The 143,475-nt window shown below is 37.6% G+C and overlaps 8 protein-coding genes across 10 annotated transcripts in view; 6 read left to right on the top strand and 2 right to left on the bottom strand.

The window, feature by feature from the left end:
- LOC145781108 (transgelin-2-like) overlaps positions 1-1,864 on the top strand; it is a 5,455-nt gene extending 3,591 nt beyond the window's left edge. Inside the window, exons 4-5 of the mRNA XM_082592864.1 lie at positions 421-603; positions 1,277-1,864. Of these exons, the coding sequence (XP_082448990.1) occupies positions 421-603; positions 1,277-1,363 (270 nt within the window). The 3' untranslated portion in view covers positions 1,364-1,864. The remainder of the gene's footprint in view (positions 1-420; positions 604-1,276) is intronic.
- A 4,131-nt stretch (positions 1,865-5,995) lies between these two features.
- LOC145780975 (transgelin-2-like) lies at positions 5,996-11,297 on the top strand. Its single transcript, XM_082592664.1, has 5 exons — positions 5,996-6,203; positions 6,992-7,096; positions 7,612-7,701; positions 8,408-8,590; positions 8,906-11,297. Exons 1-5 carry the CDS (start codon positions 6,057-6,059, stop codon positions 8,984-8,986), a joined length of 606 nt encoding a protein of 201 aa, XP_082448790.1. The 5' UTR covers positions 5,996-6,056; the 3' UTR covers positions 8,987-11,297.
- A 6,587-nt stretch (positions 11,298-17,884) lies between these two features.
- LOC145781040 (transgelin-2-like) lies at positions 17,885-22,158 on the top strand. Its single transcript, XM_082592749.1, has 5 exons — positions 17,885-18,163; positions 18,879-19,080; positions 20,778-20,882; positions 21,198-21,287; positions 21,914-22,158. The coding sequence occupies exons 2-5, from the start codon at positions 18,925-18,927 to the stop codon at positions 22,010-22,012; spliced, it is 450 nt and encodes a 149-aa protein (XP_082448875.1). The 5' UTR covers positions 17,885-18,163; positions 18,879-18,924; the 3' UTR covers positions 22,013-22,158.
- An 18,355-nt stretch (positions 22,159-40,513) lies between these two features.
- On the top strand, positions 40,514-52,049 carry LOC145780586 (protein DOP1A-like). Its single transcript, XM_082592211.1, has 15 exons — positions 40,514-40,654; positions 41,077-41,252; positions 41,484-41,623; positions 42,319-42,539; positions 43,094-43,292; positions 43,633-43,793; positions 44,263-44,369; positions 44,789-44,839; positions 45,841-46,008; positions 48,094-48,187; positions 48,847-49,032; positions 49,771-49,907; positions 50,551-50,675; positions 50,967-51,115; positions 51,978-52,049. Exons 1-15 carry the CDS (start codon positions 40,514-40,516, stop codon positions 52,047-52,049), a joined length of 2,127 nt encoding a protein of 708 aa, XP_082448337.1.
- LOC145780585 (protein DOP1A-like) lies at positions 52,029-55,991 on the top strand. The gene is made up of 6 exons (XM_082592210.1): positions 52,029-52,120; positions 52,591-52,724; positions 53,845-53,973; positions 54,860-54,972; positions 55,201-55,427; positions 55,876-55,991. The coding sequence occupies exons 1-6, from the start codon at positions 52,075-52,077 to the stop codon at positions 55,989-55,991; spliced, it is 765 nt and encodes a 254-aa protein (XP_082448336.1). The 5' UTR covers positions 52,029-52,074.
- A 6,830-nt stretch (positions 55,992-62,821) lies between these two features.
- LOC145781006 (protein DOP1A-like) lies at positions 62,822-132,736 on the top strand. 2 transcript variants are annotated; one of them, XM_082592708.1, is made up of 23 exons: positions 62,822-62,986; positions 63,337-63,392; positions 65,056-65,216; positions 100,023-100,138; positions 104,306-104,479; positions 104,831-104,945; positions 113,366-113,499; positions 113,730-113,882; positions 114,659-114,757; positions 116,805-117,050; positions 123,013-123,300; positions 124,173-124,350; positions 124,546-124,718; positions 124,954-125,063; positions 125,385-125,596; positions 125,845-125,912; positions 126,377-126,526; positions 128,180-128,263; positions 129,749-129,930; positions 130,290-130,371; positions 130,456-130,665; positions 130,942-131,119; positions 131,458-132,736. In XM_082592708.1, the coding sequence occupies exons 1-23, from the start codon at positions 62,864-62,866 to the stop codon at positions 131,526-131,528; spliced, it is 3,363 nt and encodes a 1,120-aa protein (XP_082448834.1). In that variant the 5' UTR covers positions 62,822-62,863; the 3' UTR covers positions 131,529-132,736. The 2 variants fall into 2 exon arrangements, with proteins under 2 accessions (XP_082448834.1, XP_082448833.1); XM_082592707.1 differs by having other exon boundaries at positions 124,543-124,718.
- LOC145781008 (uncharacterized) lies at positions 80,942-89,023 on the bottom strand. Of its 2 annotated transcripts, none has more exons than XM_082592713.1 (4): positions 88,885-89,023; positions 82,309-82,574; positions 81,690-81,936; positions 80,942-81,517 (listed from the first exon to the last, which is right to left on the bottom strand). In XM_082592713.1, the coding sequence occupies exons 1-4, from the start codon at positions 88,946-88,948 to the stop codon at positions 81,408-81,410; spliced, it is 687 nt and encodes a 228-aa protein (XP_082448839.1). In that variant the 5' UTR covers positions 88,949-89,023; the 3' UTR covers positions 80,942-81,407. The 2 variants fall into 2 exon arrangements, with proteins under 2 accessions (XP_082448839.1, XP_082448837.1); XM_082592711.1 differs by lacking the exon at positions 88,885-89,023 and adding an exon at positions 84,117-84,288.
- Positions 132,673-142,286, bottom strand: LOC145781009 (calsequestrin-2-like). The gene is made up of 10 exons (XM_082592714.1): positions 142,193-142,286; positions 141,545-141,650; positions 141,001-141,085; positions 140,227-140,327; positions 139,787-139,895; positions 136,818-136,891; positions 136,257-136,439; positions 134,994-135,149; positions 134,302-134,376; positions 132,673-133,294 (listed from the first exon to the last, which is right to left on the bottom strand). The coding sequence occupies exons 2-10, from the start codon at positions 141,551-141,553 to the stop codon at positions 133,025-133,027; spliced, it is 1,062 nt and encodes a 353-aa protein (XP_082448840.1). The 5' UTR covers positions 141,554-141,650; positions 142,193-142,286; the 3' UTR covers positions 132,673-133,024.
- Between the last annotated feature and the right edge of the window lie 1,189 nt (positions 142,287-143,475).

Genomic DNA, 143,475 nt, shown 5'->3' with positions numbered 1-143,475 from the left:
GGGCAGCGAACACGAAAATTGTTGTCCACCATACCACTGTTTCCCAATCGCAGCGTTGTTAAATTTTTACCTCAGTTTCCTTTTTTTGTAGTATCCAGTTTTATGCCTAATGGTTGAAGATTTAGATTAAGTGAGCAGGAAAGCAAGGAAGCCAACCTCACTAAAGCATTGTCAAGTAGAGGTTTCGAATGTTCTGAATCGTTTAGCTATAAATCGAATCCGATTTGATCGAATTTTAAAAAATAAAATTTTCAAATCCAGCAGGATATGATTTCAAGAATTCGTATCTTGAACAACTGCTCGATGTAAACTTTTACTTGTGCTGTAAATTTGTTATATCAGCTGTGGAAGGTGTATTCTGGGTTGATTGTTATGAATAGTCAGTTTTGTTCCAATATAAACAGCAGATGTTTTTTACAGACTGTTGATTTGTACGAGGCCACAAACCTGAGCCAGGTCCAAGTCGCACTGTACAAACTCAGTTCAGTGGCTATGAAAAAAGGTTTTGATGGACCCCAAATAGGAGTGAAGATTGCTGATAAAAATGTCAGAGATCATGATGAAGTGACGTTAAGAGAAGGAAGAAACGTAATTGGGTTACAGGTTAGTTGCTGACAAATTGTTGATACATTGGTTACATATGTTTCACAACTCACAATTCAAACTCTTTTTCCTTTCGTAAAACTTCGATAAGTAGGAAAACTTTTGAAGATTTGTCATGTTTTGATTTCTTTTTGGTTATGGTATTGGCTCAAACAAGAATGTTTTTTTAAAACTCGCACTACTGTACATCTGACCAATATTATGAAATGAAGACAAGGTTTCCGTAGCATTCGTGTTCAAACGTTTTGATTTACAGTGTAATCGAAGTTTTTACTCATGGAGCTAGAATGTGTTAATTTTCTACTAGGTCAAGTTATAGTGTGTCAAACACTTTAATCTTTAAAAGAGTAGGTTATGGATTGTGTTATTTATAACATGTTCACTGTTTAGCCTTTTAAATGCTAAAATATATTTTTTGCCAGTTGCAATGCTTGAAGCATAGTTAACATTGTTGTGATGTCACCAAAGTAAATTTTTCAGAAAGGTTTCTTGAAAGATAAGTGTCGTTTTCACCCTCTTTTCATTTATTTATTTTTTAATGGCGCGTGACCGTGACCATTGACCAAGTGCCTCTTCTATTCATTAAAAAATTGTTCATTAAAACTGAAATTTATTTGAAATTAAATATTTAACCATGAACAACGATTTTTTGATCTTTGTTCTATTTTTCCAGATGGGAACCAATCAAGTTGCCTCTCAAGGAGGAATGACGCCATACGGTTTAGGAAGACAACTTACTCCTCAGCAACAATCTAAATAAATTACGAGTTTTGCATCTGAGGGATCTAAATTTTCTGCACATTAAACTATCGGTTTATTTTTGTGACATGTCACACATTTTTAGAGGCTATTTTTTCTTTGGATTTCGTACAAACTTCTCGGCATTCCTTGAGTAGGCTATAGTTTTTATTTTTTTTGGAGAAATTCAATTATTTCTACATTATATTTTGATAAATGTATTGACATACAAACTGTTTATAATGGAATAAGCCTACATCAACTTCACAATATGAGGTTTCACTTTTGGCATTTTTTTCTGTTGGTAATTTCTAAAATTTAAAATTTTTGCTAAATGAAATATTTTAACTAAGATAGCATAATTTCCAAATTACAAACTGTCTTGTTCGCTTATATAAGCTTATATTATAAGCTAGCCACAGTGAAAAGTGGATTTTTGTTACCGTGTGTTAGCATTATACAGCAAAAGCATCTGTTTGCCATATCTGGTAACTCGTACTGTAATTAAAAGACATTGTTTATATTTTTTGCGTGAAGTTAGGAACAGTTAAGCTTCCCAACAGGTGTTGTGGCATCGTGGAAAACGTGTTTCTGCATTTGCTGTTGCATCCTATATACAGAATATGTCCGCTCCGATGGTAAAGCGCTTCACTTTATGAGCAAGGAAACTTAAGATTAAGTGGCGCTGGTTCTACTCTCGGGGTGTGCGCTTGAGCGACGCATTTTAAGAACTGCTCTCCATTCAGTGGCATCTAGTGGATGGAATAATTCACAGGCAACAACACTTCAATAAGCGGAAAATTCACTTTCAATCTCGGTAACAGGGCCTGCGTTTGTGGTTCAAAGCCTATACAAGTATGCGAAACTGCCAGGATTAAGCTCTCGAAGCTTTCGTCACCGAGGATAAAATAAGAATAGCTACAATATTTTTGTGGTTGTAACAATGTTTTTTAATGATCTTAAATTTACAAACCCAAACAACTGAAATACTCTCTTCTTGGGGATATAAAGATTCTAGAAAGCTTCTGTTACAACCCCCCCTTTGGCACGCGTGTGACGTCAGGATATTGAGAATGATGCTTTCAGTCTAATAAAAAATTGCCTAGTTTTAAACAAAATTGCATTAAAAGAGCGAGTTTTGCCAATATCAAACATCTCAGCCAAGAATTAGCAACAAGAAAACACAGAGACTAAGCTTTATTTCCAAAAAATGCGGAAGAAAACATGATCTTATCCTTTTGCTATGCTACCAGACAGCACCATTTTACAGGAATATTCGTACCCACATTTTTATTGAAAATGCTCTCAGAATGCACCAAATTCAAAGTAATTTTTCAGAAGACCCCCCGCCGCTGGGTGGTCAAAACCTCCCCCCTTTTAAAATTCCTGGCTACGCTACTGACTGAGTGCAAGAAGGATCTTAATGACTGTAATCAATTGAGTTTATAAGGAAAATAGTCCTACCTTTCTTAACCAATGCGGCGCAATGGTGGTTGCTGGTTCGCACGGAAAACTGTCCTATGTGCTATGTTAAAGTGCCAACCGTATATTTGAGCATGATTATCAAACCAGGCGCAGAGTTGCGTACAGATTGAATTCAAAACATTTTGTTTAATAGCCTACGCCTCACCGAAAGACTTTTTCTGACGACAAAAATATCTTAATGGTTTCTATTTTGTCTAAACGTAATTAATTGGTTGGTTGATTGTCAGTTCATGTAGCCTAACTTAGCTAAGATAGAAAACCACATCCTCTTGTATAAATTAAAGATCTACAATGATAATAAAATTAGCTCTAGCCTTAAAAAATGTATAAAAAAACGTAACAACACAATCACAAAGATTTAATGTATGCCTTAAGTTTGTGTGGAAAGGAAGAGATATTAACACGAAGACCACGCATCAGAGTTCAAGTGTACGGACGAATTATGGGATGAATCAGTCACCTCCACATCCCCAAAACAAAAGAAAGTGTGCCAGGCATGATAACTGTCTGTCATAGGACTGTAACTTTGTCAGTTGGGGCCCGGTGCAAACATCCAATATGGTCCCTCATTATTCTGTTGTCTACACTTTTCCAGTAAAGATTCGTGTAGCGTTTGTTCTGTTGTTTTATTGTTTCTTTGTTGCTCCTATTGGAAACAAAACTCCGCATGATAAGCGGAGCTTTCGCAACCTCGAATTTGCTGCTATAAATGTATCCAGTCCTACTGTTGTACCTCATGGGTTTTGAAGTGTGTTAAAAGTCCTTGAAGAGGTATTTTCATGATAAAATAAGCAACAGAGTTGGCAGTACACACGGTCCATGCTATATGAATAACATAACTAATATCTTCGTAGTTTTCCAACTTACAATTTATTGAAAACTAAGGATTTTAAATCATGGGGATGGAAAACTACAACCACTTCTGGGCTTATCCACAATACTAGAATGGTTATGCTTTTTTTCTGATTTACAAAATAATGTACTTTTTATGGAATGCATGTTAGGAGTGAAGTTAGGTTTAAACTAATTGAAGGTTTTTTGTTGAAAGCAAGCTAGCAGCGAGGCGTAAAAAATTGTCAAATTGACGATTGACCCTTCTAATGGTGCCGGAAAATGTTTGTTTGGTTTATCTTTATCCTGCATTGCGGGAAAGCGGACTTGAGCGCTATGCATCGGTGTACGCCTTCCGACGTACACCTGACCCACGCTGCAGCCGACGGCAATGTATGTTTCCGGTTGTCTACTCTACTTATGACTTAAATTTGGTACTACCCATTACTCGAAATCGATCACTGGGTAGAGGCAATTATCGTAAAGTTTCTTGCCCAGAGAAACAACAGCAAGTGTGGGTGGCTGGAGTCGAACATGCAGGCTTTCGACTGCGAGCCCAACGCGCTAACCAAGAAGCTGTACGTCCGTAATGTAATGACCATGGGCTGTATCCAAGGGGAGGTGATCACCCCACACTCATTGGAGTGGTTAGAATGACTACGACGAGTTGAAAGTTGTTGTTGAAATGACTATGACGAGTTTAGCCCACTGTCCAAAAATCACCATCCCAAATTCCAAAAGTGGATAAAGCCCCTGGTAATGACTTCAGTTGAAAACGAACGACCGTTATGGAGATTTTTAATAAATAGTCCTTTTGATTGTTTTGGACCTGCTGCAATATTGACTTCTTGATCTTTGAGTTTTGCGATAATGACTATAAGTTCATCATTTTTGCTTGCATCTCATCTACCATTTGTATTAATATCGTAATTTTCTTCAGTGGTATTATTGTTGAAACTGTTAACCAGGGTTAACGTTAACAAGTAGGGAAAGTACATTCCCTCTCTAATACTGATGTCTTGCTCCGCTCTGCTCTCTCTTGCTCCTTGCTCATGTCGTGCTCCTCTTCATTATCATGTCCCACTAAAACTTCACGGGCAATATTGCAACTTTCTTGAAAAAAAATATCGAAATAATTTCTGTCTTGTAATCGAGTGTTTCGTGGTTTAATTGTTCACCAAAATTACTTGCTCAGCTGTTATTAAACCAGAAGCGGTTCCAGGGGAAGAGGCGATCGCCCTCCTCCCCTCGAAAACCAGAAAAGTAACTATATTCACGGTGTGTCATGTTTGATTCGGCATCAACATATAAGTTCTATAACACCAAAATAAGCCAAGCCATACACCGACGTGGCTAGTCTGGAGGGCTATGAAAGCTACAGCTACGACACAAACCTCAAGTAATAAACGAAAATCCTGGTCGAAAAATATTATAATAACAACACCATTACCGTACTTTAGTTTTTAACTTAAACATTTTATAATAACATGTAGCAATGCGGGTGCACGGTGGTGGGCGAGTTACCGCCCTGGACTCTGTCAAGTCATTTTTTCCACGGAAAAAAACTACCGATACACAATATTCAAGGCTCTCTGACATTCCACTTAGCAATGTAACATACGATTCGAACATGAAGTTTGAGGAAAAGAGAATGTAAAAAAAGTGGTCCGCATGTTGTGATAAACCATGACAAATGTAACTAGTCGACCACTTGTTATCAAATATTTTAAAACCATGTAATAAGAGATAATCCTTTCAGAATGTTTAGCAGGATCTCATGTTTTAAAAAGCCCCGAAGCCTTTCGAAGGTGAATTTATTTGTCTAAATGTAGCAAAATTTCATTGAAATTTTTGTTGAAATAACGCCCAATCATCCAAATCTCTCCTGATCTTTCCATTGTAGTAGCCTGTTCAGCACCATATAAGGTTATTAGCGGTTCATTTCAGTTACCATCAGGAAAGAAGGCATGTGTACCCTGGAGCAAGGCTGAAGGCATTTGATTGAACTATTAAACCTGCAGATTTTAAGACAAAGTTGCTACAATCGAAAAGGAAAACTTGATAGCGTTTATGCACATGTATCATGTTGTACAATTGCAACATAGAGCTCTTTCAGTTTCAGCCTTATTTGTTTTTTCGAGCTTGAACTCAAAAGTGGTTTTCTCAAGGACATAAATTAAATATTGCTATAAAAATATAGGAACAAAAATTTAAATGTTTTGCTTATTAGTCTCGGCTGTCTTAAAGCCAAATTATAAAATGGCCTAGGTTTTATAAACAACAATTAGGAAGTTTAAATTTGCTAATTTTCACAATGATCCTGGCTTTTAGTGATTGTCGAGTTTGAATATATTCCTTTTTGTAATTTAAATTGTCAAAACGATCAAGTAGTTTCAAAAATGGCCAACAGACCGCAAGGATATGGCTACTCCAAAGAGTGCTCTAACAAAATTAGTGCCAAGTATTCAGAGATTGATGAAATGGAGGTTGTGGCTTGGATCAATAGTATTTTGAAAGACGAGCAGCCAGAATCTGTTGGAAAACAAGTAACGTATAACTTACAGTAACGAGTCTAAATAATAAAATCCAAGAACAAAGCTTGTGTTTGACTTAGAATCATTTGTCTTCAATATTATTAGTAACAAGGTGTACGTGTAAATGTAATTAAAATTCAAACACAAAATAGACTTCTCTTACGCACTTACACGTATGTAAACTACTTTATCTTCACGTTAAAGTTCTTGTCAGAAAATACTTTAGCCTATAGGTTATATCATGAACTCTAAAATATTTTAGGTCATTAAAATTCTATTCTGTGGTCGAAATTTACGGTGTATTTGCAAGGTCGCATCAATGTGGACCTGCACATCAGTATATTTTTGTTGAAATCACTCCTCCTCCTCAGGCTACTTGCTGAACCCACCCCTGTTAGCAATTGCATTGATTAATGAAAAGATTTACGTATTTGGTCGACTCTTGATAGAGCGACAGCTTCTATGAAGCTAGTTGCAGTTGAACCGCCGTAAATTGACCAAAATCTATCTCCGAAAACTACTTTTCAAAAAATAAAATCGCTATTAGATTGTTTTGCTTTGATATATTTTGCACATTTTGAGGAGACTGTGCTTGGCAAGTCGTGGATGTAATTACATTACATTTAGAGTTACATTGAATTCATCAATGTAATTAATTTCTTTATTGTATTTCTCGGCAGTCGAGTGTAGTGAGAATTGACAGCGATAGACACGTGTTTCGCCCTTGAGGTTGGGCTCATCAGTATTCCACCACTAATTCATGCCACATAGTTCTCAACCGCTGATTGTCTTTATTGTAGGCATTCCATGCTTGGTTGAAGAGTGGGCACGTGCTGTGTGACTTGATGAATAGTTTACAACCAGGAAGCTGCAAACCAAACCCACACAATCCAGATGCTATTCCGGTGAGTTTGGACAAGGATAGCGTAATCATTTGTTAGAAAGCGTGTCATTGTCATTAAATTGTTCTTTGTTCTTAATAGCATATATTTAATGCATTACTGGTTGAAAAACAGTTTTCTTTGTTTTTCTTTATCTACTGGCGCAGTGGTCCAGCCGTTAGAGAGTTGGCCACTGCATAAGAAAACTTGGGTTTAAAACCACGTCAAGTCAACAGTGAAAGAGCTGAAAATTTGATATGTTCGGCTATCTGAAGCAGATTGTCCTTCGAAAGGCATATCCTGCGTTTAAAGCACTTCAATTCCGACCCTTACACCAAACCAGGCGTGGGAACAACTATTTCTGTGTGGCATGTGAATAAAGTTTTAAAGTATTGATTCGATTGCAATAGTAGGCGTGGTTGTGTATTGGCGTTGCGTGGAAGAAAATTGATGCTGAAAAATTAGCAACTTCCACAGAGTTGCCCGAAGACGATTACCTGGTTCGATAAAATAAATGTTTTTATTCTGTACGTTCTAAGGCTATGAAAAAGAATCAAGAAATGGAAAATATTGGAATGTTTTTGACAGCCGCTGAAAATTACGGAGTGGCCAAGATAGATCAATTTCAGGTGAGCAAAATGCAAGTGATTTTATTTATCTATGCAATTGCAAACAATATTTACCACTTTAGAAATACTTTGAACGACAAAAGTTAGCATAAAACAGCATCGTCTCCGTTCTTCATTTTTGGTTTATTTCACCTAAGTTTCTTGTGGTGGGCTAATCTACAGGCAGCTAAAATTGTCAAATTCGACGTGAAAAACTGAAATCTGGTTTTTAAATTGTGTGTTGTTTTATTTGATTTTTTCTACCTCTCTTAAGCTACGTTTTGTTTCTTCCTACATTTTCCCCTTGCAAAAGAGTTGGTTTTCTCTTTGAAGGGTGACCATGCGACCATGATGCAAATTTTCAGCTTGCTATCTTATTTCAGCTTTGACATGTTGTCACATTCTAGTTTTGTTACTTCTACTACATATCTGTGATTATGTGTTGGCAGCTTATATTGTTTTTGCTTTCATGGTCAGATATAAAAACTAAGTAAATTGAACAGCCACGTTTATGAAGCAGGCTACATTATGGCTTTTTTCCGAGTGGCAAGCAGTGACGTAAGAAATATTGATTCACGAAAACAACATTTAAAACATGTTAAAAAGTTATTTGCGTAAATAAGAAAATTTATCACTGCTAACAATAAATTAATCTCACTTGAATAAAATCAAGTGAAATGAACAAAAAATTCTAGACCTTTCTGCTACGTTTATTGCTTTGTTTCAGACTGTGGACTTGTACGATGCAACAAACTTAGCACAGGTACAAGTGACGTTATATAAGCTTAGTGCAGCCGCCATGAAGAATGGATTCGACGGTCCTCAGATTGGGGTGAAGATTGCCGACAAGAACGTCCGACACCATGACGATGTGAAAGTTAGAGAAGGAAGAAATGTAATAGGACTTCAGGTAAAATCAAATACAGATGACTTTTTATATATTTATATCTTTTCTATGAATTCTATGACATCTTTCCTCAAGAAAATCATCATCATTAGGCTCCTTCCTCTCGTCGAGGACTGAAAGCAATGAAATGCCATTTTTTTTGTCTTGAGATGTTATAGCCTAATTGCAGTTTTGTAGTCAAATCCTGTCCAGTCATTAATGTGATTAGTCCAAATTCTTGGTGGTCTGCCCCAATAAGACATTAAAGGGCATTATATGATATCTGAATTTTAAACAGCATTTTATTGTTTACTTATTCATAAATTTATGTTATCACAGATGGGCACAAATCAAGTAGCTTCACAAGGAGGAATGACACCATATGGACTTGGGAGGCAATTAACTACGCAGACCAAGTAAACAACCTTACGTCCACTGTACCAGCGACACTTGATACGAAATGTAGACAAAATGCGTTTTAAAAGATCCCAACCGGCAAATCAGTCCCTTTTTACGTTGGTTTCACGTCTACAAACGTACAGTAGAATCAATGTAAAAAATAACATAGGCTGACTGGAGGGTATTAGAAGTATGGCGCATGACCTGATCACATTCACAGTCGTATGAGTAAATTGTCGTGAAACTTTCTTGTAGCCTATTTGTTGTTTGTTCTTTTGATCTTGCACGATTACAATGCCTGTGCCTTTGGTGCTTCCATTACTTTCATGATTCTGGCTAAAAAGTGTGCAGAAACTTTCCAGAAGCAATTCCATATGATTTGCACGAAGGATGATCATTTTGTTTCTGTGTGGAAAGACGATTATATTTGTTGTTCAGCAATAACAAGCCGGCGGAGTTGGATTTTTCATTGCAGCTTGCAATGTGTTTATTAAATCAAGCTCATCTAGAGAGCTTAATTGTTGTTGTTTTGAATATCGTTTTGCCCGTTTATCGTTTTGTAATTTTTCCTCTTTTAAATCGATGGTCTACGTGGTAGATCTGCAGCAATGCTTTTTGCTATAAAGAATTTAAAAAATGTAAAACTTTCTCTAAGTCTAAACAAACTGCGATTTATTTCGTACTAGCCTATACATGGAAAACGTTTGTGGTTAATTTGGTCTTACTTTTAAACAAAACATGAAATGTTCGTCTTTGCATTTAAATTGAATTTCTTGACCAACACTTTGAAGAAATCACACAATTGTGTTGCTGGAGGGCATTGTCAAGTTTATCAGAGAAATTCAATTAGCAGTAAGAGCTTTTCAATGATGCTGAAAGAACGAGACCATGTTTTTCAATTCGGTAAGCCTCTTAGATTAACTAAAGACTCAACCGAGGAAAGATAATTTTTTTATTTATTCATGAGCCGCCAGTTTTGCACAAACATTTCGGAAAATCAAGACTTTCTCTTTATTATTATAAACTGAAGCGTTTTTTTCTTATTGATATGCAAGTTGAAAATTTGCAGAAGGATGCACTGTTTTAATGTGGTATCGTATCAACTCATAAATGCAACAGTATTTGGAAATTTAAACCATTGAAAGCAAGAAGGCCACAACCTGAAAAAGACACAGGTTTACCAGATATACTATATGTTAACACCAGGGTTGCCAGACTGAAATTTGTAAAAAAAGGCCAAACTCACCAAGAAAAAAGGCCAACTTGAGGCCAAATAGGTAGAAAAAAGGCCAAACATAAGCCAAACTTTAACAAGATAAAATAAGCATTGTAATCACGGTTGCCAGACTATGAAAAGGTCTTAATGCAAAATAATACAAAAAAAGGCCAAAACAAGGAAAATATTAGATAAAAAAGGCCAAATGAATACGCTATTTACCTGTTTATATTAAAAATAATGAAATATACATAATTACATATATTTAACAAATTTACTTATATTTTATTGGGTTATTGAAAAATTTCTTCTAAATAGTTGGTTTATTCATTTTCTGATGAAATATACAAATTCTCATTGTTGCAGGCCCGTAGCCAGCCGGGGGCCTCGACCCCCCTGAAAAATATTTTGCCCCCCCCCCCCTGGCAAAATCCTAACGTTCTCGAGCAACAGCTACGATTATAATGATTTTGCCCATCTTTCCCGTTTTTTTCTTTTTTTGGCACCCCTAAAAAAAGTTGGCTACCCTTGCTGTGCGGTCTGGCTACGGCCCTGCACTGTTGTGCAATTCAATCATATTTGGGGTGCACTTGAAGTCTTTGCAACACATTTTGTAGTCCAACAAGTGAGAACGAATTCTTCCAACTTCCAATCGTTGAATTTGTGTTCTGTTTCTAGGCTTTGTTTTTACAGCAGTAACGAGTGAAAATATTACCATGATAATGATACTTCACCACATCACCAATGTGATCAATTGAGCGAATAGATGCATGGCACGCTATGGTTAAACTTAGATCAATTTCTGCTATTTTTTCTGAATCAGTGACTTCATGGACAAATTTAGTGAGAGAACTTTAAGAGGAGTTTGGTATTTTATTTAGGTGTTTCTTGGTTTTTTGATCTGTAGAAAGGTTACTTAGCTTTGGCAATATATTCACCTTGCACATTACACAGTACTCGGCTGGCAAGCCGGCGGTTGTGTTAGACTACCGATCGATTGAAACGTGAACACGTTACGTTTCTGTATAGGCTAGGCTACCACATTTTGAGCGTTGACATTATAATTCCAAAATAATATCTATAATATTCATATTTATCGATATTTTATGACTTGTACCGAATTTTAATAAATTGCAGCAAAAATAATTCTGAAAGTAGCCCAAAAGGTAGCAAGTATAAAAGAATTGTAGCGGATGAGTTTTAATCCGCTACAATGGTGACATCTGGCACCACTGGCTGCCTTAGCGGGTGGAAAAACCTAGAACATCACACAACTAAGGCGAAAGAGAAAATTGAATTAAGTCTTGTCTTTGTCATGAGTTACCAAGGGGGGTAGGGGGGACTTATATACCAGTCCCAGGTATAAAAGTCCCCCCCCTGGTAACTCATGACAAAGACAGGACTCAATGGACTTGGCTCTTTCGCCTTAGTTGTGTGATGTTCTAGGCGTTACCTTAGCGGGTGAGTGCAGTCTGACTCGGCGCCGGCGTCACATTATGACTATAAAACAAGCATAGAACATGTATTAAAACAATGGTGAATCCATGGTTTCATCTGGTAAGGTTACGATATATGAGAAATATTGATTATTATGCATTTTGAAGAGTAAATTTAAAAAAAGGCCAAATCTAGAAAAAGGCCAAACGTATAATTTCTAAGGCCAACAGACTTTAAAAAAGGCCAATCTGGCCACCCTGGTTAACACAAAGCCACAAAAACATCTAATCTAAGAGAACTATAGGCTACTGTATGTGAGTCAAGTGCTTGATGTAACATTTATTGAATTTTTAATTTTTCTTCCGGTTGTAATTTGTACATGTTAAGTGGCCTAAACTATCATTTTTTCTTGACCAGGCTAGCCCCTGATTAGTGCAAGATAAATTTAAATTTATTACTTTGTAAATTTTTTGCAAATATTGGCTAGATTTGACAAAAAAACCTTTCGTTTGGCCTACTTGTGAGCTTCATCCAGGAGCGTAGTCAGGGAGAAGGGGGGCAATTGCCCCTCCCAAAATAATTCAAATAAATATTTCTCCTTCTGTTACAGTTACAGCATCCTTTGACAGAGCTTTACTATTAATTTAGGCAGAAAGTAGATATGTGCATTTTTGTACTTAAGCAAGCTGTGTCTTAGGGGGAAGGTCGGGGCCTATGAGCATATTGGGTCCTATGATCCACCCCTCTATTTTTTTAAATAAAAAGTTTTGCCACTCCGTTTCAGCCGAGATCTTTTCTTCATGCTTGAATGCATTTCCCACAATTGCCAGGACAATCTCCTGTGAGAATTCGAAGCGAAAGGAGGGTTTCTTTATTTTTATGTTGAAAAAGTAAATTTTGAGGGGTTCGGAAATTTTACTATAACTTCCTAGTTTTTGAACAGATATTCAAATGGTTTAATTTGGTGACAAGTAGTGTCCTTTTTAAAGGAATAATGAAAGAAGTGCAGTATTGAAGTTAATAGTTTAGCGTCAATACATGTGAATTTGTCAATATGGAGAGTCGGCACCTATGAGCCACCTTGTGTGCTGATCCTATGAGGCCGGCTCATAGGATCCTACTTGGTTGAAATTCAGATCACAATTAGTTTATTGTTAGAAAGTTGTTTATTTATTTTTTATGTTTAAGCTAGTTAAGATTATAGTAAATTGTTTATGTGTACTTTTCAATTTTTGTTTAACAGTTTAAGATACAAATGTAGGCTATATCTGTACATAAGCGATTTCAAAAATTAGTTCACAAAACTGACCATAATGCCTCGAACAACTGCTAAAAAAACTCATCGTGGTAAATCGCTGTTCCAGTTTCCTCTGTAGCCATAGTTCTTCCTCCACCCATCACTACTGGGTCAACAAAAAGAGTGAAGGGAATTAGAAAAATTTTGATTGACTTTTCTGCTTTTGATCTTGTGTGAATAGCCTGTTAGTAGCCTATAGGCTATTCGATGGATCGATTTTGTAAGCTTGTGATCATAAAAATGATGGCACGGTTGTGGCATGCTTAATTTGTTTCATACTTTCTAGCCTTCTAGGCCTATATAAATCTGTCACTTATAAAAAAAATGTAGGCCTAATGTGATTATTAGAAATTACTATCTTTTTATTTAAAAATTATGGAAATCTTCCAGTTTCATGATCACTTAAGCCTCTATATTCAACTTATCACGTCCCATTATCTTGCAAATGTGTTGTTGTGTATTCATGTAAATGTATTCATCGATGTATTCATGTAAATACGTTTATTCTTTTGATTGTACTGGTGGCTCATAGGACCCCACGCGTTGGATCCTATGAGCCACTTCAACAAATTTACATTTTTTGCTCCACATTAAAAATCTGACAAGATACGAATTTCCTCTTTGGTGATTCAACAGGTTATATCACAAGTTATGCTAACATGAAATATGAGGTGAAAATATTCAGAAATAAAAGAGTTATGGGACTAAATCAAAAAGGGGGATCATAGGCCCCGACCTTCCCTACTACAGAAAACGTGGAAGTCCTGTTTTTTCTGTATTCTTAGATTCTTCGAAAGCATTTGATAGGGTAAACCACAACCTCCTATTCAAGAAACTAATTCAACGAGGAGTGCCAATGTGCTTTGTTCGTCTAGTAGTTTATTGGTATACCCATCAGCGGATGTACATACGCTGGGGTTGTCATTACTCACAGTCTTTTTCTGTCAGCAATGGTGTCAAACAGGGTGGTATTCTCAGTCCTTACTTATTTGCCGTGTATATGGATGATCTATCGACTGTGTTAAGCAAAACCAAGGCAGGCTGTTACATAGGTAATACACTTGTTTATCATCTCATGTTTGCTGATGATATTTGTTGTATTTCTCCAAGTGTTCATGGTCTGCAGAGTATCTTGAATGTGTGTGAAGATTATGCGCTTTCTAACGATGTCATTTTTAACTGCAAAAAGTCATTTGCTATGTACTTCCAAACAAAACACTTAGAGTTAAATATGAATCCAATTGTACGGCTCAATGGAAGTGAGATCAAATTCGTAGACAGTGTCAAATATTTGGGTGTTTTTCTTGACACGGCAATGTGTGACGACAAGGATATAAATCGACAAGTGCGATCAATCTACTGTTCTGCCAACAAATTAAAATCCAAATTTTACAAGTGCTCCAGTGATATTAAAAATGTTCTATTCCGTTCTTATTGTACTCCAATGTATGCATGTCATCTGTGGGAAAATTATCATCAACGTGACATTAATCGTCTGCGTGTTGCCTTCAATAATGCGTTTAGAATTATACATAATTTGCCTAAACACTATAGCGTACGTGAACATCAAGTCTTGTGTAACATCATAACATTTGATGCATTACTTCGTAAATATGTTTTTTCTTTTGTTGGAAGATGCGAAGTATCGTCTAACTCTATTGTTGCCTCCCTGATGAGGTCTGATTGCCATCGTATATCAAATTACCGTCTTCATTATAATAATTCTATGTATGCTATTAACTAGTTTTGATGGCTGCCATGTCATCTGATTGTTTTTATCGTTCTCAATACTTTCAGTTCTTCTAACTTGTAACGCTACCGTACCATTGTCTGTAAACTTGTAACAGTAGATAGCCTATTTATTGAGATTTTGTGCATTTGCAGTTTGTGTATTATTTTGTTGTTTTGTTTTGGATATGGACAGCTTTGTCTGAGGCAAATAAATTATTATATTATTACTATTAATTTAGGCAGAAAGTAGGCTACTCTCAAAATGTGCAATTTTACAATATTTTTTCAAAATTTTCTGAAAGGCCCTCCATACCTCCCTCTGGGTGCTTCGCTTTTGCCGACTCGTTGCCGGACTCACTGACATGAAGGGCTGTTGGAAGGACATTTTGGGCCCAGTGCCAATGAAATCTTGTGTTGCCAGACGCTTTGTGAATTTCCAGCACTAGTGCCAAAATCTAGTCTGTTATTTAAATGGTAGCAATGGCACAAAAGTGACTCAAAATCACACAAAAATGAAAACTAGATTTATTAAGTATCACTCCAATAAACTTACACTAGCGATTTTTGCTACTAACAGATCGGCCTTCAATCAAATTTTAAGCTGCACATCGTCACGGCCTGTGTATAAAAGTTGCCACGCTCCACACAAAGTGAAAATTACATGACTTTTATCTTATAATAAAAAAGAATTAAGTCATGTAATTTTCACTTCGAGTGGAACTACGTGTAGCCTTCTTGAGAGATCACCAATATTTTTTAATTCACCGTGTTGGTTCCCTTAAATATTTTTATTTAGTGTCTGAGTTTTTCGTCATAATTGTTGCTATGGTATCGGTGCATGGTACAAAAAAACTGCACATCAAGAAAACTTTTTAATAGGTCAGAAGATCAGAAGATTAAAAAAGAGAAAAGTTAACATTCTTAAGACAAGACGCATAGTACTTCTATACCGTACCTATAGTATAGAATGTATGCCATTGCGATCTATATGCAATTACACAGGCCTTGACAACGTGCGAACTGGAGGTCTAACTGAAGGCTAGTATAATTTCGATTTTAAACTCTAAACTAAATTTATGGTACTTTACATCCCTTTGAAATGATAGTTTTAAGAATCCTAATTGTCAAAGTATGACCATTAAATCTCAAATCACTGCAAAACTCTTAATTTTAAATTAAAAAGTTGAAAAAGTGACAAATCTTTCCCTGTTACGGTACCTGCTGTGTTGCCAGACGCTTTTTGAATTTCCAATACAAGTGCCAAAATCTATAGTCCATTATTTGTATGGCACGGTAACAAAAGTAACTTAAAATACACACAGACTATATTATATACTAACTAATACTCAATGTATCAACTTATAATAGCGAATTTGGCTACTAACAGATCGGCCTTCAATCAAATTGGAGACCACAAGCGTAGGCCTTTTCTAGTGTCACCCACCAATAAAAAAATATCCAAAGATAAAAGCGAGCTTCAGCACCTTCAAATACCGTAGTCATCAAAGCGACGACTTTGGTCATCTGTCCAAGACGGCGGAGAACACGAAAGGCCTTCTTAGATGATTCCAAGAGCAAATTTCGTAGCCTACTACTACAGATTGTTCTTTGAATTTTGATTTTTTTTTAAATTTGATTTTGATTATTTTCTTCAATTAAGAACCAGTTTCGCACTGGTAGCGTTAATTCAAACTTTTTAACTTTAAGTTTCGAAAGTTTATATTATCTACATTTTTTATTGGTCAGCAGGGGGCCACACGTTTAGAATGTTACTGTAAGGGGGTCCCAAAATATGAATGGTTGAGAATGACTAGGTTCAGGGGCGCCGGAAGCGGGGGGGGGGGGGAGCAGGGGGGGCGGATGCCCCCCTGCCCTCAGTTTTTCTGCAGATGAAGGGGCAGGGGGGGCAATGGTGCCCTTTCAAAGTCATGTAAGCTACTGCACATTTTGCATTATAACAATTTCTGCTATTCGCTTTTAGCCTAATTATAATCTTTCATTTTTGCTTCAAAATAATATTTACGGCACAAAATTTTGCAACACAGTAGGCTACAGGCCTTAAAACTCGTTTTTTTCCGGCAGCCATCGTGGCCTACCGGGTGCTCCTTCTCGGCAGCCAAATCTGCGTGCTTGGAGACCAAAATACAAAAAAAAATAACGATAGCACAAGTAAATAGAATTAAACTTGCAACAGTGCTAAAATGACCACTTAGCGTTGTTGAAGTCTGGGCCTGGGCCGGGCGACGTCCTACAATAGAATCGTTGCACCACGCAATAGATTGTAATCCAGTACTGCGGGACTATCTAACGACACTCGCACGAGTGTCTCCAATGTGGCTGATTTTAAAGTTCGCCACTCCCCTAGAATTCTTTTTAGCAACGAAAAACAACTTTCGACATGTGTTGACGATGACGGCAAGGTAATAAAATAAGTATTTCAATGATGTGAAGGACATTACTAAAAGAAGCATAATTTTTGCATAATATGATCCAAAAATGTTTTCCCCTCGGATGTCAACTAACCTAGTTCTCCTTTTTAACAACGCTTTAATGTCCGACAACATCGAATCGACATAAAAACGACAATATTGCCAGCCGATGTAAATTAGCACTTTGGATTAAGACTTTGTTAAAATAAACGTCAGGAATTACAAACAAGACTTATAGCTGGTGATCGCAGATGGATATATTCCATCAATATTCCCGCGCAATGCAACAGTGGCGATTATGACGCGCTGACCTAATTTTGCGTCACTCTTTGATACTACATATTTTCCACAGTTAATCCACGATCATTCTATTGCGAAATTAAATAATTGGCTAGAAGAGACCGGCGGCCAAACTTGGCCGATTGAGGAGGTAGCACCGGCGGTCATTCAAGCACTACTTAGCGGCCATGGCTGCATGCTGCTTTAAGGCTTGACAGTAGGTTACATCATGATAACATAGCATAATGCCCTTCTTTGTATACCGGACACAAGTAGGCTATCATTACTCAATACATAGTGAGCTAATAGATTAGCATTATCGCTATGTCTTATCTTAAAACTTGAAAAAAAATTGGCCTTTTAGTAAACAAAAGTGCCCTTTTTTCGTAATCTTGCCCCCCCAGTCAAAAATCGTTCCGGCGCCCCTGACTAGGTTAATCTGTAGGTTATTTCTTGCAGTCCGCAAGTTTGCGCTAAAAGCTACTGTGGTCCTTATTGCTCAGAAACGCTGCTTGTAGGCTATTAGCTGATTTTGGATTAAACTTGTGTAGCCTATTTCATTTGTAGAAAATGTTAGGTTAGGACATATGTAGGGTAATTGCGCCTGTTTAAGTTCAATTTTGTTCATTTTAACTTACGACTATCTTAAGTTTAACCTTTTACGTGAAAAACGGAAGTTATCAAACTACATGTCTCTGTCTCATCTGGGGACAACTCGTTTAATTTTCACTACCACTGCAAAGCATAGAAGCATCATCACATTTGGACTGATGTCAATTTGGTGCAACTGCAATCGAACTTCTCGACAGGTAAACTTGTAAAACAGTTTTTCAAAGTTGCCTACAGCATATATTGTCAATATCAAAGTCCGACAAAGGTATTTCGCTTCACGCTTTCTACGTCATCATTGTACAAAAGCGATCACACAAAAAGGAAAATATTTATGCTACTTTTTACTTTGTCAAAAAAGTCAATGATATGCCTAATTGCCTACCATGGCCCCGAATTTATCTCGAAATATTCTGTTTTTGTACGAAAAAGAGCATGCTTCTGATTACGAGGCTAAGCATAGACGTGTTTGAGACTAGGCTCCATTTTTCTTGTTACCGGTAGGCTATATACTTATTAAGTTTTAAAAACTTAGTTCTTACTAATATATCTTTTTTATTGCGTTTTAACTGTGTGGTTTTGTTTATTGACTTATTAACATTATTGTATATTGCGGCTCTCGGGTAAATTTACAATGTTTATTTGGACCCCAGAGCAATTTGAGTTTGAGACCCTTGATACTCTTTGATGGAAAAATATCCCGGCAACAACACTTTAACAATCGAAAAACTTCACTGCCAATCTCGGTAACCGGCCCTGCGTCAAAAGCCCCCACAAGTATACAAAACTACCAGGAATAACCAATCAAAAGCTTTGTCAGTTCGCAGATAAAGATTCAAACCAACCAACCAAAAACAATTAGCCTAAGGATTTGTAAGAAAAATATAGCGAAAGCAATTAAAACTACTTTTGCAGGTTTTCCCAAAGCAGAATTTGAGTTTGCTCCAATCTGAATAAAAATATGACAACGCTAGCGAAGGAAACCGAGCTCTCTGAACCCCCAGAGAAAGAAGACAGATTCGAACCTAATTTAAAATACTCAGAAAGAGACGAAAAGCTTCTCGTGGACTGGATCAGCCGTATAGTAGGAACAAAACCTCTGGAAACTGGACCAAAGGTAATGATTTCAAAACTTTTACAGAAGTAGCCTACGATAGGCTGTGCCATACGATAACTTACTTAAAAGCCGCTTGTTACAGCAAACTTCAAACTATATCACAGTCGGTTGCATAGACGAGTTGTGAGAAACTCGGTTTGGCAGTCGAAAGGGCATCGGTTCGACACCGTTCGCGGGCATGCGGCTGTATCTTTGGCAATACATTTAAAGGCAGGCATGCCTAAAGGTGGACACCAAGATTGACTTCCTTTCCTTCCCGCGAACTTAATCTGAATCTTCAATCATCGGGCCTGTGTATGCCTAGATGACAATAACGTCATTTTCTACTCTGCATACTATTGCTATGCATTCATGCAGATTAACGTTCAGCTCAAGGAAAATGAAAAATCTTGTTTCTGTTTTCAAAAAAAAAAACTTAAATTGCTGTATCTTGGCTAAGCATGATGTTAAAGTGACGCAAAAAGTGCTTCTTGGTCATCAGAGATGACCGGAAAACGAGGAAATTGTGATCAAATAAGTTATGAATCAGTTTTTCAACATTTTCCTCTTGTTTGAAGCGAATCGAATGCCGTCGTCATGTGAGCCTCTGGGGCCGAAGGCCTATCCTTTTATCACTCCAAATTCACGATGTTCCCTGACTACTCTGGGAAGGCTACTAGAAAGCAGCCATCAGTCTTTGGTTTTATCATCCAAGACGCGTATAGACCTTCCAAATCATTAGGTTGCTTGAAGATAGTACACTATAGGTACAGTCATTGTTGATGTGGTCTGCGGTCTGTTCCTTGGAATCACATTCACAGGAAGAGGAAGAGGCCACTCCCCATAATTGCAAGGTTGAGTGGAAAAGCACGACGCCCATACAAAGACGGTTGAGGCGCACCCATGCCTGTTTTTGTAGTATCAGGCTGATGGGACGTGTGTCGGCGTAGGAGATGAACGAATGGAGTCTGGTGGTACTTGACTTCCATTCAGAATTCCATCTATGGTCGGCCCGAATAGCCGCAGAGATGTCTTGTACATCAGCTTCGTTGATCAGAGGTTGAGCGGCTAGCACGAATGGGTGTTTTGATTTCAGTCGACGGGGTGCTCATTTGGGGGAGCAGAGATCTTGTAGCGGAGAAGATGGTTAGATTCCAATTTCCGTTGGCCGAGAGACAGTGGCTTCTTCGCGACGAAGACTTCAGCAGGTTGGATGCTGGCGAGAATGGGGAGATTGTCCATTGTCCAATGGTGTGGGACGCAGGCATCCGTTCACTGTGTGCAGGGTCGATGTTGTGGCAGTGAACACTGCGGCACCAAACAGGTGCACAATATTTTGCTGAAGAGTAGACAAAGGCTAAGACTACTATACGCAAAGTGTTACCCTTCGCCCCCAGCTGGAGCCTGCCAGGCGCTTGAGTGGCGCAGCGCGGGATGTCAGCTTCTTGCGCAGTGACACCAAATGGTGGCGGTATGTGAGCGATCTGTCTACTGTCACCCCAAGATAACTTGGTTTGGGGTAGAAAGACAGAGGTTTTCCTTTATTCTGGACATGTAGACATTACATTTTATTTTATTCTGACGAGACAATCTTCAGGATTGTAACAGCAACTGGTCTTTATCCTTTTTAACAACAATGATTTTACGAGAAAAACGTTAAAAGCTGTTGATGGAACCTTATCAGTGCAGTTATCTTACATAATGTTTCATCACTGCAGGGATTCTGCGAATGGCTGAAAGATGGACAAGTGTTGTATCAGCTCATGAATCATGTCAATCCAGGCGCGTACACACCAAACTCACCTAGTAAAAGCAGACTAGCGGTGAGATTTGAGGAAGTTATTGCTGTCTGCAAGGCTTACTGTTTCAAGTTTCACTTCACCAAGTCAAGCTGCTTGAGAACCATTGTCTAAGTTGTAGATTTAGATTGCTCATTAAGTATTGTGAATTCTGATGAATGTTTTCGATATTTTTTTGCATAATTATATCATCTCGTACAGTGATGAAGATCCTTGCTCTGGTGATGAATAACATAAGATTAGGAAGCTATCACAAAATATGAATAATTTTTCTGTACGTTAGGCGTTGAAATGCCGTTTAGCCTCATACTAAAATAATTTTTATTGTTTTCCCGTCAGGCTAAGCGAGCGATGTTGGAGCGCGAAAATGTCAATTGTTTTATCAATGCGGTCGGATGTTATGGTGTTCCTTCTAAGGACTTGTTTCAAGTAAGAAAATTATGTTTTTATTTATCCTTTAAAACGTTATGATCTTCAGTTGCCTTGAAATGTTGAAAATTTGGCATTCAGATCACGCTGAGATAAGACAGAGATTTTTCTCATCTATAAATAATGTTATAGGCTAATTTTATTTATTGTCGCTCTAAACCCGCTAAGAGTTTTTAGCGACTGGATTCATTTTTAATTTTTGTGTCATATTTAGGATGTCATCACATTGGTTGGATGGTTTTGAATCTTTATCCTCGGACTGACACATACTTTGATAGTTTTTTCCTTGCAGTTTCGCATACTTGGAGTGGTTTTTAATGCAGGGCCGGTTACCGAGATTGGCAGAGTGAAGTTTCAATTGTTGTTGAAGTGTTCTCTTTTGAGAATTATGCCGTCCACTAGCTGTCGCTGAATGGAGATCAGCTCTGAAATGCGTTGCTCAACCGCACACCCCGAGAGCTGAACCAGCACCGCCTAATCTTGAAATATCTTTGATCAACTTAGCCTATTGATTTACTCATTTTGCATCGATCCGATGATAGCCTTTTTTTCTTGGAATGGGCCTACTTTTTAGTCGCCACCTTGACAAGCGATCAGGGTATTGATTTAACATTATCATTTTTTAGATATCTTACCTGTACGATCAAGAAAATTTGTACCAAGTTCAGCTGACTTTGCTACTTTTCAAAAAGCTTCATGAAAAACGGAAAGCTGCGTCATGTTGATCAGCATCGTTTGTAGTTGAGACTCCAGTTGAAAGATATGCACAGAGCAGAGAAAGAACATCAAGAAACCATATGTGTTACTGCAGACTTTGCCTGCAGCCATCGCATTTTGTTTTGGTTTTGAAAATTACAAGCAAGCTAACGTATCTTCGCTGCCTGCGTGGGAGGCTATAGCCTACTACTTCACCATTTGCCAGCTATAGGGGCACAGAATATCACCAATGACACTGTAGCTTACGTCGGCCTTAAGCGAAGATAGTGTTACGGTATGAACAGGGCCGGATTTAGACCATGAGAGGCCCTAGCCTATTCCATTTGTGAGGCCCCTCCCTATTTTTGAGCTCAGAAATTCTCTTTAAACAACATCACATGTCATTGCTTAATGTTAAAAATATGAATGCATTAAACTCTTCGTTCTTTTCATTTTCCACATTCATGTGTGCAAATTTTTAATTAAAAGAATATAAACTTAGTTAAGGCAGTTTTGCTTTTAATTTTAATTTCTCTGATCAAACAACCGTTACAATAATTGTAAAGTTTATTTACGAGCAGTGGCGTAGCCAGAAATTTTGGAAGGGGGGGTTTTTGACGGCGTATTTGCCTAAAATGACACCCAGCAGCGGGGTTCTGAGGGGCCTAACCCAGAAAATTTTGAAAAATTACTTTGAATTTGGTGCATTCTGAGAGCATTTTCAACAAAAATGTGGGTATGAACATTCCTGTAAAATGGTACCGTCCGGTGGCATAGCAAAAGGATAAGATAACGTTTTCTTCGGCATTTTTCGGAAATAAAGCTAAGTCTCTATGTTTTCTTGTTGCTAATTCCTGGCTGAGATATTTGAATGTTTGGTATTGGCAAAACTCGCTCTTTTAATGCAGTTTCGTTTAAAATTAGGCAAACTTTGTTTCAGAGACATACATAGACTGAAAGCATCATTCTCAATATCGTGACGTCACACGCGTGCCAAAGAGGGGGGGGGGGGTTAAAACCCCAACCCCCCCCCCCCTGGCTACGCCACTGTTTACGAGGACATAAGAAAGAATTACAGCCATCAAATAGAGTAGCCTAAGACTAGGCTACCAATTTTTTTTTCTAGCTTTCGTCAAAGCAAAATTATGCAACTTGAAACATTGTCGATCTCAGCTTATTTTTGATGCTTTTGAGCCTTGAGAAAGATCTCTCTCCTGAGCAGTTATAGTGACCATTAAGCTTAGAAACAGTCTTAATATTGCTTCTACATATTGAAAGGCAGTGTTAATTTTTTTCCTTACACATAGAAGTTCATCAGTAGCCTAAGTTTCGGGACTCGGGTCAACATCTTCCGGATACGCTTCCTTTAAAAGTTTTAAACCTACAATAGTTGGTTGTCCATTTTCAGTTTTAGCTAAAACTCTGGTGGGCTAAGGTTGTCACTATCATGCAGAGCATTGCACGCTTGAGGCAAAGCTCCCTATTCTTCTTGCAAATCATCTAAATCTTCTTCGTTAACAACAGAAGGAAAGTTGATGCTGCCAGTCTCAAAATTTAAAAAAAACACTAGATTCTCCAAGAAAACCACTAGATTATTTCATACTGTTTTTTGCAGAGAAGACTGCGGCACTTTAACATAGAAGCTTCTAGCAGAAAGCGCGCAATAATTGCCTTTATTATGATGCAAACGAGTAACGACGTAATAATGACTGTTTGCAACTTGTGTATAGAATTTTCTACTCTGAAAAGCTTGATATATAGGTACTTTAGGTAGGGTTTAAACTTGTCAAGTTTTTAAAAGAATTACAAACTTTGAAATCGAATTTCGAGGCCCCTGGACGTTGAGGCCCTAGGTTTCAGCCTGCTTAGCCTATTGGTAAATCCGGCCCTGGGTATGAAGAAGCAGGCCACACATTCCCGCAAAAATGCCACGTCTTTGGCTACATCAGTGGTTCTCAACGGGGGCGGTACCGCCCCCCAGGGGGGCGTTTTGATTTTGCAGGGGGGCGGTATGATTACCTCGGCTTAAGGGGGGCGTTTTGATTATTAAGGTGAATTCTGGTTTAAACCATCTACCGCCCAGCGTAACGATTTCGTCAAAGAGCTCGTGTCTTCGTGGTAGCATTCCCTACCTCATACCTGGTGGAAAAGGGATCCAGCTATGTTGTTCTGCTACATAGCCTACCAAACAGCGAAACCCACTTGACATATTCAAAAGAGGTGATCTTCGAATGTTTCTCACTGGCTTTACACCGGATGTGAAGAAACTGGCACTTTCTCACCAAGCCCAAGGTTCACATTGACTACTTGTAGGCCTACACTGTTATCATGCTCGCAAACATATATTTGCTTTTCATCAAATATGGTTACTAGTCTCTAAAACCCTTACAGCCTGTTTCACCCTAAAAGGGGGATCATCAATCATTTGAATAAGGACCTTCTGATGATCTCCCTTTTAGGGTAAAACAGGCTGTAAGGGTTTTAGAGACTTGTAGGCTAACTCGACTAGGTTTGATGTAATTCACTCTGCTTGGCGTTTGCTTGACATTGAGCACTTTTTGTAGTAAATAGTATTTTTTTCGCTTTCGTAATTAATCGTTTTTGTTGGGGGGCGGTAAAATTTTTCCAGTTCATGAAGGGGGCGTTGGGCCAAAAAAGGTTGAGAAACACTGGGCTACATCGAAGCCGGATCCTGCAAGTAGCTTTAGGGGGCAATTTCTATAAAACACAATGATGTGTCTGCGTTTTGCCGTTTCCACCCTTTTCTAGGCCTCTGCCATGTTTGGCATATATTCTAGTTCGTTGTGATGGTCAAAAATAAAAACAAATTGAATGTGTAGCCTAACCTAGGTTTACACTAATCAGACTTTGCAAATACACCGTAAATATAGCCTATTTACTTTTCTATGTTTTATGAAGGGCGATCGTCCCTACCCCTTGATGAGCCACTGGGATACATAGGCCCAACACTCGATGTCGTCAATTAAAAAACAATAGGTTACGAGGCCGATTGAAACAAAAAAATTGAAAAAGCAGTTGAATTGCTGTAGGTCTATTCTATTGACATGTGCAGAACTCTTCAGAAATAAGCTACCTGAAGCTCGTAACTCTAACAAGAAAATAGCAAGCAATTGACATGGCTTGTGTCTGCCGCGTTTTGTCGATGCATGCCTCTTCAGTCCCTGTGTGTTCAACCGAGTTGGCATGATCATGAGCAGAGCCGTATGTGGCCTAAATCAGTTTTATATAAAATATTATGTGCAGCGTGATGACATCTTGTGGATATAAAACAAACTCAATCAAAGTTTAAAGTTGCCAGATATAAAAGTTTGAAGACTTTAAAAAATATTTTTTTTTTTGTAGTTTTCAGAAAGGTTTAGCGTAGAAAAAGTTAATTGATTGTGGAAATCTTTATAATCGAACTGAGGAAACTTCTTTTTGAGGTTATAGCTTAATCATTGCTTGTAGATGCTTTGAATAACTGACCCAGGCCCAATCACAAAAATTAACAGAGTGAAGTTTCCTTTTGTTGTCTGTGAATTATTCCAATTGCCAGGCCCAGCCCAGGTATCGCTTAATTAAAAGCAGTCTTGGAAATACGTTGCTCAAGCTCACACCACGAAAGTCGAACGAGCGTCGCTTAATTTTAGTGTTTTTTCAAACTTAAAGTCAGACGCTAAACCAACTCAACTATCGGGCAAACTGTGAAGTTCTTCTTCTTCTTCTTTCGTTTGAGACTAGATGAAATCAAATTTCAGGGCAGGTGGTGGAGAGCCAGGTGAGTGTAGCTTCGTCCAGCGTTGCTATACCATGCGTTCCATTTGCTGCCTTGTAGATGGGGCATTCGAGAACGACATGGTCAGCAGTTTGTTCCTCCGCGCCGCATTCGCAGGCCGATGAGGGAGCCAGACCCCACTTGTGCATGTTGGAATGGAAGCGACCGACTCCGGTTCGGATTTTGTTGAGCTTGACCCAAGTCGGCCGAGGCAGGTCCAAACCAAGGGGGCGCGCCATCGGGTGGGGTATAAAACCATGTAGTTTGGTGTCGGTGGCGCACCACGCTGCATTCCAAGTGTCTTCTATAAAGTGTGCTGCGCTGATGGCATGATCGCTGAATGGATGTAGTAATTCAACAGCAGCTGGCACAAAGGGGTGTCTTGACTTTAGTTGCCGGGAAGATTCCTGAGGTGGGATGTTGAGTTTTTGCATGAAGCAAGTGGTTAGGATCCCCCGCCCGGCGAGCCAGGTGTATGATGGCTCCCTTTTTGAAGGGAGCCATTTTACACCCTTTTAGAACTCCCTTGGCTCCCTTTTAGAACGACTGAATCATTTTCTGATTCAGTCGTTCTAGCAAGCGGACGTATTTTTTTTTCTCTGATCAAGCGACCGCATGGTTTGCTAGCTTCTCTAACAGCACGACAGGGAAAACAATTAGAAAGCCACAAGCATTGTGCCATGTCGCAAAAAAGCAGGAAATCTAGCACAGAGCAAGGCTCATTTGAAAGTATTGTTAAAATGCTGGAGAATTTTGAGAACAAGTTCACCAAAAAACTTGAAGAAATCGAAAGTAGACTTTCGGAGCAGGTTAGGATTCAAATGGAGTCTATAGAGAAACTGAACAGAACTACTACTGCCCTAGAAGTTAGAATTTCCTGCCAAGATTCACAAATTAAAGCGTTAGAAAACTCAAATCAAGCTCTAGAACTCGAACTCAATCAATTTAAAGAAAAAAGTCGAAAAGAAACTTTAGCTAAGGAGCATTACGAAAAACGGCTGAACATCTTAATCCACGGAATCGAAGGAGATAAAGACGAAAAGAAACACCAAACAACAGAAATCGTCAAACAACTTTTAGAAAACACCCTTGATTGTAATAATGTTGAACTGCTGGACTGCCACAGGCTGGGCTCTAAACAAACTTCAAGTAAGTCTAACCAACGACCAATCATATTCAAAATTTCTAGTGTGTTGGTAAAAGATAAAATCTTTAAGTCACTAAAAGTTCTCAAGAGTTATAATCAACGACAGAACTGTAAAATATTCTTCACTGACCATCTTCCGAAACAAATATACTTAAAAAAAAAGAAATTGCTCCCACGATTAAAGGAAGCTAAAGAAAATAATGAAAGCTTCAAGTGGGTTACCTCGCCCGGTGATATAAATCTTTATATTAACGGTAAGCTTGTGGATGTTTAGTGTACCTAAGATTTGTGTTTAGTGTATAAGATATGCAACATTCACTCAATTGCATCCCATAGCAAAATCAGTTTGTGAAACTAAGCAAGTGTGTTTCGCCTTGGTTTTGAGAACCTTCCGGCGCTGCAAGCACTGATTGTTTCCTTCGGTGCCGTAGGCATTGTTGGATTCCTTCGATGCTCCGGGCACTAGTTTTCTTTCGGTGTTTGTGGGCACTGGTTGATTCTGTCTTGCTTTAAGTGTAGAAGCAATGGAAATCATTGACATTATGTTTGTAAAAGAGTTTCCTTTCAATACTCCGGACATTTCATTCAACGGCCTAGTTTTGTAGACACGAATGTGTACTATACTTCTTTATGTTCCATTACCCTGGCATGAATAGCCTATGCATACTTGCCTGCGAACTGTAATTAACTTCTGCTCTCTCTGTGTTGATTTTTGTTAATAGTAACATTTAATTTTTTACAAAACCTTATCATTTGTTTGCTTGTTATTTGTCTAATGTCTTTCACTCATGCATCTGCGTGGATTCTTAGTGATAATTCAATTCAACATTTGGCCTTCCGCAATGCCACGTGATGCTATTCTTTTGCGTGCTCTTCATATCTTGAATAAACCCTGCGTGCTGATTACCGCGTCAAACTGTGCTGATCTACATATCTCGTAATTAACTGTACCAATAATGACATTTCAGAGACCCATGTGTCCTCGAGTCAGGCTGCTGCTCTTGATTCAGACGCAGAAAATGCGTTCTACCTATGCGATTCTCTTAATCGGTCACTAACTCGCAACTTCAATAACTGCGTATACCACAACATCAACTCTCCTACTTTTGAGACAATTCGTAGTGCATCATTATTCGTTATTCATGTAAATATCAGGTCATTACAAAAAAATTTTGACTCTTTGTACGATTTTCTTGCTAACTTCGACAAACTTCCTGATGTTATTTGCATAACTGAAACTCGTATTAAAGTCACTCCTCTGTCAAATATTACGCTACCTGGGTACGAGTATAAATACGTTAACTCCATTACTTCTGCAGGTGGAGTTTTGATTTACGCACTAGACAAATATAATATCACACCCTTGAAACCTTTTGAAGTGCCTTGTGTTGACTGTGAAAGCTTATTTGTTAATATAAGTAACACCACAACAAGCGCTAACATGAAAATTGGCGTAGTATACCGTCACCCAAACACCAATATCCAACGTTTTGTTGATGCGCTGGACAGTGTGCTAAGTAACTTAAACAAAATGAATCAAACCTACTATATATTAGGTGATTTCAATATCAATATTTTAAACGACGTTCTCCCTTCACCGGTCACAAATTACCTAAATATGCTAAACAGCAATGGTACTTGCCCTATAATTACTCAGCCAACAAGAGTTACTGATAAATCGTCAACACTAATTGATCACATTTTATCGAACGATGTTTCTCATTCCGTATTACCTGGAATAATTAAGTCTGACATCTCTGATCACTACCCTACTTTTTGTATAATTTCCCATGTTGACAACTCGCATCAACACAAACCTCGTTTCTACAGAGACAAGCGTAACCTTGATTCGGCTTCCTTCATTGAGGACTTGAACTCCCAACTAGGCACGTTTCTGTTGGGTATTAAATCATTACAACCTCAGGAACTGGATTATAAATATAGCGAACTATTACAGATTTTAAAAAACGCAATTGACAAATACGCTCCACTGAAAAAAATGTCAAGGAAAATGTGCAAGTTAAAAAGGAAGCCGTGGATTACCAGTGGGTTGTTTACTTCAATTAAAAATAAGCAAAAAATGTACCAATCGCACTACCTGAAAGGGAATCAAACAGACAGGCTAGAGTACAAAAAATACGCAAATAAGCTCACTAAATTGAAATACATTTCCAAGCAAAATTATATACATTCGGAAATTGAACTGAACAAATCTTCCCCACGTAAAGTATGGGAAGTCATTAACTCACTGCTGCCAAATAAACAAAAATCAAAGCAAACAATCAATTCCATTAATATTGATGGAGTGTCATCAAACAAACCCATCGAAATGGCGAACCAATTCAATAAATTCTTCTGCAACGTTGGAAAAGAGATCTCTGACAGCGTTCCGCTTGCCAACGATAACAACTTCACATCCTACCTTACAAACCACGTTCCTTCTTCTATTTTTCTTGAACCAACGACTGGCGATGAGGTACTCAAAGAAATCCGAGCTCTAAAACCCAACAAAGCAACTGGCTACGATGACATTTCAGCATATTTCATACAGATCGCCTCCGTGATTATTGCCCTGCCCTTCTCAAATCTTATTAACTATTCCTTTCAGTTCGGTATTTTCCCTGATACATTTAAACTTGCCAAAGTTGTACCCGTCTTCAAATCTGGAGACAAACTTGAGGTAAATAATTATAGACCTATCTCCCTTTTATCGTCTTTCGAAAAAATTTTGGAAAAGCTCATATATAAAAGGGTCTCTTCCTTTCTAGACAAACATTCTGTCCTTGCTCCTACGCAATTTGGATTTCGGTCTGGCTCCTCTACTTCATATGCCGCTATTGATATTATTAGTGCCACCTATGAACACGTAAAAAGCAACCTGTACACAGGTTTGGTTCTCTTGGATCTCAAAAAAGCCTTTGACACAGTATACCATCCCATTCTACTATACAAACTCAACCACAATGGAATCCGAGGTACAGCAAACGAATTATTCTCCTCCTACCTAAAAGACAGAATGCAGTATGTCGCGATTAATGAACAGGAATCTGAACAGAGATGCATAACACACGGTGTACCTCAGGGTTCAACGCTGGGTCCATTACTGTTTTTATTGTACGTAAACGACTTACCAAACTGCACGTCTTCTGTTCCAAGACTTTTCGCAGACGATACCTGCCTGGTAATTAACGCTCCTAATCTAACCTACTTAGAAAAGGAAATATCGTCTGAATTACTTAACATCAAGAACTGGATTAATGCCAATAAATTAGTTATCAATCCTTCCAAATCAAATGTCATTGTAATCCCTCCTAAAAAATGCAGCTACCCAGAAGATATCAATGTACTTTATAATTGTGTTCAGATCGAACAAGTTAAGTTTGCCAAATACCTTGGCATTATTTTTGACAATGGTCTAAATTTTGAACCTCATATTAATATGCTCCACAAGAAACTTTCTATATCTGTAGGGATATTGTCGAAACTCAAATACATTCTTCCAAACAAAACATTATTACAATTATACTACGCACTGGTACATTCTCATATCGTATATGGGATAACGATTTGGGGTTCATGCTGCAAGACACAAATGAACAAGCTTAGCACCTTACAAAATAAGGCTGTCAGAATAGTAGCAGGTGGCAGGTGGTCTGATCATGTCACACCTTTCTATAAGAAACTTAACATACTCAAGCTTAAAGATTTGTACGAACATGAAATTGCTAAATTCATGTTTAAATTTGATACGGATGTATTGCCTCTGCCTTTCGCACACTACTTTGAAAAAACCAAACTCATGTATAATGCACGACTTACTAGACACTCTTCCAATGATTGTTATTTTGTCCCACGTTACGCCTCATCCCGACTCCAGCGCAGCATTAAATATGCCGGAGTGAAAGTCTGGAACTCCTTACCAACGAGCTTGCGTAAATTGTCATTTTATTCTTTTAAAAAACAACACAAATACTCACTCATCGCCAAATATTAGCACGATTAATTTTGTATTACCTTTATGCTACCGATAGACTACTAAATATATTTCTCTATGACCATCTTCTAACACCTTGTCTCAATTTTCGTTATTGAATTATTCTTATCGCAATTTTAGAACTTCTATTAGAATCTGGGGTATCTGCTTGACTCGAAGACCCATGGTCTCTTCGCAGATTCCCGTTGCTGGAAATTCCTTTTTTATTGCTGTATTTATTGTATTATATTTACCTACAACGAAATAAAATCAATCAATCAATCATTCGGCGGAGCTCAGCAGGTTGGATGCCTGCAAGGATTGGTAAATACTCAGTTGGAGTTGGGCGCAGGCATCCAGTCACAGTTCGCAATGCGTCGTTGATTGGGCTGTCAATGAGGCGGGTGTGGGCACTGTGGCACCAGGCAGGGGCGCAGTATTCAGCAGTGGAGTAAACCAAAGCCAGGGTTGCAGTGCGCAAGGTGTCAGCTTTTTGCGTAATGACTATATATGGTGACGGTATGTGAGTGACCTGTCAAGTGTAACCCCAAGGTATGTTGGTTCTGGGTAGGGCGGCAGAATTTTGCCGTTGACGGTCACTTTCAAGTCACGTTTTGCCTTCCTGTTGTTGAGGTGGAAGGCTTCCGTCACAGTTTTACTTTCGCTGAACTTCAGTTTCCATTGATGAAGGTATCCAGATATGGTCGTCATGTCTTGGCTCAACGTCGTTTGTAATGATTGCCAGGCTTTCGCAGAGTGCAAGATGGCCAAGTCATCAACATATGCATATTTGTCAGATGTTGTTGATGGTAGGTCGTGCGTATAGACGTTGAAGAGGAGGGGAGTCAAGACTGATCCCTGTGGGACACCGTTTTTGAGTCGCCGCAGTCTACTTGGTTTTCCGCTTCTAGTGGTAAGGGTAAAACTCCTGTTGTGGATGAGTTCCATGATCATTTTGACCATGTGCCTGTCAGGGAGTAGGCGGAGTAGCTTGTAGACTAGGCCACGGTGCCAAACAGTGTCATAGGCTGCTGTTAGGTCGATAAAAACAGCCCCCGCTTTCTTTTTTGCCGAGAAACTTTCCTCAATATCCTGAGTTAGTAGTGTGACTTGGTCTACAGTTGACCTCGCGTGTCGGAAACCAGCTTGTTCTTTGGGAAGCAGTGGGTCAATTATTGGTTCGACACGGGCGTAGATCAGTCTCTCAAGGATCTTGAAAGGGATGCAGAGCAAGGAAATTGGCGATAGCTCTTTGCATCGTCTAGTGTTTGTTTGGCTTAGGGATCGCGACGACCAGAGATCTTCTCCATACTTTAGGAATCTTGAGGCAGCGCAGGCAGGACGACAGGAAATCGCATAACCAGGACTTTAAAGCATAACCAGCGTGCATGATAAGCTTTGGACATATCTTCTCTGGACCAGGGGCCTTACCAGGTTTTAGGTGCTAGAGGGCAGCATTGAGTTCGCTCCGTGAGAAGAAGATAGAAATGCTCTCCTGGTCGGGTGTATTGATCTTCCAAAGCTTTGTCACTTCTTTGGTAACAAACCGGTCGGAGGTACGATCACACGGCTTATATCGGGCTTTTCCGCTTAACCATGCACCAATGGGGAATGGCCTCTTCCTCCTCCTGTGAATGTGGTGCCGAGGAACAGACCGCAGACCACGTCATCAATGACTGTACCTATAGCGTACAATCTTCAAGCCACCTAACGGAGTGGAAGGTCTGCGTGTCATGGATGATGAAACCAAAGACTGGCTGCTCTCTAGTAGCCTTCCAGTGTAGTTCGGGAACATCGTGAATTTGGGGTGGTAAAAGGATAAACCCTCGGCCCCAGACGCTCACACGACGACGACGACGGCTTATAAGTCCCATTTTTTATTACCTGCGATGCGATCTTATCAGCAGGAATGGGACATTGTCGGGGTGATTGTCTTGATCGCCCGTAAGGTTATTGAGTGTGCTCCATGCTGTACGGCTTGAGTGCGAGAGATCGATAGATCGGATGGTCTCTGTCCAGCGTTCTTTTCTTTTTGCATCGAGTCTTTTCAGAAGAGCCTTGGCGGCTGAGGGTGTTGTTTGACCATCTGAAGAGCTAACAAAAGATTGGTAGAGGCGCTCGCACTCTGCATCCCAGCACGGAGTGTAGTTATTTCTACGACCGCGAGGGATGGCTTGTTTGGCACATGTTAAGATGGTGTTGCAAAAGTCCTGGTAAGCCTCGTCCACTTTGTGACAGTTAGGTGGAGGTAACTCATTTGTGAACTTGTTGGTAAGGAGGTTAAAGCGATTCCAGTCGGCTTTACGGAAGTTCCACCGCTTGACTGGTTCACTCGGAATTGGTGTCTTGAGCGGTATTGCGGTAATGAGAGAAGGTCGGTGCTGGGACCGAGGGATCCTCTGTAGCACACGTCTGTCCGGAAGCTGATTGTCGTTTCCAGTGCTAGCAAAGGCCATGTCTGGGTTTGTTCCAGTGCCCCATTGCCCGGATGTGAAGCTGACTTCGTCTTTGGGGTTGTACAGTGGGGCATAGTTGTTATTTGATGCCCAGTTAGCCATGCACCAGAAGGACTGGTGATGCGGTAGGCTATCCCCAGTCGACGTGCTGGCAATTAAAATCGCCAGCATAGAGACAGGGGTGGAGGTACACTGGGATGGCCGTCGGAGTGAATGGCGAGGGAGGTGGCTTGTAGATGTTTACGATTTTGTAGCCGTTGACACCACACTTAGCCATTCAATCTCTGAGTCTGAAGGGGATTGTTCAACCAGTCTCCAGTTCAGCTTCTCGTGGACAAATGTGGCTAAGCCGTGTTTCCTGCTTAGGATTGACCCAGCTAGTGAGTAATTTGGGATCACTAGCCTGTCTGCGCTGTGGCAGTGGGTCTCCTGGAGGATGATGATAAGGGCCTTTTGTTGTTGAGCTACTCTTTGTACGACATCGATTTTAGCAGTCGTAAGGCCTTCAACGTTAAGTTGTAAGATGTTGGGACTTCTGGCTTCTTTCTTCGTTCTCTGGGGCCGAGGGTTTATCCTTTTACCACCCCAGAGACGCCCTGATGTGTCTCTGTTTGTTGTCATTAGCCTGTTTTGTGCAGTTACCAGGAGTCAGGACTCACCGCGAGGAGGACAACATGAGTCCCAACAACCGTGAAGTTAATCACCTCTTTCTGCAAAAAGCGCATAAAACAGAAGGGTGTTGTTTGACCTGTTGTTGATTTTTTCTTGTTGTTTATGCAAAGATAAGTGGGTTTCATGAAAAATCCGTCTTTGAATACCTTTTTGAAGAAGCACTTTTGTGTAAATTAAGTTTGGGGAAATTCTTAAAGAATTGGGGAAATTTTGGAGTGGTGATGCGAAATTTAGTGGTGGTTGTCTGGCAACACTGTTCTAGTACCAAGCAAATGATAAAAAATTTTGACAACAGTCAGTCAACAGCAAACAGCAGCTTGTAAAAGTAAAACGCGAAGTGTTGATGTGTAAACTTAATCGGTTGTAAAATGAAGTTCGACTCTTTGGCAGGGTTGCCAGATGGCCTTTTTTTAGGCCAAATTCCAAAAAACTGGCCTTTTTAAATTGCAGTTGGCCTAAAAAAATTGATGCAAATAAGGCCAAAAAATCTGGCCTTATTTGGCCCTTTTTATGGCTGCAAATTTTGACCGGTTTAGAAAGTATTATTTTAAGGAAATTCAATTTCAATTGTAATATAAAAGTATCACTTATCATCACTTGGAGCCTGACCTATATTCGTTTTAATTTTGATTAGTTCAGTTCATTTTTTTTTTATTTATTTGTCACAAACACAAACATGAAAAGAATACAAAGTATACAATAATAATCGGTTGTGTGTCATATGACGAGGAGACTGCGAAAAGACCAAACGGTCATCTAGTCAGCAGCCATCTCAAGCTTGGTGATGTAGGCCTAAATAACATATATACAGTAAATACACAAACACACATACAAAAAAAAGAAAATCAAGCATTTGGTGATACAGATACACATGTTTTCATTATGCAAAAGAGAAAAAAAAAAAAGCAAACAAACTAAGCAGGTTTACCGTGCTACTGAATGAATTAATTGTCAGTGGAGTTTAAGAGATATCAATCGACAATTTTAATCAGTAAAAAAGATAAAAAGCAACGTATACCAAAGAGATGAGCAAATAGAATAATGTAATTATATAGACAAAACAGTTATTATTCAACAGTGGCGTTTAAATCAAGAAGGTAGTGTTTAAAGTTTCTTTTAAAAGAAGTTGGAGAAAGACCTTTGAGATCACCTGGGACCTCATGCCACACTTTAGGACCCCTTATTAACATCTGCCTTTTACCTAATTCAGTACGCACCCTTGAAACAAAATAGTTACTGCTGGATGATTGGCGCGTATTGTGTGAGTGGCATTCAGATAGTCTGTGGAAGATATTACATTCCGTTTCTGGTAATAGATTTAAATGGACTCTGTGCATGTATTTTGCTATCTCTAGTTTATAAATTTCTTGTATATTTAACAGCTGTAGTTTTTGAAAGAGTTGCAATGTGTGAGCTGTATAGTTGCTGAATGTCATGGCTCTAACAACTCTTTTATGCAGCTTAAATAAATGATCCAGCGCATTGTCACAAGCTCCACCCCAGCTGGATATGCAGTATTGAAGATGAGAATATATAAGACTGTAATACACAGTCTTCAGTGTGTTAGTATCCACATAATTTCTAAGTTGAAGAATGGCCCAGGAGCCTCTAGCAAGTTTTTTACAAACATTTTGAATGTGACATTTCCAGTTGAGAGAGTCATCAATTAATACACCAAGATATTTAATACACTTTTTTTTTTGCAATGTAATTCCGTTTATCGTAACGTGCATCCTTACATCGAGCTTTTGTTTAGTTAGTATCATGTACTCAGTTTTGTTGTAGTTAATGGAGAGTTTGTTCATTTTCATCCAGTTTCATTAGTGAGTAGAGACATAGGTAGAGAGTAGAGAATGTGTTAGCGGTGGACAGGGCGGTTCTATTAAGTTGCACCTGCCGTAAACCGTAAAAGTATACACTTGCCTTGTTTGTTAATGTGATGTGTTTGCATTCCATTTGTGCAATCTTTTGCTGCTAAATAATTTCAAAACCGAGTATTAGTTTTAGTTCTTATGACATCTTAAACGTAATGATTTCGTACTGGGTTGGTCTGTGAATAAGTTTATTATAACGACAACACATTTCACTGATTGTTGAACACTCCACGTTTACTTCTGATCCGGTTTGCAATACGCAAAATGCTACAGAACGACAGGGAATCTTTGCATTTGTTTATTTTTGATTTTTTAGATTCGTGGTTTTAAACTTCTATACATCAAATAAGTTTTGATGTGAGTGTAGGCTATATTTTATATTGTTATTGCGAAATTGAATTTTATACATTCTTTAGTTGATACAAACAGTGTTTTATTTTAATAATTCTTCTGTAGTCATGTATAGCACTGAAAAGAGTTTCCAATCCTGTAGTTGTAGACATCCCTGGTAAATATACTCAATAAGACAAATTCATGCTGATTGCTTAGTTAGATGTTCCGAATAGCACTGTTCATGAATTGAAGTAATAATGGTTTCTAGTTTATCTGCTACTACAGTAATTTTTCATTAATCAAATTATGCAAACAAACCGGTCATTATACTCTGACAGTGCTAAATTATTATCTGTCATATTTGATCGTAAAATGGCATTTTCAAAAATTTATTTCAACTAAGTTGTTAGCGTTTATTTAGCCTTGGAAGTAAATAAAAAATTTGGCCTTTTTTTGGCCTTATTTTATAATGGATTTGGCCTTACTATAGCTTGAGTATCTGGCAACCCTGCTCTTTGGGAGTGATGTTGTTGAGCAACAAATCTCAAGGCAAGCTCGCCTTAAAAATCAGCAGCACTTAGCAATGCACAACACATTTATGCTTTTTACTGAAAGTATACCGAACTGCCAGGATTAAAGCTTTAGAAAAGGCGTTATCAGTTCAGAGGTTTCCATTCCTAAAGTCAATCAGTAAAGACTCTCACATAGGAACCATCAACTAATGGTAGCCTAGTTCAGCCTAAAATTAGGATATTTTTAGAAACTATTTGGGTCTTGGCTCATAACAGTTGATTTTTGTAAAAGTACCGGTAAGCAAAGTTTTCAATCCAATTTTTTTCATCATGGTGTTTTTTAACATTAAATATGCTACCCGTATGTCGTTGCAGTGAGTAGGATTTTCAGAACTTCCAATGTAACTTACAGTACCAGACAAAAAGTAGAGAACAGTGGCTGGATGCACTTGTCTAAGTTGTTGTTAAAAAAAATGCGAGATTGGAACTTTGCTCAGTATACTTCACCAGGTTAACTTTGGGTGTTGAATGTGTTGTGAATGCACTGGTGGTGCAGATGATAAGCCTCTTTTCTGAGTGGTAAATGGGCCACATTTGAGATGATAATGATAGTTGGATGCAACCTAGTTCGTACCCTGAACAGTTTGTACCCTTAAAAGATCAAGAGAAAAAGTTAAAAAAAGCCAAAGTTGCTTATCGCAGTTTCCGCAAACAAACAAAAACTCTTAGGATCATTAACGGAAATTTTAAAATGCTTGTGGAAACTCTAATCAACGCTAACCCTTTTAAAATGTTTGCGGAAACTGCGATCAGCGACTTCGGCAAACTCTTAGGATCATTACCAGAAATTTTAAAATGTTTGCGGAAAAACGGAAACTGCGATTATCAGCGACTTCGACTTTGTTCTATTTGTTTCTCTCGATCTTTTCAGTTTGTTTGTTTGCGGAAACTCCAATCAGCGACTTCGGCTCTTTTTAATTTTTTCTTCTTGATCTTTTCCTAACCCTAACCCTTTAAAAATGTTTGCTGAAACTGCGATCAGCGACCTCGGCAAACTCTTAGGATCATTACCGGAAATTTTGAAATGTTTGCGGAAAAACGGAAACACCGATCAGCGACTTCGGCTTTGTTCTATTTTTTTTCTCGATCTTTTCAGTTTGTTTGTTTGCGGAAACTGCGTTTTTCCCTCAATCTTTTCAGGGGGAAAATTTTAAAATGTTTGCGAAAACTGCGATCAGCAACTTTAGCTTTTTTAATTTTTTTTCTCGATCTTTTCAGGGTACAAACTAGGTTGCACCCATGATAGTTACCGTAGATCTATCCAGTAGGGATGGGCAAAATAGAATACCGAATATAGAATAACCAGTTGTGAAGCCTAACCGGTTTCAAAATGCATATGAAATTGGATAATTGAAACCGCTTTAACGATCGACTCCGTACTGCTCCGTCTGGTCGCAACAAATTCGCTGCAGCGAAAGTAGAATTGTTTATCGATTTAATGCAACCCCGATTTAATGCATTTTTCCTATAGGAAAAACGTACGAGTTTCGTTGTTCGCATTGAAGAGATCTTTCTTGTCAAGCGCAATATTTTTGTGTAACTGCCACATCTGCTTCTTCAGAGAGATGTTTTTCAAGTGCAGATTAAATTGCCATTAGTGTTGGGCGATATTGAAAAAAACAAAACGATACAATATTTGAAAAAATAGTCGATATTTCGATACTTTTCGATGCTTTTGTTCTAATTACGAAAAAAGTTTCTCAGTCTTTGAAATTGGCGTCGACAATAAAAATGCCGATTGCCGAGGCCACACGAGCGCTTGTAAGGTTAGGGTTAGACATTCTTGCCAGTCGTTATGCCACAGCCATAGATTTGTTCTTTAGTCAATACCCTGATGGAGCTCTGCGAAAGAGGCGTGTGGATGGGTATCAAAGCACGAAAGCCGCAAAACGTGGACGCTTCGTTGCGAACGGCAAAGACAGTGTAGATTTACAGCCAAGCGATGAGCCTCTTGATGTGTCTGATGACACGAAAACCTCATTTTCCGATACAGCATCTGATGATTTCGATTCTGACAGCTAGTTCTTTATCAAAGAGACTTTGTGTTGCTCGCAGTATCCCAATTGTACCGAAACTATGTTAGTGCATACGTAAATCGAGGCAATCTTCTTGCAGGGAGCTATTAATTTAAGATAATTCAACGTCGCTAGATGTCGAATTAATGTAAAACAAACGTAAATTTCTTTTTAGGCATTGTTGTTACGCAATATCACCCGCCGGGAAAATTAAATCAATGGACTACTCTAGTAGATTTTTCGCTTTTCATTTTACATGTTTTGGTACAATTTTTTTCGTAATAAACGTTCAAAGCAATTGCCGAGGCAATTTCAACTTTTGTCGTTTGGCCTCGGTAACGTTTTTGTAAGGGTTTGCAGTTACGAGTTAGGACTGTGATAGTTAAAACATCAAATAAAATTGAAATAAATATCAATATTGAAAAGATATCGTATCGTATCGAAAATTTTAATTCGATGTATCACCCAACACTAACTGCCACCAAGATGAGATCTCGTTTGACTGGTGAACATTTCAAAAGCCTAAATTTGTTACACTGCAATAAGCAATTTTGTGATGTTCATTGTTTTTGTAAAATCATTAAAATGTGTTGATGGTAAAAACGGTCAATTATTCTAGAATAGATATCTGTATTCTATATTCGGTTTCAGTATTCTAGAATAGCTAATTATTCTATTTTGCCCATCCCTACTATCCAGTGGTATAGGCCTAATCAAATTCATTTTACAGGCGAGTGAAGCAATTAAAAGGCGAGGCTATTTCCGGGTGGCAATATCTTTAGTGATGTCATAAACGAAGGCAATTTAATCTGCTTAAGGATTAAGGTTAGCATTAAACAATAATTTACTTTCCGCCTCAAAAGGTTTTTGACTTCAGGTTCTCTAGGTCGAAGTCTTAAAACTGGGTTTGTGTAAATTTAGGACCTGGCGACAAACTATATATAACTTACTCAAAACAAATTACAATTTCATCTCATACGAATTTCAAAAAAATGTGAAAAAATAGAGAGTCTTAGAAGTTATACCGGTACACATAAGCTTGCCTTAGCATGCACCTGCACCACATAGGCAAGAATTTTCCAACTAATTTATCTATCTGTCAAGTGTTTATTATGGTGCAATGGAAAACAAAAATCTTGAAAAGAAATTTTTAAAAATAATCTGAAAGGTCTATTAAATCTAGATTTAAAGTTTGGAATTACTGATTTAGAACATCCTATTTACCATAAATTGCTTTAATTTAGTGGTTCCTAACCTTTGTTAAAAGTGACTCAACGTTTTTTTTAAAAAATAGAGTTTTTTTCAATTGTGCAACCCAAGAGTAGGCTATACTGATATTTTTTTTAAAGGCATGAAGCAAAACTTCTCGTGCTTTAAACATTTCTCATTTTTGTAAAAAACAAGTAACCCAAAAAAGTATTCTGGCAACCCAATTTTGGGTTGCACCTACAGGATGAAGTGCCAGTACTGTACTGATCAAGACCTAGGCTATTTTATTCAAGCATGAACCTGTGTATCTGTTTCTTCCTACATTTTGAGTTTCTATGTTTTATTGTTTATTTGTATAGAGTTATTATTTTTTAGGAAGTTATTAGAAAAATTACAATATGTACCTACATTTTAAAGCATGGTGATAAGTTGCACTAAGAAAAGAACAACTGAACGGACATATTTTTTTCATGATATAAACTGATTGTCGAGTGACATCATAAAATGTCATCTGTAGGAGACAACTGTATGTTGGACAACCCCAAATACAGGCAGTATATGAGTGCGATCGACAAAGCTTTGCGAAGCTTTGAATCATCAAGCGAGTGGGCAGATCTTATCTCGGCTCTAGGAAAATTAAACAAGGTCTGTACTGTGTGCTATAATTTAATTTCGTGATTTGAATATCACACACATTGTTGTAGTTTATATTTCTGACATTTTAAAATCGTTTTCAATTTCGATATATAGTTATAAGAGCTAGAATGTTTGCCAATTTCTTTATAAATTGTAAGGTGTACTGAATGGTCAATTAATATATACTATAAAAAGTACTGCCAAGCAGAGTGAATTATATCAAATGCAGTTACTAGTCTCTATAACCCTTTCCATAGAATTCTATTTATTTCAATAAGAACATTCTGATGATTCCAAACAAGCATGGAACAACTTGTAAAGGGTTTTAGAGACTAATAGCTTCATTTGATGTAAGATATACTTGTGTACCGGTATGTATCTTTTTCACTTCAATGTGAATACTGTGTAACTTTTGTTTCATTTTTTTGCAGGTTCTCAATCCAAAGTTCAAGATAATTCCTAAAAAGATAACAATTGGGAAACGGCTTGCACAGTGCATGCACCCAGCGTTGCCTGGTGGAGTTCATTTGAAAGCTCTAGATGTCTATAATTCCATATTTAAAATCATTGAAACTGATCGTTTAAAGACAGACCTCTACATTTATGCGTATGTCAAGTCATGGATTGAATTTGACTTTTTTGTATCATGCTAGATATGTTTTCAAGCTTGTCTTTATAGCTTACTGAATCGATGTTAATAATAGAAGTTTCTATGTTACAAAATTTAAACATTCAAACCTTCTTCTGTTACAGGCAAATCATCGAATTCTGCAGTTGGTTAATAATTTTTTACTTGTGCCTAAAATGATGTTGAATCAAATTACTTATATTTTTACAGTATGGGTGTCTTCCCTCTACTTGCCAATGCATCCATGCAAGTAAAGCCTGTTTTGCTAAATTTATACGAGACACATTTCCTGCCACTTGATGCTGCTCTATGCAGTTGTCTTGATGGGATGTTGTTAGGATTGTTGCCAGGTAAGCATCAAGCAATGGTGGATTTGCAAGTGTGCAGTAGTTTACTTTGATTTCATGCTGCTGCTGCCTCTCATTCATATTTTTGTAAAAATGGCTATCAAAAATTAATGAGCTACTGTACATATTTACTTCATTGGATCAACTCTCTTGATTGACTAGGTGTGCTGCCGTGGTTGGCGTCAACAAACACATTTTATTTTCAAGGTGTTATTGAAGTTTTTTATGATTTTTTTTCATATTATTATGGCTTTTCGTAAAAAACGGAATGTGGCTTTAATTCATCTTGTTCTTGAACAAGAAAATACCGTGAAGTTCTGATAGTTTTTAAAGCTCTGTTTTAGCTGGTTGGACAGTAAATGTAAAAATCAGAGCAGTATGACTTTCGACTTGATTTAGAAGGACTGAGTATGACACAGTTAGTTAACTTGTTTGCAGGTAATGTAATTTTCGTTCTTTGGAAATCTTGCTGCAGTGCCTATAAAAGTTTTGCTGAACACAAGTCGTTTTTTAGGGAACAAAACTAGTTTCCGAAACAAGTTAGAGAATGCAAGTGCTGGCACACTTGCAGAAGTAAAACCCAAAATAGCAAGGTTAATTGACTACCTTGCAAAATATTAACTTTTATCACATACCATAAACCAGACAGTTACTCTGAGTCAAGTCGAAAGTCTTTTCTTACAGATTTTTCTTTTCAGGTCTGGAAGAAGGCACAGAGCACTTTCAGCGCACAGACGCCCTTCTTGACCGCGTATGCGAGAAAGTGGGAAAGTTCGAATTCTTCGCAGCAGTTTGGCGATGCGTCCTTTCCTCATCTCTCGTCCGGCTCTTCGCCGTGCAGCTTATTATCAGGAGGTTTGACAGAGCGAAATCAACTGACGACCAGCTTTACATCATTGGGTCCGATGTTTTTGTCATGGTATGAAAACTCGTGAAAACTGTAACGGCGAGTTTCCATCTAGCTTTATCAGGTTTTTTATTTTATATGTTAAAATTGTTCAATTTTTTCGACCTACGAGACATGTGGACCTTATAAATCGCTACACTGATACAGTGCACTGACTGTAGCAGTTGAGAGATGAATGGATGATGCATAAATTACTGCTTCATAAGCAAGAAGATGTTTCTTTATTGAAAGCTTTTTTCTGCTTTAAGTTTAAGACAACGTTGCAAAGTAGTAATCCGCTGTGCTTGCGAAGTCAAAACTTTGAAGTGAGACCTGAAAACAGGAACCACAAATTCAGTTGATCGTTTTTCAAGTTCTATTCTTCTGATCAGACTGCGTATCCATTTGCAGCATTTGCTAACTAGTTTCATTTAAAACGTTTTAGAAACTGTTTTTGCTTTCGTCATAACGGAGTTACTCCACTTCAAGTAAATAAAGGCCTGTCATGGCATTGCACAAATCTCTTTGCTTTGTAAGCGTTTTCTGAAGCAAAAGTCCATATATGCGTGTGTTTACATCATTCACAGGTCCGTGCATTGCGGGAATCATTACAAGACAACAGTGTATTAACCCAGCGAGCGTCTTTAGACGTTCTCATATTGTGCTGTCCCCTTTCAAATATCCCAATATCTCGCCATGACTGCTGTGAGCTTCTCCTTGCTGCCCTCCAGTGTCTACTGAGAAGAGATATGTCACTAAACAGAAGACTCTATTCCTGGTTGTTAGGTAACATATGATCATGTTTGTTTGAATTTGGGCCTTTGAACGCTTATAAGAGTCGATTATAGTATACATACGCGTTAACCTCAAAACACAGAAAAAAACGCGGTAAACCTTAAATTTGTGTCATTGAAGCGATGTATTTATTTTCATTTTAACTTCAAAGTGGATCCTTGTGGAATCATACTGCTTTAAAATCGAATATTCCAAAACGTAGCAGAAAAAGAACACTAATACAGCTTAAAAAAATGGGCGACCATTCTATTAAATTTTTTATTTCTATCAAAATTTTCTGATTGTTTGAAATTGATTCAAACAGTGTCATGGAAACTTGTTTCACCGACAGGTCACGACCTGGTGAAGAGGGTATCAAGCACTGGCGGTGCAGACCATGACAACAGGGAAACTTATTTTGACGTTTATTCTAAAGAACTGCTCACCGATGCAATCTTACAAATCTTGATTTCTCAACGGAAGAAGATCGCGGATTGTGAAGCAACAAAACAAGTGATGTTGTGTTCTTTTGTTTCGTTTCGATTGCAGCATTAAGGTGGTAAGAATAGTTTTTAAGCAGTAGGGATAAGCATGTTTGCTGAAACTCGCAAGGTAGTCCGTAATTTCCCGTTTTTTTCAGACATTAAAATCCGTTCTTTTTACAATTTCCGGGTAATTGTTGTTTCAATGTTACCATTTTTACATAATTCCAACGCCTGGCAACGTTGAGGGTCGTTGAAATAACGTAAACTTGATTGGCAACGTTTATTATGTATATCTGGTTGAAAATGCCTTTCAATAAGATTACTGCGCGCCCCTAATCTTATACATTGAGTCTATGCTGTCAACACAACGAAGATATGTTTTTAGGTAATTTTTTAATATAAGATTTTTTCGTTCAAAAATATTTACTCTAATTCCAATTAGCAAAATCTGTGTTTTTGACATTTATTTAACGTCTGCGTACATTATCCCTTTGTAGGTCTCTGTTCTCGAAGAGCTGTATCCTTTCCGTATACTGATCAGCTTGTTGGACAAAGCCGAGATCGGACCAGTTGTTATTGAAGCGTTACTTCTTGATGTCTTCAGGTAGAATGCAAAGTTTCTTATATGATTTGGATGGAGATTTGTAGAAATAAAAACCATAAAAACACTCTTTTTTTCACAATGCTTTATTTTTATGACTATTCCTGATTATGTTCTGGTTATTCTCAAAAAGATTTTTGTACAATTTTTTTGTCAAATGACACTTCGTTGATGTATGCCTGCTCAGATTACATCCTGACTTATAAACATTTAAATTATAACGTTTAGCCAGCGTTTTTTTGCTGTTTTTCGATTCAAAATACTAGATTTAGCAGGAAGTTTAGCATACCGGTATATGCTGTTTATTCGGTAGGAAGGTGTGAAATCCTTAAATTTTTTCTGTTTATTTGTTTTGGAACATTTTTTTGCATCTTTGTCAGTTTTACGAAACTAGTTGTTAAAATTTGAATCACTTTTCACAGATTGTTGAAAGCTGCTGTTGACTTTGTGACGAGGAAATACGGCTGCTCAAAGTAAGTCTCACTTTTTGGAGTTTTGACAACAAAATCCGTCATTTTTACATTGATTCAACGTCTGCAAACGTTGTCTGGGAAGTGCTTCGATTCCAGCGACGAGTATCAGCTAGCTTGTCATTTTATAAGGTTTTAGTTTCGATTGAATGCATTACGCTGCCGTTTGTAAATGTTGAAAGCTAATCTATGAAGCGTTGATGCAACGGAAAATTCCCAAACAACTTGACAACCATTTTTTTTTAAAACAACTTGTGCGTTTGTGTCATTCTTCGTGTGCTGCTGCGGATGTGAGGTTACATGTCACTATTTCTATCAGTGATTCTTCACCTTTAATCTCTGGGTTATGACCATGAATTGGTCTCTGAGTGCAGTTTTGGTGGATCACCAAAGGCAGACGCTGCATAAGAGAGACAGACTTTACGCGCAATACAATAGTGTATCATTTTGTTCTTAATGAATGGTAGAAAAGTATTGGCAAACCAAAACACCATTTTTCCTTAGTTCAAGTGGTATGCCTGTTTAAGTGTTCATGCTTCCGACTAGCGCTATGAATCTACTCTGCATACAGAAACTTTGTGGCTCAAAATTTATTGTACTATTTCGTCATAAGTGGCATGTGATCACGATGACGTCACACACACAGTGCTGCTTGAAGAAAGTGAGGCTGGTGTGATTGATACAACGATTCTTAATGGGGTTGCCGAAAGCAATAGCTACTTCTTGACATTCATTTTCAATTTTTTTTATCAGCTATCCAGCAAAGCAGTCGGTTTTTGCATTGATTTAACGTCTGCAAACGTTGTCACCTTACTTGTTGTTGTTAAATTACCATATTTTTTCTGGAAAGCGTTGTCTTGATCATGATGGGAAAAGTTTAAACACGTCATGTAAAAAGCAAAAAAGTGTTGAGGTTGGGAATTGAACTTGTGCTCGCTTGATCTTCAGCTAGACGCGGTACCTCTCAGCTCTTCAAATATTTATTTTTTCTTGTTTATAAACAGGGCGTCCGCCAATGACGAAGGGGTGGACAACAAAGCCGCCAGATTATCCGAAATTTCGAAAACTGCCAATCTGCTCCTCGGCGTGTTTGAATCCGGGTACATCTGGCAGTTTCTATCCTACCAATTGCATCAGTCCAAGACGCAGAAGAGGGATTCACGTGATGAAAAGTATGTCTTGTTTTCATCCATATTTTCAAAAATGGTTATATTTTAGTTACAAAGCAGATTATGTTATACTGAAGTACTGAAGATAGATGGACAACCTCACACCACGATCATTTAAAGTTTAACTTTATTTGAATAAAAAAAAATTAAGCTTGCAGCATCCCTATTAGAAACAACTATAATAGCCATGAATAGAAAAATGCAATTAGAAGAACACGTGTTGAAAAATTTTTGATGAGGAGTGAAGAAACAGGTTACGCTGGACTTAACGCGACAAGCAACACATCATGGGGTCAAAATTCATTCTACAAAAAGTAGCAGAAATGAGTAGATGCGCAATTTTGATGGACTGCCACAGGAATATACACTGCATTTTATACCAACTGGCAATAACTGCTCCTTGAATTTAGATGCCCCACGTCCTTTCTTAATCCACAAATATATTTTGATGCCGTTCGAGCTACTGAATGTGCAAAAAATGCTCAAAGTATTATTATATGACATGTGTTTGATGATAGCAGAAGTATGTTGCTGAAGTGTGTCATTGAGTGCCTTGCTGAGATACAGTTGCGAACTCCTGGGTTGTCGATCTGACAACCTTTCCACCGTCAGTCAGTTGCTTAAGTGCTTCCCATTCACTTGGTAGGCACTTTAACATTACCCACTCGTCGAAAAGGTACGCAATCATGCGTGACATGTTCACTCGCGATTCAGCTGATTTCAGTCATGTGACTCGACACGTGATATTCTGATCGAAAAATTTTGATACAAAGAAATTTAACTGAATGCTTTGCCACAACCACCGTTGCCTAATGGTTAGGGCAGAGGAGTAGTAATTTCGATTTCGTGGGTTCGATTCCCACCCTCTGCTAATACTATTTTTTCTTCTGCAACTGAACTGAGTGCAAGAAGGATCTTAATGACTGCAATCAATGAAGTTTATAAGGAAAATTGTGACTAAACAAAACACAACGCAATTTCACATTGAAAAGCAGGCGCTCTTCGACGAGTGGGTGATGTAAAAGTGCCTACCCATTCATTTAGCCAACCTCGGACGACCGACTTGGACAGCCTATTTCAATCCAGATTAAATTCGGATATAGTATGTATTGTATAATCTTTAATCCAATTCCTTCATATTCCAAGCTAAATTCCTTTTTATTTATATTTTAACGTGATGTTGCATGGGTGCTGTCTATAACAGCATTTAATTTTCTTCTGTTTAAATATTAAGTCTAGAATTTTCAAACTATTTTGGTGTTGGACTGTCAGTGGCACGTGACTCTTGTACGTGTCGCTCACTCTCAACGTATTAAAGACGTAATTTGTGGTTTTAATTGAAAAACTCATTTTACTAAGCAAAATAGATGCTTGTGCTCGGATGCACTTCAAAACACATGAATCATAATTGATGTCAATATATATGCAATTGTCCACTTCAACTGCTTGTGTAGGCTTAAAATCTTGCTTGAACTTCAAAATTTACATTTGTGTAATGTCATAAGACGGCGAATGATGGTTGGATTCAGCTAAAACATAAATATTTCGAAATTAAAAATCGATCATTAAGCTCGTTGGCAATAAGTTGGAATCACTGTGACAGAAAATCTGTGAATTAAAATAAAAAATATTTTGCTCCCAATCCTGCCATTCACAAAATTTACCGCACAAGGTAATTTGTTTACACAAAGATAATGTAAAGTCTTTGAGTGTTTTATTTTTTATGGGCAGTTCAGAAAGTGTAATCGTCCATTTCATCCAGAAATATAATGCAAAAATTTAGTTATTTTTCTATTCTTGCAACCTTCCAAGCCACCAAATGCTACCAAGCCACCTTTCGATTTTCATTGTCTCATCTGTGCGATGCTGGTCAGAACTCCTCTTCAGGTGTTACCTCATATTCATAGAAGCTTACTTTAAAAAGTTTTTGGTTGAAATATTCGGTCGTCTTTACGTGAAAATTATAATGAAATTTTAACTTGAATTAAAATGTCACTTAAATGCTTGATATTCATTGGGGCATTTTGGGGATTCTCAGAAAAAATGGCTCATCACTTTCTTGGACTAACAGAATCTTTCCTTTCGCAGCGACGACACACGTCAGCCAACGACGTCTTACGCGGAAGTTTGTAATCTTACTTGCCTTCTGCTTCGTATTGTCAACGTTGACAGTTATCAAGAGGTGTGTTTTCTTTAAAAACAATATTGGTGTTTCCACCAGTTATTTCTGCAAATTACAGTCGTTTAGTCCAGGGGTTCCCAACCTTTTTTTTATACCGTGGCCCTCTTTAAAAAATTTGAAAAATCAATGGCCCCTCTATTTTTTTCAACCTTTTGAAAGAATAAAGATTTGGGCAATTTCATGAAGATTTGGGCAAAATGTACTAGTTTTTTATTAAATTTTAATTTATATCTTTTGTTATATAGTGTTGGACTGAACTTGGAAATGATAAATTTAAAAAAAAAATTTTTTTTACGTTATTTCCATGGCCCCCTTGAAAAAGGCTTATGGCCCACTAGGGGGCCATGGCCCCCAGGTTGGGAACCCCTAGTTTAATCGATTTAAAGTGAACTGATTTTCGGTTTGGAAATTCACTGCGTGAGCCCACAGTCTTTCATGATTACAGCAAGACTCTTTATTCTTTTTAAATTGCTTCTTTTTACATTGATTCAACGTCTGCAGACATTGAATCGATGCAGAAAGAAGCAAATTTTACCAGCTAGAAATGTTAATACCACAGTGATTTGACTCGTTCAAGCTAAACTTTTATATATAATATTTGTCATTACTGCTGATCCCATGTAACATTATAAATACGTAGAAACGCGTCATTTCAACAGATCCAAACGTGCCACCTGCCCAACTTACTGTACGATATCATCAGTTTGTTGGTCAACTCTCTACCGCAGTTTAGCATCGAGGAATTGAAATTGGGCCTTGAAACCTGCAACGTTCTGCTGGACTTGATTCAGCCCGTGCAAAGTGATGAAATTGCTTCTTCTATGAATGAAGCGAAGTCAGAACCGGTAAGAATGGCTCAATGGACAAAATGCAAGGCAAAAGTGTGATTGTGTATTTTCCGCACTGATTCTCAAACATTGGCCTGAACGCATGTCCAAAGTGCTTTCTTTTTTAGCTGTACGTGTGACACTTCAGTCATGAAAAACAATTAAAACTTAAAGCAGCAGAAATGTAATGAGCTGTGACATGGAGCAGTGCACGTCTGTAGTCCGTTGATGTATGCGTATACTTTCCCATGGTTCGGAAATAATGGGTTACCTGAATCAAATTGCCATCTTTCATACAAGCGTCGGGTTATTTCACTCGACCGTGCACGTACGGAGGGTGGCATCTTCCTCTTCCTGGGTGTGTGGCGCTGAGGTATAGATCTCAGGTCATACCTACGATTGTAGCCACCGTCGTTGGCCCACCAAGTAGATCAGAAAGTCTGAATTCCTCGGATGACGAGACAAACTGGTTGCTCTTCAGGCGTCTCCGATAGTCCGTGAAAGCATTAGCCATATGTGGTGATAAAGGCACTAGACTACAGAAGCTCGTAGGACGACAGTGGCATTTCTGTCAATTTCATTGCGCTATTAACTTTCCATTGTATCATTGACTTTAAAGAAAGTATTTTTTAACAATGAAGCAATCTTAACGTGTGCTAGTTAAATTTCTAGCGCAAAAAAATTTTAATTTTCTGTTGTTGTAACCTCTTCATTTTAAAAGTTAATTATGACTTTTTCTTTGCATGTCATCCATAGGTAACGCAGTCCTCATCTAAAGAGACGCTGCTGTCCAACTCTAGGAACCCGGCGATTCAGCGAGACGTTTCCCAATGCTCTGACCTCTTCAACGAGTACTTCTGTAAACTCGTCGAACTCCGATTATCATGTGACAGGTCGGGAAAAATCATTTTCGGTCGATTTTGAATAGATCCGTAGTTAAGCATATGATAACATAAACAAAAGTTCTCAGACTTTCTGGCGATCACCTGCTCTGACTGCAGAGTTTCTTTCGCCGTTTAAATAAACTGAGTGATTGTCGGGTTAGCTTTCAGCATTCAGCGACACTTAGCGGATGGGATAAACCGATAAATGAACAACATTTCTTTTGCAAGTGGATGTTTCAAATTGCCGATGTTGATTGCAATTTCATGGTTTTAGCAATTTAACAGAACCCATAGCTTTCCAAGAGGCCTTTTCAAGCCGAAGACAAATTTTTCAACAATGGACTCATTTTTGGTCTTTCATTGTCGCTTTACGTCTGCCCGATGTAAAAGACTTAGCTCATCTAAATGCAATCACGTCTCGTTCCATTAAAATGACTCTTTAACCAACGCATCAAATAAAATACTTCCACTTTTATATCAAACAACGTTGTTTTAACATTTGACACCAGCAACATCCTAAAAATTGGCAAAAATTCGTCTGCAGACGTTAAATCAATGTAAAAATCATGGATTTTGCTGTTTGAACGCTTCTAATCTTTTTTTCTTTGGATTTCACTTTTGTCAGATTATAAAAAAATCACATTTTCTGCAGAGATTCCATCAATCTTTGTGTCGCAAATCTAGAGATCCAGAAGAATAATCAGGATCCTGGAGACCCAAAACCTCTTCAGAAGAAACATGGAAGTTCTTCTATTCCATCGCATCAACCATGCACAGGTTGTTAGTTGATTCTTTCTTCGTCTTCCGAAGTTAAACTAACGTTGTGAAATGTCATATCAACCTTAGCCCGCAAATTAGACCAATTTTACAGTGATACAATGTAAGCAGCCCTCGAATCAACCGATGTGCTACCTGCGGCTGCGGTCAGTGTAGCATTGGTGTGGTTTGTATTTCACATTTTGTAATGCTGTTTCTACGTAGAGGCAAAATTATGGCATTCGAGAATATGACGTTTTCGGGCATGCAAAATGACGAACGAAAATCTTTAAAGTTTGTATTTCTTTTCAGATGATGTCAAGAAGTGCTTAAAATATACGAACCAGACTGAACTGGTTGAAATATTTAAACTGACATGTCAGCTCTTGCTCGACTTCGCCTGCTTTCCGTTATTCTGCAATGGGCAATCCTACCCGTCTTCAGACGAACGAGAGAAGAAAGTTTCCATTTCACGGTTAGTTACTCAGACAACAAAATCCGTCATTTTTACATTGATTCAACGTGTGCAGACGTTGAATCAATGTAAAAGTGGCGGATTTTGCTGTGTGTAGCTTTTACATTTTCGTTTCGTGTGAACCTGTTCACTTCGAAGTTGTTGCATTGCATTTATGGCAGTGATTGCGACAAGCGGTTTTAACAGATTGTAATGATAAAGATTTATTGATAAAGAGTCAGAAGGCTAGTTTACGAAGGCATCGCAAGATCTAGCGACGCTGATTCGACTCTTAAAAGTGCTGTCAAACAGTGTATTTCAAAGACAGCTCTCCATTCAGCGGGACCAAGCTGATGAAATGTTTCAGAGGCAACAACACTTTAACAAACGGAAACTTTACACTGAACATCTCGGTCAACCATTAGACTACTCCAGTGTTTCAAAGCCTCTGCAAAACCAGGATTAAACTTCCAAAGTGTTTTTCAGCCCAGAAACACAGTTTCCAATAATCACGCAAATTGATTTTTTTTTTTCTGCTACTTTAAAACCTTGGTCGCAGTAGAACCAGCACACCTTTTAACGAGTTTTTTTTTGCGACAAATGTGTATTGATATTTGATATAATCATTTTTGCCATGGTTTAGTGGGGCTACAACACAGGCCCAGTTACGTGTATTTGTGGCATCAAACTCAAACAGCGGACCATCTTGTTTTGTGCCCTCAGCTTACCACCCAGTGCAGTAAATGGAACCTTTCAGTATAGAACGCCGTCGCAAAAGAATGTGTCAATTTGTGTCTGTGGTGTATCAATCAATTTTAAAAAACTCGACAGAAAAAGATAATTATTTTATAACAATTGTCTTTTTTCAGATTTCCACGGTGGCTCAAATGCTTGCTCTGGTGCATATGCGATTGCTACAGTCCAGTAACGACATTCTTTGAAATCCCATCCACATCTGTGTCCACCATGTTGGATCTCATCTCCCTGGCCACCAGTGTTGCCAGAAAAAAACGTAAGAGTGCCGTGAATGAAAGTTGAGTTTTTACATCGCTTCAGTGTCAGACAACGTTAAAGCGATGTAAAAAGCGTAACTTTGGTTTAATAGAAGGCTGCAACTCAAATTGACGTGTAAATTGTTTTGATTAGTTTGTTTTATTTGATTTCGGTAGTACTGATGCTTTAAATTTATACAACCCTTTAAATAACACTCTTTTGGCGCTTTATAATTGTCCTTGAGAACTACACGTTGACAAACTATATAGAAGCAAAAATTCAATCACATTGTTTTTCAAATTCAGCTGCAAACAGCAGAGATTGGATACAAGTTTTACTCAGAGCCCCCCCCCCCCCCCCCCCCCCCCGCAGAAATAAAGCACTCAGTTACGAATTCCTGATAGAAAACAACTCTTCCATGCGTTGAACGTTGTCTTTTTAGTGTAGACTTATTATCATTGACCTTGATAACAAATCCTATATACGCAGGTCCCAGCAAGCAGGATGACTCCTGTGCTGGCACAGTGTCGGTGGTTGTGCTATCTCCTATGTCGTACGCCCACGTGTGTGTGCTGACTGGAAAGACAAGGTTTTATCAGCACGTTACTGAAAAGTTGTGGCAGGTGTATATTTTATTGCAATAAATTTAAATATTAAGCTAAGCCGTAGCAAGCATCATAGCCTTGACATAGCTAGATTATGTCTTTTTTATTTGATTTTACTTGTATTCCTGTCAGGACTGCTTTGGTATTAAAACTTGTGTTCTGTTGCTTCATTGTGAGCTGCTAGGGTTGTAAAAAAAATAGTTTTTTTTTACTAGCCCAGACCACCCGTTTTTTTATGGGCAAAAACGGGCTTTTTGTTAAAAAACCCAGGTTTTATAGGCAAAACTGGGTTTTATGATGTAAAAATAGCCGAAAAACAATTTTTTTGTATAATTTGTTTATTGGTCTTCTTCTTGCGTTGGAAGCCGCCGCAGGTCACGTTGTTATATCCAGGCCCAGCAGCCAATAGGTTTTTATTGGTTAAAGAATAAGTTGGCAACATCTATGCAATATGCGTTCATGTGAAAAATCATGCTCCTGGTTGCTAAGCTTGCTAAATGTAACTAGAATTTAATTAGTTTTTTTTTTGTTTTTTTTTAGCACTAATTGCAACAAAATTAATGCTAGAAAAGATACCAATCCCGATAAATACCCAAACTTTGCAGTATTTATTTCTCAGTTGTTGAAAATAGCACTTTTAAAAGTTACAGAAAAAGCTTTATTCCGTCACAGGTGTTGCTATAAGTTTTTTTTCTTAACAGTTTTTAAGTTTTCTCAAATTAAGCAGAATTTCTCATTTGGCAACACTAGTTTTGTAGATAAATAGATAGCCACGTCCTTTAAAAAAATGGATTTTATATAAAAAAACCATCCTACCTAGGTAGCTACCTACTACAACCCTGGTAGCTGCAGATAAAAAGTATCGAGTTTTGCAATGTAACAATTCTTTTGGTGTGCAGTAGTATCGTTGCTCTATTGTTATTACATTACCTGCAGCCTATATAATATGTATAATTGTATATATACCACCTCAGTGCTAAACCAGATGGTGATTCGATGCTATTTTTGAAAAGTTTTTGACATGACCCGAGCGAGCATCAAACTCACGTCTCCTGATTTGTGGCGAGCATTCCATTCACTAATTCACAGTGCTATGCTTTACAAAACAAGTTAAAAGAATTTGATTCCGTTTTTCCAGATTATGGCTGATTCGAAATCTTGTGGTCATCATCTCACCTGCGTGCAGTTGATGATCCGTCTTCACTCCATGTGCCCTGACGACAGATGCGAAAATGTTCTCTTGGAGTACATCCTGCATTCTGACAAAGTATGTTGGCTGCGTGCTGTTTATTGAGCGCCCGAAACGCGTTTTACATTTTTGCTCCGAGTTATTTTTTTTGATAATAAGTTGAGAAGCAAAAACATGCTTTCGTAGAAGAAAACTTTACTTCCGGAAGTTTGAATTCTACCTGAAGTAAATCGAAATCTCAAAACGGCTTAAAGCTGTTTTTTTAGGCATTATTTTCTTAAATTAAAAACCCTTTTTTTAAAAGTAGTTTTACGGTTATCAAAAACTGTTTTTTTTTTATTGAAACAAACGAAATGATGTTTTGTTGTGCTTTCTTTTGGATCAAATAATTATGATTATTCTCTTTCATCTTAGGCAATGCACACGAATGTTTTGTTGATTTTGCTCAGCGTTTTTCTGGTGTATGTTTAAACAAATCTTTCTGCAGTTTCAATAATAGATAAGAGCACAGAAAAAAAATTGTTTAAAGTCTCTTATTTCTTTGACCTGTATCGTTTTCTACCTAGCGGTTGCTTTTTTTGAGCTTTATAAACCGCGATGTGGTGAAAAAGAGCAAAAAACGCTTGTCAAGCTGGTTAGCAGCTGTTAGTTTACAACAAATTAAACTCATGGAACATTTATTCTAGAAGTCAATAAATATTGAGTGAAAAATTTACGATTGCACCTCAGTGGCAAAATAGATACAACAATCAAATGAAAGTTAGTTTGAAGAAAATTCGATTTATCGCCACTGAAGGACTCATCAGAACACTCATCATAGGACAATTGAGTCATTATTTCTCGCTCACGTTAAATTGTATTGCCGTTTTAATTATGAAGATAGCATTGACAAAACAATGTCGGGCTAGCGAAATTTAACCAAACTCAAGTTTAAAAATCAAATTTGTTGTTTGTTATTTTGCAGAATGTGCGAATTAAAGCTCTGGCACAGTTCTGCCGCTTCTGGCACTTCACAAAGACTTTGCTGTCCAAGAAGGTCACTTTGCAAACCGGAGGAAATTTTCGAAATTTCAACAGGTGCTTTTTTCTGAAAAACGTAATTGTTTTTTTGGTCTGAGATAGATGTAAAAAATTACCATGAGACCAACTAATTGGCATTACAATTCACAAAAAAATGGATTAACAAGTGTTTTATTCCAGCGATCATAAGTTCCTTCATATTTTATTTCAACAGCTGCGTACGTTGAAACAATGCTAAACTTCTGAAAAGATTGTTGATAGCTTTGTATTTTGCTGCTCTTGCAGGTGTCTTTTTGCAGTGATCGATTCCCTATCCCTTAACAACAATCCTAGTTATATTCTGTCCCCTCTTTTCCATTTGAACGACGGAGGAACATCAGTTGCTACGTCCGTAGCATCTTCTTGGCTTCATCAGTGTTTGGAGGAGCGAGATCTTGTCCGGATCTTGGAGCCTCTTCTTATGGTGGCTCTTCATCCGAGAACACATAGCTCTCAATTGCGACCTCCGGAAGGTGACTTTTCTTTTTTTACTTTTGCATATAAGTTTTGAATAGAAAATGTAACAATGTGTTTTCACAAATATATACATCATTTTTTCTGCAATTATTTGTTGCATCTAGCTAGACTCTAGAGTCTAGAGGATGCATTTTCTTATGTTGGCCATTTTCGTAAGAGAAGAACTGTCTTGGCTGGAACCTGAAACCATAAAAGATTAAGCAACGATCCAACTCGATTGATTTTGTCCGGGGGACGGGCATTTCTTAATATCATATTTTTAGTCAAAATTGAAGAATTTTTTAATAACTATGAAACAATTTCATTCAAAAGCAAAGTTTTGCGTTTAAAATATGACCTTAGTCATTGCACTAACATCTCGGTGACTAAACTACGCTTTGGTAACTCACTTGATTTCATAACATCAACGAATCACATACACAGTTACTTTGATCGTATCTCCAGGTACCGATGTGTCTTCGCTTGCCGAAAAAAGCGCGGGAAATAAGGAGGCAAGTGCACAATGTGTTGAGTTTGCTTTAAAAATACTTTTCTTTGTTTGCGCTTCATTAGTCATTTAGTGTTTGTAGCACCCGTACGCGGTAAACATGCACCCTTTTGAACTGAACGTTTTAACTTGAAGTGAAACTTGAAAAGTTTGGTTCGAATCTAAGGACGTAGAAAGCTTTCGTTATATAAACCAGTAAAAATGGAAATATTTGTTCACATGTTACGTTTACATGTCTTTTACGCACACATTGTCTATATTTAGCACAAACAGACAACAACAAAACAGACAACAAAAGTACAACAGACTACAAAATCTGTTCAATGTTTTTCATACATTTTCACAAAAACTTTTTTTTTATCTGCGACAACAATCAAGTCCTCACTGTTGTAAATTTCTATATTTTGAGAATGACTGTAACCTGGCAGCCCTGCAGGTTCTTTCTATCGTTGCTAATACGAGGTTATTGTACCACGGCTCGTTCACGTTTAATCCTATTTAAAGCTTTATTCATATGTGGAAATTGGAATAGCTTGTGACTTCTCGTTTACATGAATTTAGCGACAAATCACTGTTTGGCTTACAACGCATAATGAAACATTCCCGGACAAGCAGATCAATATTTTTTGTTTGGTGAAAGTTTCGCTTTGTCAAAGGATATACTAGCCACGGCGTAAACAACAACAACAACGTCTCCTCTAGATTCTTTCAACATGACCAGCAACGGTTATGCGGGCCAAATCCTTTTGTTTGTGTTTCACAATGAAGTGGAAATCCACCTGACTTCAAAAAAACACTTTTCTTGCCATTCATCGCAGGTGGATGCTTAGTGAAGGAATCTCAGCCACAAAGTTATGAAGCTTAAAAATTACCGATTTGAATTTAACGCGTTTGTTTCAAATTGCCGTCGCTTTACCAATTAATGTAATCTCAGCACTAGGGATCGCTTTCGTTATGGCAATACCGTCTTTAACTTATGCAAATCCATCCCAAATCAGTAGCATTTAAACGACAGTTTTTAATTTGCAGGATCAAAATGGAGGCGGCCTTTCCTCAAATTCTAGGTAATAAAGTTGTTGCTTGCGAATGATGTGGGTATAACAACTCAGACAGCAAACCAGTCGTTTTTTTACAGTCTGCAGACGTTGAATCAATGTAAAAAACGACTGATTTGCTGTCTGGGAATGCACATATATTTCTTGATACAATATTTCTTCAAAACGTGTAACTTTTTCTTTTCTAAACAGAGCTAAACTGGGCCAATCAAGCGACGAAAGCATACACAACATCACATCAAACGTAATGCTTGAAATAGCCAAAGGAAAAGAGCACTATAAGTAAGAGGCTCTTCCATTTCACCAGTAGAGTTGTCACGGTTATAACATACAAATGACAATTTTTTGTGGTCCAATTTCTGTTTACGACCAATGTCTTACATTTTCAACATTATTGGCGAACTCCATGTTATTTTTGCAACAGTTAAACATAACTCCTTTAGATGTTTTAAATAATGTTTTTAATGCCAATAGATTTTATTTGGCCAATGCACTGGTTGTTAAAGCACACTTTTCTTCATTGCTTATCTTCAGAGAACTGATATCAAGCTTGACGTCATTAAATCACAAAGAAACTGCAGAACAACAGCTTGATTTAAGGGTCAACAAGATTGTCAATGACGTCATACAATCGGCGGTCGAGCAAGTGACTTTGTAAGTTCTGCACGCTGTTATTGTTTATTCTGATAGGAATTTAATGTTATCACGTTACGTTAATAACGCGATATCTGACGTTAAATCAGCATAAAAACTAACTATTTGGTTGTTGAATTCAGAGAAAAACCAACAGAAGAATGTAAAGAGGATGATGCTGAGTCCGTGTCGTCTGACGTCATACTGCCAGATACATCCACATTACAGCCAGGTATTTTTAAACTTTTCCACTTTGACGTTTTTTTTTGAAGTTTTACTAATACCAAATTTGTACTCACATTATGAATTGTTTTTATATCTTCTATTGCTGCTTTGGTTCAGTTTTCAGAAAGTAAGCAAAATTTGCCGTGGCGTTTGTAAGTTGGCCTCCGGTTAGTTAGAAAGGCGTGTTTCTCGGAGAATTAAAGAATAACATTCTTTAGGGATTAGAGAGTTTCTAGTCAAGTTTCACAATGCGTTCCGCCGCCTGGAAGGTGATGGTACACAACGGAATACCCGATCAGTAAAACTTGCCATTTTTGTCGTTTTGACGTTTAGCCACGTTGGTAACGTAAAAATGACGATTCTAAACGTTCAACTGATGTTAGGATTGTCAACGTATTGTTGACCTCCCATCTGCATGGAACGACAGCGACTGCGGTTGTTGTTGTTGTTGAGCAAACTGCTCGATGACATCGATCTTGCTGTGATTCCTTCGGTGTTCAGTTGGACGGTTGTACTTGCCGACAGTGGAACTGCCGTGTCACGAAAGTTCCCATAGAGTTTGCTGAATCGAAGTTCGTTACCGAAGCTATTACTGCTTGATCTAGTGTCGGGAAAGAACAAGTTCTTTTTGTCCCTCGCCACCGATGGCATAAGAAGAGCGATGGCAAGCAACGGGAAATAATTTTGAATTTGATTCACGACTAACACAACAATGCCTTTGCGTGCACTCGCTAAATGTCGCCAAAGAGTCTTGCAACAGCCAAAATCCTACATCGAGAGCACTGTGTCTGAACAAAGAACTTTGGCAAGAAATTTTGCTGACAAATACACTTGTCAACACCACAGCTAAAAAAAAACACAACCCTAACCCCTAAAGGACAGTTTTTGTGAAGCAGAGCAGAGTTTTTCTGATCTGCTGATCCATTGTGGACGACATGGCTCTCAACTTTTAAGATTTAGAGCAAGTTGTTGTTAAACCGTCCACGTAGCGTTCATTGGTGGAGCAGACTTACTCGAGAAATTCGCTTGTTGTATTCTTGCGGAAAAGTCACCGTCCTATTAAAACAAGGGAAAAATCTTGAGTCATAACTGAACAGTGAACACGTTTCAGCATTTAATTTTGAATTTATGTAATTTTGTGTATTTTTATTTTTGATTTAATTGAAAACCTTTCAACTAGTTTTTCGTCAGAGCAGTTACGTTGTTTCTCCATATAGTAAAACTACCTCAATCCCCTAAACTTTTAGAATTTTGTTATAATTTACATCGTTGTTACTTTATTTCTGTGTATTTTCAGTCCTGGACGACAATCTTGATACATTCAGCACTTTTCATTCCGTCAAGAACTTCTCCAAGGTCAAGTCCGACAAGCACATGCTTGTGTATCAGGTGAATATTTTCCTCCACTTTCCAACCAGCAAATTAGTCCTTTTACATTGATTCAACGTCTGCAGACGTTGAGTCGGTGTAAAAAAGACCAATTTGCCATCTGGGTTTGTGCTGTAGAAAGATCTTGACGTAACTCGACGTTATGATGCTGTAAAAATGGATTTTTTTCTGTCTGGGTCCTTTCTCGCAACGGATCGTTGATCTCGCTCCATAGCCGCCACGTTCGAAGCCATACCGCGTAATCTGGCCGGAAAACATAGCAAGAAAGACTTTTTTGGAAATGCCAATTTAATCAGCTTCTAAAGAAAACTAGAACCGCTTGTTTCGTATGCTTTCTCTGCGACAGTCTTACAAATATGAAAGTTTGGAATCTTTCTAGTTACTCAGCAGTTTGAAATGAAATAGACTTTTCGGATGTTTTGTTCTTGCAATCTTATAGTTTTGTCTAGATTCATTATTTATCATTATTATGTTTTACCAACATAACCTTCACCATCGAGCCAACATCTTAATTTCGCTATGGAAAAGTTACATAACGATTTTGGCGGTTTCCTTCGCACGCACACGCAATTTCTTGTTTTTGAAGCAATTAAAAACGCATTTGTAATGCCAAAAAAAAACAACGTACTTAATAAGTGGTGGGTAATCTACCTTGTCCACTTTCATGCAAGACCTTTACCGGGTAACACAATAATACATTCTTACAACAAACCGGAGTCGATTAAGTGTGACTATTAGCGCATTACATACAATTGTGACGTCTGGTTTGTGTCATAATGAATTCTGGAAAGATTCTTCAAACGATAAAATGGAAAACTTAAAGTATTTGAACTTTTCCCTGAGTTTCTTGGTTAAGCAAATCCGTGTATAAAGTATAGCTGTTTATTTGCAACAAGCTTTGAATCATACTTGGAACTGGTCCCATATATATTTACAAGGTGTAATGCGGCAGCTTACCTTGAAGCAACCTTCTTAAATACTCTTTTAAACGTCACACTAGCCGATTTGTACGACCGACAACATTTTACTTGGCTCAAGCAGGCACGGTTTGGAAAAATGTGATGATATTGATTACATTTTTTACAGTGGAATTTATGGTCGGTTAAGATTTATATGCAAATGTGTTACACGAAGCGTGTATTCTGCCAAGTCTTTTGATCGATCGAAGTCGTCCTGCCATTGAAGGTTGGCGTCCATGATTCCCCGTATTATCCTATTTTTAACAATTTCTTTAACATTCCCGTTCGCCTGTATTCTTACCCCGTACTTCATTGCGCTGTGTCATTCCGTGTTATTTCACTCGTAAAAAAATATTGTTTCTATTTTTTCACGTTTTGACCGTTTTGTAGTGCAACCTTTCACGCCGTAGCCTATTTAACTTGACCGGTCTTAATTGTACTTTTAATCCTTTGAGCATCTTTATACGTTTCAAGAAACGCTAGTATGCAGTAGCTTCAATTTAAATCAATGCGAGACTTTCAGGAAAATTTCGATTCGGCAAGAGCCTTGTACACTCTGCGCTCAATCTCGACTCTTCTTCATGCGCACCCAAGATTGTTTACGTATGCGGCTGTCACGTCACAGTTGTCATCGTACACGTCACAACTTGCAGGAGGGGGGTTACTACAGGTCAGTGACAGGTTTTGACTTGTAGCATTCGTAAGGGAAGTTTGTTTTACTGCAACATTATTTTGTGTTGATGACATGTAAATTGTTTCATTTTTTTTCGTACGAAGTTAATGGCGTTTTGCAAATGTAGTCGCTGCATCGACTATTATTCTTTTTTAAATGTAAGATATCTTAACTCGTTTTGTGAATTGGTAAGCTCTCGGGGTGTTCATTGAAGCAACGTGCTTAAAACATAGCCCTTTCTATTTAGCGACACCGAGTGTATGGAATAATTTACTGGCAGCAATTGTGCAGTTACATGTAGAAACTTCGCTCACCACACTTGATTAGTTTTTCAAAGTTTTTACACGAAAACACTCAGGATTAAAATTCCAAAGATTGTTTTTTGTTTGAAGATACAGATTTCTGTAAATCCACATTAATTGAATATTTCAAAGTGCGTGCCAACGCATGCACTTTTCTTAAGTTGCTCGATTCATAAAGGTAAGCCTGACCTTCAACCCAGCAGACGAGGAAGTCTCGCAGAATGCCAATAAAATTTAGACTTAAACCGCACCATATTTTAAAAAATTTGAAAATTGTTTTTGTCTAGTAAAATATCAATGGAAAAGTTAAAAAAAGTTTCTGTCGCTGTCAATTCTTGCTACACTCGACTGCCGAGAAACACATGCTTTCATGCGATTTTTGATGCTGAATAGTTTAAAAAAAAAACAATTGCGAGTGAATTTTATAAAACGTGAAAGATGAAATCAAGCAAATACTTCCAAGAACAATTCTGAATCTTATCCACATCTTCAGGATCTTCTTTCGCGCCATCTCCAAGTTCTCTCGGGACGCTCCTTCTACGAAGATGTAGCATCTCGCTCACAAAGCATGATGGTCATAGATGTTCTCGTTGTAGTTTGTCTTCATTTCATTAGGTCAGTACTTGGCCGCATAGACCATTTTATTTAGATAGATTACAGACTTAATGTGAAAAGGTGCATAAAATTGAAAAGATGTTAGCTGCATTGTCGAGTGGTGAGAGCCAATGGCTCAACGGAAAGAAGGGTTCGACACCTCTCGAGAAAATGCGACCATGTCTTTATCAACACGCCTAATGGGATGTTTGAAGGTAAACACGAAGATTGCTTAAATGTTGGCAATTTGAATCTAAAACCTGCATGCGATGAAAAACGTAAAAACTAAAAAGTGAATGGTTTGTAATGGCTAGTTTTGCTGGTTTCTACGCCGTTTTTCTTGAGAGTTCTAATATAGCAACTAATCAATTTCTCTTTATTTTATATTTGCATGTAAAATTGTCATCATGTTTTTTGCGTTGGACGGTTACCGATAAAAAATCCGAATTTTGGATAATATCGTAATCTTTTCTAAACATTACGGATTAGATAAGAATTAGAGAAAGCATAAAATGTTAAGTTTTTAATATTCACATTTTTTAGCTTGAATCCGTTTTGTTGAGTTGCTAAAAATATAAAGCACTGACCCCGCTGGTATTTGGTACCAAGATCTTGCGGTAGTCAATATCGATCGACTTATGTCTGATTCTCATGGAAATGATGTAGGAGGTTGTAAGTCGCCGCCGTTATGAAACTGTGAAATTTTCCCGTTTTCACCCGCTTGTCGCAATCAAGATTGCGCCATGTTAGGCGTCTTAACATTCAAGAAGTTTTTACAAATTTCGCTTTTTTAGCGTTACGTTTTTGATAATTCAGTCTAGAGCGGACGTAGATTTCAAGTGAATCTTTTCATCAATGTCTATTTCTGAGCAAGTGATCAAAAAAATGTCAGGTGACGTTATTTAAGCATCACCGCTTCAAGTGGCCGCATTTATTTGTTGAAGCATCATCTTATATTTTTCCGCAGATCTTGGCATCCGGAGGACACCATCTCTCCTGAGTCCCTCCACGACATCCGTTGTTCCGCATCTTCATTGCTTTGCTCACTCCTATCCCAAATTACCGAGTTCACGCGCGAAACGCTTTCCTTTTCGTCGAACGTGACGTCATCGCCGATGGCGTCATCAATCGGCGTGACGTCACAGCACATCGGTCCGTTCGTACGTTCGGTCTTGAGCAAGTACAGCGTCAGCGAGATTGTGCTGGCTTCTCTCGCCACCACCGTGGAAGCGTTGAACGTAAGCAGTACGAGATAATCTACGCGTTGCCTCACACCGCATGCTAGCGCTTTCTAACGCTCGTGTTGCACGTGACGAAAACATCCTCTTGTTTGAGTGCGACACAAACAGCGTGTTGCAAGTGGGCTAACTGCAAATCTTTTGTTTGTTGGTGTGCGGTTGAAGTTTCAACACTCTATTCAGGTGACAATTCTCTTGTTTTTCGCATTCTCAGTTGGTGCTTTGGCTTTTAATTAAATCCATTCCACCGCAGAAAACAAGATTTAAAATTCGTGACCAATCGTGATTAAGCTGGAAAAAACGCAATTGTATTCGCCATAAAAGTCTTCAAAATTTATTTTTGTTTCCAGATGCTGGATCATGATGACTCGGATTCACTGGAACCTCGCAGAGTTAAAGTAGCAAGGTTGTGAAATCATAATTTGTTTCAGTCTAAAAATAACCTTGAATAAACAATGTTGCCATAAAAAACTAATTAACCTTTCTCTTCCGTGATGTGATTAACTTTAGAATAATATTTGATGGATCTGGGGTGGAACACTAACACTATAGTATTCTTTGCCAACTCTGCATAGAACTATTTCATGATTCACAATTTCGCTTAATAGTAATCCCGGTAAAAATGATAATAACAGAATTTTTGCAACGCCACTACTGCAGTGCAAACAATGATCCAGTGCACTGTACATAACGATGATGCAATGATAATGCTTTTAGTCACAATGTTCGGCAAGAAAGAAAGTTTTTAAGAGAGTTTTGAAATCGTTTAAGTTTTCTTCTATGTACAAACAGGCAAACAGTTCCAGCAACAGCTCGGAAGCTGCAGTTGCCATTATATACATATAATACAAACAATAAATATTATTAGCACCACAAAAAAGTGCTCAATGCCAATCAAAACAGCCAAGCAGAGGGAATTATATCACATACTGTAAAATTCTGTATGAATTGGGACCTTCTGATGATACAATAAGAGTGAAACAGTCTGTTGAGATTTTGCGGTGAATAGTAACTATATTTAATTGTACATTAAATTAGATTTTGTGACCATTTCAGCAACAGGCATGCACATTACTACTCAAACAACTATTCTTGCACGTTTCAAACCAAGATTTTACCATCTTTTGCCCTTCATTGACGTGCTGGTACATTTCATACTGTAGCTGATGCCTTTTCAATCCGAACGCGAGGTTGATTGACAGAAAATGAAGTAACGAGTACATGTACCACTGCACAACACTGCAATTAGTTAAACACAAACATCACATCTTGTTTGGTTTGATAGCATCCAACTTGCGACTCTCATCACAGATCTAATTACCACGTGATGAATCAAGCGTAAGAATCAGACCAAGGAATTAACTAGATAAACATAATTACACCTTGATTGCACAGTGAATCAGCAACAATATCAATGAAAGATGTTTCTCTTCACATTGAGTGTGGTTGGCTGAAAAGTATTTTTAGAAACGTAAGCTGCTGCCGCAATGTGCCAGGTTGATGAACGACAAGACGACCGTTGTTTTTCTCTGTGTAAACATATGCAAAATAGATAAAAAAAAAAGGTTTTCGATTTCACTTTTTTCCATTTTTTTTTAACTGAAATGTCGCTTTTAGAACTGGGCCACCTCTGTAGCAGAACCGGTCAATACCAAGCTCTGCAAATAAATAAACGGCAAGATCTAACGTTAGAGGATCGATTCTCAGTGTTTGTGGTTGAGTAGCGCCCTTTTCAATGACAGTTCTCTCCATTCAGCCACATCTATTGAATGGAATAACACGCAGCGACAACTCTCCAAACACAAACGGTCACTTCACATTGTTAACCTCGGTGACTGAGACTGCGTCAATGATTAAAATCCTTTACAGTCTCCACTACACTACAAATATGCGAAACTGTAAATGTTAAAGTTCAGATGAGGCTTTTTCAGTGCGAGGATAAATATTCGCTCGATTCGTCAACGTGAACTTCAAACAAACATTCGTTTTAAGAAACTGTTCCCGTAAATGACACGGAATGAGTTCTTTTCTGAGACATGACTCGTTGAATTGACGTCACTCTTTCACAGAGCATCCGTGACGTCATTAAATGACGTGGAACTTGCCTTTTGGTGGTCCGGGAATGAAGTGGCTCGAGTCAGAAGCTTCCAATGTCATCTCCTTGCGCTGGTGCGCGCTCTGGTAGTGCTGGAGCACTTATTGACAGATACGGATATATCCTCAGCAAAAGGTAGAGTCGCTGATGATGATCTTATAACTGTTCGCGTTTGTAATCTACAATTCTACATGTCGTTGCTGCAGATAGAGCGATTTGACCGGTGAAGATGCAATATTTTTACCCTTTAAAGATACGACAATTCTCATTATGAACCAAGTGACTGTAGTCCTTGTGACCCTTCTAGCACTCAGAGAATTGATTTTTGTGTTGAACTTTGGTAACTTACAAGAAAAAAAGTACTGGCAGCGGTAGGAATCGAACCCACATTATCAAAATTATTCTCCCAAACTCTATCGATCAAACCATTGCGCCAATCTGCGGACACCGAATCGTTCGTTTAGTTTACTTCATATCAGAAAGTCTCGAGAAGAGTGCTCACGATATCACGCGGCTGCTTCAGCGACCTGTGGATTACAAATACGTTAACCGTTTTTTCTGCAGTAGATTTTTAACGCTTTGCTCACATATGTATACTATTCGTTTAAGAAACTGTCATTGTGTGCCAAAGCAAAATGCGAATGAAAGCATTGTTATTTCGATTTTTCTAGACAAAACCTGTCCTAATTGAACTGTAGCTGAACAGTATGTTTGATGTGGCGTGGTTCTCGCCTAATTTTTCATCAGCTCCAACTTCAAAGTGCATGCTTTCTTCTTGAAGTCAGAAATTACACAATCCCACTCTAGTTAAAACCGGATAAAGTACGTCTGCATTGCTCATTGGGTTCATTCCTCTATCTATTAATGGCATATTGCACTGCTCTCAAGTCTCTACAGACTTTGAGTATGAGATGATTGATGTGATTGGGTAGAATCAATTGGATGATTGAGCAGTTTTGACAAGATCATTATCGCAATCATCCCCGCCAAATATCAAGCCTTACGTCGACAGCGTGTTGTTTAAATTTCTTTTACGTCAGGATGGTGTTCATCAACAAGTGTTGAGGCGTTTACTAGACGTCGAATATCGATTTGGGGTCGACGATTGATAGTTTCGTTCTTAAATTAATGGCCGTGCATTTGCAATTTCACAAAGAAGTTTTTGATTGTGGGCATTTTTTTACGCGACGTCAAAGGACTTGACTTGAATCTTATCTTCTTATTTGCAGTTTCTTGGCAGTTCAGTTTATAAGTTAACATTCATAGGTTTCAATTTCAATTTGCCTCTACCGAAAATGACTGAACTGTTGAATTTTTGCATTGATTTTACAATGGCAATGAACGTATTACTGAGGTGTATGGGTCTATGGGACAAATGTTGCAATGGTAGCCTTTCTCTACTCAGCCAATTTCAATTTGCCTCTACCGAAAATGACTGAATTGTTGAATTTTTGCATTGATTTTACAATGGCAATGAACGTATTACTGAGGTGTATGGGTCTATGGGACAAATGTTGCAATGGCAGCTTTTCTCTACTCAGCCTTCTGTTTCAACGTTCCTATGATTTTGATAGGGTTTACTTACCTTTATGCGATGAAGTTTTTTGCTTTTTAGCATTGATCCCAAGTTCACATTTATGCTTTCTCAGAAAATGGTATGTGGAGTATTTTTGCTGCATAAAAACAGGGAGCAAAATTTTTCCTGTTGCATAACAATTTTTTTTTCATCCTGTAGGATAGTTAGTTTGGCATTAGCTTCACGCGTGGAGTCTTCGCAGTTCCAAGGAAGTAGTTACATGACGATTTGTGAATGACAACGGAATTCTTTTCCAATATCTAAGAATTCCTCTTGCTTTGATTGCTTTGGTCATAGCGATCTACATACAAAGGCCTTGTCAACGTGCGAACCTATAATAATGACTGGAGGCCGATGTAATTTTGATTTTAAACTCTATGCTAAATGTGCTTAACTACTTATGTATATTTGATATGATACAACAAAACAGGAAATTTTCCCCTGTTACCAGTGTTGCCAGATACACTCGGATTTCCAGCAAAAGTACTAAAATTTAGTCCATTGTTTGTATGGTAACAATAGCACAAATGTAGCTCAAAATCACACAAGATATACACAAAAACTATACTTATTTACTAATACATAAAAGTATCAACTTATTCTAGCGATTTTGACTGCTATCAATCGTAGCAGATCGGCCTTCAGTCAAACTTAAAGCTTTCACGTTAGCATGCCTGTGTATATAGGTCGCCGCCATGGCTTTGACGCACCAATTTTAAACTAAGGCACCAACGTTGGGTAGTGAAACTGACAACAATGGTATGTTGGAGTTTTTGGTTTCAGTTTCATTGTGAGGCTATTTTGTTTGTCAATCGATTGTTTACCGGCCCTAAATTTTTGTTATCCTACTATATCAGTCCCCGCCGTGTTGTGCCTCAAGCATTCTCGGTTTCTTGTTTGTATGGAATGTTTAGTCTTTATTCAAGCTCTAGGTATTGAGATTTCGGTATCACAATAATACTGAACATGTGATTTGCAGTTCCCCATTGACAGCTCCCTTCAGCAGTGAGTTTACGTTTACACATAATAACCATCAGCACCTTCAAAGTTTTGCATTGGGTTCTTTCGACTTATTTTTATTCTATGTTCGTTCTTTTTGCTGAATTCGCTTGTACCGTGAAGATCATTGAAGCTTTCTTGTTGCAGAACCAATCATTTGCGATTAATAATGGCCACAGTCGTTGGTTTCTTGCTTTATAATGCTTTTACTTACATTTTGTTGAGGCCGGGCTCATTTTAAATAGTTGAAATTGCCTGAGTTTCGCTTTTACAGCATGATCATTGCTTATTTCACAATGTAGATTTTAACAACCTGTTTGAGCCTGATGCCGCGAGTTCACTGTGATAATAGCGGATTGCACTGGCTTTCGGAACACAGTTCCTATGTCATTTGATGTTTGGGAATGCAGGAAATTCTGTCTTTACATCCACTTTTCAACCTATCCTCAAGCAGCTGTCTTTCTAAAGTAGTCACGTTTTCCCGATAATGGTTGAGCCGATATCCTCTCCATCATCTCTCGACCATCCATCGGGCGCACGCAGATCGTGCAAGCGAGGAATGCTGCAAATCAACATCGCGGATTGAGACTTCAGTCGCGTTTTTGAAACCAGTGTTGGTTCGAATCCGCGACCCTGCATATATTTTTTTTTAATAACCACACTAACTTCAATCTCTGGCGCGGTCGCTTACGTAACTGCAAACCACAAAAAGAAAGCACAGTGTGTTTCATGTAAGAAACAAACAAACATTTCAATATTTGTGTATTTTTTTCCTAAAAAAAATTATGTAAGTTACATTGCGTCGTAGCCTCGTGTTTACGAAAAATTAAAACTCAATCTTGAAACTTCACGTGACCATCAGCTTTAGTTTGCTGCAGAATGCAAAACGATCTCTACTTCAATCGTCTTGGGACGTGTTTATGCAACAACGATCAACACACGGAAGAACATGTTTTCAGTACTGTGTGGGTTGCGTAAACTGCTTTTACTGCGTCTTCACTGAGAGATTAACATGATGACACAGCACTTGTTGCAAGTTCTTGTTGGCGTTGGTTTGGTTCCATTTTCTAACTGAACAAGTTTACGCCATAAACTCTTCAAATAGGCTAACCTTGAGTGTGATAAAATAACTGTTATTACTTAAAAAGTGGAATAAAATCGTTTATTTTTAACAATTGAAACCAATGATTAATGAACATTTAAAGTTAATAGACTTGATATGGGGTATTCAACTAAGCACTAGGGTGCCACAGGCGCCCTCATGTGGCCGAAATCACCTGAACTTTTTTTCTGGTGTGACATTTCACATATTAAGGCACTTTGCAAAGTTTGATTGAGATTGGACAAAAATTGGATGTGCAGATTGAAAACGAAAGTCTAAACTGAAATACAGTAAAATTAGGGGATTTCCCTAGTTTGAACATCAGTTTTTTTGCTATTTCTCATCTTTTTCTCCACATTGAAACAAGGTAAATTCAAGAATTAGGTTAGGAGACCAGTGCCAGTATGTCAAGATCTCAATTGAGGTCAAGCATGACAGCTCCGCGCCTGTTACATTGATTCACCATCTTGCAACATGGAATCAACATAGCTGGCTTGACCTCACCCAGGGTCTTGGAATAAAGGCTTCCGATATTACTATCAGGTATTGGAGGCTCAAAACTGCTTGGTGTTCCTTATTTGCCTGCACAAACATCCGATCCAAACGGAAAGCAAATAGCCAATGCAAGCATGAAATTGTTAAACAATTGGAACTATAGGCTACTGCATGTCTTGCTGCAATGGTGTTTGACATCACAAGTAGCAATACGGGCCACAAAACTGCGGCCTGTATCCAGTGCTGTATTCGTAAAAAAAGCACAGGGTATACTGTCAGATTTTCCAAAATGATAAATAATACACAACTTACAAAATAGTCTTTATTCTACCATAACATGAACTATCAACATCAAAATTATACGAGTACGGAATTAAGTTCATGGTACACCCAGGTACCATTGGTCCTCAAATGGTTAAGTAGTTAGTTAGTAGTTGTCAAGAATCAGTAAGGATAGCATAAGCACTCTCTTTGGAAAACCAGAGGGTATACCATAATTGCTCGAAAAAGCAGAGAGTATTCTGCGTATACCGCCGTATACCCTCAAATACAGCACTGCCTGTATCCAAATACAAGATCATCTTGGAAAAGGCCTACTTTGGGCAGCATGCAGGCATCATATTGGGGAGATAATACTGACGCATGTTTGGGAAGAAATCAAAATAGAAAGCAGCAGTGGACCCAACATTTCCATATTTCGGGTCCATATTTCAACGCTTTAAAAGCAATTTTCAAACTCTTTCTGATAGCGCATCAGGTTGTTTTCATACATCAAAATCGCACGAGGAAATTGATCTGCTTGCCAGCAAGCGCGAAGAACTGTCTGAGCTGATAAATCAGATGAAGCTCCATCCAGAATCATCCAAATTTTTAAGAAGCGACTAATTAGAACTTTTGAATTTGTATCAATTGTGCTTAAACATTGAGCCACCTCGGAATGGCCCGTTTCGGTGAGTCCGATTCGGTGAGTCTGATTCGGTGAGTCCGATTCGGTGAGTCCGATTCGGTGAGTCCGATCCCTTAACAGGGGATTTTTTCAATTTTTTTTTTAAATTATCGGGTACCGTAGCCTAATTATCATTGCCGTTTTAGGGTTAGGGGTTTGGGGTTGGGGTTAGGGGTTAGAGGTTAGGAACTCACCGAATCAGACTCACCGAATCGGACTCACCGAATCGGATTCACCGAATAGTTGCAGACCCATAGAAATAAACTGTAAATTGTAGAAACCTCTTTAACTTTTCGAGTTGAGATGCTTTCATGATGGCATTTTTTTGGGGCAATTTATGAATTTCGTCTTGTAAGAGCACAATTTTCAGTGAATATATAAGTTTGCTCATCCACCTGGCTCTGTGTAATGCACCAGGTCTTTGGAGAGACATATCCTTACTGGTAGGTGGCAAAGTTAAAGAGGTTTCTACAATTTACAGTTTATTTCTATGTATCATGGTGGTTTACATATGTTGAGGCGAAAAAGAAAGTTGATGCTTTTAGAGTCGTTAATGATGCCGCTGAGCGAGGCGTCAAGTTGGCCCATGACTTCTTGTCAACTTCAAACCTTGAAGAACGCTACCAAAACATTCTCCAAGTAGTCGAAAATGCAAGGAAGATATTACCTAATCAACGTACTCGACAACTACAGTCTGAGGGCACATGGTTTTTAACCATGTAATTGTCAAAGTACTGACTGTATAACTCCATAAAGTGTTGTCAGCTTACACAACGTTGCAATCAGCATTATTTGCAGCCTGTCATAGCATACCAGTAGCCTATTATGCTGCATTTTACTTTGTAATTAGATACTAGATAGTTGTGTGTTATTAATTGCCATTTTACCTTACCATTTCACTATTATTGCAAGCGTTAAAATAAATGTAGGCCTCCATAAATTTTACGCTATTGTGGTTTTGTTGTTAAGTAGTGGATGTCTGGACTCTAAGCATTGTCCTTTGTGTTTATCTTTCTGTGTTACGTTTTTACTGACTATGTTTAGTGTGTAAACTAAAGATCCAAATTTTTGTTTTTGAGTCCAACTTCCGTACAAACATAGCTGAGATTTTGATCTTCAAAGACCAAAAAGTTTTCAATAAACAAAAACGATTAGTTAATGAATGTAGCCTACTTTTGATTCTTCAAATGCTGTAGTAATTTCATCTCAATAGGCATTTTCTTTACATGGATCCTTTTTTATAATGCATAAAGCCTCATATTTTTAGGCATTTTTCATAAATTGTTGAACATATACAATTGACACATGGTTTGTACGATTGTAAATTAGTAAGTAAGTTCACCAGAAAGTGTTCGAAGTTCAAATACTCCGTAACTGAGAAGAAATGTCTGAGTTTTGATGATCTAGAGAGGGTTTTACTATTGAAATTGTGAAAATTTACCTTTAACAACTTTAAACCTAATCTGCACGTCCAAATTTTATCAAAACTTATTGAAATTTCTCACACATGCTTTTTTTACTAAGTGTCACATATAAAAAAAAGTTCAGGTGTATCGGACGCAGTTTTAATTTTTGAGGGGCGCCTGTGGCACCCTACTAAGCACATATCCGTTAAAACGTAAGAGATAGAAACAAAATTGTAATTGACACTGATTCAGGCCTCTGCACAGCATAAGCACTTGCAAGCTTCATTGCAAAACGGTTTGCGTGTGTCAGCGTATGTTAAACTTGATGAGAAAGGTTTGTAGTCTTAGAGGTGTTGCCATAGAAGCGTTTATTTCTTTATCACACTTTCAAAGAACGTAAACCTTTCTCTGGCGTCTTGTCCACTTATTTCATGATCGTTCGTTTTGAAAAAAACACCATGGGATAGGTTGCTGGATGGTTTTCTAATACGCACTAAACGATTATTACTTTTCCTAATAACGAGTGCACCCACTGCAACATGGTATTCTTGAGCACCCTCATTCAAATAGCGTTGGCCACACAGCTCAGTGAACGACTAATTGATGTTTCTTTTCGCCCCCGGTTCTGGCAATCCTTAGTTCTAGTCATTCTCAAGACTTTATTATTAATTAATGGCGCTGGTTGTTTATTTTCTTACGTAAACTAGCAAACATAAGCCTGGGTATTAAAGTATTTCCATCGTTAGAATAGCACAAAAATAAAAATTATCCATACTTTGAAAAACCGTAGCAGTTAAAGAACGTCTATAAATAAACCAAAACATTATTTTTATAGAAGCTTGACATTTAAATTTTTTTTTTTATTGGTTATTCTTTATTCTGAGACCACGGTGGTTTCTTGAGGGAAAATTCGGCAGCGAAATCCATGATTCAACCACTTAAGTTTCACAAGATTTCAGTCATTTTCTTATTGGTCAAAGAATTTCAAACTTATCCTTTTCTGATTCTTTTTATATCGTTTGCGACTTGTGAACTTTTTTGTGTGATTTTGGATCATAAACGTGTCTCCCTGAGGAAGAAGCGAAAAATTACGATCCGGAATGCGGTTTGAGTAAGACTGAAAGCTAGGTTTCGGTCGAAACCTGTTCTCTGGAGGAACAACTATTTCGAAACGTGACTCTAGGTTTTAGAAAATAACTTTTGCTTGTTATGATTCGTTTATTTTCAAAACTTATCGAATTCCGATCCGAACTGACCTTTGTCGTTAAATTTTTGCAAAAGTACAAAGAACAACTGCATGCTACTTGAGGTATTTGAAGCCTACATGAAATTTTCTCGAATTTAGGAAATTAAAAGTTATGTAACTCCAAAATTTGGTGTGGGAGATTGTTTGTCTTTCATTCAGAAAAGCTTGCTGGACAGAGAGATCGCGAGACTTTACACCGTTCTTTGATTGCTGCAACCTTCTGCAGTGTATTGTTACATAATGGACCATTGTAGTTTGAAATCTCTTCGTAGTGCAATCTTGGCTATGAACGAGATAACTTTACAAGGTCATGTTCAATTGCGCAGCCACATCGCTACATAATTTAATAACTTTGTGCCTTTTTTGGTGCGTCATTGGATTTTTTACTATTAAAAGGGTGCTATAAAGATTGAGAAACACTGTTTTTAGTCTAGACGACAATTTTTTTGTATTTAAATCAAGCGTGTGTGAGTCAAGTGATCAACTTGCTTTTCACTGTTATGTAATTCGCAAACAGTAGTTGGAAACTCTGACACCTTTTGTTGTGGACGAATGATAAACATGCTCGTGCGCGACGGAGACGTGCTTCGACTTTTGCTTTGGATGTGAACCTTTACTACCTCATTGACTCACGTTAAAACCGAAATATATCAACATGTCTCTTAGTCTGGATTTAGACAAATATAGAGATTCTATAAAGAATCATTCGAAATTTAGGAGCTGGAATCAAATAAAAAGTTTTTTTGTTGTTCATCTTGTTCAATTGAGCGCTTTGCTTTTATTAGTTCTGCGCCCAAAGCTAAGTTTTACAATGGCGAATTTCTAAACCTGGAATGTGTTGTTCTAACTTTGACACAACACTTTTTAGTTTGGCCTCTGCAAGTTCGAAAAAATCGAATTTGAACAAGATTCTGTTGTTTGATTTTATTTTTAGGCCTTTGACGTCTCTGCATATCGCTTGTCGATCTTGAACTTTCTTATAAGATCGAAACGGATAGCAAAAATATCGTTTCATGGAAGGTAAAAATCACATCTTTTAAGAGTTATTCATTTGATCTGAGCTTGCAAATGAGTCATTTGTTTGTGATAGAACACAACTCAAGATATTGCTCGACCGCCGCGCCCCACCACTGAAGATTGAGATACACTTTCAAGATTAGGACTTGCAGGACGAGATTCGTGATTGACAAAATTATATCATATTCAGCAATACATTTTCAAATCAAAACTCGCAGCAAGCTCATTACGACTAATGTAAGTTAATATCAAGTCATTTGGAGCAAAGAATGTACGTTACCTCGTGTGATGACTACCTGATACTTATCATTTGAAATTTGATTGGAAATTTTATTGGCTCGTTATGATCAAAGCCATTGAAATATTTAGCCTCCTAGCCATTAAAGTGCTATTTTTATTTCACACGGTGTAAAATTCAACTCGACGAACTCTTTAAATTTCAGTCTTGAAGAGAAAAGAAAAGCACTATTGTTTCAATGTTTGTTGATTTAAGCCACGACCGACTTCAGAAGTGGACGCATTCTTGTACCTGGCAGCGCTTATCTTGTACCGGTTTAATTGATTATTTTAAAGTAGTAATCACTTCGGCACTTTTGGCTAAAATACAGTATTGGGACTGCGTAAAATTCCAAACATGCAGAAATTGCTGAAAATATCACAACGCGTTGTTTCGTTAGTCTCTACGCTATTCTGATGTATACGTTTGGTATCTGGCATTGGACTTTCCACCACTTGAGTTACCGCATGAGGTTGAAATTTGGTCACGGTCACGTGACAATCACGCGTTTTCTTGGCCATGTCACATAATATGAATGAAAATAAAAATGCACCACTCTCGCCATCTTCTTGCGTGGTCGACACTCACTGCATCACGAAGACCTTGATTCAAATCCAAACCAAGACTTATCAGACGCTTTATGTTAAAAGTGTCTTCTGGTTATTGTGAAGCACTGTTGATAAATCGGTATGATAATGAATGAAATCAACTCAAAATATGATCCACAAAAAATGAAATTAAAACGTTTTAAAAAGTGATATGGTGTCTCGAAAGCCTTGGTTCGTATTGCACACCCATTTTCGGACAAGATTCAGATATTATTTCAAAGCAAGTTCTGAATTAAAGATGCTTAACCCCTGGGTTTGAAGAGCTGCACGAGAGTAAGCACAATACTATCATGTTTATTGCAGCTTACAATTAACACTTTACTTCTTTAGCACCAAATATATAGCATATTTTGCAGCAGTGTTTTCAGCCTTCCATGAGCTACGGCAGCACTTTCTGTATGATGTTGAAAAAATGTACCGAACACAAAAACACAGCTGCAGATCACGTGATCATTGCTTCCAATGTAGCAATGCCCTTTGGATTCACTTCATTAGTGATGTAAACTATTGAATTTTTAGGAAACTTTTAAAAATTCTGATTGTATAGGTTAGTTTGAGAAGGGGATTACTAAAGTGATATTGTCGCTTCACTTTCATTTGTCTGTTGACATATAAGCAGACTTCTGATATCCAAAAAGAGCGATTTTAGCAACCATGATTGAGAAATATACATATACTGCAAGAAGGGTCACACTTAGTATGCAAAATGGTTTTTATAGGGATAACGCGAAGCTAAATCGAGAGCACAAATCGTGAAAAAGTTTTCCCATTTCGACATAGCACAACTTAATGTGCATCCAACCGAGAATGCGACAAGTCTTCAAAACTGACTGTTTACCCCAGCAAACGGTTAACATTCTCTTTTTCCTCGTACTGCATAAAAATACACACAACTGTCATCTTACATGCCGCAAGAATGGCCATGATGAACGATAAAAAGTACCGTTTATACGAAGAATCTCGTGTCATATTGGTTTAATTGGTCTCTTGCTGTAGAAATCATGTCTTTGGATTGGCTGTTGTGCAGTAGAAGGGGAATCACCTGTCTCGCACGGCATACATCAGACCAGCGAGGGGCTATTTTTATTTGGACGAATGCACGAACACGTGAAAAACTTCGCGTCTTTTGCATAATAACTGAATGCTTCACTGTTGCATTGATTCGACGTGTCTGCGTAGTGACAATTATCGTCGTAATTACGTTTTACAAGCTCCAAATAGACTTCACGATCGTTGCGGTATGCATTTTAACAAGCAATGTGGCTGAGTTGGCGCGTGTCAAACATGGTTGGCAGATGACGTATCTAATTAAACAACACCCCCAGACTATGCTTTGTAATTCGAAACAAATGTAACCTCTCTATCACCCGAGTTCTGTTTACTCCTATTAACCTTTTGATTGCTAGATTTTGATTTTATTCGCTTTTAGATGCAGGATTTAAATTTTAATATTTACAACAAGCTTGGAGGGGGGGAGGTCAAAAGAATTTTAAAGTTGTCAGAATCAAAGTTGATTCTTGAAAAAAAATTTGCAGTCGTTAGCTGACATGATAAGTCCGTTAGTTCAAATGATGCTCGGAATCGGAATAAATTCCCGAAGGAAGTGCGAAGTCGGTGTCTGGTATTTTTGTATGACTTCTGAGCTTTGACTCTTTTGGCCAGCTTTCTACAGCAGTTCAGCACCAGTTACTTTTCTAGATTGCACAACAAGCCGGCTCTTCTGGGCGAATTTGTCTAATTTACCATTCAACACACACAGATCTACCAAAGCGATAAGACTAAACGAGATATCGATATATTTTAAAATACTGATCACATGACACACGTGAAATTAACGATTCGCAGTAAAGATGAATTGGTTTGGGGTCAAGCTCCCGTCATCATTTAGCCGCAAGCTTTTTTACTGTTTACCCTTTGAACTAAACCAACTCGTACAATAGTGATATAGTCTTTCTTGGAATATCTTCTGATTTTTTTTGATTACGGTTACATTTTACCATATACAGTAGGCTACCAGTCATGGGCTCTATCCAAGGGGGGGGGGTGAGGGGGGTGATCACCCCCCCACTAATTGGAGTGGGGGGGTGATCAATGCAAAATCACCCCCCCACTCATTTGGCTTTGAAAAGGTTTTGTGCTATTTTATTAATCAAATTTTGAAAAATATATTTTCGCTTGTTGGCACATTTTGAATTTTTTATCAATATGAATATATATTTCATTTCAATATGATTTTTTGGTTTGGCAACCCTGAACTACAAGCCAGGCGTTTACATTGTGTTTTAACTTAGCTTGCTTGGTAGCCACTTTAACAAGAAAAAATTCTGCCACTGCAAATGACTAGAATGACACCGCCAACCAATCAGAACATGTTATAAGAGGCTACCGTCCAATTGTGACTTCCTCGCACTTAGCCAGAGAGTTAATCTTTGCTTTGAAATTTATTTGGTAATTACAGAAGAAAAAAGAGCAATAGCAGTCGAACCCACGTCAATGAAATGACTACTTTCTAACCCTAACCCCTAAAAAGCCAACCAGTTGCCAACTTAGTCGGCAGCAGTGGCCGAGTGGTTAGCGCGTTGGGCTCGCAGTCGAGAGCCTGCATGTTCGACTCCACCCCCCCCCCCCCGCACTTGCTGTTGTTTCTCTGGGGAAGAAACTTCACTATGAGTATAATTGCCTCTACTCAGTGATCGATTTCGAGTAATGTAGTACCAAATTTAAGTCATAAGTAGAGTAGACAACCGGAAACAGACATTGCCGTCGGCTGCAGCGTGGGTCAGGTATACGTCAGAAGGCCTACACCGATGCATAGCGCTCAAGTCCGCTTTCTCGCAATGCAGGGTAAAAATATGAAAAACAAATAAACAAACAAACAGCTGATAGAAAATCCAGCACTTGATTTGCTTTGTATCATCTTCTTTTCGCCCTTTTTCACGTCACGAAAAACGTAGTTTATGATTGGTTCGAGTTTTCATTTGCAGTGCGAGAAATATTTCTTGTTAAGTGACTACCAGTTTGCTTACCCAAAAATGCCCTTTCCGAAACATACTTTGTGAAACGATTTGGAAACCCTATGCTTCGATCAGAAAGAAGCTGATGCTGCAATGGGGGGTCTGGGGGGCGTAGCCCCCCAGAAGTTGAAATGACTAGCCTATGACGATTTTAGCCCACTGTCCAAAAATCACCCCCCCCGAATTCTAAAAGTGGATAGAGCCCCTGCTACCAGTACCGGTACCCTTCTTGCTCAATTTTTGACTATATCAGCTGTGCTAGGGCGTTGTTTTGCTAAACTGCTTTTGCTATCACAACCATATTTTATCTCTTTCGTGCCCACATATTGGATATTGTCATGCTTCATTCTTGATCGGATCTTTGCAAATATGCAAGGTGGAGAAATCTCAGTTTATTTTTATATTCTTGAAGATAACGATTTGCAACAACATGCATTTGTGTATCACAATTTCAACGTAAGATTAGGTTGAATCGATGTAACTTTGCCTTGATTCTTAGTGTGGTACTGAATTTTTAATGTTTTTATCAAAGTTGCATTGGTGTTGACGTAAGTGAGGCATTGCATCGCCATTAAAGTTTAACCGAGATATTTGAAACATTTCTGTGGGATGAAAAACACTTTATGCTGAAAATCCTTCATGCTGAAATGCCTCTGAATTTGTGCTGAAATGCCTTAACCTCTGAATTTGTGCTGAAATGCCTTAACTTGTGAAGGCTTTTGTGATTTATTGGATTAACGTTGTGTTTGCTGCGACTTATATAAAAGGAATTTTAAATAAAAGTAAATTTTTCTTCAATAGTTTGATCGCTCGCTGTTAATCTTCATAAATCTTTTTTGAGATACTACAAATGCTTTTTAGTTCAATCAATTGTCAGTATTGCTATACATGGGTAGCTTATAACTCGATGACATACCTAAGTTTAAATTAAAAATTATCATTAGTCACCATGAATTTATCTAGTGTTATTATTGTTAAATTTATAAGATCTTAACAGGGGGAGCACAGTTGTACACTTGAATCCACATAGTTGGCTTCATTGTTGACTATCAAATGGTGTTTACTTTAGGCTACTAATATTGGATTCTCATGTGGAAATTATGTCTTTTGTTATCTAAACACCTATCATTGAGATTTTACAAGTGCTTTTCAGTTCAATCAATTGTCAATATTGCTATACATACATGGTTGCTTAGGCTATAACTCGATGATGCCGAACATACCTCAGTTTAAATTAAAAAATTATCATTAGCCACCAAGAATTTATCTAGTGTTCTTATTTTCAAATTTATAAGTTTTTAATAGGAGAGCACAGTTGTACATTTGAATAGTTGTACATAGTTGGCTTTATTGTCCTGAGACAATTAAAAATAAGCGAAAACAACAATGTTTTTTCTAGCTAACCATTTAAAAATTGTTATCAGTGAAATGTAACAAAATCTTTATTAACACTACATTTATTTGCCTTGTTCCAATATCCGTGTTAAAAGTGGGTTCAATCGAAAATTATATGTCTATCATTTGTTATAGCTCACTCCTGTTCGTAGTTTTAATTGCTGTCATAATTAGATACTTTTAAAGTATTCGCCATTCCTTGTTACATTCAATTAATAAGTTAAATGCTGCAATCGTGTGTTTATGTATATGACTAAACAAGTTTGTCAAATTCAGTAGTTTTCCAGAACTTTTGTTGTCAGAAAGGAAAATAATGGCGTTCCCTAGGATGTGGTTTTAGTTCCTACGTTAAACTGCATGCGTAACATAAATTGTGGTCGTGATCTCAACTGAAGTTAGCAAATACTTAATGATAAACATTGCAATGCATATTTTCCGAAATTATTGTGCTTTTTCCCAGTCGTTTAGTGTGTTAAATGTAATGAAGTGGTCGTAATTGCTACACTCTGACAACATTTCTTTCAAGTGCCGCGTTTATTTCCTACCCCACCTTATGTACAAAAGGTGTTTAACTAATTTTGTCAACGATTTTCGTATTAACTCACTTAATGCTTATTTGACGTCTCTGAGAAATAATTGTCCCAAACCCTTAGGGTGGAATTTAAACAACTAATGAAGTAGCAAAATATTTCAATGTAATCTCTCTTGCACTTCCTTTGCTCGAACATAGTTTCATTATCTGTGCCAGTCTGTTACAGGCTTTTACACTTCTTAAAACATTAATTAAGCGCTGGTGATGATTATATGCCCACTTAAATTTTTCAAATAGTTTAAAGGATTTGTGTTTCACCCAGCAATTTATCTTTCTCATATCGCATGCAACGTTTCAACAATGCAAAAATAACAACTTCTGATGACCGGGCAAGGTCATGAGCTGTTTCCAAGCGTTATGGTGGAAGTGGGCAGGATGACGAAGAAATCAACTTTGTGCCACTTTGCAAAAAGTCTAAAGCAGCAAACCCAAAGGAAACTTCCCGCAAAAGGCCAATTTGTGTGATTCTTCAAACGTAGTCAAAGGTTGTCCGCGTGTTAGTACTTCGTGTCATTTCGCCAAGACTTGTTTTTGATAACCAAAGCCTTGTATGAATAAGTCACTTGATTTTTGTATTGCAACTGTGAATAACTAAATTTGTTGCTGCGTGGAAGCTTTGAACGGATGTGACGTTTTGGTGAGACCATGATAACGTTGATTTTAACAAAACCTTACTGCTGAATACAGTGCAAAACTTGACAAGGTTAGCTTTGCTACAAAGTACTCTAGTTGTCATACTAAAAAGTCCCACTAAACTTTAGGTATAATTAACATTTGAAAACTATGTAGCTTGCTTCAAATGTGTCTTCTCGTTTTTCAAAAGTTATCTTGCACCGTTGTATACGCTGCAAAGGTGTTTGTTGGTGGTTATTAAACTTGCACACTGTCAAGATTCGCTGCCAAAGGGAGTCATGTTCAGGAAGATTTGACTTTAAGTGAAAAATCGCGAACCTTAGCGTCTTCGGCATATCCGCTTCAATAGGTGTTACACGGCGGGTGATAAAAATCTTCCTTGATGTTATCTATTCTAGTTACTCGTCTATTCACTGCTTAGAGTTTATTTATTGTACTATCGCCGTTATCTCAAGACTGTTTACTCTCCACAAGCGCTGTTTGAAATTCTCTTCCTACAGATTGTGCTTGCTATTATTTTCTCAACTTAGGCATTCCAAGTACAGTTGTTTTTTTGATATATTTTCTTTTAATCAACATCAATAATACATGTGCAAATACAAAAAAATAAATATGTGATTTTACAGATCAACCTTTTAATCGTAAAATACAATACAAGATAAATACTATTACTTCATAAACATGCTGGAAAGTACGTTTTGCGTCCAAAACTTCACATTAATGTAACGTCTGCCATACTAAAATCAACGATATAATTTTTGCAATGTCATTTCACAAGAACAAAGTTATGCAAAATTAACATAATTTAGTAGTATGAGCAACAAAACGAAAATCCGGACCAAGTGTAGTGTTTTTACATAAATACATTAAAATAACGTTAAATAACGATCAAAAGTATCTATCAACTCTTTAGTCCTCGTCTGTGGGGTGAAGACCGAACTGGTCCGACACAACATTCTTGACTTGAGGTACGTCCACGCTCCTTGTTGACTTTTCATTGGAAGGTTTTGAAAAGTATATTTAGAGCAGAATCGTCGACCGTTTGCATTGTGTTTTATAGCAGAAATAGCAGAGTCCAGAAGACATCTTGTTGAAAGCCGTAGATGGGCGAGGTCGTTGCGTGCGTGGCTCTGCAAATGAAGGAAAAAATTAATATCGTGCTTTGCCAGTTGAAAGTTCAATTTTCTATGAGTTGGAGAATTATAAACCTTGTATACAAAAAATTACAATTGTGGGCTCACATAAAACAAGTAAACGTTATCTTTCAAATTTTTGCAATATTTCTTCGGCTATGAAACTTACTTATGTTTTTGCAGTCTCTTATGCTTCGCAGCTTCGAGCAAAGGTCTTTCGGGTTGCAAAGGCTTGTGAGTTTAGACATGACCTCTAAGCTTTGTATGCTCTTTGTCACTGAGCTTGTTTCAAGTTCTGTGACTGAAGTAGTGGTCACGACCTCTTCAGTTTCTTCTGTTTCTTGAATGGCTTTTGGTTCTTCTGTTGCTTCTGGAAGCATTAGTCCTTCTCGGAAGGCATGGAGGATAGCTTGAGCCTGTAAAAGCAATATATCGTTTTAATTTTCTATTCTTATCTTTAATATTTTGAGCAAGAATTTTATCTTCAATGATTGATTAGACAATTTTGAAGTAGGTTTCACTTTGGATATTAAAAACAAAGCAGCAGATTTGTTTGACTATTTTTATGGCTTCACGTTTTGGCTTCATTAGTTAAAACTTCGCTATTTACGCGTTTTCGTGGCATCTAAAGTTGGCTGCTTGCTTGTTTTGGACGCTTCGTGTTAATATCAACTCAGCTCGCGTCTACAGTTTTGACAGATCGTTGGCTGCCTTGGTTACTTGTGCCAACTAAGTTTTGGCTTCAGTGCAACTTATGCTCAAAAAGACAAGTTTAAACCGGTTCTTACCAAGTTTTCGTCGTGTGAGCAGTCAGGCATGACTCCTTCCCATTTGCCGTTATCGCCACAGACTAAAGCTGATCGTCGGTGGGGGCCTGGTGGGTCAAGTGGGCAGGAGTATGTGAAAGCGCATTCAAGTCCCACAGCAGCATCAGTAGCTCCCTCGCCAGCGTGAATGTCGACTATTTCATCGGCGTTGCATGAAAGGCTGGCAGAAAACGACCAAACCAGAGCTTGTTCTGTCAGGGCTTGAAGTTTGCACGTGGTTGGCTTCACTGTAAAAAAGAATAAAACCGGTTACTAAATGCTCCGCACTGTTGGAAAATTTTGTTAGCAAAATTTTAAACACTTTCCAAACAGAATTATTATTTCCAACTTCATAATCCCCAACACGAGCTATTCGGCTGGTTGCGATTACGCTTTAATTTTTTTATTGACAAGACTTCAGGTATGTTTTCGCTTAATCAGCTTTAAATTTAGCAACCGCATCGTAGTAACAGACGGAGACTTGTGATGACACGCAGCTGTATTTGGCTTGATTAAAACTTGGTTTATTAAAAATTTTCGCCTCCCACAAGCGCATATTTTTCTCTTCTCACGCGAGAAATCAGACCACAAAGTTCATAGCCATGACTCAATAAACCGCACCTCTATTTTTACTCTGCTAGATTTGGTGTTTATTTCATGTTCCAAGTGTTTTTTTTTCCGAAACTTCCAAGGTAAAACAAATTTGTTAGTGTTTTTTTTTCTAGCAAAATAAATTTTTGCTAAATTGTTCAAAACGACTGGGAGCGTTAAATTTTTTCTAATAAGATTATTTGGGAAGATTGTTGCGAAACATTCGGATCAAGATAAGCCTCTGGTGTGCGAGGCTGTTAATTGCCTTGAGGTGTTTTTGATTCAATTTTTTAAACTTTCTTTTCAAACTGGTTTTTTAGAGCGTCAGCGAAGTACTTGCGGTTTGATGGACGTTGTTTTCCACGCATTTTTTTTAGAAATATTTGGTCCAACCGATTTTGTTCGTGCTATGTTTAAAGAGTTTTGACTTCTTTCAAATGCCAGGCCAACAACGAGATTTTAAATAAAGCTCTTTACGCGTGGTGACCAATTTAAAAATGTCATGTTACAGGAATTAGCGGTCTATCGTTTGCGATTCCATGGTGGGTATCGACGCTAAGCCGATCACCGAATGCTTTGTGTTTTCGCAAGTTAGTTGCAACCAAACGCATGTTCCTGTTGCCACAAATCGCTTTTGTGTTGCGGTATTTCACGAGAAATAGCATTTTCCAAAGAGGATTAGTCTCATTGCCTCTTTCTACCATTTCAATAACGCTGCTTGCAATGTCTAACGTTTTATATTAACTTTACAGATTCGTAGTTTTATTTACGACAAGATGATAAGTCGTCTTTTTCATTAAAATAAACGCAAATATAAACGCTCTTTACAAAATTGCTGTTGTGTTTCATGTAATCGGTTGCCATATTCGAAAGTCGGTGCCAAAAATTTTCTAACTCCTTGTCTTTGAAATTACGACGCCTCGAGTAATAATTTTTGTTACGGCGAATTATAGAAAACGCAAAAAAATTATCTAAAGATTAAAAAGGTTAGGTATTGTATCTTTCAAAATTCTGATACAACAATAAATACATCTCGCATCCTCTTTTGTGTTCATTGCACAACACCAGGAAATTTGAAACTTAGCAGCTCGCGTTTTTGAGCTTTTGTATCCAACGGAAAGAAGCAAGATGCAATGATCTCAATACTGTACATTCCAGTTTCATCAAATCGCGAATGTTTTTTAGTTTAAAATTTGTACCTTTGGGATTTGCATCTTTTTTCCATACAAAGTAAGACGCTTCAGTTGTGCAGATAAGGAGAGCAGACAATGCAAGAATCAGATTCATTTCCATTTCTTTTTGTTTAGTAATATTTGTACGTTACAACTATGTCTTAGTGTGGTAGCTAAAACATGAAAAGTCATATTTAACTTGATTGCTTGATGAATATTTCTACCTGAACTACCTCTTTATAATCCATTATATGTAATTGCAATCAGTCGGTTGTAACCCCTGTCATGAGTGTAATCTTTCAATACACTGCTCGCAAATTATTAAAGTTGAGCTTTCAACCAAAAAAATATGGTTTGAATTCACATCTTCTATCAAATATATGAGTCTCCTCAGGTAGTTAATAAGACAACTCGGCAAGTTAACATTGTTAATTGCAAGTGTCTTAATTAAAACCATCTTCCTTGACTCCAAGGAGTTCTGATAGCTTGAACACCATTGCGCAGCTCCTAATATACGCTGTGTGGACCGAAATCCTTTTTTCTTTTTCTTTTTTTAGTTTGAGACTTAACACGATTTCTTCTCGAGTGCCAACTTCACCAGCGATTAGCAATAACCAGTTATTTTGTGTTTGTTTCTTTCTCTTCCTTGTTCACTCACACTCTACCGGACGCCACAATTTTAGTGTGGGTCACTTTTGAAAGATAATTACTAATTTTTTTGTTTTTCTGGTAAACAAAATCATGAAAAACATATTGCAAGATTTCGATACTCATATTTTTTTTGAGAAAAAAAAACTCGTATATTTTTGAAAAACATGTTTTCATTCAAAAACTACGACATTGATTTTGATAACCTAAAAAGAATGTGTAGCTTTGACAGTAGGTCTATGTTTTTGACAACAGGAAACGCTTGCTAATAGGTTTCACACCTGTAACTAAACACGTTATTGCATGTCAACACCCCATGAAAGGCTTTGAGTTTGTGCCTAACGGTCGATGTGTATTTTTTTGGCTCGAGATTCCTGCTTACGATATTAGCTTTACGAATTTTATCAGTATCGCAATAACGCGTATGATAGCAATGTACAGTCCTTATTTGTTATAAAAAAACATGTTTGTGCCGTTTTCAATATGATTTTCGTCGGGAGACACACTTTTGTTTTTTACTTTTACACTATAATGGCTACTTGGATCGCACTTCCGTTGGCTTGTCTTTGGAATGAAAAGCATGTTCGTTTTACTTTCATTGCTCTCACTAAGGTGGAACGCAAAGGCTACTTATTTGGAAGCAATTACAAGGCTTGCAACTCTCAGCGCATTTTTTGATTATGCGTCACATTGACTTTGTAATTAAAATTTTTCTGAGACGTAAAAAGAACAAACTATATCTATAGAGACATTACTCATCAATATACACCATTAATTTTCATTTGCCATTTTTCTTTCTAAGAATCTTGTATGCTCCCGTATTACTAAAACATATCTGATGTAATTCACATTTCGTTGCTAATTCAATCGATTATTTTCAGCATTAGCAACATTAACCTTTTCTTTCATTTCTTGAGGAGCTAGGTCTATATTTAATTTTACCGATGACACTCGTTTCAAAGCTCACTTTTATTTTCAATGACCAGACGGTTACGTTATTTGAACCTTAGGTGAGACTTGGGCGGATGTTAAACTTCATTAGGTATTCTTATGAAATCTTTAAATGTAAAATGTGTAGCAAAATAGCAGACGTTGTTGAAACACAACTGATTGTATTGCTTGCCAGGGCAAAGCGTATTTCCGTTTGTTCGAGTGGGTTTGTTGCGGAATTAGTTGGCGCTATTTCTGTTTTTGTATTAGATTTTGGCAATATAAAAGTTTTTCTAATAAATTCCTTTTTTGAACGAGTTGGCTACATAAGGAAATGCTTGTTGGAATCATCTAACCACTGCTTGAATGCCATGCTTCAAAGTGGATTTTTAATTATTTAATTCTTCATGTTCAATAATGAGCTTTAATGTTTGCTCTACGAAAACTTGGCTGGTCTTAAAACACCCAGACTACTTTTAAGATTATAAAGAAAGTCAGCAGAAGGCCAGGGTTGAATTGAAGGGCAACACATCGGCCACACTGTTTTCCACTGTTTTGGTGTCAAATCTTGCAGACTTTATGGTATTGATGGAGAAACAGTGCAATGAATACGTTTCAAAACATTGAAATCATGTCAACAAATCCATTTATTTTTGTTTTTAGACATTTTTTGCGGTGATTGTTGGTGTGCGGAATTATTAGCTGACTTACTCAATTGTTTATCGAAACCACAACTTCGTGGTACTACTGTTGTTTGCGCGTTGGTCACTGATTTGAATTCTAGTCGTTTCGTAACGGTTGTAATTCTACTTTAACTATTGCAAAATATTTCGTGTCAATAAGTAACATGTAACTTTGTCGTTCAACTGGAGGTCAAAGTTTCAACCAAATAGAAGCACTTCAAGTAATAACCCAAGTGTCTTCTGCGGTCGCGTAACACTCAAAGTGACGCATTCCTTTCAAAAAGGGTGTGACATAAAATGTTTGCTGGCGTGATTTCGTTTCACCGCGTGGTGGCGCCGCAGGTCCATTTTTGTTTACGGTTCCGTTTTCTCATTTGTTTACTCGACCACGTCGCGAGAGTGAAAGCTCACGTGCGAAATGTGAATTCTTCCATGGCTTACAGTTTTTGTCGCATATGCTGAAGTTTTAATTGTTGACGATTCTAATTCTGGCGACGGATTAAATCTGTGGAACGTCGCCTAAAATAGAGCCAGATTTTGAGACAGTCACCTTGTGTATTTTGTTGACTTTTCTAATTCATGTGACATTCAACCGCATGTTTTTAAATGGCATGCTTTATCAAACCAGAGTTTCCATGTTTGTGAATCGTTTAGCATAAAGAAAAACTTCAACTGTTTTCTCTATACTCGATGAGTAAAATATTTGAGTAATTATAAGCGCAGGTTATAAATATCTTGAAGTGATCTTATTCCTTCGGTTTGGATAAGTTATTAAAGTAATATTTGCAGACCATTGCCTTTGCTCGATGACTAAGCAAGGAGGCTACATCGCTAATAGCCATTAAGTTCAACTTGTCGCCTATCATTAAAACAGTTTATTTTTGTTCTCCAATATCATAATTCCCTTCTAAAATTACACGGTTTGGTCGTAACTGGTACCCAAAATACCTCCCTTCAACTGCTGCGCGATCAGTTTTCATGCGAATATGACTAAATTACCCTTCATGGGCGTGTTTAGCGCGGAACCCAAAATGGCGACACTTGCATCAACAACGAAAACCTGTTAAATTTTTGTTTAATTATAACTCTTGGCATTTTTTGTCTTGCAAATTGTGGTGCAGTCGTTTTGTTGTTTGTTTAGTTGTTTTGTCAATGTTTTCATTATGTGCGCTCAACATATGAAACTGTCTGTCGTTGTTTGATGAGTTTTGTATTTTTGTTTAAATTTTTCACCTGATTTACGCCGAAAGACCTTGTTCTGTATTCAAAGCAAGTTAAAATACAAAGACATTTGCGTTAACTGTGACGCATATTTTCAAGGTACGTTTTTTCACGTTGAACATACGAAACAAAGTTGTATTTTTCCAACAAAAAAAAAATCCAAAGTTATGCAACTTCGAGGTACACACAGCGACGGTTGGCGATTAGCTTTGAATTTGTTGCACAACAAGCAACGCATGGATGTTCCAAACCAGCTTATCTAATCATCTAAGTTGTTCTTGTTTAGTCAACATCTCTATTGTTCCGATGATACACGCGCACAGGATTGCGAGAACGAACTAATTAACAAACTGGTTTTCCTTTTAATCGCCGTCACGTATCAGCAAAACTTCAGTGTATTTTCGATCCGAAATTTACTTTTTTAAACCCGAAACAAAAAACGTTCCTAGACGTCGAAGTAACGTGGTAATGACAACCTTCTCGAAAGTAACATATTTTTATTTAACTTTACTTTTTCTGTGGACAAACTACAACAAACAAACATGCACTTTAAAATAGTAGAACTATGGCACAGGGCATGATCTATGAGTCTTCGTTTTCAAGCTAACTCGACAAAGTGTAAAATATTTTTGTATACATTCAAAGTTTATCTGATTTTCGCAGTTCCACGCGCGCTACCCTTTGTATATGTTCAACCGCTAAAAATAGATTGTTTTTGGACCTTTTCGATGGTCATGCAAGATAGATGCTTGCCGACTTCACTAATCCTTTTCAGCATGAAACCAACGCAAACATGGTCATTGGCTTTTGGGACCACATTATATCGCCACACGGGTGGGTAAATTTTTTAAGCAACGAACGACTTAAAAAGGTTCACACGGTTGAAAGAACTAACATATGATTCTTTTAGATTCTTAGAATATTTCCGTGATTTCAAGAGAAGTATCTTACAAGCGGTCAGTTAAGTTTCTTCACGGGTTCCCTTTGAAACGTGATAAACATATGAAATCCCATTGTTTCGCCGAACCTAAGATTACCTTTATTGTATTAAGGTGGGAAATTTTGTGTGAGACTTTCATGTTGGGTAATCGTGTAGCGGTCTGTGAGACTCTTTTTTTCTTATACAACATCCGTACTTTTATCTTAAGGTACACTGTAACTTTATTTATAAAAAAAACAAACAAAATTTAATGTTAAAATTATTTACTCTAAAAACACAGTTCAGAATTTTTTTGTTGATTTTAAGGATTCGAAATCCCAACTCTAAACCAACAAAAAAATTCGAAACGTTTACGTTTAAAAATCAAACTTACGGGGTTTTTGTGGCATGTAGGCTGCCAGGAGAGCCATGTAGAATTGTTGTATGACGTTCACCATCTTGGTAGGTAGAAGTTGCGATTCGGGAAATAACTTAATTAAATATTTAAATTAGACACAATACAGTTTTTGATTTTTTTTCTGTAAAACAAAGATTGCAATCATGTTTTTTTTGTTCTTAACGTTGCATCAACGCAAAACGTAAAGCTATTCTAGCCAGAACACAAAAAAGAATGCTTGCTTCAAACATTCAAAACTAGTCTGCTTGAAAATCCACTATCTCGTTCTGATTGACTTTCTTTAGGCGATTTTCTTCTGATATTTCGCTTTCAAACCTTTCTTGAAAGCTTATCGTATCGTATACCTTTGACCTTTATTTTTCCTGTTTGCCCAACTTGCAGCATTTTCTGCGTTCCAGCTGCTGTCCATACAACTGTTTCGCTTTGACTGTAAATTAAAGTAACTGTGGTTTTTGTCGTGTCACTGTATTAATAATTGGCGCTGTTTTGCGCGATATAAATTTTCTGACTCATAAGTGGGCTGCATCATATCGTTATGATGCGGATTTTATAGAAATCTCTACGCTCTTCACTTCACGTACCAAAATAGACATTCCGCTAAGAATTAAGTTTCTATCGTGTTTGGTTTTCAGAAAAGAATTAAAATCTTAAGACATGATAGGTCTCTGCTTGATTGGCCAAACCGCAGTGTGGTTTTCATTGTATTATCTATTTTCTTTCTCTATTCGACTGATATCCAAAAGTGCAGATGATTATTCCATAATGAGTTGCATTGGACTGCAGTTCGTCTTGCTCCACAGCCAAGCCTCACGCATATGCCTTAATTTGGCCACACATTTCCGGACGAGAGCCACATTACATTAAAAAACTACGAAGACTGACTAGCCTGTATAGCAAGAAGAGGTGTGCGATAGTGGCAAGTTTTAACATCCAACCCCTAAGTTTCCAAGTTCTATCTTTAACAACTCTTCTATCTTTAACACAGTGAATTCCCGCAGTCGCATTTAGCGATGTACTCATACACCTGACCAGGATTGACTAACACACATGACCATCTGACTAAGTCCTATATTTAAATCAGTTCGACTTTCTCGTGACATTGATCCTAGTTGACATCAGGTGTTTCGTACCAAACATTCCCCAGCGACGTTTGTCGGTTTTCTGTCGATCTGACCGACTTCGCCTCATTTTATACCCAACTCATTCTAAACAACTTAATTGCTGTTTTCCAAACTTCAGACGACTGCTAATCAGCTTTTATTCTTATGGTTTGTCACTGCACACTCTTTCCTGTTCGTTGCAATGACCCTGTCAACACCCAGGTCTACCTTAAAAACTTATGCCTGTTTAAACCCGATGAAGTTCCTTTTTATCCATCAATATTTTTACCCGAACTTTACTTGCTGGACAAGTTTTTGCGCTGCTTCTTTGCAGCATATAACCGAGGGAAGGTCAAATTGCTGACGTTTCAAGTCCAACATTAAGATAATTAGGATGTATAGCATGCAATTTGCTAATGTTCAGCGCTGTTTATTGCTGAATTCGAAGAATAAAATTATGACAAAAATAAAAATACAAAGCCTATGATTTGAACTGCGATGAAAAGGGTGTAGTCCCTTGCAATTTTTTGGTTCATTTAATGCGGAACAAGGTTGGCTTATCCCGTTCAATAACCAACATTATCACGCATTAAGTTCTACCATATAAAGTATCCAGCTCTTCAAATCGAATTCCTTGCTAAATTGAATATTGCAACCAAACTATAATCTCAGAGGGTTTTTTCGGATCATTGCATTACTTGCAATCATACATCAATCAAGATCGGATTTTGATCCTTTTCAACATCCTCACAACGTTTAAACAAGTCAGATTTACACAAAGTATCCCTCAACTTATAAATGAGGGGTCGTGCCGTCCCTCTTGTTCTTGTGGAATGTGTTTACTGTTTTCATAACGAAAGACGCTCTTGTCCCATGCTATTTGGCCGCAATTATGATACGAAGTCTCATTTTTTGTGATTGACATGATAAGTGTCGCCATCATTGATATTACTCTGCTATGCCCGTTAGATTGCAACAGCATAAAATAATATGGTTACGTTTTTTTATTTTTAACCCTGTTATTCATCACAGAAGCGCCCATTTAACCTGTTTAGTTTTATTGACTTATTTGAGATATTTGCCGATATTCTAACTACTCAATTGACGAACGTTTTCGATTTTAAATCTGCCACCGTAATAAAGAGGGGTTTTAAATTTCAAACCGATGACTCCGTTAGAGAATTTCTAGCTATTATTTAAAAACATATTCTCAAACTTTGAAAAACCGACGTGTCATGCAAAAGATTATCGTTTTAGCAGCATTTTTCATACTTTGCAGGTTTAGCAGAATTATAAAACCATTTCAAAACCTCTCTGGACTTAATTAAAAAACGCACAGGCCATGTTTGAGAGGCTACAAGTTAATTATGCTTTAGAAGAATTTAAACAACTTCTCCATCAGACTTCAAGTGAGATCTTGTTACCGTGGTTGGTATTTTTAGAGTTTCAAGACATTTGAAGAGGATATCAGGATAGGCTATTTTTTTTAGTCAGAAGCTTTTTCAACAAGTTACAAACAATGTGTTTTGAAAATCACACAAAAAACGAATCGATTTCAAACATTAAATGTATTTCCTTTGCAACGGAACAATAGCAGCTAATAATAGTACACGGGAATTCAAAATGAATCCTTTGCTGCTGCTGTTTATTTTCGCTTTCTGCATTTCTCCCGCAACGCACACTAATTATAAAATTCTTCTTAAAACAAGTCGATTACTTTGCACAACAATTAATCACCGCCGCAGCAGTGTGATACTTGTTTGTGTGTATGTGAACACGACTGGCAACATGAACGTAGCCACAATGGAATTTGTTTATTTGAAACCAAACTAACATCTCACTATTTTTCTTTGTATCTTTTCGCATTGCGGTTTTCTTTAAAACTTTCTTGTTTTGATTCAAATTAGTACCAGTTATTGTGTAATATGACTGGTAAAACAGTTTTTACGTCACTTTTTCAACATGTCTCCTTTTCTCTAATGTTAATTTTCAAAAAGTTGTTAATTAAGCTAAATTTTAAACATGGATGAATACTTTTTACATTTAAAGCTGAATCTCTGCATATTCGCTGCATCCGGACTTATTGGTTGCACATTTTTGTATCCCCCTTCAGGCACGTTAGTAAATTTTTTTCCAAGGCACTGTCGTGTGCCTTTCAGTAAGGTCGCCCACGCTCTCACTGCTCCGGCACGTCATCATCATCAGGTTTCTTCCTCTCGTCGAGGGTTGAGGGCAATCAATCGCCAAATCTTTCGATTGTGAGATTTTTCAATTGCAGTATTGTTGACAAATCTTGTCCAGCTTCTAATTTCCTGAGGCCAACGTCTTAGTGATCTGCCCCTGTTTCGTTTTCTATTCATTTTTTCTTTCAATAGTTGTATTTTCTTGGAATTATTGCGAATTATGTGGCCATCATATATCAGTTTTCTTGTTTTAATTGTTTGTAGAATCCCCTAGTTGATGTGCATTCTAAATAGTTCATTTTCGTTATGAGTTTTCCTTCTATAAAACTTTAAACATCCTTCTACAAATCCACGTCGCTTGCGACACCAACATACGATGGTAATAGAATAAGATCTTGATGCTACATTGCCACAGATATTTCAGCATCGTCACAGTTAACTCAGCAGTTTGAAGTGAAACCGTGCGTCATGAACTAAGGTTTATTTAGAAAGTGTTGCACCATTGACTGAAACTTAATACTTGACCAGGAAATAAAGAAAATAAACTTAACCAAAATGGTCTCTCGAAAAGCGAAAAACGTATATTTAGCGAAAGCATATCATAGCAATGTCTTGTGACGACCCAGAACAATGTTGCAGTGACATAAGTGTTGTCCTATTTACTTAAATCTTACAATTTTTTTTACAAATTTAGCTCTCCAAGTTGTGTTTACAGACAGCCGAATTCGTAAAAGTTTTACTTTTATTCGTGACATAGCTGGCTACTTTCTCGTAAACTCAATTTTTTTTTCAAACAGTTTTTCGTTACATCAACCCATTTTCTTCTTCACGAAACAAAGTCTCTTGTCTGCTTTTACATCATATTTTTTGCCTAATGTTTTTTGAATTGTTGAAAGTTTCGATTTAAAATTGGTTGGAAACGATTCTTGATACACAGGTAGGCAGAAATATCTTGGCTAATGAAACAATATCGAGGCGAGAAAAACATCAAAAGTGAAAAATCGGCTAAATTAAGAAATATTTTACATCTATGGCTATAAACGCATACATACATTAGAAGTGCTCTCTTGGGGTGTTTTCATTGCAGAAGAACGACTTGTAATTCATAATTTTTCCTTCACAACTGACTTGGCGCTAGACTTGATGTAGGGTTTGATATTTTTGCCATATTTGGTTCTGTTGTTACCACCCGTTTCCGAAAGATGTCGAAGCAATATTTTGTTGACCGCGGTTTGGGTGGGAAGGTTATGCGGTTTTAGATTAACACGCGATAGCCGGACATCTGCTTATGAGTAAATAGTTCGACACTGTACTCACCACCGGCAATTTCTTGGCAACAACTCCTATCTGTGGCTGTTTTTAGAAATTTATTCTGTTTGTATGTTAAAAATTTTCTTTTTCATTTTTTGGGACAATTTTTTTTAAAGGAACTTCAAGTTAGTAACCACCGACAACGGATGCTAAGCCAAAGCATGTGCTCTGAATTACTTTTTTTTAATGTTTCCACTTTGATGTTTTGGCAATGTTAAAATGTGATGAGAATGAACAAAGATCGAAAAGTCGCATTCATCTGTTTAACAGTGCGACAAAGGTGTGTTTGCTCAGAGGAACAACCAAACCATGAAGCCATTCACTCTTTTGCCTACAAAACTAATAATCTTATTGGTCGGTTTCTCTGCGTACAATTTGACGATACAAAAATACCGCTAAATGCAATCCCAGCGAGAAAAACTCGTCATTTTTCATTGATTCAACGTTTAAATTTTGCTATCTAGGATGCCTGCTGCGTGTGTGGCAAACACACCCTCATTAAGGAGAATCAAAGGTGTACGATTTCTGTTTTCGAATTAATTGCCGACTCCGTACCAGCCTGCCATAAACAAGCGAAATTCGACCTGTGTTGTTGCAATATCATTTTCTCCTTGCTAATGAAATGATTCCGATAGCAATTAATTTAAAAGACGAGATATCGTAGAATTTGCTTTGCATTTTGTTTTTGCTTTCATAGGATATTTGAAATGTTTTTCTATAAATGCGAAGGTGATCCCATTCTTGATCCAAGCGTCGGGGTATGAAATAAGGTACTGATTGTAGGAGGCCTCCGACACCAACGAAAGTAGGATAGTCAGTTCTTTTCTCTCAGGCCACCTCTCCTTCACCAACTACGACTACCCAATTTATTACACTTCGGGAAGAGAAGATTTGACTGGTGTTTTTTTCAACAACCAGCTTTAGCGGGAGGTAAACTAGGATCACATAAGTAAAAAGCGAGCGTCTTATCCTCTGCGCAACTTCACCGAATGTTCACTGTCTGTACCCAAAACGATGTGATTTTCTTTGTCACTTTCTATTGCGTTGTTATCATTCTGACAGCAATCAAGCTTGGATTTTCTATTCCGGTTACTTAGAAAGACAAAAGTTGCAGTTGCCTTTTTGCCTCAGGTTTCATAGTTTTACATAATTTCACCTTTGTCGTGTAAAAGTGGCAAATTTTGAGAACTGAATAAAGTCGCGAGACATGAAATCGATTAAAAAGTTACAAATCGTTTGCGCTCAGCTTGCATTGCCAGCTCGGCTTGGGCCATCTAAAATGTTAACTGTATAACTGGTCTATCTATGTCGTTAACTCGATCTAGATATTTGTTTTTTCCGGAACTTGACGAAGCTCAAGTATTTTTGTGCGCTGTGCGGAAGGATTAACGCTTTTTCCGTGTTTTGCCAAGAAACCAAAGATAAAGGTTAAAAACCACGAAAACTATACAAAAATTAATGAACTAAACAATAATCTATATTTCACTGCAAACGTGTCAAATGCGATAAGCACAGTTTGGAAATCGTGTAAGCATTTCTTTGTTTTTTTCAACATATTTTATTCTTTTTTTGTTCCCATTGAACAGTTTTCATCCAATGCAGTTTTTCAATCAGTTTTAGTAGATATTGATTAATCGATTGTGTTAATTAGACTGTTTGATGTATTGTATACTGATTTGTTCTAATTATACTCTTCCATCACTTAATTCAAACTATTCGGTTTAACGCCAGATTTATAGGTAGGCATCGTTTGCAGACAATCCACATCATGCGTACCAAACTTTTGGGTCTGCAGTGGCTCGCCTAAAAACATCACATTTCAGGCTATTCAAGGTTCGCTACAGACACTGGTCTGCGTACCACTCACGAAGTTGTAACTATGGGCGGTTTCTCAGGAAATAATTTTTCATGCCGGTTTCAGACATTAATTTACCTTCCACCCAATAAATATTGTCGACGATTTAACTTTTACACCTATTTTGTGTCTGAAAACGTTTAAATTCACAAATAGAGGTATAATTTGTAACTGTACAATGTACATCTGGACTGACACACGAATAATTGTCATTATTTCCTGGCTGGCCTAGAGCGTTTAAAGTCTTACGCCCCACCTACATAAGAACCAGTGCGTTCGATACAACCCACTAACCACTTTTAGCATTCGACCTTTACAACGAAATCACTTTACAATCAAAGCACAACTATTTTTTAAACTGACTGATGCAAGAAGAACATTATTTAATATCTTCATTCTTCATCATACAAACGCATGGAACAAATTATAATCAAATGCCATGAAACCATTGTGCAACTTTGCTTATGGTTTCTGAAACCCAAATTTGTATAAACTCAATTCGTGGTCAAATTGTGGATAGACTTTACGGCAGCTAGATAATTTTGGTTCAAACTCAGTAATTTTTGACTAAATGTTTGATGTTGAACCATAAAAGACACAATGATCATTATCAACATATACGTCTACACAACCTATTATATTGGTTTCAGCTAGCAAATGAAACCATTTTACAATCATCAAACGTCTACAGACGTTGAGTTAATGTTAAACAAGACTGATGAACGAGTTGTGTAAGTACTTGCATATAATGTATATGAAAAGTTATTATTTCAGCTATGGAAAAACATTCTGGAAAAGCAAAAGGGCGAAGCGTTTGCTGGACCCTTGCAGAAGTAAAATCAATGTAAAAAAGATGAATTTTTTTAGCTCTATGTCACATTACTTGTTTGTTTTGTCTAGACACGAAGTTAAAAGATTAAACTGCAATTTCCTTCCCCGTTGTTAACTAGATCTTATATGCAGAAATTATTGCAATCTACGCACTTGTTTTAGCAGAAAATCGCATTGCTGTTGACATATTAACGTTACAATGACGTTAATGAACTATAAACTATTCTGACGTAATAGCAACTGATTCTTTGATTTGGGCCATGTTTGAGTTTTCAATTCCAAGAAACCAGAAAATCTAAACATGTTTTGTTTGATTAAGATTTCCCATCCCAACTTGGATTTGCAAATATTCAATTTATCACAACCGTTTTTTTTTCGCTTTATCATTGTGAATATGGAACGACTTTGGACAGTTGGGCAATATTTACTGATGGCAGCCTGACCGACTGGTCATAATTTGTCCACGAATACAACACCTAATGGTTAATTAATTTAACAAATCAAGTGTTATATCTCAGACTAGGCTTCATTTCAATAAGTGCTTACGCAAAAAGGTATAAACAAGAATTCTGTGAAAGTCTGCTTTGCAATATCGTGATAGAAATCACTTATTTTTACTAAACACTATGTGGTGTAATCTGTCTAAGACCCTAAGTCAACACTTCAACCGTCTTTCGATTGTATTCATCTTAGACACCATTTCACCTCTTGTGGATTTCTCTCATGGCAATTGTGTGGTTGTCTTTTATTTATTTGCCACACGTAAAACAGCGTCTGAGCTCGGTAGATCTGTTCTTCGTCTTCTTGTGGCATTCTCCAATGTTGCAACCAGTGCCTTGTTTCAGTGTTGGGGTCTGAGGTCCACATCGGTGTGCTGAGGGGCAAACATGGCGTAAATGAGTTTGCTGATCACAATTCTGATGCTGATGTCATGTATTTTTTACTCAAGATATGACCTTTTTCACATTTAGTTTCTTTGTTGAAGACTCTCCTCGTTCGGCTCTTTTACAGAGAATTTGTATGCAATGTTTTTATCTTTTGCATTGCAGCAGCTAGCCGAATATGTGACCACAGTATTTGACTGTCCATTGCCCTCACACACATGAATTTAGGTGTGCAGAGTACAGCCAGCGTTGCATTGATAGTTTTTAACGTTTTACACCAGCAGAGACGAATACTACAGCATGTCAACGTGTTGTCATCATGGAATTCAATTCACCTTTTCACTCAGTAAAACATGATGAAACTACAGTCACAGACATATTTAAAGATATTTATTTTTGAACCGTTCTTTGAATTACGTTTGTCGAAGTAAAAGTGTCACACTTATATCACATCTTTATTTAAACGGTTTTCCTTGAAACCTCTTACTCACCTACAGTAATTTGTCTGCTAGCGGGGTTGTAAATTTCTGTCACAGTAATTTGTTACGCTTTCACTTTGGATTTCAGATTTATAGCCTAAAATTGACAAGTGAGATTTCCCGAGTCCAATGCTTGGAATGTCTTGCGAATTATATACGTACGTTTGGTCATGCTCAAAATCTCGTTATCCAAGACAGGCTTGAAGAAATAACGCAAATGCTTGTTTTTGTATATTAGATAGTCACATAGATCTTGTCATTCTACACCTTATAATGTTACTTTTACCGATCGTATGCCTGAATTGCAATGGTGTGCGCTACCTATCGACTATTTCTGCTAATCCACAATGATAACCTATTATTATCTACACAATGAAAGTTACACGAACCCAAGTAGCAGATTGACCCTTCTCATTTGGCCAAGTGTCTGGTGCACCTACTTTCCATTTATTGCAGAAAGATTACCTTTCCTGTTATTGCAAAAATGCTTAGATCATATTTTTTGTAAACAACCTAATAACGATCAAAATCCCCGGTTTTTAAAGTTCTCATCCTGATATTTATTTATCAGTTTTACGTAACATGACAACACATTAATGGTAATGTAATCAAGTTTTTACATCGAAGGCCTGAAACGAATTAGCGTTTCATAGTACAAAGGAATTATGTTAGGGTTAGTCTTTCTTTTTTAAAGTGTACAATGTTTTGACAAGCACGCTTGAACCATTGCTATCAAGGAAGGGTCACCTACCGAAAGGTTATCAGCTTTTCAATGCGACATTTATGATCCAAAGTCATAAGACATGATTTGCGAACCCCTCAAGCATTGGGCCTAACCGAGTGGAAAGATGGCGAAACGTGATTGAGTGATGGCGGTGTACGACTTCAATTCAAATTTTGAAGCATTTTCATTAGGTGACCCATTATCGTGTTGAAATAGAACGTTTTAAGACGTTTTTGCATGACGTTAATTTGCGCGCATCAAAAAGAGCCGTTTGCAAACGGTTTACGCTAACTGTAAGCGTTTAAATCACCATATAAGACGTCATGTTGCGACGCATGAGAGTGCTTCATGCAACCTTATTTCAGCGAGGCATATTTGGCCAGTTTTTTTTGTACTTCGTTATCTTTAGATTCTTAATGATAGAAGGATTTGTAAGCCGTTTTTTTTTAGAAAGTTATCATTAAACGATAATTTTTGGTGCAGAAATATTTCAGAATAATTATAATATCTTTTTTCTCAGCTTTCTGTTTGTCCAGCATTTTAGCCGTTTGGAAAATGTGAAAAAGCCTAATTCATCCCAAATATAGTGAGCCATGATCCCAACCATTTACGAGCGAAGTCTAGTAAAGCCTTGCTGACAAAACATGAACCATGGCTACCAAAAGCCAAGATAATAATAATTTATTTTACACCCGTTAGGCGCAAAATAGCTTCAATAAATTGTCTCCATATGGAAGACTTTCATTATAAACTGAGCTCATTGGATGTCGTATTCTTGACCAAGAACCATGATTGAACCTAAAGATTTGTCTCGCTAGATTAGACACCCACCATTACTTTAATATAAACTTAAATTCATAGTGAAAAAGTTGAGATTGATGCCAGTAACTAAAAGGTTGAAGTTATATTGGTTGCAAATAGATAATGTCACTGTTTTTCTTGCTGCGAATGAACGGGATAACCTCTTGCCCCTGCTATAATAAGCGATTTGGCCTGACAGCTTTAGTGGCTATGGCTAAAAAACGTGAGAAAATAAACTCTAGAACAGTTCTGTATTCAAATCAGGATGAAAAATTGTTTTTGCTTTACATTTATCGATGGACTGCCGCGGTTTCAGAATAGTCGCGATGAAAAAAAAACTTTCGAACTACATTTTTGGCTTCCAGCTAAAGTGTCTGCTCCCCCAAGTATTTGCATATCTTACTAATCTCTCTGCTACTGTCAATAGTTTTATTTTGGCTCACACAAATTTACAGCTTCACATATCTCATTTCTGACAACACAAAACGTTTGTACCAGAAACATCATTTATGACATTGTGTTGCGTTTCTTTAACGTTAATTAGTGATTATATATCATTGCAACAAGCCACGTTGCTATTGAGTGGGTATGTTTAATTGTTTATACTAATAGAAGCAAATTACAAGTTTTTTTTACTCACCTGTCTGTTAATTAGTGTCAATCAGCGAAAGCTTTATAAGCTATGCTTTTTGACTTTGTGACAAAAACTATTTGAAACTTTGCTGTTTAATCAGTTTTCATTTAATGTACAACCAATGCCGCAGTATTATTATCAAGCAAAACACACAGTTTGCAATATACAGAAGCGACTTAAACTTGGAGCTCGGGTGGCTTAAGATGGCACCATGCCATGATTCAAGTTATATTGGCATTGACCATAAATAGTGGAATTGTACAATCGTTAAATGAGAATAAAGGTTATAGAAACTGTATTTTTTTTTTGCAGATTTTACTAATGATTCCAAACATAGCCAATTGACAGCAACCACTTACCAGTTTGTTGGTTCTGTTGCAACGCAACCGCTCCTAACCACCTCCCTCATCAGAATGCTCAGGTTGCAGGTAACAACTATCTTTATGCATGTTGTTTCAACTAAGTTTTACCCACCAATAGAGATTTGTTGAATAATTTGAGGCATTCATCTTGCCTTGTTTGCAATGTTTATAACTTCATTAAATTAGGCTAGCGAAATGTTTAGTTTTGTAACACTGCTTGACCCTTGACCATAAGTGTTCCACAAGGATCCCATTCAGAACTTCTGGTTTAATACTGCAGAGTTAATACAAGCACTGTTTGACCGCCATTTTCTGCGAACATTCGTCTTATTGGGCAAAGTTCCTCTTTTATACTTTGTTTTTTGACGGTAAAACCCTCCAATATCTACAATCAATGCGTTTTCACCCTTATTTTATCAAGGGATTAGCCTTTGCTCAATTCTTGTTATAATTTCATGCTTCTTATTTGCATAAACAAACACAAGTTAAAAGATTTTTTAAAGATTGGTGTGTGTGCTTTTAAAATTATTGTTTATCTAAACTTTTGCAAGCTATCTAAATACGCACAGGGAAAGTTTGCTTTACAGATAAAAACTTCGTGGTTTATTTTAATCGAATTCAATTCAACTGTTTGTTGACTGTCGTGTTGCTGATGTTGAGAATGGCATTTGATATCCAAGCTATTTCGTTTATGATTTAATCACTCGAATGTTTCCTGAAATTTTTCGGCAGGAAATTATGTGCAATTTATAGAAATACTAACAGGACCTGAACAAGGGTTAACGTTTGGTGGCAGCTCAAAATGAGCATTTTTGTTTCGTGATAGTTTTTATCAGCACATTCTTGCGGTGAATGCTAATTTGCTTGATAAATTTATGCGTTGTAGTGCATTACGGATTTAGTTATTACATCTTGTTAAGACTTAATTAATCTGATTTTGTCTGGCTTTGTTTGCATAAACAAAGGCTTACACACCTAGCCTTGAATGTTCAAAATCTTACAGGCTGCTTTCATGTGTTGTATGAGGCATGTTACACTGAGCGTTCGTTGATGTGATTTTAAGTAGTTGTACGTCCAATTGATGTTTTTCCTGAAATACGACCAATAACTCCTTTAACGTTGCCATCGAAACTACGCTTTTTAAATTTTTAGAACTTTTTATGTTTTACTCGAAATATACGTAGGCCTGCAACTTGTTAAAATGGAAAATATCTCTTGAATAAGCTGAACTCTTGACTTGTGCGTAAAATAAGATTTTATTTACCTTGGAAATTTAATCTTATAATCCATTTAGTTCTGTTTAGACCGCGTGGGGTCAAGTCTCTTCTCATAGGTGAGAAAATTTTGACACTTCTTGTGATGAGAAAATTGTATCCTAATAGTTGGAAAGTTTATAGGAATATTATTTAAAACGTTCAATGCTAGGTTCATAATTATGGGCATTTACCATTTTTTGTAAACTCTCTTCGTTTTTTATAACACGTGGCGTTTTTCATTGTAAGCATGACAAGTTGCCTTCTTGCAATTGGGGTTAATTTCTAAGTACAAAACGTTTATCTCATCCTGAAGTTTTTGCAGAAATTAAAATTATGATACTTTTTAAATTACTGCAGTAGCCTATTTTGTGACATGAATGCAATGATATTTTTAGGTTCTGTTCTTGATTTCAGCTTTGTAAATCGGCTCGATATGTTAATCACTTTTGGAACAACATTGAAAAAGTTTCGAGCAGTTTAGAAGTGATTTTGAATTTTCTTCTATTGCATTCCATGCGCAACGCTTTCATGTTTCGCAGAGAATGTGAGCTAGCGTTAACATACCCATTAAGTCAACCTTGATCAAGTCTTCCAAACCATCCTGTAATTGTGTTATGTGATCTGTTGTCACTTCACAAGGAGTCTAAAAATAGTGCCAATTGATAATTTTCATTAATTAATAGCAAGAACTTCTTATAACTTAGCCGCTGGGTCAAAAGTAATACTTAAAATCGTTGTCGCGTCGAAAAACCTTGTAGAAACTCATGCATTTAAAAAGCCGGTTACAAGACAATTCCATTCTTCACTGATGACAAGGTCTTCTTTTAAACATCGGTTGCTTCTGCTCGACGACAAAGGCTATGTTTATGGTTAAATAGCAAGCCTTGGACACATTTTTCCAATTCTCTAAGTGAGCGTTCCGAATAGTCTTCGCACGAGCACTTGCATTCAAAGGCATTTTACGTTTGTGCTGCTTCGATTGAAGGCAAAATTTAATGTGCTATTTTGTTCCTTATTTGATTTGTAATTGTGAATGCATATGTGTTGCACTGATGATTCAGCTATTTTGGCATAACCATCCCTTTTTAAAAGTTAATTGTTCGTCAACCTTTCCTAATTTCTGTTACTTTTATTTAGCGAACACTCAATTGAGGGAATTTTTCGAAGGGTTTCTTTGAACTAAACTCGAAAATTAGTTTTATTTATTGCATTTTAATTGCATTATTTTCATACAAAGTTGCGATACCAAATTTTGCAAAACACACGCAGTGCACAGAAAATCTGCATCACTAATTCAAACCATGACACTGTCTATTTTTATCTTTGAAAACTTTCGTAAAGGTCGGCTTAGGAGTCACGGACGCATCATTCCACGTTGTTTTATTCCGGAGCTACACGGCTAGCGTGACATTTCATAACTTTCAAAAATAACAAAAATAGATCACAAATGTGACGTATTGTTCTGAATTCTGCGAGTGAAATTTCGAAAGCTGGTTTTGGTACTACTCAAAATGAATAATCCACGATTCTAACATTAGTATGCGTGACGTTTTTACGTATTTTTTGATAAGGACGTTGTTTTTCTTAAACCATATTGCGGTTGGTATTAAACTGTTACAGTTAAATGTTTACTTTTTGTCTGGAAGAGAAAGCTATTTTATAGATACGTGCTTTTCATTACCTACAGGTTGGCTTTTGTCATTTTTACAAAGAACGTAAACAGCTTGTTTTGTTTGCGTTTCAAAAAATGCTGTTACTTTCTCATCACTGTCATTTTTTCAGCGTTTTTTTCAAGAAAATGTTTCAATGTGCCGCAGCGTAGTTTTTGTTTATGTCTTGTTTTCTTGTCAAATTAGTCTGTAAATCTCTTGTCAAAATAGTTTTTGATTAAATTTGAAAGATTTTACTTCGTGCTTGACTCCAAACTGTGTGATAAATTGCTTTTTCTTTTTGCAGATAAACTGTTTTTAGTTAGGTCATGATGCAATGTAGCGTTTTAAGAAACTGCTTATTTTGATCTGATTTTTTTAAACATTCTATTCGTAGATTTTTCATCGTTTTAGCTTCTATTGCATTGTGGAATCGCGGGTCTTTCATTTTACCACTTCATAGCAAAATGACATTTTAAAATATATTAAGAAACTACTGTAGAGCGGCAAGTCTTTGGTTTAGTGAAAAGTGTTTGGGTGAAAGTTGGTCTAGTTGTTGGTTTAATCTGCTTCCCAACCCCGCTTTCTCAAGAGGAGAAAGTTACCATTTCTCACTTGTGTGTGGTTGATCAGCGAAGTCCTACGGCCGGATATTGGTGCGACACTAGGGTCTGCGTCTGTCATTTGCATGGAACGCAGTGCAAAATGGCGAAAAAAGGACGCGTTTTCTTTCAACCAATGAGAAAATTCTTTGTACGGACGCCTTGAAAGAATGGATATTATTTTTATCGTGTAATTGCGTACAATCAATACGCCTGCTCTCTATTTTACATTGAACACAGTCTATGCTATGTACAATTTCGAAAAACCCGTCATTTTTTTAAAATTATTTCACGCATAACCCGCAAAGGAGAAATGTTCTTTTTTTTCTTGGATTCCTAAATGTGAATGTATGCTTTTGACGTTTTCTTTATGTCTTGAACTTTTTGTATTTCCAACCACTGATGACGAAATTGAATTCATTGAAAAACGACCGCGTTTTAACCTGATTCGTGTGTTGACACTTTGCTAGTCAATGATTGTTTTTGAGAATTTTCCAACTGTTTATCGGGAATTCCAATTAGAAACGATTTGAGAGTATTATGGATGTCTAATGTTGCAAAGAAAATCCGTATTAAAATAGCAATTCAGGCCAGGATATCCTACTATGTGATTCATATGAGATAAAACACAACAACTGGGACTTCGTTGATTAAGTGAGTGTACACGTTTTTTAATTTTCTAGTAACTTTGTAAATATCAATCTAACACTTATGCCTACTACCCAGAGCGCGTGCGAAGTGCACCCCGCGTGGCTAGACTTTCTCACGTCATCGCTGACGTACCTCGCCCGTGCCTTGCCTGAGCTTACCGCCCCTGTGACGTCGCAGCTTTGCAAGAATCTTGAGTTTGCGTCAAGCCTCTACATAACGTGGGATGACAATCGTAACGCGTCAGCAACGGTAAGTCATATCATGAGGGTTCCATGTAATTTCCCTTTGTAGGTTCCGTTGTAGTTTGCATTTATGTTTCAATTTTGTAAAGCGTCACTCTAAGCTTTTTGTATCGGAATGCAAGGATATCTGTCCTTACCATGATTTTGATACAGCATTCTCATCAAAGCAACCAGCCGGGGTTCAATTGTTGTGAGGTTCTTCAGCGAAAGTGTCGGGCATCGAATATTCGAGAAGAAAGTCGTTTGAATCATTGCAAAAAAGGACTGATCTGCTTGGTGGGACTAGCGTTGTCCTTTAGTAAACCCAGCCGACTTAATCCGCAGATTAAAGATTACACTATACAAATATACATTACAGGCACTAATGCCGCCTGATTACATGGCAATGCTGCTCAAGAGCTTGAAAACGTTGACGCACTTCACATTGTTATTGCAAAGCGGATCAGGTCTTCAGCATACCACGTCTCCTGCAGGTTAGTTTTGCTTTATCGATTCTTTAACCCCATATGACCACAGCGGAGTCTTCAACCATGGCTTTTCCGAGCTGCAGGCAGCTAGGGAAAGCACGACTCAAAACAGTACAAGAATATATAACAGAAAACACTACTTTTCGCTGACCACACGCTATCACTGTCAGTTTTGTATATTTGTCCCTGTCGAATTGAAGGCATTGTGACACAGAAGAAATAAAACCCATTGTCCTAAAGAGTCGTTTAACTCTAAAGATATTCTGTTTAGCAGCGACCTGTGACCAACTGACCATGTCTTGTAAGCTTGTCAGCGTCAAAACATTGGATTCCTTAGTTATTCTGTAACTATGTGATCATGTGAGGAAAATTTCATCATTGTTTTGTTCTTTAAATTTATTGAAAAGAGCTGGTCACCATCTTATGACTATTTTTTGGAAAAAGAACTTTTCTCGACTGTGACAAACAATAACAAAATGAATGAATGTCAGTTTCTCCCAGTCACGAAAAACAACGATGCGCAGTGCAAATCGAAAGCATGGAATTCGATGAGAAATTGAAAAAACGAGACATTTTACGTTTTGGACGACAACGAGCGCGTTATAATTAGGCGCGAAAGTGAAAATGAATATTTTTAGAATATTGTAACCCCCCTGAGATTATTTTTTTGTTTTTACTGGTCTAACGTTCATTGAAATCATCTCCTGCGCATCAAAAGTGATAAGCATCAAAAGGTTTCACTGACCGTATGTTGACCGGGAGCTAAGGTGTCATGGCCATGAAGATGACCGTGGCACAAACGGTTTTCTGTTTCGAGTGCCTATGAAAAGTAGGGCTGTTTGAAAAAGATTTTCGAATCGGTTTGTTTTGGTTCGATCCCAATTTCATTGGTTCTTTTAGAATTATGTAACTCAGTAAAAAAAAAAATTTTTGTTTCGTTGTGAGCTGTGAAGGAAAGCGAAACGCACTAGGACGTGCGGGCTATAACAAAGCGTCGTGAAAATGCAAACATAGTGGCTTTGCGCTGTGTTGTAGATTTAATAGCCATATGAGCGTGTAGGTGTTGAATACAAAAGCATTTCTCAAACTTCAGTGAAAAATGCAAGTTAAGATTTTGATTAAAAGAAAGTCACTTTTGCAATGTTGTTTTCGCTCCAACTGGTACAAATCCACTGTTCGCCAACAATCAAGACAAATGATAGGCACAATAGCCACTGATCGAAACAACAACAAAACAAAATCTCAAGTTAATTACAAAGCAGCTTTAGTTCAAAGCAACCGAACTATAAGTCATATTCAACACCTAGCATTAAGACTGCATTGAACTACCCGATGGGCTGTGTGCGTATCCGGCAGTTTGCCTGTGACAGACGTGACTCAAGAAAGTGAAGGCCAGTTCCTTGTGGTGTTTGCTTTGTATTTATGTTTCAGATCTAAGCCGCTAATGGTTGTTTTTGCATTAAAATAATTCCACAAGTTTTCTTACGCAACTTCCGTCGTCCTGTGATGCATAATTTTGCAACGGCAGACAAACGCCCGTGCGTTGAGTGTGTTTTGCTAAACCGAGTCATGGTCAGTTTGAAGCTTTCGCATTTTCACCAAGTGACACTTCACAGAAATACGTGAGGAATTCTTCAACTCAGGTGCTTGAAAAGTTCAAGGCTGCTCGAAAAGTTCATATATTTTTTAACCGCTACTATTTCAAAGTTAATCTCTCCAAATGATAGTGTGCAAGCAGACCCACTCATTGTTATCCAAGTGATACATTACCTTGATTATATTAAAAAATGCCTCTCTTCGATTTTTAAGTGCATGTGATATTAGAAATATCGTTACAACAACAAACACAAAACTTTATCTCTGAAGTTGTTTTTTTTTTTCTTTTAAGGATGTGTTATGTTTTTTATATTCTAGCAAATTACTGCATAGTTGATGAATTTGACGTGATGTTATTAGACTGTTGAGCATACGGTGGTCACGATTATGAGAGCTGCCAATGATGTCAGAGTTCAGATGCAGTGACATTTTATTTCTCATAAATTTCCCCACTTTTCATTAAAAAAATTTTCAAGCACCATTATTTTTTTTTCTCTGAGGCAAAACATCTTGGTTTAAATGTCAAAATTGTCTGAGTGGATTTTAATGAAAATACACTTCTCTAGAGTGGGCTTAAAAGTAATTTTACTTGCAAACTTTTAATTCTAAAATTAAAGGTGTTTAGTGTTATTTGCCAACACCAGCTGCACATCTCAATAATCAGACCACGGCGAAGTTCGAACTTGTAATACTGTACACGGATATAAGCTATATTTTACGATTTATACTGAAAGACCTTTACGAGTTATGTTACAACAAGTAAATCGGATTTCTTGGTAGATTGACATTTCTCCTGGTTGAACATTCGTGTATTTTTTTGTCGGTTGCATAGCCGAGTGGTTAGAGCCCTGGTACGGTACTCGAAATGGTGCCGGTTGGACACCTTTCAAGAGTATGCGGCTGTGTCTTAGGCAAGACACTTAAAGGTATGCCTGAATGTGGGTACGATTGGCTTCCTTGCGGATCGGTCCTCTTAATCCAAATCTTCAACCACCGGGCGCAAGCCTGGATACGACAAAAACAAATTGTGTATTGCAGTATGTGACTTTTATACAGATTGAAAGCAGTAGGCTACATGCGTCGGTATGGGTCTAATGAAGTAAATTATTTGGGAAAAAGTAAAAATGCAACAATGAGACGAAATTTTGCGTTTCCTTGATGTAGTTTGAATGTCCCCTCTCGAAACTTTACAAGAACGGCATCGTCATCGACAAGGCTGGTGATGCTATTCACGAATTGCACTGTCATGCGGAAGTGACTGACAAAGAAACAAAGTAGCTGGGGTTTCTTTTTTGTATTTAAACATGCCTTTTGGTACATGACGCAGTTTCCAAAACTGCCACTCTCGCTTTCGTTTGCTTTGCCATTTCTGAATGTATCCGCCTTTTCCTCTTTCTGGGCGGATCTGGACTGTGTATGGTTATGTTGAAGACTTAAATACTTTGTTTCTAACGGGTATTGTTATTTTGAATGCAATTGTTGCATGTATTGCAAATCATGCTGTGTAATTTTTGTTAAACGACACATACCTAGTAGTTACAAAGAAACTGCCAAACGACAAAAATATATCTCATTTCGACTTAGCGGGTTCGTTTGAGCAACTACCCTGCAAAGAATTTATCCACTTGGCGTTTCGTTTCAACATTATCTGATGTTTAAGCAACAACTCCAAAGAAAAAGTTGACCTGAAACGGCATCGTGTTTCAAAATGTCGTATGACAGTGATCTGTTTGACCTTCCGATATTGTCTTAACTCTTACGCACTTCTTACATGACCCCCCTACTCCGGTTGCTTATCGTACCATCGGTGCTCGAGGTATGCTTGCAGTCAAACAACTACGAAGCGCAAATTAGCGCCATCTAGCGCCCAATCAAGCAAGGGACAACTTCTTCATTTTTATGCTGGAACCTGTCCAGTTTTTTTTTGCAGACGTCAACTGTCAAAATTGTTTTTACTTGTTCTGTAGTGACTCAAGTCAAGTTTTGTTGAATTTTTATTTTCAGTTCCTTAAAATGCATCCACGGATGAAACCAGATTGTGCGATGCACGTGGTGCCAGGAATACCGCAAGGTGGCAGGCACACTACCGAGCTAATAAGCGAAAGATATTTGATAAATTTTTGTTGGATAATAATACAAACAAGAAAAATCGTTTCTATGCTTTTTAGAGCTTTCTTTGAAAAGTAAATTTTTTTGATAAACACCAAACTTTACAGTTTTTAGTCTCTTTCAAGGCAATTGCTAACATCATATCAACGCATTGGGCGGTGCCAAGCAAAAATTCTTGATAAAGAACGTCCTTAAATGTTAGCTTTATTGATTTGGTAAAATCGTAAACAACCTCTTAAAATTTCCAAACATAACAAAGTAAAAAAAATTCAACAATCGTAAATGATTTCCACAACAATTTCAGGTAACGCCTAGAAGCTTTAAAGCATAGTAAAAAAGGGGCTGGCTTTGTTATTGGACCTGTGCCTCGTTCCAGGTTTTCCACTAAGCGGTTTGCCGAAACCAAATCTATCCAAATAAGGCAATGACTTGTGTTGAAACAACAAGGATTCTGATTGGAATCATCAGAACATGGTCTTTATCATCGGCTGGATCTTCGCCGTTTCAAATCTTTTGCATAGTTTCGTCGTGAAACAAAGCAATGTTGACAAGAAAAATATGAGTTAGCAAATCTATTTATTTTTTAAAGTCTATTTTTAGGTCGTAATCAATTGACTCATTTTTTTCCCACTCTGTATTTGTTTGTTTTTTTTCATTCACTTTTCTCAATCTTCATCAGTCGTCTTTCTGACTCGAATCCATCACCATTCAATTCTATATTAGCGATGATTTGAGTTATTTTTCTAATTATTTAGAGAAAAATCAACGTGATGTTTAAGTTTTAATTTTTTCAATTAATTGACTTGTTGATTTGGAGGGTGCTTGCATTCTTGCCTTAATGAGAAATTGAACGCAAAGTGCGCTGACTAATTTTTCAATCATGACTTCTCAATTAATCGACGATAATCTGAAAATTGCTTGGTTATAAAACAGAAACCTGTCAAATACGGCTATTTTTAGAAACTGTGTATTCAAAACTGACATTTCTTCGTTTTACGTTTTAAAAACTGTTTATTTTCTTTCATAAAACATTAGAAAAGCGCATAATTAACGAAAAAAGTCAGTGGTTTCATATTTTCAATGGTTACTTTTTTGGTAGAAATCCAGGATTAAGGTTTCAGTTGAAGAGCATCTACGGCGCCATTCATCGCTTCCATTTAGCCAAGCAGAATTTAACGAAAAACCATAGAAGAGAAAAATATTTTCAACACTTGACTGTTGACATATTTAATTTGGCCATGATCTATTTTTACATATTCACACTTGAAAAATAACCCAATTAAAAATACTCGGTTCTCCTTACAAACTTCTGTTAAAAAATTACCATTTTACTTTAACTTAGGTCTAACAAAAAAATACGCTAAAGCAATTAAACACGTGATTGCTATTTCTCCAAACTGAAGTTTTCTAGAATGATCACAAAATTCCAACCCTACTTGATGATTAATATTTTTTGTTTTTGTGAAGTTTGGAGTTTAGGTCTCAGTGCAGTCCTCGGCATTGAAGTCACTCAGTTATCTCCAAGTCTATCATAAGCTTTGCTCTCCATCTTCATGAATTCGTTTCCCATCTAGCTAAATCCACCTTTTTTACACTGATTCAACGTCTGGCGACGTTGAATCAATGTAAAAATAGTGGATGTAGCTACCTGAGTTATTTCTAATCGCTTATTCTTATCTCTGTAATGAGAAATAAATAACTCTTCATTGTTCATCTAGATAACATTTCAACGGTCTTTAGCGTGTCTTTATATATCCAAGCATTTTCACCACATCACAATTGACCAGTTGGAAGTTGTGTTTACTCAAAACCTTCAGCTTATTCTTCGTGGTACATGTTTCTTTGATCTGTCTTGTCAGTATGTTTCTCCCATGTCACTTCATCAATAGTTTTTTTCAAATTTAGTGGCCTTTCGTCGAGTATACTTTCTGAGCGCTTTTCAAACGTTGAAACGATGCAAAAAAGGGCAACTATTTCGGCAGGGTTGTGACAAGAAGACGTGCTCTGTGATCATGTTCCGTTACGTTGTTGAAATTAACAAGACCTCCATCATGGGAGGAACTCCGTTAGCTAGTCGTGTCTGACTGCAGTTCGAAACCCTGTGAGCTCGAACTCACTGGATTGAGGTTGAAAAGCGATTTTTCCAGTTGTTTGCATTGAAATGTTAGGCCTGCACGATCAAGAGCTTACTTTTAGTAAAACTAATTTTATGCGTAAAAATTATGACGCTATTCAAACCAAATTCTGTTTTTCGTGAAATCATCACTTTACCGACCATGCGTTAAATGTCATATCTTCACTTGATCTGAGATTGATCTTAAAAGTCTTCTCGGTTGAAGGCCAGCTTGCCATGATTTTGCGGTTTTGTTCAATTTTTTTGGGTACTTCCTCATATTCATTATTATGTCACGATACACATCTCAAGTCTGGTTTGCTTTTGAATTTAAAATCTCTCTTACAGCCTGCTGTGAACCTTATATGGACTGTATGCAAAACCACACTGCAACTAAAACGCCCGATCATGGGATTTAAAGTTTCCCCCCAAAAAAACACATGAAAAACTATTTTTTTCCAACTTGTTATTTTCTAAATTGTTCGTGGCAGAGTCCATCTTTGGCTTGAACATCCGTTGTTTATTCTTCTCATCCAAACTCTTAGAGAACAATGGAGTGATAGAAATCCTGATTCAAGTCTATTTTAATCCCACTACCATTAAAAATTTGCCAACTGTTTATTTAGCAATTGATCGTTATCGCGGGTTCATGCAAATTAATAGTTTTTGGTTAAATTTGATCTAATCAGCAACCTTATACGGCTTGTGATATATTTGAAAAATATCGCCCGAAAAACAACATGCTGCAAACTAGCAACATAGGACTGCAAGTTGGCCGCTTGTCCCCGAAACTTTTCCGTGACGAAACCTTTTCACTGACTGTATGTCAGCTATAGAAATCATACTGTAGTGAACGTAAGTTATAAAATTTAAATTTGAAAAAGCGTTGTTATGCCATGTAGTTTTTGTGCAGTTCAAGCTAAATGAAAACTTTCTTTGTTGCAATTGCATGAAAATGTTCAGCGAAACGAGACATGTCGCTTGCTGAGGCATTTTCGCTTGCTGAGGCATTTTCGCTTGCTGAGGCATTTTCCTCCCACTTCATCCACAACCTCTCATCACAAGCTTGTAAGCGAATTAACGTGCACTTGTGTTTGATTTTGCTACAAGTTGTCATGTTCGCTTGAACGTTTAATCTTGAACTACACCTTGCCAACTGAAGGTGATGCTGTGAAACTTAAATCTACAAAAGTGTCTGAAGTTATTCGATTTTAGATTCCGAATAGACATTGAAACAATGCAAAAACGAAATAGATTTTCTTTTGTTTTCGTTTGCATTCAACAACTCACAGGGGCCACTCCTGTGCATCGAAATAATTGCTTTTGAAATTAGTGCTGTTGACAATTCATTAACGTACTAATGGACTATGCTGAAGACGACAGGTGCTTTGTAGTGATACCATAACACAGATTTAGTGGCAGAAAATAGGAACAAAGTCTTTCCATCTGTGTTCGTTTTCAACACTTTACAAAATTATCAAATACTTGTGGAATTCTCTATTTTCTCGTAATCTGAAACCGTGACGTCTAAAGTCCAGTTGACAAATAAAACAAACAATTACGAATGTTGACCAGCTGCCTGGTGCTGTGTGGCTGCTGCTCCCAAAGTGGAAACAGCTTTGCCTTGAGTTGTGTGTGGTTTTCATCTTTATACAGTAGTTTGCTTTTTTTAATTTAATGTCTTAACAATTTTTTAATTTTTGTGCTATGTCACAAACTGTATTAACCATTTTAGCCGAATTCTGAATTTCTTAACAATGTTGATGAAAATAAAGCAGAGTTTTTCGTCTTTAACCGCCTGTGATCTTAGAGTGAACAAATCTACCAATGAGATTACCTAGACAGCAATATCCGTCATTTTTACATCGGTTCAGGACTTTGCTCTCTGGGTATATGCTAGTCAACAAACCAACACTACATCTTTGCATTGAATCACACTGCCTGTTAAATTACTATGAAACTGAATGCTTAGAGAGTTTGGAATTATGTTATGTAAAGAAGCGCTACTGTCCTTGAAATGAACGCCTTCTTTGAAGTGAGATGCACCAGTACACCTGGCCGCTGTAGATATTCAAATTTTGATTTATAGTGTTGGTTTGCGTCATATTTAGATGACATTGCCATGCTGAAAGTAGAAAATTTCATTTTAATATCGAGAAAGTTTATTAAATTTGAATTAAGTGCCATTGAAACGAAGTTAAATCTAATTGGCAGCAAAGTGAAAGTCCTGAAAGTTTATTGATACAAAACCATCAAAATCTCATTTATGCTCAAAATAGTCGAATAATTCGTCGCAAATATGATACTTAATGATATTCAATAATATTATGGAAAGAATTATCAAGCTTAAAACACCTGATTTTATTTCCTCATTTGATACTATGTATTTTCGTTTTTGAAATGCGGTATTTTTATACATTAGTATTACTATCATCATTTTTAGCTTGTATTGCCCACACATCCCTCATTTGGCTAACCAATCTTACGTCAAACCTACCAATTAATGTGAGAGTCAAAATTTTACGCATTGCTACCTACCTTTGCTGTAAACAAAGAAAAGTTGGTAAAACAGATTACCTCATCTTGCATAACAAATCCTCTTGTTTAGTGTCCCACTTGAGCAAGATGGATAGAGTTTCCGTGTCCAGCGCCAGCACCAACTCCAGTCAGGCCAGCAACAACACAGCATTCTCAGCGATAGGAACTTTGCTGAATGTTTTCACCAACAATAACTCGCTCAAGGTACCGTTCTCTAACTTCTGTTGTGTTTGTGGTAACCCATGGATGTAATTTGTTAAACTGCCACAGCTAAACACCCGCGTTGCTGCACACAACAATACCTGGGGGAAAGAAACATTAAATATTTCTTTTGGGTAAACTTTGCATTACTTTTTAATTGTTACACAAACAGCTTTTTTTAAATCTTGGTCCAACTTTAAAGTCACGTTTATTGCGTCTTTGATTGGTGACAGGCCCAAAGAAGCATTGAGGAACAGGTGCTGTCAGCCGACTGGATTGAGACTAGAAGAACAACATTGCGCAATCTTCCACGAATTCTTTCTTGTCTTGCAGTCGTCTGGGCTAAAGTCGTCTCGTCAAAGTCAAGTTCTATCACTGGGAGGAAAGTAAGCTTTTTAAAGACGAAACATAATCACTATACCTCGTTTACCAATCGGTATATATTTAAATTGGGTATTTATCTTCCATGGCGTTTTGGGGGGTGTTTTTTTTGATCACTGACGAGCAAATTTTTGCTTTTTATTTCTTTAAAAATGTTTCTTCTGTTTTCTACACACAATATTACAACATTTATGAAATATAATTTATCACTCGGACAATCCTTTTTCAGTTAGTATGATCCGCTCTTATTATTTAACGTCTCTGCGTTCTGCAAACCTTGACTCAATATAGAAAGGGCAGATTTTTTTCTGGGTTTTGCGACACCATCAAAATCTGGGGACCTATGGTTTGCCACAAACTTATTCTCTTTATTGTGAAAATGAAGTTCAGTTTGCGTTGTAACTCGGTCTGCTAAAGTTCTATTTTACATCGTTCTAATCTAAACCATGTAAAAAACGGGAACCTTAGCTGACCGGGAACCTGATACGGTCTCAAGAAATTGCCATCCTCTCAACTGCGGTATTATGATACGTGACGATTGTTTGTGCAGCCTGATGTTAACTTGCACTTTGAAATATCAAATTATGTATTTTCAAATGTGAAATTCCATGGTGAGGGATTTATCAAATAAGCGGTTAGTTTTATCGCTTTAGTTCAAACCACAATTGAGTTATCTAACTTAATCTTACCTACACAATATACCTTATCTTCTGCATAAAAGATTTTTTTCTTTTCATTCTTTTTTCTCCAGAAATGAAATTTAATGCATCTCACTGTTTAGAAGCAGAGTTTAGGCAATGTCAACCCTTGCGTTGCCCTGGGAGACTCAGAAACGGTGTCACAGAACGTGCTTCAAATCCTCGATCCCTTATCTGTGCAGGTGGGACATTATTGGTTTGAATTACTTTGCAAAAGATTTTGGTGATAACTTTAGCCGATGTTATGTCCAATATTCTTTCACCTGATCTTGATTTATGTTCTTGTGCGTCATTCAAATGAGTCCTATTTTGCTTTAAAGAAGACGTTGAATTACGTTTACATACGTTAAATCAATAAAAAATTTGCTAGCTGAATGACAGCAACAAAAAGTACTGCCGTCCATGTGAAGCATGAAGTCTACCGTTAACATATTTTTGTATTTTTGTTTATATTTGTGCTTGCTATGGTCTTTGGAAAGTAGAAAATGCAGATTGGTTCAGCGAATCAGTGAAAGCATTCCTGTGGTTGCTGCCTTCTGAAAGAGGCCCCCAGACTTCTGAAAAGCTCAAATCACACGTTTACAGTTTTATCAGCAATTTCAGTGATTCTTTTCACAACCCGATATGGCTTGTCAGAGCGCTTTAAAATTCGTCTTGACCAAGCTTCGAACTCTTATCCATCAGGAATAATGACAACTTTCATTGAAATCACTCGACTCATAAGAAATTCTTGTTGGTAAAAATTTGCCATCCTCAACGCAATCTAGTAGGGTTGCCATTAAATTTAACGCCGTCCTGGCGCTCGCACCCCGCCGCAAGTGTTGCGTAATCATTTTCTTCGGTTGTGATATGCAAATTGTTGCCGCTAATAGCCATGACCCTTGCATGGTTTAATTATCTTTTGGAGAATGCGGCTGTCTTTGTTATGTGAGATTCCAATCGACTACACGAGCATAAATTTCACTGCAGTATTATCGTGTTTTTGTTTGCATTAAACCAAAAGATATTTCCGTTTAATTAGTTTTTTATCGTTTTTGATCCTAACCAGCTAGTTAATCCGATACTTTCTTTTTTTGAAATTCTTTTACTACTTGCTATTTAACAAAAACGAATAAAACCAATTTATAATCAAAAGTATGTCCTTTTCAACTTTTCGTCGTTGAACAAAGCGGTGAAACCAGCTTGTAAAAACATGACTTTTTAAAGTCAAAGCTGCTGTTCTCCAACCGAGATGTTTATTGATAAATTGAATAAGCGGATCCACGAGATGTTTTGAAATGCTGCGGCTCTTGGCATTGCCGCAAGTTCAAACTTGTCGTCCGATAACCGATGGACGTTTGTTTGGATTATTTGTTGTCTTGTTGTGCCTTGACTTTGCTGCACTCTGTTTTGCAAAGAAATCCTTTTTCGCTTTTTTTTAATGATTTGTAGTCACGTGACTTGGCAGAAGGCGAGCAACGTTGTCACGCCCTTGCTTTGTTGAGTTTTTATTTTTGCTGGTAAAAAGCGAAGCTAAAACCTTAAAGTTTAAACGATGTCATATCTTGGCCAATAAATTGACAAAATTTTTTTTAAATGAAGTCGCTATCCTCGTGTTCTGCCAAAATTGTAAACGTCATGTTGTTTTCACCTTAGTTTTGTTGATGTGTTTAGTTTCCACATTTTTAGTTTATTATTTTTTTCATTTTAACTCGCTATCGTTTAATATAGAAAGTCCCTGAAATTTTATTTACGTTTCGCCTTTCTTTTCTGATATCTTCATTATTGTGACCCAGGACAGACCCGTGCGAAACCTTAGAAGTAGATACGACAACTGTGTTATTTGTGGTTGTGCTATCCCAGACAGCAAAATCCGTCATTTTTACATTGCTTCAACATCTGTGGACGTTGAATCAATGTAAAAATGACGGATTTTGCTGTCTGGAATGGCATCGTTATGGAGTTAATTTACAATCAAAAAAACATATTCAACTTTATGGTCTGTCTTAGCCAAGCTAAGTGATTTCTCAAGAACTTCAAGTTTAATTGATATAATTTTGTATATTTTATATCGTTTCAACGTGGGTTTAATTGTTACGACCCACTCAAAATTAAAATACCAAACGTCTTCTTCCCATCAAATATCACGTCATTTATTGTCTTTTGTTGATGTGGAAAGAGCTAGGAAAAAATATCATTACAACGCAAAAACGACGCGAATTTTCGTTTCAAGAAACTTTTTCGTCACAGTATGGAGAAAACCTCCTCAGTGCCTTTGCTATTGTGTGGGAGCGAAGAGGAAGAGGGAGTCCCAAGCATCAGGATGCCCAACCGGAGCATCCACTGAGCGAGCAACAGATCCAACTTCTCAACATCGCCTGCTCCATCCGTGCTCTTCACTGTGACGTCACATTGACGTTAGTGAAGCGTGTCATCGTGCAGCCTCCGGAATTTCCTTCACTTGGTCCGGGAAAAAAGAAGAAAATTCCTTTCGAGGTAAGTGTCACTAGATACGAAGTAAATTGATTGGTTGTGGGCATTAAAAATATAATCGTAATCGGTTTCATTTTTCATGTAATCGTAAGTTACTGCATTGTTAACATAATCATAATTAAATGTATTGAAAAAGTAATTGTAATCATTGCATGTGCAGCTTTAGAATAAATGATATTAACTGGGTGCGACTGTAATTTCTGGCTTTCTTACTGATTGCAAAAAAATTGTTTTTTTTTCTGAAGAATTGCATTTCGCCCAAATAAAACTATATTTGTGAACACCCTATAGTTTATATAGGTTGTCAAAGTGGATAGATTAATATCTCCTGCATGACACAGCTGTCAGCTTTTGCATTGCCATCAGCAGCACTCAACTTGACTCAACCCATTCTCTTGATGTGGTGAAGCGAATTTTATTGAAAAATTTTATCTTGCCCATGCATATTTTCATCGTTTTAGCTCGAATACTTTACTCTTCAAATACTTCTGAGTAGAGTTAGTTGGAAATGGAATTAAATCCATTCTTGTGGATTGCTGAATGATGTGTACTTTTTGTAGTTATGTTCTTACATCAAATTCAGTTACAATTCTCTAAAAACCTCCACAGCCTCTTTTTTACCCTTATTTGGGATCATCAGAATGTCTTTGTTAGAAATTTGAATTCTATTTGATTTTTTATTTTGATTCTGTTTGAATAAGGAACTTCTGATGATCCTAAGTAAGGATGAAACAGGCTGTAGAGCTTTTTAGAAAATATTGGTGTAATTTGCTATGGCTTTTTTGGTTGGCATTGGGCACGTTTTGTAGTATTAATAGCATTTACTGTTTAGTTATGTTCTTATATGTGACTTTTAGTTGAATCTCGTGTATACCCAATGTGTTGCCTTAGTGCAAATGCATTCAGTTGCATGTTTGAAATCCGTCTCTGCATCCTTGTGTGGCACATATAACGCTGACGTTTCATCGGCTTTCTTGGACGATATATACAAAGCGAATGTAAGAAAAATTCCTCCAAGCAATAATGCTCCGATGAAAAACTTTCTTTGATTGGAAACTTTCCTCATTTATAGTTGGGGTGCAAATTTCGTGGAAAGCTTTGCCATGATATGTATCGAAGACCATTCGATGTACAGATGTAGATGTCTTTAATCCTGGATTCTTTCCTAATCAACTCACACTGCGTGTGTAGTACTTTAGTTTCCTACAAGTCAGCAGTTGTGAACTGAGCAAGCGACAACTGAGCTAGCAACATTTTAGCAAGTGGCTGAAGTTGGTAAATAAATAATGAAACCGAGAAAGTAATAACTTAGCAAGTCGAAACTTGGCATGTCACAAGTCAGAAAAATGAGTTTGACAAGCGATGACCAAGCAAGTCCGACGTGAGCACGCAAATCTCATTTGCTGACTTGGCAGCAGCTGAAATGTAATTGCTGAGTTGAACCACTTGCTGGGTTGTCGCAAGCCGAGTGGTCCGACGACCTGTGTACATATGGGTTTACACAGATACAACCCAGACAGTAAAAATGGTGGATTTTGCTGTCTGGGCATGAGCAAGGACTTGTTAGACTTAGAGAATATCATGATTGTGGTGGCATCTTGCTCTTTATCTGTGCAAAAATTACCCTCGTGACGGTGTGGTTGGATATCTTCGCGACAATACATGAATTGAACTTTTCTCAAAACTTAGCCAATTTCAACCACAATTTTAACGGTGTTCCAATGTGTTTCGATCACGTATGAAGGTACAGTAGATACAGTGGCTGAGAAAGTTGATGAGGATACTTTCATTCCAAAAATTGCTTTGTTGAAATATCTGGACATTGTTGTTTCCTTTTTGACTAAGATACATCTTCGAAACTGAAGAAAAATTGAAACGGATGGATTGGAAATCACAACATTTTGTGATGTGTGTAAACTTTTAGCAACAATGTAGTTATGGTCGCATCCCATTCAGGGGCTGTTCGAGAGGAATTTTCAAATTTTACTTTGTGAAAACAAAACAGGTTCGGAGTGAAATTTTTCCCGTGGAATCTAAAGTCTAAGCAAATCAAACCAAGACTGAAAATTGTGCAATTACACCATGGCCGTGATTACACGAATTATTTCCAAATTCTTTTTCAAACAACTCAAATCGCACCCACCACATATAATCATATGCTTTTCTTCCTCTTAAAGAATGTAGACGCTACATCAATTTAAAAAGGCCAGTTATTTTCGGCTGGGTTAAATCTTATGTTTTTGATGGATTAATTTAGTGTGTTAAATCTTCATATTGACCTTATGCAAGGTGATGTTTTAAACCAAGTTTACTACAAGTGGAGCTTTTCAAAACTTTTTGTAGCTTTGGGCAAAGACTTTTTTTGTTAGCTGCAATATTTTAGATTTTCAAACTCTCAAAACAAATCGATGTTCAGAATATTTGAAAAGTTATGATTTAACATTCATAAACGGACAAAGCGCTGAAACATAGCAATAGTTTAATTAATACATTTTTTAATACCCTCGCATTGGCCAACCAGATTTCACTACGTGGAATCAATGCAGAATAATAATCTTATCTGTGTTTGTTATTTTTGTGTGAAAAAAACGAACAAATTGTGAACTCGAAATGATCTTGTTTTTGTTACGCGCTGTCATTCTTTGTATGCTTAAGCTGGAATTGAATGAGTTGAAAGTTTGTTTCTGCTGATTATGATTTTCGTCTGCGTGGCTTATCCGTTTTCGAAATTCTACTAACAATACCTGAAAACTTTTGCCTAGTCAGCAAATCGTTTTTTTTCCACGTCTGCAAACGTCGAATCAATGTAAAGAACGGATTTGCTGGCTTGATGTTAGCTCTCCGTGCAGTCGAATACTTTGTATTTAAAACGCTGTTCATCCGATTTCAAAAGGACAGTTTACAAATCCCGTTGCTGATAATCTATTAATAAGCAAACGCATTCTCTGCCTTTGCAAGCATGATGCATTCTATCAAAGGAAACTCGTGGACATCAATGGATAATACTGCCTTGTTTTTTGAAGAGCATTTGATCTTTCATAACGTTGATAATTTGTTAAACGTCAAGTTTGTTTATCACCCTTGGCCTGGTTTAACCTTGACAGTTCAGTTTCAACCAAAGCTCGCCATGGTTTCAGCTATGGGCAGATCATAAGAAAAAAAAGTTTAGTTGATGTTTAGTTTCTGTGCCTTGAGTTTTGCATCTCTGCAAAGAATGTCATGACTTTGCAAGTTTTGTTTTGGCTTAGCAAAAGCCAGTTATGAGTTGGAATATGAATTACCATCTTTTTTCGTTGTTACGATTTTGTTTCATAAACTCTCCATCAAGCATAAACACACTTCCGCTGACGCCATGCTGACGTCATAATGCCTGCCGCATTGACACAGCTGTGAGAAATCGAAATAAACTTTTGAATGTGAAATTTGATCTTTTTGTGTCTTGCATAATACATTTCATAAATAACATTTGTCGCTAGCATTATGTAAACGGGGAGTTAGAAACATTTGCAGCACTCCATGATAACAATAATTTGCTTTTTCTCTTGTTTTTTACTGTTATTTTCATAATATTTTTTTTAGATATTTTATAGTTTTTTAAAGAAAAATATATATTGCTTAAAGTGAGCACGGTGTTTTTTCATTAAATTTTTGTTGATAATTTTTTTTAGCTTAAAGGGTTAGACGCTTTGCAAATGACTGCTCTGTCAAAACGATTCCATTTAGATAAAACTTTTTCTGAAAGAAACAAATTTAAGCATCTTCGAAAAAATCTCAAATCTTATTTTAGCTCCTAATTTGTCTTTGATAAAACAAGGGATTTCGACGCAAAGCCCCAATCTTTCGAGCAGGCACAAAACTTTAAATCGTGTCTGCTTGTACCAACCCCAGCCAGCAATCCAGCTTTTTCTTACAATGACTCAACGTCTGCAGACGTTGAATTGATGCAAAAACACTGGTCGATACTTGCTGCTATCGCATTGTGATCTGGTGTTATTGTTAGACGGCACCAGAAAGCATTGTTTCACTTCATTTTTCTGCTGCTCATGCGATGATGGCGTCAGTCAGCCTGTTGGGCGGTGATTGGTTTGTTAAGGTCATCTGCAAGTGGAATTTTGATTTTGACACGCTCTTTTGACGTGTCTTTTGGTTTGGTTTTGGAATGTCTTTGCTGGATAACTTATCCATTGCTAACCTACATGAACAAACTTATTTTGCTAAAGCTTGTTCTGGGATAAGCCTCTGTGAAGAATTGCTCCAATTTCCTATATGTCATTCTCAAAGCTCGGTGACCTAATGTTGACCCGTTTTGGCAAACAATCGGAATGTCTGCAATTGTTTCAATACTCCTAAATCTAGAGCAAGATGATTGCACCTATGTCGCCAGTCTAAATTGAATTTCTGTTTTCAATATTTCAAGGATTATCTTTGAAGATGATCACAAACATGTGCTTTTCAACCTTAAGCCGTGCAACAAAAGTATGGGCATCGGGTTATTCGATTACTTTAATTGCATCGTTGTACAGTCCGGATAACACAATGCCATTACATTACTCTAATCTTATTTGAAATTCCACAAAAAAAAATTGTTATTTTGAATTTTAATCATAAAACGTGTTGTTGCTGCCAATTAAAACTGCCAAATAAGTTCTAATTCAAAGTTCAAGTACCGGTTAAGCCCGCTGTTTTTGTGTCTGCGAAGATGTCATATATGTCGCTACTCTCTAAAACACTGTTGCATAACTCTTGACGCTTGTTTCCACTTATGTCTCGTTTTCTACCAACAACACATTTAGTCACCATTTAATCTTTGGACATTGCTAAGTACAGTGAGTGGCTGATCGGTTGTTTCTTCATCTTAATATGGAGACAAAACTGCAGAAACTGTCCAGAAAGCAAAATTTGTCATTTTTACATTGATTTAACGTCTGCAGACGTTGTAAAAATTACAATGTAAAAGTGACGATATTCATTATACATCAGCGATGCAAAGTGATGGCAATGTCATTTCTTAACTTTTCACATTTTGGTTTATTTTATTGGCGGGTGGTGTTCATTGACGAAGTATTTACGACCTGAAGATTTCACATCGTCACCAACATTGTGTTTTTCATTTGTTTTGCTGGAGCTATGCGATATCTTGGTGATCTCGGTATACTTTAGAAAAGACAAGTATAAAAAAAATTGTCTTTAAGATTTTCTAAGCCGTTACCAAGAACACGTCGTGGATTCTCAAGTCATTGCAACCACTAAAACGTGCGCTACTCAATCGGCCAGTTGACCCATCGGACGATTGTATGTGGGTTTTAGAGATTTTCTATGTCGCAATTTTTTGTTTAAACTTGATTGAAGTGCCGATATTGTTATGGTTTAATTCAGAATCTACAAGTAATATAGCGGCATTGCGGTCAGGCAGTATTGCATGGCAAGTAGAAATGATATTTTCAGCCATTTATTTTACTGCAGGAAGAAAAGGGCTTTTTGTACGCACCCCCATCAAACAATCGTTTTTGTTTGCTTCAATAGTCACCAATGGTTGAGATTCGAACTTAAACATAAAACCGTCACCATGTGTAGTAACGAATGAAACCCTGATTCAAAATAGATTTCCAAAAATTATGATTCGGTTCTGCTGCCACCGAGTGGGGAATTATCGACAAAATCTGAACAGGATTGTTCAGTGTTCAAGTTTGACGACGACACCATTTTGTGCGCTACGTGGTCACCATCAAACTATGTGTGTTATTGGCTTACAAAACTTGCAAAAAGAGTCGCACGCCTGGTGTTCAAACCAATGCTCTAACTCTATTCGTCGTTTCAAATGATCAGTTGTCTGAGAATTTGCTGACTTTGCTCCACCTAACGGTAAAAAAACGTTGACTGTTCCTTTCACGCGGCCAACTTCTTTCATATCAGGCGTAAAAGCTTTTTCGTGCAAAAATTTAATATTTTAACATTCGCATTACAGGAATACCTCATCGACTTTTCCCTCCACTTCCTTCAGCGTCAGACAGCTGGTGCATTGCGAGAGTCATGGTCAAGCCTCTTGTCACTGTTACGAGAATGCATTGCCTTTGGCCCTGTTGGAACGCCGACCGCATCCAACTCCAACTCTTCATCTTCAGGTTCGAATCCTTCCTCGACCGGAAAGCGTGTTTTGACTGCTCGCAGCTATTTCTTGTTGTTGCTCATAGTTGCGGAGTATGTGAAACGGGTGCCGCCTTTCGACGATAAGAAAGATCAAAAAGATTTGCAGGTGTGTAATTTTCTATTAATGTGCCGTTAGTTATCAAAATACATCAAGCATTCAGTGATTGCGATGCTTTGGCAGTCATTCCGAGAAGGCATTTTTTCAAGCTTTTTGCAATCAATGAAAATATGATGTTTTGATCTTCATAACGTTACCAGACGTCGGATCGATGTAAAAAAATGTAAATTAACGAAAATCTACTTCAATATTTGATGGGTCTCTCGCTACCTGCCAATTGAGAAAATACATCAAGACCTTTACTGTATCAACCGTTGCACAATTTTATTGAGATTCAAACCCTTTGTACTGAACTTTGCCACTACATTTTTGCCAGATATGCTTACGTGTTTATCTAAACTTTGTGTCGCCTGCAAAATTCATACTTCATGATCACGTGATTAGTTTGTGATTTTCACGAAGGTCAACAGTGATGACGCGATGCGCACTAGCTATGTGAAAATAGTTTTTAATGAATGCGCGCCATTTCGTGAATTGAGTTAGATAACGTTTAATCACGGGACCTTTTTCCAGAAAATCAGTTATTTTTTGACCAAGACATTCAATCACTCAATTAATGTTCGCATATTACTCAAACAAATTTGCCGTTTTAACCATGTACGTATGAAGTTCAATCCCTGAGTTCAATGAGTACCTTTATGGAATTCCCTGGCCCTAGTAATGTATGAGAAGTAAAATAGTCTATGGTTTACTGTGATCTTGCGTGGTTAACCATCTAGTGATCAAATGACAGCACTTTGACTACCAACCAACCTATTTACCACCAGAGGCGGCCTGCACACGTTCACTTGTTCTTCTCTGGTGACAAGTGTTTTTGTGAAATGTAGTTGTTCTCGTTGTGAAAGGACTGTTCTTTGCAGGAAATTTGTGTGAAATGCATTGAAGCGTGCAACACCATCGTTGACCGCTCTCTCGAGCATGGGGGCTGGCTGGCAAGGCGTGCCCCTTTGGTTCTCCCCGGCCCTCAACCCACTGCTGCTGCTTTTACGCACCACAAGCACCACGTTCCCGAGGGTGGTTCAAGCTTGGAAGGTTTAGGTAAGCGTTGAGCAACAACGTTGTTTTTTCATCAGCTAGACGTAAAGAATCGTAAACTGTGATTTCTAACTAAATCTACCTCTATTTATACGATTTAACGTCTCTTGTTCAATCGTATAGATATAGTATTTAACCGTAATCAGTTAAACGTTGATTTATAGTGAAGTTTCAACGTGGTTGTTTTGACTACAGTAGATCATCATTCCAAGGACAGAGATCAAGTTCAGATCAAATCCGTGGCTTCCGACCCAGTGTTGCCGTCAAAGAATGACCCCCCTGACAGCCTCCCATTGCCTGCCGCTGTGTTACCACAGACCTTCAACCAGCACTATAACAGCAGTGTCCAAGCTCTCAATGTACTTTCTCAGGTAATTAGCAAAGCTTTATCTTTTTATGATTGTATTCCATACTATTGATCAATGATCAACGTGTAATGCAACTCACTCATTGAATAATTTCTTAGCAGTTTTTAACTTTGAAACATGTTTTGTTGAGCTTCAATTGCTTTCGTATGATTTGCAGCTTTCAAGCTCTTGAATATCATTTTTGTATTTGATCATAACTTCGGTTACAGTTTTGCTTGAAAAATTTCATATTTTTCAGGTATTAGCAAATCTATTGGACGTTATATACGGGAGTGAAGAAAAAGATAAAAGTGTGCCTGTTCTTACCCCAGTGATGACGAATGTTACCCCTTACCTACGTAATCACAGGTAACTTTGGTGAAAAATTAAAGACCTTTCATGTTTTGCTATCAACATGCGAACGGCAATACAGCCTCAGGAGTTGCTATGTTTACATCATGAAAACAAGGCATGTTGTCTTAAACAAGCACATGTAATTTTTTATTAAGTTCAGCAATGCTAAAGCTTCGAAATTTTTGGTGCGCCGTATCTCTGTTTGTTTAAACATTTTCACTTCTTCGTTTATTCATTTTGTTGGTGATTAGGCACCGAATCGTTGCAAATTGCCTTTAAGTTTGATATACTGACGTTGATTTTTCGTACAGAAATCAGTTTCTCATTTCTTTTCAGCCTGAAAAGCGTCCCGAGCTACAAAGCTGCTGTCTGCTTCCTCTCAAGCATCAGTGGCTATCAACAGACCAGGAGGGCGTGGAAGAGGGATGCGTTTGAGCTCTTCCTCGCATCTGACTTCTTCCAAATGCCGATGGAGAGCGTCAGTGAATGGCGAAACATCGTAGACCATCTCATGACACATGACTCGACTACGTTTAAAGACTTGATGGGTAGATAGAAGATTGTTTTACGAGAAAAGCTCTTTAAGACATAGCGTGGTGAAAGCCAATGTTTACTTTCGTGATTATAAGTCTTGGCTTCGGTTTTTCCGAGATATACGACTTTCTATTAAATTTTTAATTATCTGAATTAATCTTCCTCGACTCATTTACCTGTTTATCTTAAAACATTTAAGAATTTTCTTCTATCGAAATTCTTCTCGTTTCTATCCGTATTTTTTTTTTTTTGTTTCTTTTAGTTCGCATCGGACTTACAAGAAATGCCGCCACCGGGACTTCACTCAATATCTTTTCAAACAAAGAGCAGGTACTGCTGCCGTTTGCTAAACTTCCATTTTTTAACATTCTCGATCGCATTGTTAAATTGTGAAAGAATCTATATTTTAAGATCTCCGGTTTACTCAGTATTGGCTGTGAACAGTTTGATTGATTGAGGTTCTATTTAGCCTCGGTTTGAGAAAGCATCTGAGGGAGTTTAACCTGACAGTTCACACGCTTGCAAAGGCTTTGAACCACTGACGCAGACCTGGTCAGAGATTGTAACATTGTAACTTTCCGCTTGTTGAAGAGTTGTTGCCTGTAACATATATCATCTACTGGGTGCCGTTATACAAGAAGAATTCTTGATGTGCGTTGCTCAACTGCGCACGCTTAGCGTCTGTCAATTCACCTTTGACTTTCCTCCGAAATTTATTTTTATCCGAATGGAGCTGTTTTCGTTCTTGAGACGTAATTTTGTTGTAATAGTAACGTCCTAACCTATTTTTGTAGGAACTCGAGCAGCGAGCGATGTTGCTCAAGCGATTAGCTTTTGTGATCTTCAGCAGTGGATTGAACCAATACCAAAGGCATTTGCCAGAAATACAAGAACGAATGTCAGAAAGCTTGCGGCTTCACCAAGTCCCAGTAGTTCAAGAACAGGTATTTTAGTTGCTACGAAAACGATCACTTTGTCTTTATCTAGTGCAAATGGTATCTCTCACTTGATATAATTTGTAGCTTGGTTTTGCGTTAGTTATTTGAATGGATTACATTTGAAAAAATAATCTACACACCAAAGTTATGTGCCTGAAGATTATGTGTATCGTATCCAGGCTTACACCCGGTGGTTGAAGATTTAGATTAAGTGGGCGGGAAGGCAAGGAAGCCAATCTTCGTGTCCACCTTCAGGCATGCCATTAAGTGTCCTGCCAGAGACACAGCCGCATGCTCTTGAGCGGTGTCGAACCGACGTCCTTTCGATTGCCTTTCCGGGGCTCTCACCACTCGGCTATGCAGCCTGAACATTGACGCTCATAGTCTTCATCACAAAAAGAAGATATGTATTTCCTTTGACAAAAAATCTCAATGCAGTTTCTGTAGAGTAGAGGTTCAGGCAACATACAGTTGTCCTAAATCTCTTCCTATGTTGAGTTCCAAGCAGGAATGAAATTTAGTACGATTTTTAAAAAGTCCTCGGTATGACCCGACGCCGACAGGGTGTCGAACCCATGTCTACCGATTTCGAGACGGGCACTCCACCAATAAGCCACCGAGATGGTGTATAAAAGGAATTAATCAGGTCTTCATTGAACGCGTTGCTATTTTTCCCATGTGCGTGAAGTTGTTCATTGTACCACGCACATCGCTTTAAGCCACAACGCAACTAACACTCCTTGCACTATATACGGTTATGCAGTAGTAGCGTTAGAGAGCTATATTTGCTGTTTCGTTTTCCGTCTGGTTTTTGTATGGGTTTTTGTGTTGTCTCGTATAATGAGAATAGCCTCTTTTTTGTCGCAACGAAGGATCTGCTTCTGTAGGCGTAAGGTGTGCTCGCATATTTCTGTTTCAAGCTGATAAGAAATAAATTTAATCGACAACGCAAAAGTTTTTACTTATTTGGCAAAGAATGTAGAGAATTGAAACACGTTTTGCACAGCGTGACTTTTGAAACTTTTATTTTTTTGCGTCGGTTTGAACTTATGTTTATCGAGCATTGTAGGTACCCGAGCTACTGCTCTCTGCTAGCACCATAATAATATTCTAACATCAACGTTTTAGGTCTGTTCTAGCAGTAGTTCACAAATCTTTGTGGAACCAGGACTTCATTTTTCCGCTGATTTTGTTCAGTTTTAATTTTCTTGATTTCAAACTTAATTATGATTTTTCATGCTTGGTTATTATGCATGATCAACGTAAAGGTAAGCCCATACTCAGTTCTGAGCTTTGGAGAATGGGAAAATAAGGTGCTCAACTGCTCATCACACTAGGCCTTCGGCACTAAGGAGAGTAGGGTAGCCGTTTTCCTTTCTCTCGGCCGCCTTTCCTGCAGCAATTATGCCCACCTAATTTATTACACCCTGGGTAGAGGTAAGCGATGTTTATCAACAACCAGCTTAGCCGGGTGTATGATCAACGTATCGCAGACTACAAAAATGGCGCAAATGAACACACAGCTTCCTTATAGCTCCGATTCCACAGACGTTGGGTTTCGAATCAAACTCGACCAACAAATCAGTGCTTAATACGGACGTCTGCAGACGTTGATTAAATGTAACTTCACCAGTTAAAATTTGTGAATTTTTTGTGCAGGTGTTTCTATGTTTTCGTGTGTTGCTCCTGAGAGTCTCCCCGAACCACCTAACCTCCCTCTGGCCATCCATTATCACGGAGCTCGTGAGTTATTTGGCAATTCAAGTTGCGCGGTTGTGTTTGTTTAGCAGCAGCAAACATTGCATTTGCGTACCGCAGCATATCGTTTTTTTGTTTTGAATTCTATTTTTACAACATGGTAATTACTGATGTTCTGAGCTCATTGCTTTTGTATATTTTATCATTTGGAGTAAGACGAAACACCAAAATAGTTCCTCAAACCCATTAAATGGGTATTTCGTTATCTCTTCCACGAGCAATTCGGTTTTGATCTTTTTTTCAATGTTTTATCTACCGTGGCTGGGTACGTGCCGTTCCAGCACGTGCCCCACGTCGCTTTCCAAGAAGGATTCTAGTGTCATCCAGCTTCTGTCAAACAAAAAATTCAATCATTTCATAATTGTGTACGCTTGAAGGATTATGTGAGAAATGCGTCGTCATTAGCCCACGGGCTCTTCTGATAAACTCTCCAAAGGCGCGTTTTGACCAATGCGTCATTATACGTCCAGTGAAGATACAGTCAGTTTTACTCTCCGGCGCCAGTTTCCCAGGAGGGAGTTTTTCCATCACGTTTGATATGATGAACCACCATAGAATGTTAATTATTATTGAAAAGCTTAGTTACAGACGAGAGAGAAAATCACTTCAATTCAATGTGTTTTATTTTTAAACAATAGAAAAACACTTCATGCGATTACATCACCAAAATTGTAAATAAATAACGCTTGCAAGAAAGCCAATGTCGATTTTTAAAACTGAATCACAGTTTTAAAAATACCTTGTCTCACTCTTATCTGATGTTTTCACTTAACGTGTCTCATTTGACTAACTACATTACAATTGCAAAACTATTATCACACGCAACCATCAACAAGGCTTTGCTCAACTTGTCTTTCTCCCTTGCAGTCAGTTTGTTTTGTTACCGTGGCAACAGTGTACCTACGTCACAATTCCCCTCGTACCCCGTACCTAGTTAAGCCCCGGATGTTTGAAGTAAAATCAACTTGTATTACATAACCCGGTTCCCATTGCTTTACCGTAAATTGACGTAACAAAGTTATACGTAGACATTAAAACACCGGTTCGCTGCAAACTAATGTCAGTTCTTTCTTGAGAAGTCGCCTTAAACATCCCGGATGCCGGAAAACGTGATGTTAGGCTGACTGTGGTTACGCGCAATCCGAGCTGCTTGATTACGTTAATCAGGAGAATTAAAGTGAATTTAATCACGAGCTTCGGAAACCGTGATTAGGCTTTGAAAATAAATTGATTTCTAGACGTCCAAAATCTTCCAAAAAATCTTTTTGTCGAACAAGGCAGTGTATTTGAAACCCAAAATGATATGCTTTAAAAGAAATAAAGTAAAATCTATGGTAGCCATCGACAAAGGAGGTAAAACCAATGTGTTTGTCTTTCAATAATAAAAGTAATATACTTCATTGTATTTTGCTGTTATGTGCTGTATTAGAGTATCTTTAAACAAGGATTTCACTTTGCACTGTTTTACAGGTGCAAGTCATGGGACAAATGGAGCAAGAACTGTTGCATTACGATCTTGAAAAGACCGTTGTCGATAATGAATCAGGCGCATCGCCCAAGCCGAATAAATCTAATGCCGGCACGCCCACTAGCGGCGTCGGAATTATTTTTAATTCAGCGGCATCTCCCTCTTCCATTAACAATCAACAAAAGTATGATTGGTTGAAACTAATTTAAATTTATGCGTTGGTTTTACGTTAATTCAGCATGTTAAAGTTCATATCTACTGTGTAAAAGCAACTCGTAGTTGAGTGAACTTAATTTTTCACTTCAAATTCGTCGAAATAATGTTGATTTTTGTCACAAAACGTTTTGCTTGGAATTGATACATTCAAAAATTTTGATGTATTCTGATGCAATAATCAAGCCAGAAATAAACAATTGATAACCATTTCCTTCATCACAACCCTTTGTCGGAATTCTTGAAACCAGCAGGAAAGGCTCAAAATTAACCTTACATGGCATAGATACGATCCCAAATCGTTTGAACAGACAATTGGTTGTGTTTCAGATGGCTGGCCATGTATTTGTCCGCATGCAAGTTGTTGGACCTGACCTTGTTGCTTCAACCAAGTCAACTCACTCACTTCAAGGTAAAGGGTTTGTTGTTGCTTCGCTGATTTGTAAATAGTTTTGCTGATGTTACTTTAAAAAAAAATTTTTTTTACATCTTTTAGATGTTTCGTTGGTCCTTTGTGGGGGAGCCTGGTGAAGTCACTGATGACGCATACTCGACCAATGACGTTATCACGCCGTCATCCCGAGCCACGTCTGCGCCGGACGTGAGTGGAAACGATGCAGAGCAAGAGATCGAAGAAAGCGAATCGAGCTCGTCTAACATGTTTGTGCCTCACTGTGTTCGTATCAAGAGACTTCTTGCGGACAAGGTGGGAGCAGTTGGACGAGTCAAACTGAAAATAGTCATAGAAATTTATATTTGGCTTGATTTCTGAACTTAAATCGCTGAAAGGTTGATTTCTGAAGTTATTTTACAGCAAGATACTATTGGACTTTTTCTAGTTTTCACAACGATATAGGCCAACTGAAGAAGCACTAGAAAAATAAAATATCAAATTATCAATCTTTGTGCTTTTTACAAGCCTTGCATGTAATTGCTCTCAATTTAATTTCTAAACTTTACGACTGCGTTTATTTTGTATCAGGCACCCAATGGAAGATTCGATGCCTTGGATGTTGCTCCTGCGCGCCCTCTGTTGAAGAGACGTCGCATGTCGTCACTGTTCCAATTGCAAGCTTTCTTCAACACAATAGTCTCTCCTAGCACAATGCTGAGTATGCACCAGAGCAAAGCAGCGGTTGTACATTCCAGCGTCACAGAAAGTGAGTTTGACACGTCAGTGTATACAGTAATGCTATGCACTTAATAATTTTAATTATGACGTGTGTTTTTGTATAGCGCTGCATTCAGTCCCACCCCATGTCAACGCAACCGAGTCTTGACTACTGAACAAAGATGACATTTTGTGTCATCTTTTTTAATGTCAGAGGAATGACAGGGTATCGAGCCCACGTCCACCGGCTTAGAGGCAGGCACTTGCCAGGTGAAATACTTTCCACTGCCGGGTTTATATCACTGTTTAAAGCCTTCATAATTATGCAACACCAGTAGGCTCAGTCCAAGGACCAAGGTTCTCACAATTAAAGCATATCTTTTTCAGAGCGTACAACTTCCAGCCCGACGATTGAGAAGCTCTTAGAAAGAGATTTCGTCGAGTTTGTCCCTTCATAAGTTTACTATGTGTCACAATTTGTAAATTTGCCTTCGATGCTGGCAAGAGATTGCTTTCGAGTTCGACGTCGATTTCCTTCAGAAAGGAGAAAGTTCAATAAAATCTACATCTCCACAACATTGCGTTTCTTAATGCGATACAAAGTTCCGCGCTAGCTGCAAGAAAAGTGACTTGAAGTACAGTTTATACTATTTTGAAGCAAGCAATGCTTGGTTTTATGATTACGAACGGAAAGAACGTGTTCTCGTTCGGTTTGCATACGTCTAAACGTCCCTTGTTTTAAGCTTTACGTGATGTGCAATTTTTCTTTCGTAAATAATTTCAAACAATTGCATGTGACAGAATTGTTACGTTTTATTAACGTCTTCAAACGCTACAAATACCACTTTCCACGTCCGACATGGAATAATCTTCGCCGAAGCATACTTGTATTGTGTATGTTTAGAGTGACAAGAGTCCATATGCTACGTGTCCGCCCCGATCACACTGTCTTGTTCGCTACAGTTCATAAATTCCTGAAAGGAAATCTTTTTGTAATGTGCGCGGTCATATTTTCCTCAATGACTACATGCGTATTCAGGAATAGTCTCCATGTCTCGCACTTCGCGGTCACTTCAATTTCTTAAATTTTTTGCATTTTGTTGCTGCTTGTCGATAACTTGCAACGCCGGCGTACTGTTTTTGTTTGTAAGTTTGGCACAAAGTGTTTAGCGTTTAATCTTTAAATTGTTTGCGCATAACTAATCAAAGTCAAAGCGTTTCAGTGACATTTCGAAGTTATCAGCTTAGCATACAAGTCAAAGTTCCAAGTGCAATTGCGCAGTTTCGCAAATTACTTGTCGAAATTTGTTCCCGAAACATGGCAAGGTTCTGATGACATGATGTTTACAAAAAAACTCTCGTTTGTCAAAGGAAAACCTTGTTGAAATTCGACCGAAAGTACTATAATAGTTTTTCTATATAAATACGTAATATTTTCGATGAACTATTGCGTCTGATGCACCGGTCCACTGGTTGAGCTGCTCTGCAAATTTTATGCCAATGTGTCTGAAGAAAATCCCTACCTCCCTCCAGTTCACGTTTTGCAAGTAGAACCCTGTGTTGCACTTATAACGCTGATTTAATGCATGATGTGTTCTAGAAGCTCATATCGAAATGTCGTGTAGGTTTTTTTTGTATTTTGCACGAAATACAAGTCTATACCATTTTTGTTTTGTCATTGTTAACATTGGGCAAAAGCAGCGATTTATTTGGAGACCAATACAAGAAATTTTGATTTCACCTCAAATCGTCTATTTTTAGGTGTAAAACCACCACCAGTGGCCTAGAAACTTGTAAACTAATTTGAGGCATTCAAACGCACCAAGTCATTGTGTGGTTCAAACTAAGCACAAACATCAAATCACTCTTCTGTTGAAGGGCAAATACGTTTGATTCTTTGAACACACAAAGGTACCTATGACTAAAAAAAGCTCACTAACTCTTAGTTTGTACATCACAGTTCATGCTTCAGTTTCCTTTTGGAAACTTTATCCTTAGTAGGTGCTACATCTTCTTCCTCTTCATCATCAGATTCATCTTTATCTTCACTCATTTCTTCACTTTCCTCATCATCATCGTCGTCTTCCTGATCATCGTCAATGTTATAGTCGTCATCATCATCTTCCGTGTTGATCTTCCCTGATAAAACATCAGCAATCCACTTTTCAAGCTCTTGGTGGGTGGGGAGTCGAGATTTGCGTCTTTCTATCCAGACACTGTCCGCCTGGGAATAAAAGTATATTAACGTTCAATGCCATTCTTAAAACAACATACTTTTTGTCATGACTGTTGATCATAGGAAATGTCTTGTTGATTTGTTGCATTTTTTTCTCCTGCAAGTGAGCTTTGGAAGGAAGGTTTTGAGCGAGCCTTTGCATTACAAAACAAAGCTGTATTTACGGTGTTTCAACGTCTCGCGATGTAAAATCGGCAACTTTTGCTGGTTCAGTATAGCTTTTATTGATAAATTGAACCCTAAAAATTTATTTGTTTTTTTTTAAGTTGTAGCCTACATGTCTATCGCACGCTTTGCAAAATTAGGGATGAAGTTGCCTTACAAAACATTAGCCAACTACTCTTGGTTTATTCGACTAAACCGAAACTGCAAGGTTTGAGCTTCCAGAGAAAATTCTCGAAATCGATCAAATCTATTTGTGAATTTTTTTTAATATTTAGCCCAGATGTTCAACTTCAACAAGTTGTTCTATGACCCTCAGCAAGCTTTATTGAAATTTTTACTTCAAACCCTCACCTGGACATTTACTTTTAAACCTCCCAATGCCCAAACTAGGCTAGCCTGCATCATTTTTTTCCGCTTTTTTGTGTGGTGATATGTTCATGAGGGGTTCAAGAATGGAGATAAAATCTCTCATAGTGAACATTTTCATGATCGCAAGGCGTTGCCTATTTTTTATGATATAAAGGTAATTCAGTAAATACTTTTTCAAATTCCACCATTGTTTAATGACACTTCATGAACACATACTATATACGGTATGCATTTTAGCTAGATATGTTGTTGGAAAAACGAGTATTTTGGAGATATAAAAAGTTATTTTGAGGTTAAAAGGATTTTGGGTAAAACCTTCAAACATGTACTGCACATAAAGTAAATACTTAACACATTTTTCACTGGCATTTGGTTTTTACGGTGGTCTATTAACTGCCCTCCCTTCATTCATGGTCAAAATTAGTTAAAAAGTTTACTAGAATAAACGCATTTAAACTTACATCAGTTACGTTTACGACTCCAATCTGTGGCTCGCTCAAGTCGATTCCGAATGTTCTTTCCCAGTAGTCGTGGAGCTAAAACAAAATTAATTGAATGAAATAATGTTGCCTGGCATTAATTTACTTAACTGGATTATATTGAACATTATAGTAGTGAAATTTTACAGCAAGACAGTTGAAGTGCTTGGTTTTTTCAAGACACATTCAGTACGATTGGTGCATACGGAAAAAAATAGTCTACACTATGGTGTGGTGCACTCAACCCTTAATGTTTAATTTCGACCATTGCTGTTCCCCATGATCTCAGATTATACAAAAGAAGTGAACTGATAGGCTGCTACTTTTCGACAATGCAGCGGCATTCTCCATGTCTAATCGTTACCCTGCACAAACACCAGCAAACATGTAAACGGTTTGGGAATCACATTCAGTAAAAAGTCGTAACATCATTCCCTAATGGCATTTCAACTTGACAATGACGAAAGAAGTTACATACCGTACAAAATATAGTTAAGCATTGGTTTTGGAAGACCAGAAATGTGAGGCCCATCTCAACCTCCAGATGTTTTTATTGCTGAGCCTTTTGGTTCGTATGTTCTTTAGGAAAGTTACACAGAATGTGTATGTGTGAACTCGTGTGTCCTTCATTGCTGGATATAGATTCTTTCTTGGTTGTTAAACTCAAAACTTACCAGAGTAAAATCATCAGGGTCGATCCACACTATGGAGAGATTCGGATTGTCTGTATGAGCATGGGCAATTTCTTTTAACGTTTGGAGAAACTCGAATCCTTCTGGATCTGTTTCATCTGCAAATGCCACGACGTGAATTCCTTTAACTTCATCCTCCTGTAAGTAAATCATGCAAATGCATGCTTCTGATCTATCAGGTTTTCATAAGAAGCCTACTTGACTCGTTTAGAATGTTGCATAACCTGCCACGTTATGTGAGCGGACGTGAACATCAAATTGATTGTAATATTATTACTTTTGACCCCTTGTTAAAAAAGAACATGTATTCCTTTATTCGGCGCTGTATTAACTCCGGCAACAGTCTGATAATGTCTTTGATGAATTCTGACTGTTTTTACAGATCAGACTACTTTAAGCATTATCAGCAGAATCTTTATCTTGATCATTAATTGACCATAGGCTACTGTCTGGTTTGCTGTTTTATCGTTTTTGTGTGGTATGTTAACTGTGGACAAAGTTTTGTCTGCAATAATATTGTAATAAACAATAATAGTGTTTACATAAGTTTGAGAGGAAAATACTATAATAGGCTACCACATTGCAAAAATGACCAAAGAAGGTTAATAGTCTGAGTTCACTTATCTTGCATGTTCATTCAAATTTTACAATAAACTATTGCTGGAGAGCGAGAGTAGGCAACTCGGGTTCATTTTAAATGCAGGTTGCAGCGGTAAGTTGGATCGATGTTTTTTTGTAGGCTATATTATTCATAAACAATGCCAAACATTTTCTTAAAGAAAAATAAAGACCTTTGGGCTACAATTAAAAGTGGAAATCATAAAATAGTGTAGAAGGTCTGATTTATATCTAACCACTCTTCTAGATAATGTAACAATTTAGATTGCAGTGGGTAACCTACCGATCCCAAAGGATTCTATAAAAGATTTAAAAAGCTCGAAAATTAAATATTGAAAAAACTGAAGTTGATATATTTATGAGAGTTTTTACAAACTTTTGATCGAAGTTACTTTTAGAATTTTTTGACTTGATTGCTTCTTAAATGATGTCCCTGACTACAAAAAGACTGGAACCACCAAACAAAAACTGTAGCCTAGTTCCTAGCTGATAAATTGGGAACATTGAAATTTAATTATGACTTTAGGCAGCTGTGCTACTATGGTAAATTACTGCAAAACAACGTGAATAGGCTTGCAATGAAAAAAGTGACCTGGTAATGGCCAACGATAACTTTTGGCCTCTCACCCAGGTCTCGTACATGTCAAGTGGTCGAAGCTTCCGTAAGGTGGCGCGCTTGTGCTTACGCACAAAGTTCTCAATGACGTCATTGTTGAGGGGGTATTCTCCTTCAATTGTGAGAGGTTTCTTCATATAAGGCTCGTAGAAATCAATCTGGTTTACTTCTGTAAGCCCCAGCTGCTTTGCCAACTGAAATATTATTTACGGTTGATGTGGAGAAAGGTAACAGTATACAGTATGTCAACGCAAAAGCAGCTGGATAGCCTAATACAGCGTGGAAATGCAACCAATATTAGGTTGTATGTCAACAATGTTATTAAGTTCAATTTAACAAGTTTAGCTTGGCATGCACCTATTATTTTGTAACATAGTAAAATAACAGCTTCCGACATTGCTTAAAATGCAAGGATGCTTTTTTTACATTAAAGCATGAGAGAACTGATTGCTATCACCATCCTATATTCTGTAGCCTACTAATTAGCCTAGATACACCAGGCGTTAATAGGTTTGGTAACACAGAAAAATAGTTTCACATGTTTAGCATTTTCCTTCTGAAAACAACCTTACCAGCTTTTGAAACACTGCATAGAAAGATATGACTGGCTGGAAGTCCAAAGCAGCGTCAACGAAGTCATCGTATCCTGAAATGAAATTGGTTGTTCAGTATTTTTGCTTTCACTTATACAAAGATGTAGGCTACGTATACGCCGCAAATTCTACGCCGCATACTTGTGGCGGAGACTTTTTGTTTACAAGACATATTGGAACCAAAACGCAGCAAAATGTCAGATGAACACTTTCAGATGCTTGTGTTTCTTGGAAATTCAAAATAAAACTTGTTTGTTTCGAGTGGTTTATACCGTGTGAATGTTTGGCACCTAGCAAACAAAATGAGTTTACGCTAGTGTATGCGCTGACGCCGCCAACTTTTTTTACAAGTTACGTTGACGCATACGGCGTATGGTTTTTCGAACATTTGCGTTTACGCTGACGGCGTCAATATTTTTTGTATGCGCGTACATCATGCACTTATATAAAAAAATTTAAAGCAGCAAAGGTAAAGATCTCATACTCAGTTATCAAGCTTTTGGGAATGAGAAAATAAGGTTTTCATTATACTCAGCCTTTGGCTCTAACGAGAGTAGGTAGGCCAATTCCTTTCCCTCGGCCGCCTTTCCTTTAGTGTGCGCCCACCCAATTTATACCCCTGGGTAGAGGGGAATGGTATTTTTCAACAACCAGCTTGAGCCGGGAGTCAAACCAGATTCGCATAATTGGAATGCCAACGCCTAATCCCAGGGCCGTTGATAGGATTTCTCGGGCCCGGTACCAATTTATTTTTGGGCCCCCTGCGTCGACAATGTTATGAATATAAAAGTTGCGTACAAACTTTTATTGATGTCGTTGAAGCATGGTCATTTAACAAATCTTGCGCAATCTTAAAATTTCTTGAACCGCAAAACTTACTATCTCAATCTAGCAGTTGCTTTTTTGAACTTTTATTTCTCACATGGCTAGGGTTGCCAGATGTTCACTATTTTAGTGAACAAATCACTATTTTAAGAAAATGTTCACTGTAAACTATTTTGCTAATAGTGATAGTGAACATGTTCACTATTTTGACAATTAATTTTTGTCTACAATTCTGTCAATATATTTTAGCCAATAGCCATGGATTAACCAGTGACTATACCCTTTTGCTGCTTAGAAAGTAAAAGCACATGAGTCTGGTGCTTTGAGAAAAAAACCCTAATATGCTACCCCAGTGTAATTTCGCCAAAGCCAGGCTTGGCCAGCACGAAGTCCAACAGTGGAGTGTACACTGTATTGCCTAGGTAGCTGACAAACTGAAAGCCACTAGCCTGAGCAACTAACAGCCTAGAAGTTTGGCCATTTAACTGTTTGTTTATAGACTGTGTAGGCCAGCTACTCAATCATGTGTGATGTGGCTAATAAGTTAAGAATTAAGATCATCGCTGGAAAAGTGGACTATAACTTCTTTCAGAAAGAAACTGCACCTAAATTGTTAAACTTTGTCCAGTATACAATGTCTATCCCTGTATTTAATGCCAATGTTGAGAGAATTTTCAGTGTTATGGGTAACATATAGACAGATGAGCGCAGTGGCGTAGCCAAGGGGGGGGGGTTACAACCCCCCCCCCCCCCCCCTTTGTCACGCGTGTGACATATTGAGAATGATGCTTTCAGTCTCTATGCCTCAAAACAAAGTTTGCCTAATTTTAAACGAAACTGCACTAAAAGAGCGAGTTTTGCCAATACCAAACATTCAAATATCTCAGCTGGGAATTAGCAACAAGAAAACATAGAGACATAGCTCTATTACCGAAAAATGCCCAAGAAATAATGATCTTATCCTTTTGCTATGCCACCAGACAGCACCATTTTACAGAAATATTTATACCCACATTTTTGTTGAAAATGCTCTCAGAATGCACCAAATTCAAAGTCATTTTTTAAAATTTTCTGGGGGAGGCCCCCCAGACCCCCCGCCACTGGGTGTCGCCTTTGGCGAAGACGCCGTCGGGCTTCGCCCGCCGGCCGTCAACCCCACCCCCTTTCACAATTCCTGGCTACGCCACTGCTTTGAGAACTTTGAGGATGCGGTCGCGCGCTTTCAAAATGTTCACTATTATGGGGAAAAATATCTGGCAACCCTACACATGGCCCTAGAGTGTTACTTCCCGATTCCATTGATGTTTCATTGGTCATTCTAGGCTCACCAGAAGAGAGATTACAGTACTGCAGACAGTCAGAAAGTTTTCAATTTGATTTGGGAAAGGTGTTTGGGCCTAGGTCAAACATTTGCTGATTGCTGCAATCTGAAAAGGGGTTTTGGTCTAATTTTTAGTGCAAAAATAGGGATAGCAATCTTCTTACCTAGGTGCAATTTAAGTTTTTGTGTTTGAACAAATATTAGCCTGTTTGTTTATTTTAAAATTCGTGTTTCGGGTAATATTCGTGGTTAGGGAAATCACTATACTAGACTAATTCTTATTTTACTGTTTGGTGGCTGAAGTGACTATTTTACCACCAGAAAGCTCAAGTGGGCCCGGTACCCAGAAGGGGGCCCAGCAGTAGGCTACTTTACCATCTGAAGGCTAAAATGGCTGTTTTAACCTCTGATGGCAATTCCTTTAGATCTGAGGATCTTGATGATGTTTGAAGTCGCGGGGAATTTGTTAAATCCGGGCTCCTTAAATATTCCGGGTCCAAAAGTACCACCTAGACCCCTCTGTCAACGTCCCTGCGTAATCCGCTGCGCCATCCACCGCACCGCATTTAAAACCATAGCCGGCGGACATCATTTAAACCTCAACAAAACTCAAAGTTTTACAACATAGTGAAAATAAAAGGGACACTAAAATAACTTAATACAAAATCTGATGCCAAGCAAGTCTATTGTACTCAAGCAAGTTTGTTCAAAGAAGGAAATGCTCATTTGTCCTTGGCAGCGTCAGTTGTGAAATTGTTGAATTTTTTAGCTCAACCATGGCACGATTTAACGTTATTTTTACCTGCTGAGCTGCTACTTTCAAAGTATCCGATCAATTTACAATATTCATGTCTTCGGAAACCTTGAACTTCAATCTTAGAATTTATTTCTTCCACTGGATGTTCGTCCAGCTGGAAACAAAATGCAGAAATAAACTTCACAAGCTTGAAAAGTCACTCTTTGATCAGCTACATCATCATAAAAAATGAACTCAAAAACAAAACGTGAAAAAATATATAGGTAGACGTTTTCTTGTCAATTTAAAAACCTCAAACATTATCACTTATCACAGCTGCACCACTGACTTGTTGACATATCTCATTTGAAGGTAATTTAAATACCAGTTTAAAAAATAAAATCTCAGAAATTTATAGCGTAGCTTCGAAATTAAGTGGCAGTATTTTATACTCAGTTTTAAAATGTCAAAAGTTAGGCTACGTATAGGACTAGTAGGCTTAATACCTCTAGTAGAAATTCAACTAAAACATCTGTAGATCTTTGTCCGTTGAATTCAATTTTATGACCCGACTTGAATGCATAGATGGCTCCAGCTTCAAAAAGTTCTAAAATGGTACAAGGCCTCGTCACTTTTCAGATGTTTAGAAAAAATCACGCTTCGTAGACTATGAAGTACCAAAGAGCTTAGGCCTACTTGACTAGTTTGATGCAGTCATTGCTTTATAGCTTTTTTGCAAGAAAGTTAAGAGTTTTTAGTAAATTGATGACAATAACTCGGTTAGATCAGCGCCCAACTTTGCAAACGAAGAAACGGTAAGATCTAACAAAAATGGTTTAACTCTTGTGGTGTGCGTTTTGTCACTTCTGCCTTTTTGTAGAGTGTAGACCTTTGCTTTGTTGACAATTATTGCTTTCGATGTTATGGCCAGAAACACAAACAACCGAACTGAACTGTGCGCGTTTGAGCAACGCACTTTAAGGATCAATCCACACAGCGAAATCTAGTGATGGAATAATATATGGGCAACAATACTTCAACAAGCAGACATTGCAAAGTGTCAATCTCCGTGACTTGACCTGTACCAATGATTAAGCTTTTCACAAGTAAACGAAACTATCAGAATTTAGCTTTAAAAAAGATTTTCTCAGTCCGAGGACAAAGATTTCCACCATCGAAATAAAACGTTTCATGGCCATGAAAGTTAAGACCATTTTGGATGAACATTGATTTTATTCAGATGTCCTGCAATGCAAGTGTTTTTTTTTTGTTTCAATTACCTAGTTTCTCAGCAAGTTTTCGATCCTTCTCCAGGTCGATTATTCCAAATCCAATCCCCTCTCGTTCCGTAATTTGTGCAGATAGCTACGTGAAATCAAAGACATCAGCAACACTATCATTGTGTTTCTCGGCAGTCGAGTGTAGCAAGAACTCAGCGATAGACACGTGTTTCGGCCATGAAGCTGGGCTCATCACTACCGCACCACTAGTTCTTGCCACATAGTTCTCAACCGCTGCTTTTGTCAGTCAATTGAATTCTTACCTTTATTCTTAAGGATAGTAGTAGTACAGTTTTATTCCGGTAAGGATAAAAAATGTAAAAAGCAGTAGCACTCTTGGCTTACCCTATCATTATCTAGTACACCAACATGACCTGGAAGATTTGCTAAATCAACATCTTTTGCAATTATATTATCGAACGTGCATTTGGTGTCGTACGAAACAACATCAACAGTTTATTTTTAACAGTTAGCAGTGGACATGTTATTGTGGGGTCACTGTTTATCTTTTACAATGCTTGACCACTTGAAAGCAGACACATACCTCCAGCATATCTTCAGTGAGTTGCCACTGCTTCTCCCTATATGCATCTTGTGGGTCATGGGAAACGGTGCAATATGCAACTAAGATGTCGTATTTCTTTAAAAATCTGAAAAAAGAATGAACCGGCTGGAGTTGTGTAGTTTTTTTTGTTTTTAATCGAGTTTTCTTTAGCCTAAAACTTTTGAAAAAATGTTCTTCTTAGGTGCACAATGTGGTGCTTTGCAACTGCGGCTATTTGGGAATTTCGTTTCAATAGAACGTCATTAATGCATTACATCTAATTATGTGGCTTTGCTGGATCGATGAATTCGATACCAACTTCTTTCGTTAGAATTTGGTCCAGCCTAAGCCTTTTTTTGAAAACAACATAGCATTAGGTCTAAAAACTAAACAAATAGGTTTTTATTTTCTGTCTCAAATTTTCTCAAATGTTTAGATTTGACCATATTTTTGCTGTGATACTATATGATTCTTTAGCATTTCTTTCAATAATGTATTTTTCTTATAGGCTTGAAAAGGGCTATATGACTAGCCGAAAACGTTCGCTTGTTGTTTTTTGTTTTTATAATGTTAAATGTAGTGTTGTTGCTTAGTTATGTCTGTTTATTTTCTGTCTGTTTACGATTTTATTTCTGTTGATAAATTTACCTGCTGAAGTTTTTCTTGCTCAGATTGATCAACCTGTCTTTCCCGTCGTGCGATGGAAAGTCTAGTCCCCGCTCACATGTTGCCAAATGAAGAACTGAAAAATCGAAATTTCTCTCAGCCCATTTTCATGTCAAATAATCTTTATTCTCTAACACCTCGGTTACGTAAACTGTTCTTAGATTTTCAAAAAAATAGCTTAGACTTACTGAACGATTTATTTTAAATGGTTGCATAAATATGTTGAAAAAATCATAAACATGTAGTGACCATATAAAACCATTTGTTCTAAAATAATAAAAGGCTTTTAAACTAACTTGAAACCAAAGAAATCAACAGAGCACTATGCGCTTGAACCATGCTGAGCAGTCAGAACCCTTTTGATACGTCAGTGCTTCAGTCACATACGGAATTGTAACTGAGATTGGCCTATTCTTAGCAAGACACGTCACATGGGCAACCCTTCGCTTATCTAATCTAATGACCTTCGCTGAAGATGGCCTGTTGCAATCACTTCGTTTGTAGAACGCGAGTTACAAACGGTATATCTGCTATAGTTATTAGTTCATTATTGTTTCCAGTCTGTAACTCACGTTTGGAAGTTTCAAACGACACTTTCAAATCACATCTTTAATATCCTGCGACCTTGCATGCTTCAACTTAAGTGACAGTTAAGTTAATTAACCACTGACGTAGTTTACCAAGTATGGCTCTTAACGACATTACCTTGTATGTGACAACTCGGACGTTATGCTTGTTTGTTCTATTGACTCAGAAAATAGATTGAGCTGTCAGTCATATTCTTCGGTGGTCAAGCCAACGGATCAAACGTGCATGCAATTCTCCATCAACGTCTGGCCATGAGCCGAACACAATTCGGCTTTTGTGGCAATTCTTGCATTTTGTTGTTTCCAGCAACTTGCCAGTAAATCAAACTCTTTTTTGCATTGATTCAATGTCCGCGAACGACCAACAAAACAATGCTTGATTTGCTGACTGGTAACTGGTTGGTAGCAGGGCTACTCAAACCTTTTTTTTATTGTGCCACTCCGGTTTAGAATGGACGGTGGACGACTCAGCGGATTATAGGTGCTTGCTTTCCAATCATGCAATCCGGGTCGACTCCCGGTGTAAGCTGGTTGTTGATAAACACCGCTCCACTGTACCCAGGGTGTAATGCGGCGTAGTTGCTGAGGGAAAGGCGGCCGAAAGAAAGGAACTGGTCATCCTATACTCTCGAAGGCTTAGTATTATGAGAACATTATCTTTTCACCCCCTGATTCTTG

The sequence above is a fragment of the Aplidium turbinatum genome, chromosome 12 (genome assembly GCF_918807975.1).
Source record: "Aplidium turbinatum chromosome 12, kaAplTurb1.1, whole genome shotgun sequence".
Classification (NCBI taxonomy): Eukaryota; Metazoa; Chordata; class Ascidiacea; order Aplousobranchia; family Polyclinidae; genus Aplidium; species Aplidium turbinatum.
This window is presented reverse-complemented; position numbering and strand designations above follow the sequence as displayed.

What these genes read in the sequence shown, in the direction of transcription:
- LOC145780975 (XM_082592664.1), top strand. Translation starts at nt 6,057, where the DNA reads ATGGCCAACAGACCGCAAGGATATGGCTACTCCAAAGAGTGCTCTAAC. An exon ending in CAGAATCTGTTGGAAAACAA is followed by an intron (nt 6,204 to 6,991) that starts GTAACGTATAAC and finishes TCTTTATTGTAG; the next exon opens with GCATTCCATGCTTGGTTGAA. An exon ending in GAAATGTAATAGGACTTCAG is followed by an intron (nt 8,591 to 8,905) that starts GTAAAATCAAAT and finishes ATGTTATCACAG; the next exon opens with ATGGGCACAAATCAAGTAGC.
- LOC145781040 (XM_082592749.1), top strand. Translation starts at nt 18,925, where the DNA reads ATGACAACGCTAGCGAAGGAAACCGAGCTCTCTGAACCCCCAGAGAAA. An exon ending in CTAGTAAAAGCAGACTAGCG is followed by an intron (nt 20,883 to 21,197) that starts GTGAGATTTGAG and finishes TTTTCCCGTCAG; the next exon opens with GCTAAGCGAGCGATGTTGGA. An exon ending in CTTCTAAGGACTTGTTTCAA is followed by an intron (nt 21,288 to 21,913) that starts GTAAGAAAATTA and finishes ATCATTTTTTAG; the next exon opens with ATATCTTACCTGTACGATCA.
- LOC145780586 (XM_082592211.1), top strand. Translation starts at nt 40,514, where the DNA reads ATGTCATCTGTAGGAGACAACTGTATGTTGGACAACCCCAAATACAGG. An exon ending in ATTGTGAAGCAACAAAACAA is followed by an intron (nt 43,794 to 44,262) that starts GTGATGTTGTGT and finishes ATCCCTTTGTAG; the next exon opens with GTCTCTGTTCTCGAAGAGCT. An exon ending in ACGTTGACAGTTATCAAGAG is followed by an intron (nt 48,188 to 48,846) that starts GTGTGTTTTCTT and finishes TCATTTCAACAG; the next exon opens with ATCCAAACGTGCCACCTGCC.
- LOC145780585 (XM_082592210.1), top strand. Translation starts at nt 52,075, where the DNA reads ATGTTGGATCTCATCTCCCTGGCCACCAGTGTTGCCAGAAAAAAAC. An exon ending in TTACTGAAAAGTTGTGGCAG is followed by an intron (nt 52,725 to 53,844) that starts GTGTATATTTTA and finishes CCGTTTTTCCAG; the next exon opens with ATTATGGCTGATTCGAAATC. An exon ending in AATTTTCGAAATTTCAACAG is followed by an intron (nt 54,973 to 55,200) that starts GTGCTTTTTTCT and finishes CTGCTCTTGCAG; the next exon opens with GTGTCTTTTTGCAGTGATCG.
- LOC145781006 (XM_082592707.1), top strand. Translation starts at nt 62,864, where the DNA reads ATGGCGTCATCAATCGGCGTGACGTCACAGCACATCGGTCCGTTCGTA. An exon ending in GGATATATCCTCAGCAAAAG is followed by an intron (nt 65,217 to 100,022) that starts GTAGAGTCGCTG and finishes TTTTTTTTGCAG; the next exon opens with ATTTTACTAATGATTCCAAA. An exon ending in ATCGTAACGCGTCAGCAACG is followed by an intron (nt 104,480 to 104,830) that starts GTAAGTCATATC and finishes TATACATTACAG; the next exon opens with GCACTAATGCCGCCTGATTA.
- LOC145781008 (XM_082592711.1), bottom strand. Translation starts at nt 84,210, where the DNA reads ATGGAAATGAATCTGATTCTTGCATTGTCTGCTCTCCTTATCTGCACA. An exon ending in AAAAGATGCAAATCCCAAAG is followed by an intron (nt 82,575 to 84,116) that starts GTACAAATTTTA and finishes TCTTTTTTACAG; the next exon opens with TGAAGCCAACCACGTGCAAA. An exon ending in GCTCACACGACGAAAACTTG is followed by an intron (nt 81,937 to 82,308) that starts GTAAGAACCGGT and finishes TTGCTTTTACAG; the next exon opens with GCTCAAGCTATCCTCCATGC.
- LOC145781009 (XM_082592714.1), bottom strand. An exon ending in TTGACATGTACGAGACCTGG is followed by an intron (nt 135,150 to 136,256) that starts GTGAGAGGCCAA and finishes ATTTACTTACAG; the next exon opens with GAGGATGAAGTTAAAGGAAT. An exon ending in GAGTCGTAAACGTAACTGAT is followed by an intron (nt 133,295 to 134,301) that starts GTAAGTTTAAAT and finishes TTTTATTCCCAG; the next exon opens with GCGGACAGTGTCTGGATAGA.